Source organism: Anas acuta, chromosome 4 (genome assembly GCF_963932015.1).
Source record: "Anas acuta chromosome 4, bAnaAcu1.1, whole genome shotgun sequence".
NCBI lineage: Eukaryota > Metazoa > Chordata > Aves > Anseriformes > Anatidae > Anas > Anas acuta.
In genome coordinates this window covers 31209396-31334049 of record NC_088982.1, presented here as the reverse complement: position 1 = coordinate 31334049, position 124654 = coordinate 31209396, and the positions used below count along the sequence as shown (strand labels likewise).

Here is a 124654-nt window from a genome sequence, read left to right as displayed (position 1 = left end):
CCGCGTTTCTTTCAGGTCCTTTCTGCAACACACGTTGCACCTCCAATGTTTGCTACTAATGGATGTGGTTTTTTTTTAATACATCATCTAAAGTGTAGAGAATGCTGAAATCTGGTTTAATGCTCGCTAGATATGATGCAGTTACAGATGGCGCTTATGGAAATGCACACATATTTTTAGGTCAGTGCAGTTTTTCACTGCACACTTAAAATCCCAAGGGCAAAACTGATCGTGAAGTAGAAGGAAAAAACAACTAGACAGGAGGAGCTGGCGGCAAGGTGGCACTGGACTCGGTTTGCCAAAACCAGAAGAAGTTTCAAGCAGCACGGAGCCAGCTTGGCCCCCATGAGGTTTGCCACAGGGCTGGGTGGCCACGGGGCGAGCTGTTGGTGGCCAGCAGAGCCAAAACTGGGGCTTGCAGCAGTGTTGTGCCAGCCCAGGCGTCCCGTGGCAGTAACATGCCCAATTGGGGTTGGGTTTTTATTTCTGCATGTTTATTTATTGAGCCTGTGTTGACCAAACCTAATTTCGCAGCCGTGTATAATTTATTTTGAGATTTGTTACACGCTCTGGATTAGCTGTCTTTCTCTCCTTGGCTTTGCTTATCTGTTTCAGAGGCAAATGTTATTTTTGGCAAACCAGCTGCATTAAGTTTGATTGCAGTTGCTCAGCTCTCTGCTGGCCTCCAGACACTGAGAGATCTCTTTGGCAGCCTGTGCTTTCTTGATGTGAATTGCACTGCTCGTAACCCCACCACTACCCGAAACCAGCAGTATTCCAAGGCCACCGTCAGCATTTCTCAATCTCTTTCCGTAAACTCGGTGTTCCTGAAGCAAGGGTTTTGTATGTGCTACATCTGCAGTGTGTTATCACTGGGGTTTTGTGATGGGTTTTGTCAAGGTACGAGGCTCCTGGAAGCCTTGTTGGGATTTGTCCTCTCCAACTCAGTCTTGCTGAGGTTAAGCTTTTCTCGGGGTCCAACATTTCATGTCTTAACAGCCACCCAGCTGATGGCTTCTTTCTCTTCTGCTTCAGTGTCCGTGAGCTGCTCAGAGCCATGCACCTCCTTGCTGTTTGCATGCGGGAGCTGGTGAGGATTGTGGGGGCAAGGTTTTGGTTTTGCTTGGTTTCTCCACGTGTCCCCAGGAAGCAGGGGTTGGTGAGATGCACCCTGTGCCCGTGAAGGCTTCACACATGGCACTTCCCAAGCAGGGTGGAGGCGCGTGGCAGTGGCAGGGTCCTCGCCGTGGGCTTCATATTTCAAGGCTTACCATACGGGCTTGTGTTTTAATTCCTTTTTTTTTCACCCTACCTTGCTCAGCTTTTTAAAGCATAAATAAAACACTGCAGTTCTCAGTGAAGATGTCCTTAAATAACTGTGGTGTCCCCCCGACGTGGGTTGTAAATGTTGTCAAGTTACCCCCAGAAAAGGAGGGGCGCTGGGGCTGCGGCGCTCAGTCTGCACTCTGAGGCTTCTGTCGGTAAGAAGTCGCTGCCTTTATAGTCCTTGAAAAAGGTGAAAATCTGATACGACTTGGGAAACACAAACAGAAATGTCTCCAAAGAAATTGTGCCACAGATTTTTTGTCTGTCTTCTGTACAGGGGATGAATTGTGTGCACGTGTGTGTATAGTTACATAGAGAGCTATATCTATATATATAATTAAAAGAAATGAATTTTGACTTGCTTGTCTTTAAATTCTTCAGATGAAGGAGATGTTGGTTCAGTCTGTACAGGCGAAATGGCAAAGAAGCCACCTGGGGGCAGGGAGGGGAGAAGGGAATTTCTTGTTTTGGCGATCCCGAGCCAAGCGGTCTCGCCCTCCCTCAGCCGTGCTCTGCCCACGCATGAGCGCAGCGTGTTCCTTGGCACGTGCTGGAATTTCCCAAAAAACTCAGTGGCATGGACACACCTTCACCACACTTCTGCCTTTGGAGGGAAGCCATCACCGCAGGATGTTTCATGTTTGTTTGTTTTTTAACCTTTAAGTTTGAAATCCAGGTGACCATCCTGAGGAGACAGCGATGCTGGCACTTACCTGTAAGTACTGCTTTGGCAAAAAATTGGTGTGTGCTCAAACTTCATCCATCGTGGTGAGGGGCGGGCATGTTTCCCCAGGTCAGCTGTCCTCAGGACCACCAGGAGCCTGGTAGGTTCGCATTTAAATTTTGCCTCCTTCCTGATACCTTCACGCAGGGTAACCTGGTGCTGCCCTGTGGCTGCTGATAGCACTGAAGAGAAGGCAGAGCCAGCCGTAATTAATTAATAATAATTAATTAATTTTAGTTCACCTTCTCTTAACAACCAGCCATCTGCAGCGGGCGGATCCCAGTCACAGCACGCGGGGGCTGCAGGTGAGACAGGGGCACAGCTCTCCTTGAGTTGAGAGAGGCCTCAGGGCGCAGCTGGGTGCCCAGCGTGGGTTTGCGATTACTTTCTCCCAGACGTGCGGGGTTAGGTGTGCTGACTTGCACTGCTCTGTTTTCTCCTTTTTTGTTTTTCTTGGAAAATGTGTGTGTGGGAAGACAATTTGCTTATGATTCTTGGCCTGAGCTAAGCCTTACCATCAAGCAAAGACTTAAAAAGCTTCTCGCTGGCTGTGTAACCAGAGCCAAGCCTTGCTGCCACTCCCAGGAACGGCTGTAACAGCATACTTGGCTTCTTAGAGCATTCGTTTTCGGGGTCTTTAGTTAAAAAAGCAGCAGAGAGGTGCTCCCGCGGGTCGCTGTCAGGCAGAGGGGCACTTCATCGGGGCGGCCGGGCCCCTTGTGCTCGCAGCCCAGTCATATTTCCACCGGGACACCGGCTGCAGGCAGGGACCCAAGTATCGAGTCACCTGGATGGAGATGTGTTAGAAACAATGCAGGTATTCACCCGTGTGGGATTTTTGCTCCAAGTGGTGGAGCACAGCAACCTTTGCAGACCTTTCTGACCACACAAGTCAGATTGCAGATGTCATGCAGCTGCCTGTTGGCTTGCTTTTGGGGCTGGAACAGCTCTAAAACCAAACCGTAAGCCAAGGAGTTGCGTTAAAAAATGTCATGAAATGGCACCAGCAGCACCAACCTTGCTGACAGAGCCAGGAAAGAATTACAATTATAAGTTTAATCTCCTGGCTGGGAGTGCTGTGTTTTCTGCCAGTTCCAGTCGAGAGAACACACAAAGGTTCAGAAAACAAATACAGATGTGGCAGAAGCGGTCAGCAAAATGTTTAAGTGGAGCATCTGGTATAAAGCACTTAGGTTTGCAAAATAGTGCACAACAGTGATGCTGAAAATAGTTTTAAGAGTAGGTTCTGCCTAAATAAAGATAAAAGACCCCATTTTAAGGTGGGAATAACCTGGAGTTTCCAGACATTTGTTGTAATTAAGCCTGGACAGGTGAATTGGCTGAATTTTTATGTTGATGTGAATTCTCTGGTGCAGCTCGTTACCAACTCCTGTTGATCACCCCGGAATCAAAACGTTGTTGAAAGGGAGAGGGGGAATGAACAAAGCCAAGGCCAGGCAGTAGGGACACAGAGTTAGGTAAGTGCACACAGAAGTTGTGAACCTCCTACAAGTTCCAGGGACTTGGAGCCTGGTGGCCACTGGGCTTTGTGTGTCCCTATTGCCCAGGCTTGGACACGGTGGGATCAAGTGGAGGGAATGGTTTCCCTCAGCTGGCTTTCAGGTAGGGGAAAAGCAGCACCAAGGCTTTCTGATGGAACTAAGAGTGCACGCGTGGTTTTTGAACATGGAGATATGTAAGCATCGAGTGCAGCTCCTGCTCAGAGCTGCACTCCACGGGAACCAAGAAACACTCCCTCTTCTCATGTTTCCCCCAAGAAATGCTCCTTTTCATGTTTCCCCAAGATAGCATGATCCACTCACACTATGAACAAGGCGAAGTACAAACATTTTATTTATTGCAGTGTTTAATTATTTACAGTACCGTTTGTTATGTCCCTGGGTGCTACCCACGTGCAAGCTGTTTGAAACTGCAAAGCTAACCGATGGTAACACAACAGCGAAAGGTGGCTGTGCTTTTATGCTGGTGCAGTCACACCTCATCCCTGGTACTGAAGGCACAGAAGTTTGCTGCGCTCCCTGGCCACGAACACGGTGGCCCCTGTGGGGCCCTGCTCACCATGGGGCATCAGTCTTGGCTTGGTGGTGGTGATGCAGAGCAGGACACCGCAGTCTTTCCAGCCAGACTTGACCTCGCGCTCAGGTTTGTGACTGCGTGACAAGATGTCTTTGCGCGGAGCAGGGTCAAGTTCCTGTTTTAGTCTCTAAGGTAAGTACTGCTCGTTGCACTTGTTCTTGCTGCTGGTTCTCTTTGGTTTATTTGAGCTTTAAGCCATGAAACTGCTTTGAGGAGAGATCTTTGTAGCTGAATGATCTTAAAAGAGCCAGCACCCCTACTGTTACCCCAGACTTGTCACTGGGTACTGAAATTGGATGTGTCATCTCCTAGAGCTGCATTTAAAGGTCTTAACCCAACACTGCAACTTCATTATGTTTCCCTTTAGTCTGAAAAGGGTAATTCTGAGACCACTGAAGCCTGCATTTTGGCACGCATCTCAAGAAGGCCAGATTACACTGGTTACTTTGGGAACGATCTCTCCATAGAAATTTGTCTTTTGGAGGGTGTCACTACCACAGATTTTATTGAGGATAAAATAATTTGAGTAGTCCAGTGGCTAAATTCAGGCCGAGGCTAAATTTCAGCTTTCTAACAAGTGTGTGGGCCTGAGAAAGACCTGCAGTTCCCACCACAGCCAGCAGTCCCCTGGGAGGTGTGCAGTTAACTTCTGTACTCCAGTTAGCTTCGTGAGAAACACGGATGTCGTTACCTTCTAAAACTTGGAAGGCTTTGTGTTTCAGAGCTCTTCTACACATCGGAAATGCTTAAGACTTGAATCCTGAAAATAAGTTACATTAATAAACAGCACTCTGGTCCTTCAGAAACATGCAGCAGGGCTGTCGGGTAGGGCTTGGCAGCACTGCCTGCTGCTCTCTCTTCCTCACCCTCCCATGCCTGGTTTACAGTTCAATAGCGAGTCGCTGCAGCAGCTGCCTCCACTGACTCTGAAATTGCAGCTTCTCCAAGATGGGATGATTACAGCTCTTGGCAGGTTTTCTCCTGTAAGTCACACTGTTATTCCGTGTTTTCACAGGCTTTTCTGTATAGCTGTTTTCAGAAAGCCACCCAAAGCCTGAAAGTCACAGAAGGTAACATTTTCACAGAGAAAATGTATAGTGTTTATTTCTTAACCTACCACACAAAACACCGAATTTAAAAGCTCTGCAGTGCCTCTGTACAATGACTCCTCTGGAGTTTGGAGGCAGCAGAGCTCACATGCAATCGACAACGTTGCTGGATCCTTGGCCCACGTCACGGATCTGGCTGCTGAGGCAGGAGCACACAGCCACGCCTGCCCCAGCCCTGCAGTGTGACACAGAGCCGACGAGCTCCCACCTAGAGGAGAGGACAAAGGAGAAAAATAAAAGTCAGCTGTTGGCCTTTCTGAGCAACCTGAAGTATTTATTTCCTGTGTCTGAAATTCTATCGTAGAATCTAGCTGTTAAGTCTGCACAAAAATACAACCTGCTAGTTTATTCTCATTATTTCTCTGGTAAGTTTAATGCAAAATCATTGAGAGCACCACAAACTGAATGAAGGTGAGAGGACAAGGGATGGGCAGGAAGAGGAAGCAGGAGGAGAATGTACTTAAGTATTTCAAGAACCCAGCAGCATGAGCAGCATTCCTGCATCACTCCTCATGAATATTACTCAATTACTGCCAGGAAACAACAGATGCTCCTGGTGCCCACAGTTTCTATTAAGCTGTGTTTTCATAGAGGCAGATGTGAGCGCTTTCGTAAGCCAAATGAAAAACATTAAATTACCTGTTCACTATGGGATCAAATGCTTCCACTGTGTTCAGGTATGCGTTGCCGTTGTGACCACCCACTGCAAAAATTCTCCCCATCAGTGTTGCGATGCCGACTCCACCCCGTGGGGTCGTAAGCTCTGCAACATATTCCCACTTGTTGCTGCGTGGGTCAAAGCGTTCCACAGAGCTCAGCGGAGAGTTGTCATCGAAGCCACCTGCAGGGGGAGTCATCACGCACTCGTATTTAGCCACTTGGTGGTGGTAGTGATACTCTGGGTTTGCATGATCGGGGCTTTCTTAGTATGGAGTGGGCTAGTGTCCAGGTCTGTGTTTTTATCTGATTCTTAAAATGTCCTAAAAATCAATCTAGCAGCTCTCTATGCTGTCACCTTACACATATCACTTTAACACTGTTTCTTAAACTCACTTTGGAAGAGCTATTTCTGTCCTTTGCTCCTTGAATTTGTATTGCACGTAATTACAATCAAATGGCTTCTAACTTGGAACAGAAAAAAAACGGTAAGCCTGGTGTAAGCATAGGTTTTGATTTCATTCAGGTTTAAATAAAACAAGCTCTTGCAGTATGTTCAAAAGAAACAATTGCTGAAAACTTGAGTAGGAAAAAATCCTCAACAAAGACTGACTTCAGTGATGGACTCCCATTGGTGGGTCAGCTGTCCAAGGTGCATTTTATTCAAAAAAGATTTAATTACTACTTTTTAATGCATAAGGCATTAAAGCATAAGGGACTTGGTGTAATCTCTGAACCAAACAGCTGTTGTGGTCTGTGCTGAAATCAGAACCGAGTGCTTTGCAAGTATGTGTAGTAACAACTTCTAGTAATAACTTATATAAAAAGGAAACTTGTGATGAGTGAATTGCACAGTGATTTCATAGGTAGACATCTTGTTCTGAACAGTATAGCCCTCCTGAAATGAGTTAGGAACTGGTCTTTATTTCCTTTTAACATATGTGATTAGTTAAATGTGCCATGGTTATGCTTGCTTGCTTCTCCTGCCCAAGAACATGCAGTATAGGCCAGGTCTGTCTCTTCCCCAGTTCCTTCAGCAAGGAGAGCCCCTTCCAAACAGTAGTGTTTGGCAGAAACTGCACGATGAAATGCCCCACACCTACTCACCAACAACGTACAGGCATCCGTGGAGCTCACTGACGCCGTTGCCAGCTCTCCGCTGGCCCATCTCTTTCACTTCTATCCACTTATCCAAGTGGGGATCGTATTTCTCCACACTGGAAAGAGATGCTACACCGTCGTTGCCACCCACTGCGTAAACGTGGTTCTGAAACATTTGTATAGAGAAAGATTATTTGTAATACGTTTGTATTTAGGTAGCTTTTCATAGGCAATGTTAGAATTACAGGAAAATACAGTATAGCCATACCCTCCTAATTATTTACCTTGACACAGGAATTCCAACAACTTTATCTAACTTGCAAATGCTGTTTTCCAGCTAAAGAAGTGAAAAGGTTGTGTGTTGTTGCAGATATTTTGCAGAGTACACGGGGAGGATTACAGTGGAGACAAAATGTAACGCATTCAAAGATGGCAGCGATAACAAAGCAGAGGCTCCTGAATGAGACCTGCAGCATTAGCCTCACTCTCCCCTGTTGTTTTTAGAAGTGTTCTCGTGCTTGCTCACAGTACCTCAAGTACTTCTCACACAGGGAGTACAGTTTGACAAGAGTATTATCCTAACTACCCACACCTTTTGCAAGCTTCTGTAGGATTCTGACAGCCAGAGGAGCTCGGCCCTACCAGTTGCATTTGGTTTAAGTCCTGTGTTCTGCCTTGTAAAACAAGATTTGAAAAGCAGTCCCTGAGGTCAGCTGGGAGGAAGCAGTAACTCACCATGAGGGCTACGGAGCCAACTCCTCCCCTGGGAGTGTTCATGGGAGCTATCGCACTCCATCGATCAGACTCAATGTCGTATCTTTCCACGTCGCTGAAGCACGTGTTGTCATCTAAGCCTCCTATTGCGTAAATGGGGCCGCCGAGGGAGGCAAGAGCGATTCCTCTCCTAAGAAAACCATAGGATCAATACCACAGTGCAAACCCTTAAAGGGAATGGGAAATGTGCATCAGGTGCAACATTACCTGACTGGCAAGTATGTCAAAATATGGGAGAAAAGTAATGAAAGCCTATCAGGTGAAGTTTTAAATAAATAATGATCAGGAACTGTGGCTGATTCCCTGCACAGCTGTGTCAGTCTCACAGCATTACCTAGAAAGTCTTTTGTATGTATTAGAGGGGATCTAGAGTTTTATCTTAACTTCACCTCAGCTTCACCTGTATGTTATTGTGCCATCCATGAACAGGACTGTTGAAGCTACAATATTTTAAGACTGCAAAAAGAGAAAGTCCTATTAAAAAAAAAAAAAAAAGGAAAGAAGGTAAGAAAAAAGGCCAGGCAGCATGGAATACTGTTTTGATTGCATGTTGTCAAAGACCTAAGTATTCTAAGCAACTGTGTGAATATATGAGGTTTTCTTAGTTATTAGATTACTCTACCTGAATACTGAATCTTGCATCTCCTGTCTTACTTTGTTGTGTCTGGTGGAGAACTAAAATCTGCTGGTTTTAACTTTGTTAGTATGGTGCTGCTATGGCTTGCAAATCAGTTTTTGATGGGTGATAATACATACTAACAGGCAAACTTGTGCTGCAAAACCTAGCAATATGAGAGTACAATTAGAGTGTGAAATGAAATGTGTCATTGTTGGAGAGCTTCGTGTAAAGCATGGTCTAGAATGAAACTGGTGAGATACTACTGAAATTACCAAGATGTCTGATTTACTGTTTCTCTGAGAATATTCTTGTGTTATTGCACAGAGGGCAAGTTTGCAGACACTTATGTGTGCAGAATTCCTCAACAGAATAAAGGGTGTGGCAATATCCTGGGCTTATCTGATATTGCCTCAGCAGGTAACTTGTAGTCACAGCCAATGGGGGCAGTTTTCTCTCAGCAAAATGTTCTGGCACTGCCTTCTTGAACTGGAGGGGTGGGGTGTGGCCAAGGCACAGCAGCCATTTCATTTACCAACCTCCTGAGAAAGAAATGTCACAGAAATCCAGAACTGAAGGTCATAAAGAATATGCCCAGCATGGTGGCAGGAGGGAGGAAGAGGAGCAAGAAGACATTTCTACAACTCTGGGCCTTCTCCTTTGATTAGGTCACAGCCACAAATTGTGTTAGGGTGCAGCCATGGCCAGTATTTCACTCCTAGTTCTACATGTCACTTTTAGAAGCAACAAGTTATGAAATTAAATGTAGAATTAATGAGGTTGATTTAAGTAACGGGGAAAAAAAAGAGATCTGAGAGTCCTATAACTCCATAGAAGAGTCTTACAGTAGCAAAAGCCAAGAAAAATCCACGATGTATCTTTCAGTGTTTTAGTGCTTCCAGGGGCAAAAATCAGGCAACTACTGGACTTAACTATTTTACTGTGCATGTCATGCTGATGTATCTTGCTCATTGCTTCAAAGAGATAACATACAAAAACACTTAACCAGTTTCAGAATCTTTATCTGTCTTAGCAAAAAGGCCCTAGTTATCAGAATATAAGTAGGGCTGCAGTGGAAGAGTTCTCTCTGCTTCAAAAGCCAGCCCACCAAAACGAAAAACAAAACAAGGATACTGAGGGGGGGGGCAAAAGATACTGCTCTACAGATATTGTTTGTTAGGATTCAGGCCACAAAATAGGAAAAAAACAAAACAAAAGTTTGGAAACCCAAATAAAGGCAGGACAGAGACACAGTTTTTTAGCGTTAACAAGAAATGATGTATCGTGGAGTAGGACTTAAATTTTGTCCCATATGGATCCTGGGACACATACCTCTTTGTGTTCATCGATGCCTTCATCATCCACTTGTTTGTGAGAGGATCAAACACTTCCATGCTTCCTAAGTGTTCGTTTCCATCATGTCCGCCTACTGCATAGACTTTACCTGAAAGGCATGCAGAGATATCTGTTTGGATACAGAGATTGCCTGGCAGTGTTTCAGTTTTCCCTTGTAGAGTCTCCCTGCCTACGTGGAGAAATAAGCTCAAACAAAGGTTAATGTTTTTAAAGGTTTTCCGTATCAGGGTTTTATTAAGTTATGGACCTGATATTTTTATATGCTGTACTCAACTAGAGAGCTGTTTTATCATAGACTTTACACAAACCTTGAGATAAGTAAACAGGGAATGTTCCTGTAGCTCAAGTAGCGCGGATCAGATCCGTTTCAGATCTTTACCTCAGCCTCTCCAGATTTTCTACAGGGAAAGCAGATCTCTGTTCTGCTGCAGCAGCGCAGGGGATACCATGTACAAAGGAGAGCTGCATCGTGAGTGCTAAGCTGCTCTGGACTGCCCAAGCCTGGCTGCAGAAGACGATGACCCAAAACTGAAGGTAGGTCTGTCCTTACAGTCCTAGCAATTTGCTTGTATGGATTTTATTGTGAAGGAAGCTAGCATGAGTTCTAGCGAAGTCTTGGTGACTGCTGAGTAACTCCACTTTAGGGATTTGTGCTCTGAGATTGTATCAGAAGCAACAGCCCTTCATGGGGAAGAAGCTTTGCTAACATGAATTTGAGAAGCCATGCAAGGCATTTATTTAGCAATAGCACCAAGTCCAGCAAAATGTGCAAACAAGTCCCTTTTGAACAGGGTTTCTTGAGTAGGTTACTGACCTCCCACAGAGATGACACCCACGTGTCTTCTCCTGCTGTTCATTTCAGGGCCGAAGAACCAGTTGTTCTTATTTATAGAGTAACATTCAATGCTGCGAAATGGGTCGCCTGATCCTCCTCGACCACCGACACAGAAGAGCACACCTGAAGGAGACATAACAGGTTTCCAGAGAGCTAGCAGGGAAAACGGGGATAAAAACGCACAGCAGAGTAGAGGGAACACTACGTAGTTCAGGAGAAGCTGTATTATTTCCCTTCAAGGGGCACAGTCATTGCCCTGCATATTGGATGCTGGACTTTGGGCTTTGTTTGGCATGCTGCTAGGGCAATTAACTGTCTACTCTCTTGCAAAAGCAATGCGTATTTTAAGTATGTTTTCTGATTTGCTTAGGGAGAGAAACTGATTGTTAGTTAAATCTTAACTGAATGTAGAAATTAGAATTTGCAGCGTAATACTCATCACTTGCTTTTGGTGTAGGTTAGGCAGAGAATCTAAAAGCTAGCTCAGCCTTCTCACACCAAAAGGTAAGTGCCCATTGCTTTCTGCAGAGCTTTGAGCATACTGCCTGCACATAATACACGTAACAGTTCTGGCTGATCAGAATAAATACTGCTCTAAACAACAACAAAAAAACACTCAAGTTCTGTTAAGAAAAGGTAGCACAGAACCTAATCACCACAGAGGTACACAATGGTTTTCCCAGCTATGCATTAACAACCATTTATACCAAGCTGTCTAGCCCTACGCAGATGCGCTGTCTTTTCTCCACACCACTTCATACTGGATAATCAGACACACATTTAATTACCAGCAGTCTGCTTCCTTGGTGTTGTGCGAATGGAGTATTCAAAGTCTGGCACTGCCCTGCTGCTCAGGTGAAGGTGGTAGTTCCTTGCTTCATCCAGCAAATCCCTACATTTTAGATTCTGCTTGACAATCTCTTCCTTTGCCACCACACCCATAAGGAAACAAATGGGCAAGAGAGGCAGTCGTACCTGACAGAAATGAACACAGTTGGAGTAACTGGCTAAACTGAATCTAACCATTTACAGCGACGTACACGTAACAGACTGCAACTTCCGAGCCTACTGTCAGCCCCGTGCTCTTTGGGAAAAAGAGCAACTTCCGTTTTCTTTTCCAGAGCAACACTGAGACAAACAGTTCGTTTTAGTGACAAATGTTTGCTACAACTATTTGCATTTGTAGGCAACGCATTCACAGTGGGGGAAGAAGGGCAGCTTGGCTGTACCAGGAGGGCCGTGGCTGCAGGTGCACTGAGCGTGGCCAGGGGTTCCTTCCCAAGCAGGGTCTCCTGTTTCAATGGGATCGCCCCTTTCAGGTTAGTCTGGTGAGGGCACCAATTTTCAGCTCACTGCTGTGCCTGTGCAAAAGGACTTTATTTCTAGAGTTTTATCTTGGGTGACAAGTCTGTCAGTGTGAACTAAGTGAATATTGGGGAGGTGTTACTGACTGCGCAGTTATATCCTTCTCTAGGATGACTTGATAGGCTGCAGGATAAAAAGAAACAGGCCATGGACAGCTAATTGCCAAAGCCCACAGGGAGCAGAGGGAGCTACAGTGCTGGACACACCACTCAAATTAAGATCAAAATCTTGATGTCAGATAAATATTGGAATGTATCAGGAGCAGGTTAAAGACTATAAAAAGATTAATACCAAAAAAACATAAGGCAGAGACATGAAGGTTAGAGAGCTGTAAGGCTGTAACTGTGCTGGCAGCTGCCTGTTGATACCGTGACATTTACACTGCTCAGATTTGAGTTTTCCTGATGGGTGGTGGTACCCACCACCACCAGGCACTGCCTGAGTGGGACAGTGCTGCTTGGCCACCAGCAGTCTCTGCCTTGAGCAACCCCCAGTGACAGAGCAGCTCTGAAACAGGGTCAGCCTCTCAAAGACTGCCTTGAAATGTCCCTCCCACTAGGAATTAATTTCTGCAGACCTCACGTTGGTGCTTCTGAGAGAAACAATGAGGAATATGAAGGACAATCAGAGTGGGGCGCCAGCAGGAAGGCCAACAGGCGGGACAGGTCTGGACAGGGGTGAACTGAAGTAAAGCACTGCCTGGCTTGCTAAGGGCTGCAGTCAGCGCCGTCACACAGCTCTCAGGCAGCTCAGCAAGAATGGTGAGGGACAAATCCAGCTCCTCCGGGGCTTCTCAGAGCAGCAGAGCAGCACTGTTCATGGCTGGCAAGTATCCCTGTCTTTCAAGTAAGCAGGTCTCTCTAGCAATTATTCCTTAACCACTTGCTTTCAATCCTATTTCTTCCTTCCCTGTGGCCCCATGTTATTTTAGGCTGCCCCAAAGCACTACCATAGACCTGCTAATAGGCTCACAGGGTTAATAATGGAGTAACAACACAAGGCTGATGAAAATTCAGACCCTCATTGTAACACTGAAGCCCATAAAACTTACTGTGGTGTTGATAATAACTGTCAGGAAGGCCCGTCCTGTTTCCTGCTAGCAATAATGTCAAATGCAACTGCCGGCTGAATGCATTTTGGCAAGCAACCTGTATTTGCAGGAAGGGTTTTACTTTCTCATTGTTTTGCTCTGGACTCTCGTTTCCATGAATAGAATAAAGCCATTAATCTTATCTGCTAGCATAACTGGGTTGTAAACACCAACCTAATTCTTCTTTTTAAAATTTTCAACTTATATAGCCTGTAAATTTAATTAATAGTGCGCTAAAGAAGGGTTTTTGTATCAAAAAAAAAATTATGCTAGTCTAGATACAGCTGAAAATTTTTGGAAGTCACTTAATAAACAGTTGAGATCTTTTATAGGGAAAAATGAAAAAATAATGCGTTGAGGCAACGAGAGCAGCATGTTACTCGCGTGATGCAAATATCAGAAATTCTGATGAATGCAGCGCGTTCAAACTGGTGTTCAGTGACAGCCGTCAGACCACAGCTGATGATACATGCGGCACTCTGTAGCACATGGCACATTCCCTCCTCCCCAGGGCAGGTTCTGCCTACCTGCCTCAGGTGCTGTATTTTAAACTTCCATAACCAGCACATACAGAGCTTGTTCTTACCGTTTTGACAGGATGATGTTCAGTTGAGTGGCCCTGCTGTATGGGATGCCTGCCTAAGGGTTTCCTCTCAGAAGCACTGAATTCTTAACACATTTGAAGGATCAAAATGCAAACTCCTTTTGGATCCTACCGGTAATCAGTGCTGATATTCTACCTTGAAAAGGTCTAGAATGTGTTTCCTGGCTTGTTTGCAGGGCTGCAAAACCTTGGTCTTTTGCTGTTTGTATAACAAAACATTCTAGAAGTAGCATAACTTGATGACTTATCTCCATTCCTAGTCATATAACAAACAGCTTTGCTCTCCTTTCACAAGCGCAAATACTTACCAGCAAGGGAAGTTAGTTTCAGGCTGCATAGTATCAAAGCATATCAAGCGATGGCTCTAGGTTCTCCACTTCACTACATGTAAATCTAAGAATTCTCTGCTCTCCTGCTCTGGCACAGAAAGAGCTTTGTGCTGGCTCTCCCCGCTCCCTCTTCGGATGAGCTTACAGTGAATACTCTTTTCTTGACAGAAACTGGAGAACGTAATTTGTTCCTGATGCTCCTGAGGCCTAACCTGCTCTTGCTGTCAACACACCATTATGAATACAAGATGAAGCACCAAATCTGGTAAAAGCATTTTTCTTCTCACAATCTACCGAAATACAAACAGTTGATATAGAACCACGTCAGGGACGAGACAGGCACCCAGTGCCTCACTCTGCCCTACCTGTGCGAGTATTTCATCCAGCCACGTAGCGTGATGCTGGGGATTGGCTAGCAGCCACTTGATAGCAGCACTGTAAACTTGCTTTTCATTTTCAATGTTCAGGTCATTGGAGGACAAGAGTTTATGCAGGTGCTGAGGTGAGATTCTCACAAAGTCTTCACATTCCACCACCTCAGTGAAGTGTTCGCAGGCGTACTGATCGGCCATGTCCATCAAGTCGATGCGGTTGTGACTCTCTGCGAACGCCCTGACCGCCAGGCAGTTGGAGGGATGGAAGTGCAGCTTCATGTACTCGCAGCATGCCTTTGCCACCAGTTCCACCTGAAGAATGCAGGCAGCATACAGGAGCGGCTGGACGTTGTCCACAGTCAGTGTAAGCCGGGAAGAGTACACAAACTTCACGAGGTCTTCTACTGCATCACCATCAAAGTCCCTGATTTCAATCAAAGTCTGCTTGGCTTCAGCCATTTCTGAAAGAAACATGGCTCTGAAGTAAGGTATAACGCACGCTAGCACCAGTTTGTGGCAGGAGATGAGCTTTGTACCAACCTGTGAGAAAAAGAAAAGAAAGAACTATTTTTTCAGTTACTTTCCTTCAGCTCTACAAGAAAGGCCAGTTAAGCTGAAAATGTAGAAAATCTAGATTCAATATGTATTGAATTCCCGTATTTTGCTGAAACAAACAGTGTTTGCTCTGTACTGCTGACATTAGATCAATGCATCCCAAGCAGATTTGAGCTGTAACTTGGCCACCAGAGCATGGCAAGGCCATAACACAAGGAAGCAGCATCATTCATCTGCTGAACTTTTTTGTCTTTCAAGAGCCATGCCCCATTTTTTAAAGCAAACTTCCTTAGGAACCTTCTCAAAGCATCTTGGGGACAAGAGGTGACTGCCAAAAAAAATCTTGGTTGTTTTATAAGTATGTAGAGATTTTTCAGGAAAACCTCTGAAGTGACATTTTAAAACTATTTAATTTAAACCTCTGTACTTTTACTACTGTTTGAGGAGTCTGTAACGCTCTTCATAGAAGCAAAATCACGTAAAACTGCAATAATAAGAGCAAGTAGAAATAGATATAGGGATTATTAAAGGTTACCAATCATTTCAAGGCTTTAGAAGTTAGTTAGATGTGCTCAAAAGATGTACTATTTCCCATAAAGATATTTTTAAAAATTCTGATCAGAAATTGCGAAACAAACTTTTCACTGTGAAATCTGCAGACTTCAATTACATTAAAAGATAGTCAACCTAATACTTGTGTTATAGTAGTGCTTTCTTACAAACTTGGTCATTTCTCACTCTGTACTAACATAAAGGGATGGGAGTTAAGCAGCAAATTTCATTGACAGATTTCACGTACGTCTTCATTTTCGGATTAAGGTGTGAGTGATTTAAAAGGAAAAAATGGATTTTAAATTCTATAGGATATTTTGGAGTTTTTCTAGATGTGATTCAATACAGAATCGCTCTTTCCTTTTTAATAGTGTTATCAACACAAGTGTAAGCTGTTTAGTAAGCACATTCAGTTCCAAGAGCAAATACACATGGAGGAGCATAAGGACAGATTCAAAGACAGGAATGAGCTGCTCACATGACAGGAGCAGTACTTCAGGAGAAATTCCTGACTTAAGTTTGCAGAGCACAAGTCTCCCCATGTGCTCCTGTGGCTTATGACGGTTACAGTGTTAGTACTCAGGTACTGGTGTAAGAAGCCATTGTTCTAGCCTCTGCAGATTCTTGTCTCCACTTCAGGACTGGCAGCCTTCAATCCAGTATTTTTAAATTACCAAAATAGCTTCACACAAATAAAAATGAACAGTAAGAAAAGTCTAACTTATGGAAAGTTAAATTGCAACCACAGGAAAGTATATTTTCCATGCCCAATTTCCCTAGCCAGAACACACATTAATGATGCTTGTAACAACTGTAAACAATAAGACTATTATAAAATAAATAGAAAAGCAGGCTTTTTTGCAAGGGTGGATGGGAGAAAGGAGAAGATGAGGTCAAAAGAAGTGAAGGGAAGGGATGCGTTGTTAACAGTTCTGAAATGTTCTTCCCCAAAAGAAGGTTTGTCGGTGCTGGCAACCACAGCTACAAATAGTAAATATAATTTTCTTGTGATCAGAGTATAAATAAGATAGAGCTGAGCTGCAAAGAATGTGTTTAAACACAATGCAGTGCAAGAATTGTAAAACTGGTTCCCTCCATCTCATTTACTCTTTGATTGGTTGTAGAATGACATGACTGAGGTTCTTTTTCTTCTTTGCGAATGCTGGGAGTTAGATTTGTTCCAGAAATCCTGTTCGCCAGGAAAGATATGTAAGAGCAACACAGAATGCAAAAATAGAAAAATTGGGATCAATTGTGGGAACTTGCTTAGAAGGCAAGCTGGGGGAGGTGATAGTCACGTTCTTGATCTCTGGGACTGTCAGTATCTTTAACATCCACATTTTAGTTGTGAAATTTCTAAATGACAAAAAAAAAAAAAAGCTTATTTGGACATACCTCAGATCCAATAAGTATTGTATTGCTTTCACACACCTCCCTCCCACTCAAATTCACTGCCATCTCCAACACACTTATTTAAAGCCTAATCCTCAGCCTGTTAAATGCAACGGATGAGGGTGGGACTGTCACCTTCAGCGTCACGTCGCAGAGCTCTCCGGCTTCAAAGAAGTGAAGAAGAGAGCTGTGAAAATCCTTCCAAGCCTCATTTGCCTCAAAGACGAAGACGTCATCTTCAGCATCACCAGTGGAAGATCTCGTTTGCTGCTGCTGTGGCCTCCTTCTTCCCTTCATCAGATGTTGCTTTCCCTGCTCGGAGACCAAGGATTCTGAAGCCATTGGCTGGTTTGTCTTTCTCAGCGTGAATCTTCAAGTGCTCCTGCCAAGACAAAATCCAGCCCACCTGGGTCAGTCCTAAAATGTAGCTAAGTCCTTTTCATCTCCCTGTCAAAAAAACAAAAAACACAAACCAAAGAATAAATGAAGTATATTAGCTATTGTTAGTACCTACCATTAGATACCATGTAAAAAATGCTACCTCCAGTCTTATTTGGGGTGGGGTGAGAGAGAAAGAAGGCAAAACAGCCCAGAGACAAAATGGTACACAGGTACCTTTAGGAAAACCCCTTGTTTATGGGCTTGTTCCCCTCACTTCTTGGAGAAAAACAAAGCAAACAAAAACAAAAAGGCAAGGATGTGTTCTCTGCCGTTCCTGACCTAACAGCTGTGGATGGCAGAGGAGCAGAGGGACACGGACAGAATGTTGATCCTAACCCAACAGGTATGTTTGTATGTAAACATTACTGTGTACATGTTTTCCTTGAACTCCTCAAAGCTAAAGCAGTTCTAAAGTGTTTTGTGTATTTACGCAAATATACAAAGCAAAACACAAAATGAAACCATTCTAGTACTGTTTCAACAAGAACTAAAAAGAAATTTACATTTACAGAGAAACCTTGGAATGAAAATGATTTGCTTTTATCTAATATTAACCCAAAGACTGATGTTTAAAGCATGAAAATGAGCATCCTGCAAAAGTTTGTTACTGCTTGCTAGTTTTTATTTTTTAGGGTCTGTCTACTTATTTTAGCTGACAAAGTTTATGGTGTCTAAGATGTATAATGTTCTGACAAAAAGAATCTTAGTTGTACTGATAGCACAGCTTTTCCAGGACTGAAAAATGCATCTGGGATACCACAGGCAAGGGAGAGAGGAAATGGCTTTTTCTGCTTCTGTCACAGAAATATTTACTCTTTCTGCTGCTGTGGACTTCAGTTTGGTTTTGGTGGACATAAAATCCACCTTTTTATTTTCAAATAAAAGTTCAGTAGTAGGGGAACAGCAAATTGGTTTTTGGTTCAGTAGCGCAATTCAAGCTTCATCTGTGTCACAAATCCATTAAAACTTGAATCCTGTTAAGTCAGTGAGGTGTATACTGTGCTTTATTGAAAATGATGAAGCCCACAAGAAAAATGAAATACTGATTGAAAGCATGGTTACTGATTCAGGTTACAAGCTGTTTTGGCAAGGGAAACAAATGGATCTGTAAGATTTTAAGACAAAAGTCTCTGGAAAGCAGAGGGAATATTTAGTAGTGTGTTCCTCTCTTACACTGGCTAGCTTTGGGTTTAATGTTTGTTGGTTAACTTTCTGTATGATCATTCTTTGTTCTACCCTAAGAATTGATCATTGCTCTTACCCTGCGATTTCTGCTCCTGGACACTGGTGTTGGAGGAAGCCGACTGACACAAGTAAGAAACTTTTAAAATAAAAACCTAAGTCACGTCTGGGTGCAGGACTTCTGTTCTTCTGGAATATTTTTAAGGTACCCGTGCCCCTTAGTAAACATGTAACTCTTCAAGCATCAGAAAGAGCAGGAAGTGACTTGAGGCGATCACACACATTTCTGCTCTAGGTCTCAGCGTGGCTGACAGCTCCGTGTTCCGTGCAGTTACAACTCAGGTGGCAGCAGCTGGCCAGGCAGGTTACGGTGCGGTGTGCTTAGAATATTCTCTACTGCTGCTGCAAGCGACATACCTTTCCTGTAAGACAGCCAAGAAAAAGACCCAAGTTGGAATGCTGCACAAGGGTTTTGAAGAGCATCATGTGTTACTCACAAGTAAGATGTAGCATGTGACAGTACTTTTACAGTGGCATAGAAACACTGCTTTCAGACAGAACTGGCACTGACTCACAAGCAATAGTTTGCAGCTGCTAAGGAATACGGTTATGCCACCTGGTGTACATGCTAAGTGTGTCTGCATATTTTAATTGCAGCTGCATACCCAGGTTTACAAGCCTACAAGTGACCCTTTGTAAAATTGGCTGATGGTGGAAGTTTCACCCTTTCTGGACATGGCTTTGTAAACACCAAGCCCAAACTCACACTTCCTAACCTCAATCAACACTGCTGGGGTGGCTTTTTATTTTTGTAATAAATTGAGCAGTAACTCAAAAGCCAACTGTAACTAATTTTAAGCAATGTTTTCTATCCTCACAGGATGCTCATATCAAATGAAGCTGTTGGAGATGGTCTGAGCACTTAAGTGGATTGGTATATTTGGTACATACCAAGAGCAGACACGGTACGACAGGGGCAGAACCTAGAAATCACACCAGGGAGACCAAGGCTTTGTACATACACAAAGTTGTCGACAGGAATCACAAGTACCAGGAGAAGCTTCTGATACAGGTGACGGCAATATCAAATATGTGTATGGGCACATGACACTAAGGTAATCCTCAGGTAAAAATAAGTTACTTTAACACATGGTAAAATTAACAGGTTTAATAAAACATGAATATGGAATTCAGATACTAAGTAGTATGACACACCACAACTTCACTGTGATGAGACTCTTGGACAGATAGTGATATCTTAGGTTAATATTTTAGTTCTTCCCCAAAGTCACCAATTCAGGAACATCTTGCTTCTGTGATGTGTCTTGTTCCCCAGGTTGCGTAGCTACTTTGTCCCCAAACCTGACGCTTGTCTTAATTTCAGTATCTGAGATTTAGAGTCTTTAACCAAATCATTGGCTTCTATGGAAAAGAGCAGCCGAAGCCATGAGGCAGCTGAAATGCTAACTTGGAAGGAGATAGAGGTCCCTGTATAACTGCAGCTGGCCAGGGATAACTAAGGGCTACCAAGCTGTATCTTGCTTAAGAAATATCACTGTGAGCATTACTGTTGTCTGTTGTGAAATCATGTTTTTTTTGTTTTTTTGTTTTTTTGTTTTTCCAACCAGAGGTTTTAGAGGAAGTCAGCAGCCTGTACCTCACCTTCTGGGAAGAGGCAGATGGCATGTTCACATGGCATGCTTGTGGAGTTACACACGGGAGTAATATTAGAAGAGGTAACATGCAATATTAAGAACACGTATGTGAAGTGCATGATATAATCTGTCGGGACAAGGAGAGAAGAGAGGTGTAATTTGCAGCAAATACCGGTCTGGTCTGGTTTGAATGCCTGGCTACAAGCCTTGGCTGTTCTCAGCTTTTAAACAGACCAGCAATGAGTTTTAGCAGTAGTTTTTTTCAGTCAAGATAGTGCACTGCAGAAACATGAAGGTCTCGCAGAAGTCTTGAAGGTCAGCATGCTTCAGCTCCAGTCTATTCCTCTTCCTAGCCAGAACTGGAATGACAAATAGTTTTGCCATTGTACAGCCTTAAAGGGACAGCATAACAAAGCTGTATTTTCCATCTTCTGAATTGCATACAAGTACTCTAGTTTAAAAATCACTTGCTAGGAGGCTTAATAAGCATTTAGATTAGCGTGCATGTTGTTCTGTCAGTGTCATACCATGACTCCACAGACCAACGGAGAAAAGTTGTTTGCAGACGTGCCTCAAATCAACAAGAATGCAATGTAACAGCAGCTACGTAAGGGGAGGTTAGTGCTCGGAGAATGCTGCGCACAAATCATGCGTCGCCTTTCCTTCTCTAAAAGCAAGTATTGCCATGGCCAGCCACTGCCCTCATTTTATCTTGGCAGTGAAGCATCCACGCTTGGGTGCAGACTGGCATTTTCCCTGCCTGAGCAGTGTAAGTTACCGGCTGTAAGGAAGCTGAAGGAAGTGCCTCATTCACAGCATCATCCGGTGTTAGTCTGTAGGCAGCAGCCTAACACTTTCCATGGAAGAGTAATGCCCTGACGAAAAAAAAGTACATATTGTTTGTATCACACTATTGTTTGCTGGCAGCAGCACAGCAATTTTACTGGTCGAGTTATAAACATTTAGAAATATTTGTTGGCAGAGTGCAGCCGTCCAGAGATGATGTTCCAGTCCTCGGAAAAGGGCTCAAGGATCCCAGCCCAGCTATTTCTCAAGAAAGAAGCAGGGGTGGTCAGTCAGAGCACAGGCACAAGATAGCTGCTTCACTTCAGTGAACCATAACGTGCTAAAGTGATTCATTCACTTTTGATTTGTTTGTTCTAGCCAAACACTGAAATTGAAGCAACCATAAAACGCCTCGAAGCTGACAGAGCAATTACATCCAGTACAAGTAACGCGCCTCAAGGAATTCTGCAGCAAAATGGAAGAGCTGTCAGGCACAAACTGGGCACGACCATCACTGATTTCCTCTGTGGTGAGCTGACAACAGGCCAGCCCACGCATGGAGCACACGGCCTCCTCCCCAGCACATCAGCTTGGAGATGATGCCCCAGAACAAGAGGACTGTCTGCACAGCTCCACTGGCACAACAGAGGAGGGCACCTCAGCTACAGGACATGGAAACAGAACCATGAGTTAGGTGCCACTCAACCTGAAATGCTCAAACAAGGGGTTTTGTGCTATTGGTAGGTTTATAAACAGGCATTGGATCTGAGTACACAAATCTACTTGTGCAAGTGCAGATGTGTAACACTGACTAAGTCTAATGAGGAGCCTGATGAGTGTCTACAGGTCTATGATGGTGCTGCTGCCCACAAGATGTGAGAGGCGTCGTCAGGGATGAGATCCTCCCTGGCTGAGGCTGGCTAGCAGAGGGCAGGATCACAAACTGCAGCCCAGCAGTAGCTGCTCGCTATGGCTGGCTTCAGCTGCCTTGCCAGGAAGGAACGCAGTGAGGGGAAATATGCCCATGCTGAAATACGGCAAAAACCAGCTCACCCATTCCATCCAGGGAGCGGTAGAAACTTCCTGCAAAACTGCCCCACTGCCCATGCTGATGAGGCGAGATCAGGCCAAGCAGGAACGCCAACAGAGCGGATGTGGTTGGAAAATACAGGGAAGTTCACATTACATGCTGTATTGCAAGCCCAAGCCCTGTGTGCTTACTGAAAATGAAGTACACCACAAGACTGAAGTAACAGAAAAATCAGATAATGCATGCGCAACTGGTTTAGTTTGTTTAAAACCACCAGGCTTTCTTGCATAGAAAACCATGAAAAAGCTAGTTTAGCCAACACTAATAAAAGATTTCCAGGTCCTTTCATGATTTCCAATGGTCTCTGTAGCAGAAACTGACAGGTATAATAACTGTTGTGTGTTACTTGTCACATGGGTAGGTAAAAAGCTGCCTTACATTGAACAGCAACCACAGTCTTCTATAACCAAACACACGTCAGTGCTGTAGATGCTACTATTTCTAGGAAGAAAATTCAACAAAAAAAGAACATAAATGGTGGGCTGCAAAGCATGACAAGCACAGTTAAATAAAATCTCATTTTGGAAATATTCTGCCTGATCATCCTTTAATACTGTTTTGCAACAGCTTCTTCACTGCTTCCTTTGATCCCAAAAATGAATGAGCTCAAGGAGACGCTCCTGAGATTTAATCCAAGGTTCCATCAAACACCAGAAAGCAACCATCTTCTGGGCTTTCTGAGATGACAACTTGACAGTTTTGTTCAGTTTTGAAAAAACAAAAAACAAACAAAAAAAAACAAAACACCAACAAAACAAACACACAAACAAAAAACACAACCACCTAATATTCCATGACTTGCTTAGACCTGCTTTACTTTTACGCACTTCAGAACAACCAAAACCCACCAAAATCCCCAGAACACCGGGGAAGGCAGGACCCTGCCTTTTGGACACACAAATACTTAAGGGGTGCTTTATCTACACAAGGTAACCTCAGAAATACCTGACAAGCAGAACACAAAAGAAAAAACACTGCCAATCTGGGCAATGCTCAGAAGCAGTGTGAAGTGTTGATAGATGCACTGCAGGCAGCAACAGTGGTCACTGGTACTTCACATCTAAGACCAAACAGGCCCTTGCCAAGGATTTCCATCAAAATACCGGCAGTCTGAGGACCTCTACAGCAGCCTTCAGCCCAGCTCTTCCTGGGAAGCATTAACTTGAGAGCAAAATAGTTTCCAGCAAGTCGTTTGCCAGCTGCCCTCGATCCTGGACCTGTAAATCTAGGAACAGCACCCAGCAGAGCATCCCAGAGCCTTCAGGCTCATTCAAAATCAGGAGGACAGGAAGGAGATAACAGATAAAAGGCTTCACAACCCATGAAGCTGTGCCTGTTGATGCAGGTAAGTATTACTACAACATTTGTTTGTCGAATCCTGCTGAGGAAGAAGGAGGAAACGGGCTAGTTTGGGACTACAGTATGCTGCATCAAAGTAGGTACACAGTAATCACGCCCTCTGTTGTGAACAAAAGTTAGTAGACTTGCTTTTACAAACACCTGGCTAGCTGTAAAATAGGATGCCAGGCTATGACATGTAATTGACAATTTGAGTTTCATTTATGCCAGGTCCTGAGAATGCTGCTGCACAGAAACTACAGGCGTAATCTGGGCGCGTTAACACAGGGGACTCGCTTCTTATGCGGTGTAGGAGCTGGTACGTAGCTTGCAGGGTTATCAATCCCCCCTAACTCATTTTGTCTCCCACCCAGTTGCCCAGACGTGAACCTTGCCCAGCCCAACCTCTGTTACAAATAATCAGCGCAGCACTGTGCCTGCTGTGGTTTTAGCCTGCCAACACTCACTGAGTTACTTCACCTGGGCCTTGTTGGTCGCCACAGGTGCAGAGATGAGGCTTTGCTTCCAGAAGCCTTTGCAAGAGGTACAGGAGGCCCACCTCCTTAGCATTGCTACACACACGATGCATCACACAGATATGAGTATGGACTCATTAGGACGGGAGATTGATCAACGAGCCTTACACGGCCTGCGTGTCCCCTCTTAATTGCTTAATTGCTACTTCCCACCCACCGCCCAGCTCCCCTGGGGAGGTCCCCGCCGTGCCGGGGACCGTTGGGGACCGTTGGGGACCGTTGGGATCCGCAGGCCCCGCTCGCCGCGCTGAGGGGCCGGGCGTTACGTAAGGCACCGGGCGGCCCCGCCTGCTCCACCGGGGCTTCACCGAGCCTCCGGAGCCCCCCGGAGCTTCCCCCCGCGTCCAACCCGGCCCGGCCCGGCCCGTGAAGGGGCAGCCCCGCGAGGAGCCGCCGAGCCCCGCCGCCCGCTCACCTGCGCCTCAGCCGCCGCCAACGGCCGCTGGAGGGGGCGCGGGGCGCATGCGCGGCGGCGGCAGGGAGGGAGGCGGGAAGGGGGAAGCGCGCGCGGGTGGCGGGAAGCCCTGAGGGAGCCCCTGAGGGAGCCCCTGAGGGAGCCCCTGAGGGAGCCCCTGAGGGAGCCCCTGAGGGAGCCCCTGAGGGAGCCCCTGAGGGAGCCCCTGAGGGAGCCCCTGAGGGGACTGAAGGCAGCGCCCGCAGGGCTGCCTGTACCTGTGCCTGTACATGTACCTGTGCCTGCACCGGCACAGAAATCACTATCGTTGTCACAGAAATCACTAGATGAGAGTAAACGGTGTTGCTTGTGATGGTTTGGAATGTGATCTGTCGGTCGGTGTGAAGTCATCCACGCGCTGATTGATCGGGGTTTGGCAGTGAGGGCGAGGTGCTCGCGGTGGTACAGCTCTGTACCGTCAAAAGCAAGAGGCGTGCTTGGAAAAAAGAGCAAAGCACATGGCTAGGTGCAGGTTTAAAGAAACCTTGAGGGTTAGGGTAACAGGAACTTGTTTCAGATTGGAATCTGGCAGGCAGCTTAATTTCAGTGGGACAATAGGAAAAATCCCTTTCATTAAGCTTCTGGATTGAGGAAGTTCTGTGCATTTAGAGTTCCATTTCCTGAACTGCTGCCTAAATTCGCGTATTATTGCATGTGTATATTGGTGTTACCAGCAAGCGTTAAATTATGAGCGTTGCCCCAGGTATGAGCTTGGGGCCTCAGTGTTGCCTTGGTGCTCGGAGACGGTGGCAATATGAGGTACAGACACAAGTTTGTAAGTGGCCTATGTTTGTGACAAGAAACGTGATATGGATGATAGTTGTAACACAGAGAGGAGGATTCAAGAACTTTACAAAATGCAGCAGAGCTGGTAATCCCAGGCTTTGCTGAAGAGACAGATCATACTGCGGTGTTGTGGGGAGCTTTAACCCGTGCTAGTAGGAGTGGGTCTGCCCAAGGGGAGCCGAAGCCTCTTTAGAGGCATCTGAAAACATGGGGACGTGCAGACCTACGCACTAGTCATCTCCTGGAACTTGTTTCTCTTCCTAATTAACACATTTGGTGGTTCAGCCAGGCCCCAATTTCACAGCTCAGCAGTCCTGCTGCTCTCCTGGCATGGGGCTGTGGCTGAGGCAGGGGAGTGCCAGCTCCAAGAGGCAGCCAAGAGGAGGCAAAGCACGAGAGCAGAGTCCCCACTGGGCTCATAAGTGCCCTAAGCTGGCAAGTGGGATGCCCCCGTTCGAATCTGGGGCTTTGCTGGAAGTGGCTATATGAGGTTTGATGGCATAGGCTTCTGCTAGGTTTAAATCCTCACTTTTATGTTCCTTTATGCCAAGCAAAAGTGAGAATACGCAGCTCAAATAATAGCAGGAACTGCACAAAAGCACAGAACTTAATTCAGAGTAGATGCAAGACAAAAATGCTCTTTTCAAATTTCAGGGTTGCTTCTAAGAAAGGGAGAAGAACAACTAATTAATTGGACATACGTGCATATTAGCCTCCTTTTCCATTGTGGCTCCAACAACACTTCTCAAAAGTTTTGCCATTAGGAGGGTTTTAGTTTGAAATGCAAAACTAGTAATTCCTTTACCTGGATAACTTGTTCATTATTAATTTTAACTTATTTCCATGAGTAGAATTTTGAGAAGCCCTTTCTCAGCCACAGGATCAACTAGGAATCAAATTGTCCCAACCTGGTAACTTGTGCTTAGAAAGTCCTGTTCCGTGGAGTTTGTATGAGTACCAAAGGAACCCTTTCTTTTTTTTTCCTGCCGGTTCTTGCCAGCAGCACAAAATTAGACCTGTTGCTACATAAGAGCAGGTAAAGCTGGATTACAAGAGTTCTCAATTGTCTGAAGAATCTCAGTTGGCAGGACAAATGCTCAGGAAGGACATCAGGACGGATTACACTGGAAATCACCCATGTGTAGCTGTGCTTAATGCAGCAGTGTGTTCAGACCTCCCTCAAACAGCCATGCAGCCAGATATTGCACAAGTAGGCAGAAAACCTCTCTGATCTGAAGAGGTCTTTGACCAGTGTTTCATTGCCTAGTGTTCTACTGTTCCACAGGCCAAGGGGAGTTTACACAGACCTTTGGAGGCTTAACCTCTTCCTGGTCACAGTGGTGCCCAGGGAAGCAGGCGGGTGGCTTGTGAGGGACAGCGGGGCTCCTCTGGGGCCGTGGCCCCAACACCCGCAGCACCAGGCTTGCTTCCTGCTGTGGAGCATCCCTAATACCCTGTTCCTGCAAGGGGCAGAGCAGGGTGTGGAAGAGAAAGCCTGGAATCATCCTGAGTTGTTGGAGCTGTGGCATCTTGTGCAATGAACAGTGCAGGGTTTAAAAGGAGTGGAATTTGCCCTCAATCATCTCTGTGTGTGTTTGAAGAGATAAGAAACAGTTATGTGGAAACATGCATGTTAGCTGGTATCAGTTCTGGTTTAACATTGGGCTGTGAAGAACGCATGAGTTAGCTGAAATGAAGGCTTATCCAGGAGTCGCTGTCTTCCCTGTGAAGGCTTTCTCTCCTGGTCTATAATGGTGTACAAGTCCCATCGACTTCCACTTCAGCTCACCCCAGTACATGAATGAGGAGCTTCCAGGTTTTTAGCATCTCCTTGATTTTTATTTAAAGACACGAGTGCCTACTAGTGTGAGGGCAACAAGTCCACGTCTTTTTTTTTTTTTTTTTTTTTTTCAGTGTAACTTCTACCTTTGGTTGAAATAAGTTGCGTTCTCAAGTGAGCATGAAATGCAGAAGGGCACCCGGTAACTGGCCAAGAAATACTGCACCCGTTTTAGAGGAAGCTGTTTGGAAAGTCTGGGGATTACCAAGCCATGTGGGAAATGACACCGGCAGAGGGCGCGTTACTTGATGCTGCTGTGCCTTAAATGCACCTCTAGGACCTGGCTATGGCTGAACTGCTGCGAGGCACCTTTTGGGTAAAGAACTGCATTTATTCTGTACAAGTTGTGCTGATGTTGCTCATACATAACGCGACAATCAACATATTCAGGTAACACTTGATTAAAAGGCTGTGGCTTTTCAGGTACTCACTACAAAAGCACATAAAACTGTGTGCATTATACGGCTTTTAAAATTTAAACAATTCATTGAGGTGAAGCAGACCACCCATATGAATTTCTTCCCACAAGATCACTGCTCAGTGATGAGTCCAGATTAACACATATACTCAGGCAATCCCTCTGTTGTCCCAAAATGGGCTTTGCTGCATTTCCTGTCTGCTTCAGTGCAGAGAAGAGCTAGGGTTATGCATGTTATGCAGGTGTGTTTCTGCTGCAGGTGTGGAACAAGTCTCTAGGTGTGAAGGGTGTTGGTGGCCTGGAGGAAGTACCTGTCTTGCTTCTGCTCTGAATCAAAACCACTGCCCTACACATGGTCCATGTTCTGTTTTCACTCGTGCCATGGGGAAACAACAAACAACTTGCTGTTCACTGGTTGCTTCGCTGTCCGATGATTGCATCAAACTTCACATCTGTTATCTTTTTCAGATAATTCAAGGCACGTTCTGGAAGCAACCTGAAAGATAAAACCATGCAATGAAATCTAGGATAAGAACTTGGGTCATGGGAAAAGTGGCAGCACAGGTGGGACAAGAGCTGGTCTGGATGCAGAATGCATGCTCACCTCAGACAGAGACCAAAACTGAAACTGGGAGTAGTTCCCAAGGATATGTAGCCCTTGAAATTCTTTTGCTAGCTTTAATTCCGATCCCTTCACCACCTTCCTCTTTTGATGATAACTCCAAGGCCAGGTATCTTTGCTTTCAAAACTTCATCTGGTTGATTGAGGAATTTGGGGAAAACAGAAGAATCTTTACAGGCTCTCATAAATAGGAGGTTTTGGTTAGAGCCAAGTTGTCTCCTCACCAACAAGTTGTTACCAAGGGTTTCTTCAGGTACTGTAGAAGCTAACCGGTGTGGTAATCCAGTTGTTCTGACGTGCCTTCTAGGTTTGGAAACTAAGCTCTGGTGAAAGTGTCCCAGAGGAGCAGCTACAATGGGGTAATGAAGAAGCCCGAGAGGACAAATTGCTCTTCTCATGGCCAGCAGAAGCAACAGAGTCCTTCTCAAGCAGCCTTCCCAGCCCCTGTGGCCTAGACCTTCTGGTGCTGGCACGAGGAAGCAAAGCCTAAAAAGCAGCAGTTCCTCAGCTGCTTCTGGAGCTTGTGGCTGCTGGTTCAGAGAACCTGTGAACCTGTTCTTGGCAAGCCCATGAGAAATTCTGTCTGCGAAGGAAGAGGGATCCCTTGGTCCCCCTTTGCCTCCCTGTCAGCCTGTGGAGTGGTCGAGTTCCCCACTCAGCAGCTCTCTGCAAACAGTGGGTTGTAATGACCTACAACAGGACTCAGCAGAAACTTTTTGTTCTCTGCTGTTTTCAGTAGAAAGAAATATGATTTCTTCTATTTCATTGTCTTCTCACGTATTCTAAATTATTGGTTAAACTTGAATCCGATGTTACAAGCTTAATGGTTGTACACGCATGGAGTTATTCCCGATACTTATGTTGTTCTTACCTTTCAAGAAGTAAAGCAAAGCTTTGATTTGATGGAACAAAAACCATTTTCTTGTTAGTGAGAATTCCTTCCATCAGTTCCTTTACAACTTCGTCAACCTCCAAAATCCTTCCAAGCCTTAAACAAAAGGAAAGCATTCATATAAGAGCAACAGTGGTAATATAAAGGTAGCAGTTGAATATAAAGTAGGATGTTTCATGATTTCATCAAGTCAGGTAATTAGAAGATGATCATTATGTAGGATAAACAATGTTGCAAATTTTTGTTAGCCAATCGTATATGCCAATTAACCTCAGTTTTATATACTCAGTTTGAATAAGAGTTGTAAAGCAGATTGAAACATGTAATGCTGAATTTTGACCATTACCTGGTACTGGGATTTTTGACAAATCCAGTATTTATAAAAACTGGGCAGAGACATGTTGTTTTTATTCCATCCTTTCCTAGGGTAGACAGCTCCTCGGTTAGAGCTTTATGAAATCCAACAGCAGCAAACTTGCTTGAACTGGTGGGGAAAAAAGCACAAAAAAGAAGGTATGAATGCTATTTCCAACCTCAAAAAAAAAATGGAAATGTGCTGAAACAACATGCAGTACTGACTTGAGGGGGGAAAAAAGGCGATCCACCTGAGAGGGCAGGGAATAATTCTGCTTTTCCCTGTGCTGCTTTTCAGTGCAGCATAGTGCTGAAATGTATATTGTAAATGTATATGGGGAAGACACTGTGGAATTTATAGGGGAAAAATCTAGGCTACCCTAGCAGTGAATAGTCAGATGAATGTTAAGAATTCTTAGGAAATAGTAATTCACATGCATAAATCTAGTGTTTCCTTCTTTAAAGTTCACTTGAGGCAAGCCTGTGCTGTCCAGCATTTCTCACTGCAGGGGAAAAAAATACTGCCTAAGTTTTTAAAATGAAGAATAGTAAAAAGCAGTAAAACTACCTATTGTTTATTTGAGGACTACAACAGCTCACAAGCGCACTATGATATTGTAAGAAGAAAAGAGGATACCTTTCTTACCAACCAAACTCTGGATAAGGTATGGAGAGAAAAAGAAATGGAAGACAATATTAGTTGATTTATCACATCACCATTCCTTCCCTGAAATGTTCTTCCTGATTCAGTCAACACTAATAAGCAAATCACTGGGTACACCCATGAGTTCTTATTTGATGGGTGTTTTTGTTTTCCCCTCCTTAGCCATCCTGCTTTGCAAGTAACTTATCCAGTGGCAAACTATCTTACTCTCCTTGCTAGTGCAGGAGACAATTAGAAACGAGAAACAAAGAGAGCTGATTTGGAAGTCACTTACCAGTAAGCCACCATGAAAGAGGTTACAAAATGACCTGCTGCAGAAGCCACCGTAACAATGTGACCCCGGTTGTTGTCCATCATTGTTGGCAGAAAAGCTCTGGTTGTCTGGAAAGGGTTTTAGAACAAGAGGAAGAGGTGGGGCGTGGGAAGGAGGAAGCGAACAGTAACTTCTTAGAAGTCTTCAACATTGGCCTCAATTATATGCAATTAAGAGATCCAGTTATGTGCAATTAAGTGACTAAGCCTATCCCTGGCGCTGGGGGGTGTATGGCACCAAGCTCCTGAGAACCACAGAAACACCCAGTCTCCTTTCAGTTTTTAGGTTTCACTCATCAGCAGCCAGGCTGCCAGTGTCTCTCCTCAGCACACCCAATCTGTAGCACGCCCTTCAGTCCGCTGCAAGCACAAGTTGTTTACTAATCGCTCTGTTTTCCCTGATGAACGCTGCCCCTGTACCTGAGCTTTGTCCGAGCTGGGCCAAGAGCCAGGGCTGGCCCTACCCTGTCTGGCCCCTGGGGCCAAGTATCAGCCGCTGCCTGCTCTCAGGGCTTGCTGACAAAAAAACATTTTGCATTTTTGAGCCATGCATCTCCTGCCTGCAGGGTCTCGTGCCTGGCTGAGGGTGTCCCCGCCTCCTCAATAACACTCACACCACCACGGAGGGACAAACACGCCAGTGGCCCTTACCCAGATGTGGGCGAGAATGTTGACCTCAAACATTTTCTCAATCTGGTGGTCCTGGGTCGAGAGCAGGTCGGCAGCCGTGATCACACCAGCATTGTTCACCAGGATGGAGACATCGCCAATGTCCTTCTTCACCTTTTTGGCAAAAAGAATGTGCAGCCACATGTTGTTTGTTATCACAACAGTGCAAGGTTGTGAGTGGCAATTTCTTACAATTCTTTTATTTGAGGTAGGAGTTGTGCAGTATCCTTGAAGCCAATTTAGATGTGACATTTTTCCCTTGATTTCTGCTGGTATTTGTACTCTTCTATACATCACACAGATGAGTATGCCCTGCACAGTCACAGCTGCCTCTGTGGACATACTGAATATTTTGGACTACCTGAACCTTACTCCTTACTCTCTACAACAAAGTCTTTCAAATTTCCACAGAGGTGTCTGTGTGGTTTTTGGCAAGATTAAAGGAAGATGTTCCTTCACGGGTCTAAAGCCTACAGTGAGAGCTCGCAGGGACAGAGGCTCGTGAAGGAGGACAAGCTGGGTTGCGATACCCGAAGGGCCACTGCGATCTCTGTACGTGCAGCAACAAAAGGGCAGCGATTTCAAGACCTGCACACCGTGAGTGGAATACCACTGGCTTTGTGCTCGTGCACCTGCTCCCCTACCTTCTCCGCCGCGCTGTAGATTTCCTCCCTCTTGCTGCAGTCCACCACGAAGGTGTGCACGGTGGCTCCCAGCTTCTCGCACTCCGCAGCCGTCTCCTTGAGGCCATGCTGGGGCAGGAAGGAGAGGAGCAGAGGTTATGTGCCACGCACCCCGCAGGCGCTCAGCAGGACGGGGAGCGGGGGCTCGGCAGCCCGTTACCGTGTCCACGTCCCACAGCACCAGGCGGCTCTGGCGCCGGGCGAACTCCCGGGCCGTGGCCCTGCCCAGCCCGCGGCCGGCCCCCGTCAGCAGCACCAGCTCCCCGCCGACGGCCTTCCTGCGGGCGGGCAGCAGCAGCCGCACCGCCGCCTCGGCGTAGGCATAGAGCAGCGTGCCCAGGAACAGCGCCAGCTCCCGCACCGCTCCCACCGCCCCCATCCCGCCGCTCTCAGTGCCCGCAGTGCCCGCAGTGCCGGACCCTGACAGCGGCGAGGGGCAGGGCAGGGGGCAGCCAACCGGGGAGCGCAGCGCGGAGCAGTGGGCGGGAGGAGGGGAAATGGCGGGCGGCCGTTGGGCGCCTCAGGGAGGCGGTGAGGTGCCCTGTGGCTGTGTGGGGCCGCCTGCTGGCTGTAGGGCGGTGGCTGCTTCATTCTGGCCGTGCCTTGTGTTTAGGGCACGTGTCCTTTAGCCCATGCTAATTTTGCGAGTTTAAATTCCCCCTAGGCGGGGGGTTTGCTGCCTTTTGTCAAGTAAATGTAGGGTTCCTCCCATAACCACAGCCGGGTGCGAGGGGGTGCGGTGTCCTCAGCGCTGCTGAAAAGGGGGGCAGCTGGGGAGCGCTTAGGGATGCGCGCTTCTGTCTCTTTCTTTTTTTTCCTTCCCCCTTTAGGGGGATGGTGGGCCTGGGGTAGAAGATCAGCGCCACTCTTAGGCAGCAATTTGGGGAAGGGGCCTTGAGCTCCTTGCAGAAATGGCCCGAGGAAATGGGAAGCTTGGGGAAGTGACTCCAGAGCTCGCTCAGCCCGGGGCGCTTTGTGGTGAGCTGTGTGTCTTTTGAGAGAGCCTCGGGATGACTTGCAGCTAGTTAGGAGCTGAAAAAATACATCTGTCATGGAAATAAGCTGTGATGCCCTGGTTACATACCTGTGTAGGATTAACAGTTACTCATATCCTAATGTCTTGGAATGTCTCTGTCTAAAACATGCTAATAGCCTTGAGGTTCCCTTCAAATCCCTGTACACATCTTTCGCCATACTTTATATCTTGTACAGTATTACTAACACTACATAAATGCTTTCTGTTGCTGTTTAAGCTTACGTGGATCTTGTTTACAAAAACACTGTCTTAAATTGTAATTAAGATCTGGTGTTGGCTTCAATGGCCATGTTTGTGATAAATAGTCTCTTAAAAGCACAGAGAGGAGGCTGGGTAGTATTTGGTAGGGCCAGATAAAGACCTGAGAGAGCCTGTGAATCTCAGCATGGACAAAAGGCAAAGCCAGCCTCAGGAGTTCCCTTCCTTTCCTACTCATGGTCATTGCAAGCAGGGTCGCTGAAGTGACATTTGTGTGTTTCTTTTCCCCAAGAAATAATTAAGAGACAAAGAGACCTTAGTCATTTGATGCTCAGCATTTATTCAGATTTAGAAATGAAGCAGAGAAGGGTTGAGAGACACACACCAGCTTCAGTAGTGGGCGTGTGAAACAGGGACCCTGTTGTTGGTGGTCCTCCGTTTTCAGCGCATTGCTGACAGAAGGTGTGAAGGAGAGGTGGGAAGTAGAAGATCATCTAGAAGCAGCAGCGTCCTGCAGGAGACAGCCATGGTTATCCAGGTAGGCACCTGCAGAGCAGTAGGAGAATTGCAGGTTAGAACCAAGAGCATTTAATTGTTTTAACATCTTAATGAACATTTTATATGAGCCCTTAGCAGTGTAATTGTCTTTTGAAGCCATAGCCCCGAGAGGAGGCTGTTTCTGTGTTCATGGGAGGTAGCTGGGCAGCTCCTGACAGCTGGGTGTACAACTGGCTATGGTGTGGCAAGTCCAAGTAGCATGTTTCTTTCTTCTCTGTGAAGTGATTAAGATAATGTGCAATGCTGAAGGAAATGAAAATCACTTAAGTTCTGCAAAGTACTCTGCAGAATGATTACAGTGCAGAATGGAAAAAGTAGGCAAATGTCATGGCCGTGCTTGCTGAAGACTTATTTTTGTACAAGATACGTTGCTTACCTCAGGCTTGCAATCAGGAAGATCGAGCAGCCCTGAGCCTTTCCAGGAAGGGGCGAATAATGGGACGAAAAGGCCAGAAAATGGGTCGTCTTGTTGGGGGTCGTGTTGTTGGCTGTGAAAAGAAAGGCATTGTTCATCAGTGTTTTACAGGTCAGGGCCTAGTTAAATCTGAATGTTACAACTGGTGAGACCCAGTAATTTAGAAACAGAAGCCTTACCGCCTCAGTGCTCTCCCCACCAGAGCTATCGCTGTCGTCTTGCTGTAGAAGAAGAAACAATTTTTTGTTAGAGCAAAACACACTAGAAAGAACAAAAACACTTCTATTTGTTTTTTTTTTTGATTGTTTGTTTGTTTTAAACAAAGCATTCAGTTGTTTATTTTTAAGTGTATCCTGTTAGAAAGCCAAGATCTGCAGAGGAAACTTGTTCTTCAGTGTCTGGAAAATAGTCAGCTATGCGAAGAAGGAATTGGGGGGGCCCACTGATGGGCTGGGAGTGACCTTGCAATTTCTCTTTTGCTTTAAAGTTTGAGCAGGACTCGATCTTAAGCCAGGAGTCTGGAATGGGAGTACAGTACATGTGTTCAGCCTTGCACCAGCCATTGGTATTTCTGAGGCTCTCCCATCGGTTACAAAACCTTGCGATTTCCAAGTGACAATGTGAAGGTTGCCCGCATCGGCTGCCCGCTTGTTTCTTTGTTCAGTACTTACAGCATTGGCGACAGCAAGGACCATGCTCATGACGCAGGACAGCAGGAGGAGCTTCATTTTGAGCGAGACGCCTGTGGAGCAGATGGCACAGAGTTGCAGACCCCGGTTCCAGCAGAAGGGAAGGCGCGAGGAGCGCACATGCAGGCTGGGTCGGCTGCAGCAGCTGGTGCTGCTGCTCCAGCTGGGCTTTGAGCATCTCCCACCCTCATTGTGGACTTTCCCTTCTGTTCCCTTCCCTCCCCTGCAGTTTGCAGCCATACCCAAGCAGATTTCTGTCCTGCAAGCAGTGCGGTAAGAGCTCTCCCCGGTACTACCTTTGGGTTGCATGTTGAGCGGCTGGTCAGTGGGTCAGGAGAAGTCGGCTGGCTGCGGTGATAGTGCTGCCTGGACGGCCGGCGTCTATATATACGCTGCTGGGTAGCGTGGCACACATCAGGAAGCTGGAAGGTGTCATGTGTCATATCCTCATAAACCCCGCTGGCTGTTTAGTTTAATTACTTCTCACCTGATAAAGCAGCCAGATTTTGCAAATGACCTTTATGTGATGTTTTTCATATAATCCTCGGGGAATCGAAGGATTTGGCAGTGGAAGTATATGTTACAAAAGAATGGCTGTTGCCTGTTTCACTAAAGATCTTTACCTGATTATAGGGTTCTGCATTTCAGTTTTGCTGCAGGAATGCTTGTGTGATAGCAGTGCCCAGAGTACTGAAGCTGCTAACTGAGATGGAGAGTTACGATGTCCAAAGTGGATGGAGAAGCTGATCTGGGAGGCCCTTTCCAGGCATGTGAAGGACAAGAAAATGATCAGTAGCCTGCCTGGGTAAGATACCACACTCAATACGACAACTGTCAACACTGTCAACGTGCCCTGGCAGTGAAAAAGACTGCTGGTGTCCTGGCCTGCACTAGGCAAAGCATTGCCAGCAGGTTGAAGGAGGCAGTTCTTCCCCTCTGCTCTGCACTGGTGAGGCCACACCTGGAGTGCTGGGTATTGGTGGGTGCTCCACAGTACAAGGGAGACTTGGGGCTGCGGGGGGGGGAGTCTAGTGAAGGGCCTCAAAGAAGGTTAAGGGCCTGGAGCACCTATGAGGAAAGGCTGAGAGAGCGGGGACTGTTCAGCTTAGAGGAGAAGGTCTGGGGGGATCTGATCCATGTCTGTAAATCCCACAAGGGAGGATGTCAAGGAGCTGGAGCTGGGCTCTTCTCAGTGGTGCCCAGTGACAGGTCAGGAGGCAATGGGCACAATGTGAAATGGGAGTTTCGAAGTGAGCATCAGGGAACACTTTTTAAAAAAAAAAAAAAATTCTTTCTTACTGTGGGCATGACTGAGCACTGGAAAAGGTTGCCCGGAGGATTTGTGGTGTTTCTCTCCTTGAAGGTATTCAAAAGCCACATGAGTGTGGTCCTGGGCAACCTGCTCTAGGTGGTTGTGCTTGAGCAGGTGATGTCCAGAGGTCCCTTCCGATTTAAGCCATTCTGTGATGTTGTGAGGAAAAGAACCTTGGATTTCCTGAGGAAGCAGGACTTTGTGAATTCAAGTTACTGCTGACCTGTGAGGCTGGTGTTTCCTTCTTTCTGGAGTCCTACATGTGGCCCTGCAGGTGGGCTGAAATGAGACTGAAGGCAAGAACCTCTGGTATCAGTACAGCACAGGGAGTTGGAAACAGAGATCCAGATTGTCAGGTAAGTGAGGAGAGAAGGCTGCTTGTCTTCAGCAGCTGTGTCTTGGTGGCTTGTTAATGTTGGAGCAGAGGCGGTCAGCTCTACATGTGGAGGGAACCCACTTAACTGAGCAATTTCCCCAAGTTGTAGAGAACAGTTTTATGATTGAGTGCCAGTCAGTGGAAACCAGCTGGAGGTTGTTTTGCTGATTTGTGCTGTTTGTGGAGTATTTCTGATCTTTAGCCTAACAAAGCTATTATTCAATGTGGACTGGAGGTTATATATACATCCTGAACTCGTATCTACCTAAATGGACCTGTGTAAGAACATTTAGCCCTATCTGCTTTTTCCATCTCGCTTAACATCGACCTGATGTTTTCACTGGAATAGAAGGAAAGTCAATAAATGTGATATTTTTACTCTGGTTCATCTTTAAGCAACTGCAGAGTTAAGATTGTTCCCACTAAAACCCTACACAATGAGTGTGTTCATAAGGGAGGGATGTATCTCCAAGGAGGGTGCCAGATGCTGGGTAGACATGAGACTTCACTGATGTCTTTTCCTTGTAGAAAGGATAAATACATGTACTTGTGACTAATTTTAACTTAGACTCATTAAAACCAAGTGGAAGCAATTGAGTCCACAGAAGGTCATGACCTTTCTTTTGCCAACTTCATAAGTTAACTGTAGTGTTATTGTTACTGGTTAATGCACTGGCAGGTGAAACAAGTGGTCATTTATGGTCCTTATTCCTACTGGTGTTTATGATTTGTAGGTTAACGAGCAACTGCAACTCCCCCCACAGCAGAGGACAGGAGCTGAGCTGAGTATCTCACTGAGGTAGCACTCTGGGAGGGCAGCATCCCTCCATGTGTACGCCAGCAGGTTCTCCTCTGTGCCCCGCAGTGGAAACATGGAAGCAGTGGCATCACGGAGACCTCTGGAGCAGGTCGGATGCCGGTTCCTTCACGTGCCGGGCGCTTCAGATCTCCAAGGCTGTACTGGTCTTGGGGGGTAGTCACCTTCCCCGCGTAGCTTGGGTGGTTTAAAGGCCTTTCTTTCCCATTTGTCCTGATGAATTCTGGTTCACTGCACCTTTTCCTATCATTTGACCGGAGCACAGCACTGTTGGGTTAGCCTGCGGAGATCAGGACAGTCCCTTGTGCGTTGTCCTGCCCTAAAACAGGCAACGAACTCACCTGCATCGCTCGAAGCAGGCTGACTCATGGCTGTAGAAAGAGCAAGTAAGCAATAGGCTGCGGCCAGGCAGAAGAAAAGGCTGTCAAAAGTTCCTCTTCCTTGGAGATGTCAAGTCCAAAAGAGAGGTTGTTTATCAAAAGGAATTAGCAGACTGTGTGTGCTGTTTGTACATCTAATCTGGGTTTATGCGTACAGGCTGCTGGGTAATGGTGCATGTGGTGACAGGCCAGGCTTACGGGGGAACTGTCAATGAGATGGGTTTTGTTGGGCAGCCGCCCTTAGCTTATGAAAGATGTTCCTGTGTCGAGCACCCCGTTAGCTTTATGGTTCAGGTGGAGGGGGGAATGGGGTCTGCCTTTGTAGGATGTACTATTACTTCCTACTATTACTATAACATAATTGTAGAAAATGGAAGGAATTCAACTGTGAATCACTTGAATTCCTTCACCCTCCTCAAACAATGTAACTGCTTAGTCTTGTTTGAAAGATTGTTTTTCCTCTTTTACTTTTCAGTTTGAAATTTGGATGGATTTGAATCATGTTTATAATTGTACACAAGGATTTTTTCCCTGGTCTGGGGAGAGTGAAGGCTCCCTACATATCTGCCCTCTAACTAGGGTTGGCTTACAGCTAAAATGAGTTGTTAGAGGTCTTGTTGCTGTACTTTGGCTCCACAGTTGCTCATACTTACAGTGGGAGAAGATATTTGAAGCCAGTGGGGATGCTCAGAGCTAGGTGCTGGTTTTCTCCTGGAACTTTTTCCTCTTCCTAATTAACACATTTGGTGGTTCAGCCAGGCCCTGATTTCACAGCTCAGCAGTGCTGCCTCTCTCCTGGCATTGGCCTCCAGTTGGGGCTGGGGCTGAGGCAGGGGAATGCCAGCTCCTAGAGGCGGCCAAGGGGGAGGCAGAGCACGAGAGCAGAGTCCCCACCAGGCTCCTGAGTGCCCTAAGCTGGCATGCAAGATACCTCTGTTTGAGTTTGGGGCTTTGCTGCAAGTAGCTATATGAAGTTTGATAGCATAGGTTTCCACCAGGTACCAAACAACCAGATTTTGGGGTAAGCTTGAGCTGTATTGACTCTGGTGGCCAGGGAGAGAACTGAGGAGGCCAAGAAAACATTGGTATGGAGATAAAGGATTACACAGAAAGTCACCCATGTGTAGCTGTGCTTAATGCAGCAGTGTGTTCAGACCTCCCTCAAACAGCCATGCAGCCAGCAGTTGCACAAGTAGGCAGAAAACCTCTCTGTGCTCTGAAGAGGTCTTTGACCGGCGTTTCATCGCCTGGTGTTCTGCTGTTCCACAGGCCAAGGGGAGTTTACACAGACCTTTGGAGGCTTAACCTCTTCCTGGTCACAGTGGTGCCCAGGGAAGGAGGCAGTGGCTTGTGAGGGACAGCGGGGCTCCTCTGGGGCCGTGCCCCACACAGGCCTGCCCGTTGGCAGGTTGTCAGCCCCAGCGCTGGGATTGTCCCCTCCTGCTGGGAAACCATGCAAGGGGCAGAGCAGGGTGGGGAGGGGGAAGCCAGGAATCGTTCCAGGTTGCTGGAGCTGTGGCAGCTCATGCAATGAACAGTGCCAGTGTTTAAAAGGAGTGGAATATGAAAACCCTCATTGCTGTGCATGTGTGTCAGTGAGCTGAAATGAAGGCTTATCCAGCAGTCGCTGGCTTCCCTGTTAAGGATTTCTCTTCTGGTCTGTACTGGTGTACAAGTCCCATGGAATTCCACTTCAGTTCACCCCAGTACATGAATGAGGAGCTTCCAGGTTTTTAGCATCTCCTTGATTTTTATTTAAAGACACGAGTGCCTGCTAGTGTGAGGGCAACAAGTCCACGTCTTTTTTTTTTTTTTTTTTTTTTTTTTTTTTCAGTGCAACTTCTCCTGCCTTTGGTTGAAATAAGTCGCGTCCTCATGAAATGCAGGAGGGCACCCGGTAACTGGCCAAGAAATACTGCACCCGTTTTAGAGGAAGCTGTTTGGAAAGTCTGGGGATTACCAAACCATGTGGGAAATGACACCGGCAGAGGGCGCGTTACTCGATGCTGCTGTGCCTTAAATGCACCTCTAGGACCTGGCTATGGCTGAACTGCTGCGAGGCACCTTTTGGGTAAAGAACTGCATTTATTCTGTACAAGTCGTGCTGATGTTGCTCATGCATAACGCGACAATCAACATATTCAGGTAACACTTGATTAAAAGGTTGTGTTGTTTCAGGTACTCACTACAAAAGCACATAAAATGGAGCATGTGTTACAGGCTTTTAAAATTTAAACAATTCATTGAGGTGAAGCAGACCCATATGAATTTCTTCCCACAAAATCACTTTGCTCAGTGATGAATCCAGATTAACACATATACTCAGGCAATCCCTCTGTTGTCCCAAAATGGGCTTTGCTGCATTTCCTGTCTGCTTCGGTGCATGCGAGAAGCAGGGAAGGAGCTAGCGATGACACAATGCACAGCAAAAACAGCCCTTCTGACTTGCAGAGCTGCATCTCTGCTCTGGCAACACTCCATGTCATGCAGGTGTGTTCCTGCTGCATGTGTGAAGGGCGGTGGTGGCCTGTCTTGCTTCTTGCTTCTGCTCTGAATCAAAACCGCTGCGCTACACATTGTCCATGTTCTGTTTTCACTCATGCCATGGGGAAATGACAAACAACTTGCTGTTCACTGTTTGCTCCAGTGTCCAACAATTGCGTCAAACTTAACATCTGTCAGCTTTTTCAGAAATCTTGAGACACGTTCTGGAATCAACCTGAAAGATAAAACCATGCAATGAAATTTAAGATGAGAACTTGGGTCATTGGAAAAGTGGCAGCACAGGTGGGACAAGAGCTGGTCTGGGTGCAGAATGCGTGCTCACCTCAGACAGAGACCAAAACTGAAACTGGGAGTAGTTCTCAAGGATACATAGCCCTTGAAATTCTTTGGCTAGCTTTATTTCTGATCCCTTCACCAGCTTCCTCCTTTGATGACAACTCCAAGGCCAGGTATCCCCTGGGCAGGACATTGGTTGCTGCATTGCTGCTGCATCCAGGAAGATTTACACTGAATGTATGCATGTGCATTAAAATTAAGGTGAGAATTGCCTTTGCCTTCTCTTTGTTTTCAAAACCTCATCTGGTTGGTTGAGAAATTTGGGGAAAACAGAAGAATCTTTACAGGCTCTCATAAATAGGAGGTTTTGGTTAGAGCCAAGTTGTCTTCTCCCCAAGTTGTTACAAGGGTTTTTTGAGGTACTGTAGAAGCTAACTGATGTGGTAATTTAGTTGTTCTGATGTGCCTTCTAGGGCTGGAACCTCCTTGTCAGCCTGTGGAGCAGTCAAGTTCCCCACTCAGCAGCTGTCTGCAAACAGTGGGTTGTAACAACCTACAACAGGACTCAACAAATGCCTTTATTTCTCCTATTGTCATTAGGAAGAATCACTATGTAATTCCTTAGCCTTGACATGTGGTGTAGGATACGTGAGATAATTAAATCAGAAAAAAACTCTGCAGACAGATGCACATTTTCAAGTGGCTATAGACATACTGAAGTCAAATAAGGAACAATTTTAATGACCTAGCATATTGGTTAAAGATATTAAAGATGGTAGAAAATAAATGGAACTGAATTGAATGTAGACTTTGGGTGTCTAGCCATCACTCGAGGGTATTTACATGTATTTCAATGATACCAACGGCTAGCTTTCCTACTGTGAAAGCAAAAGACACTTATTCCAATGGTAAAACTTGAATCAGATGGTTCAAGTGTGATGCTTCTACACTCATGTGGTTGCGTTGAATATTTCCTCCCCCCCCTTTTTTTTAATGTCACTTACATGTCAGTAAATAAAGCAATGCTCAGCTGTGGTGGAACAAAAACCATTTTCTTGTTAGTCAGTATTCCTTCCATCATTTCTTTCACAACTTCATCAACTTCCAAAATCCTTCCAAGCCTAAAATGAAAGGAAAGCATAAATTTAAGAATGATATAGGTAAGACATGGGAGAGTTGAATGCGAAGTAGGATACTTCAGCTGCAGGCAAAGTCAGGTAATTCAAATGCAGGTCTTGTGGTTGAAACGATAATGCAGAAAGAGATTTATATTCAGCCAATTTTATTTACCCTTTGATATACAGGTTGAAAGCAAGCCCTAAAGCAGGGGTAAATCCATCTAAATACAAAGAAAGGCAGGCTGAGATGTGGCTTTTATCAAAACATTACCTTGTACGGGGGTTTTTGACAAATCCAGTGTTCATAAAAATTGGGCAGACACATGTTGTTTTTATTCCATTCTTTCCCAGGGTTGATAGTTCCTCAGTTAGAGCTTTATGAAATCCAACTGCAGCAAACTTGCTTGAACTGGTGAGGAAAAAACGTCACAAATGAGAAGGTGGGAATGCTATTTCCAACATGATGTAAATAGAAAGGAGCTGAAAGAACACCCAGTACTGACTAGCAGGAGAAGACGTGTAATCCATCTTTAAGAGATGGGGAAGGAACTGATGCCGGCTTTTACCGTCTCACAGCGTATCACAGAAATACATAATGCTGCCAGGGGAGGGCATAGTGGGATGTGAAGTGGGTGACTCTAAAAAGTAGGTTAGTACTGAGCAGGCAGATGAATGCTAGGAAATGAGTGTGTGTGGATCCATACAGCTGACTTTGAATGTTTTAAGCTGAATTATTTTGAAGAATTTTCTGAAGTGTGCAAATTTAAGAACAAATGGGATTATAGGTATGGGTAACAATCCTAGTGCTTCTTGTATCATGTGGAGCATGTTGTGAAGTTGAAGCATGAGATTTGAAATGAAGGACTTAAGCAATTTAGTGCGACTGAAGTTTGTGGAGGCCAGGAGTAGAAAACAGAACCAAGCAGAAACAAATCAAAGGAGCAATATCAAATAAGTTTAACAGTGTAATACAACTAAAAGTCCTGGCTCAGGTGTTCTTACATGGCCAACAGTGACTCCCCATGAAGGAACATACCCAGGGAAAGATGGTTCTGCTGGGAAACGCTATTGTAGAGGGCTAGGTCAGATGCAGTATGACATTATGCCAGACAATAGTATTGCTGCAATTTTGTGCATCCATTTTTGTTAAACTTGGGCAGTACTTTGGCCTCTCAGCAGGTTTTGTTTTTTTTTTAACAATGCAAAATCTGGATTAGGTATGGAGAGAAAAAAAGTAAGAAGATTTCATTAGTTGATTGGTCACATCACTAATCCTTTACTGAATCACCTCAGTCAGAGCTAATAATGAAATTAGTGGGTACCTCTGTGGGTCCTTATTTGACGGGTGTTGTGTTTTTTTTTTTTTCTCCTTAGCATTGCTCTTTGAAGTAGCTTATTCAGTGGGATGCTTATTTCGGTTACTCCGTGTGTGCTGGTGGAGAAGACACAATTAAAAACAGGAAATGAAGAGAGCTGATTTGGAAGTCACTTACCAGTAAGCCACCATGAAAGAGGTTACAAAATGACCTGCTGCAGAAGCCACCGTAACAATGTGACCCCGGTTGTTGTCCATCATTGTTGGCAGAAAAGCTCTGGTTGTCTGGAAAGGGTTTTTAGAACAAGAAGAAGAGGTGGGGCATGCAGAGGAGGAAAGAAACAGTGACTTCTTAGGAGTCTTAACACTGGCCTCAATTACATGCAATTAGGTAACCCAGTTATGTGCAGTTCAGTGACTAAGGCTACCCCTGGTGCTGGGGGGTGCATGGCACCAAGCTCCTGAGAACCACAGAGACACCCGGTCTCCTTTTAGCTGGGACAATTTGCATCCCAGTTTCCAAAAGGAGCCTTTCAGCAAAGCCAGGGATTGACAGAAGCTGATGTTCACATTGCCTAGCTTTAGGTTTCACTTGTCAGCAGCCACGCTGCCAGTGTCTTTCCGCAGCACACCCAATCTGTAGCACTTTAGTCCCCTGTAACCTTTTAGTCCCCTGCAAGCAGAAATTGTTTACTGACCACTCTGTTCTTCCTGCTGAAAGCTGCCCCTGCCCCCAGGGAAGGGGAAGGCAAGGCCTAGCTCTGATAGGGCCCAGCTGTGTCACATCCATGCAGGGAGAAGTTCTGGAGGGGTATAAGGGAGGTGGTACACACAGGAAAAAGCAGAACAGTTCCAGGATGGACCTCAGACAGTGCCAGGAACCCAGAAGGGAGTCAGCAATGCAGGCAGGTACAAAATGCCCGGGGTAGAGACCTGGAGCCCTGCTGGGCTGACAGGAGCAGCTGGGGAGAGGCTGGCCCTGCTGCCTGCTCTTAGGACTTGGTGACAAAAAAACATTTTGCATTTTTGAGCCATGCATCTCCTGCCTGCAGGGTCTCAGTGCCTGGCTGAGGGTGCCCCCGCCTCCTCAATAACACTCACACCACCACGGAGGGACGAATGCGCTAGTGGCCCTTACCCAGATGTGGGCGAGAATGTTGACCTCAAACATTTTCTCAATCTGGTGGTCCTGGGTCGAGAGCAGGTCGGCAGCCGTGATCACACCAGCATTGTTCACCAGGATGGAGACATCGCCAATGTCCTTCTTCACCTTTTTGGCAAAAAGAATGTGTAGCCATATGTTGTTTGTTATCACAACAGTGCAAGGTTGTGAGCAGCAATTAATTTAATTTTTAGAATTCTTTCTTTCAGGGAGAGGAAAATCATGCTGTGTTTCCTGATCCTGCAGGAAGTGTGCAGTATCCTGGAAGCTGATATAGATGTGATGTTTGTACATGTGCCAGTTTTTATAGACTCTTCACCCACAGACAAAAATGGTCTGCACAGTCACAGCTGGCTCTGCGGACATACTGAATGTTCTGGACCACCTGAACCTTACTTTCTACAACAAAGTCTTTCAAATTTCCACAGTGGTGTCTGTCTATTTCTCAGCAAGCTAAAAGGAAGGTGTTCCTTCATGGGTCTAAAGCCTAAAGTGGGGGCTCGCAGGGACAGAGGCTTGCAAAGGAGGATGAGCTGGGCTGCGATACCCAAAGGGCCCCTTTTCTCTCAGTACAGAAACAAAAGGGCAGCGATTTCAAGACTTGCATGCTGTGAGTGGAATAACTCGGGTGCACTTTTCCAACCCTTCCTAACACCAAGCCCACCTGGCTGAGGTTTGTGCTCGTGCACCTGCTCCCCTACCTTCTCCGCCGCGCTGTAGATTTCCTCCCTCTTGCTGCAGTCCACCACGAAGGTGTGCACGGTGGCTCCCAGCCTCTCGCACTCCTCAGCCGTCTCCTTGAGGCCATGCTGAGTGAGGAAGGAGAGGAGCAGAGGTTACGTGCTGCTGTAGCACACCCACATGTTGCCCAGGGGGAGGACCTCGAGAAGAGAGCATCTTTGGAGATTTTTTTTTAATATTTTGGGAGCGGAGCAGCATCTGATGAAGACGGCTGTCTTTCATGTTGGAGGAATCTGTGCTTTGTGCTGAAAGCAGACCCTCAGGGGCACGCTTTCCGATCTTCCACCACCCCCTAAGCTGCCAAAATCTTCCTTGCTGCAGCATCTCCCTTGGCAACGCGGCTCAGCGCCTGCCCTCCCCGCATCTCCCCGCGTGTCCCGGCGCTGCCTGCGGGCCCTGCCGCTGCAGCCCCCCCCTTCCCCGCCGCCCCCCGAGCCCCCCTCCCCGTTACCGTGTCCACGTCCCACAGCACCAGGCGGCTCTGGCGCCGGGCGAACTCCCGGGCCGTGGCCCTGCCCAGCCCGCGGCCGGCCCCCGTCAGCAGCACCAGCTCCCCGCCGACGGCCTTCCTGCGGGCGGGCAGCAGCAGCCGCACCGCCGCCTCGGCGTAGGCATAGAGCAGCGTGCCCAGGAACAGCGCCAGCTCCCGCACCGCTCCCACCGCCCCCATCCCGTCCCGCAGCCAGGGGGCGCCGGCCCCGAACCCGCGGGAGGAGGGGTCCGGGGGGTCCCCGCCCCTCTCTGGGCATGGCCGTGCTGGCTGCGGATGCTGCCGGGTTGGGGCCTGCAGCGGGCTCTCGCCCTGCTGGGGCTCGCTGCTGCGCTGCCCCCGCCCAGGTACCGGGTTTGCGAGGGGCCGGGGGCTGCAGGGGGCTGCAGGGGGCTGCAGGGGGGCGCTGGGTGCACGCAGGGGTGGCTGAGCTGCAGGGGCCCTTCTGGAAGGGCTGTGCTCTCCGCCGCCTCCTGCACCCCTCTGGGCTCCTGGGTTGATCCCTATCTGGCTTGCCCTGCGCTGCTGCAGGAATAAAATCTCCCTTTTTCTCTTTCAGTAACTTGTCTGCAGCCCTTTGGTCCCATCTCCACCCCGCTAACATGCTCAGCAGTTGCCAGGTTGACAGGTGGTACCACAGCAAAGCCCTCACCTCCCCGTATCCCGGGTCGCGCGTTGAGCGTAGCCGAGTTCCCGAAGACAAAGTGGGCTGGCTGACCCCGTGGGAAGATTATAATCCCGTGGAGTACACCGCAGCGGCTGTTTTGGCAGGACCCAAGTGGGCAGATCCTCAGCTCAGGTGAGTGGAAAGTGTGGCCCTTGGCTTTCTTGAACGGGGCAGGAGGAAATACTGAGTTAATTGCAGTAACGGGTGACTGTTCCTACGGCTGTTCTGTGTTGTGAGAGAAGTAAAATTCTCAGAACCCTCACTGATAAGTATTTTCCAATATTTTTGACAAAAAAATGTATTTAGCGAGGGGATGAGGTGCATGGAGTTACCTGCTGCCAGATGCTCTCAGAGGAGGTGTTGGTAACGCTAGAAAATGCAGAATTGTTTTTTAGTGTAGCTTCCCAAATGGATTGTGAGGAAAAAGCTGGTCAGTAGATTGACTCCTGTGGTGGTTTGAGGGGAATTGCTTTGGGGAGCAGCAAGGAGGCTTCTGTAGGCCACCCTACCAGCGTGTGCTTCTATTTTCAGAGGTGCACACAGGGCACAGGCAGTAAACTTTTGCAAAGTTGGTGATTGCTTTTAGCATGTAGCTGCTCGCTGCTCTTCAGTTAGGAAAGTGTTTGTTAGCTTTGTCGCTGGATAAAATCTAATGCTCCCTAACGTGAACACGAACAGCTTTGAAACGTCCTCTAAATGAAATTGTAGGAGGAGAAATTGCTAAATGCTTCAGAGTGCCACGCTTAGCTGAATATTTAAATACAGAGACAGTCATCAGTAATTGCTCAGACTGTGTAGCTTCCCACAGGAGACAGAGGGCCTATGTATTAAGATCCATCTAAACCTGCTCATTAGCCAAGTGGGTGTTGTAAATTGGGTGGCTGGCCTCCAACCTTTTCTGCTGCATGTTGGGTTTTTAACTTGCTTCTAATTACTTTTTTTTTTCTGCAGTGATAAGAATTTTTCTCCCAAATTTAATGAGAGAGATGGAGAAGTGGAGAGGACGAGTCGGAATGGCTTGTATGTGGTTGAAAATGGGAGGCCCCGGTGAGTGATTTTTGTTGCATATTCATTTCAGTGATGCAGTTTTAGAGCTCCTACAGGTCTGTGTCAGTTTAGGTAGATGGTACCTACTAGAATAAAATCAAGAGCCCCCCCCCCCCCTTAAGACAGCAGAAACAATACTTCAGTGCAAGAAGGTTGTTTTGAGAAGGCAGCAAGGCATTGAAACGCTAGCCAGTTCTGCCCCAACAGTGGGCTGTGGGATCCTGCAGGGAGGAGGTCATTAGCACCTTTGATAGTAGGGTGTGGTGGAGTTGCTCCCTCAATCGGACCATGTGTTGTGCTCTGAAGTTTTTAATACCATTTAGGTGCACTATGGCAGAGTAGATGAGTGTTTCCATCCACTAACAAATCCTCGTGTGGCACAGATGTGTAATCAGACCTGAATTTTATTTCTTCTTTTTCCTCTGGAAATTTTATGTAATTAAATGCTCTGTGCATGTGTAGTCTGGTAAACTGAAAACTGGATTAGGTTCCCAGACCACGTTATATTTGTGTGATGGGAGTAAAGCTTGATCAGGAATATGTCATCTGGAAAATAAAGCTATTTTGTTCTTTGCCTGTACTGTCAGACACAAAAAGGTAATGAAGGAGAAAATCTCTTTATTCTTTAAAGCTTGTGCTGACACTGGATGTACGGTGCTATCCTTAGCTTTGTTATTTCAGCTTCCTTAGAGCTGCTTTTGCAGAACACTTGAAGCTCCACACGGGGACATACACTTATTTAATGTGCTGTGGTGCGTCTTTCAGGAATCCTGCGGGAAGGACTGGTCTCACAGGCAGAGGACTATTAGGGCGCTGGGGGCCAAACCACGCCGCCGATCCCGTTGTGACTAGGTAAGGGACAAGTGACTGAAAGGTGGCATGCAGTAAAGCAAAAGCATTCACATCTTTTTCTGTGCATTTGGGAACCGGCAACTGCATGTCAGGCGGCTTTTTGTGTGTTGCTCTGCATAAGCCTGTATGTATATGTGCATGGAGAGATGTGTGGATACATGGAACACAACGGTTTTTTACCCCTTTGGTTCTGGAAAATAGCTAGGACTTGCTGTTCATTACAAGCCTTTGCTTCCGAAATGCTGAGAAGGCAAATTAAAGATCAAGAAAGTGCAACTCAGTAGAAATACAGTGTACAAATGCTCTTCAGTAACAAACGTGAAAATTAAAACATAACATGGCACACTGTTATTGTCTGAAAAATGCACCAAAAGACCATAGCTGAGGCATAATAAATTGCAGGAACAGGATTTTGTCTTGGTGCCTCAGCTGTGAATGAAGTGGTGTGCCTGGTTTTGCACAGGAGGACACACTGGGGTGGCCTGGTGTACAGGAGAAGGAGATGGGGCTTGTTTAGTCTGTTTTGTCAGTGTGTGCTCTGCTTTAATGGTGGTTTTGCCTCCAGAGCCTGTGTGAATTCACATCAAGTGTATTACACCCTGAGCTTTCAGAGGAGCTGGTGTAGGTACCAAACTGCAGGCTAAGGAATACTGCACTGAAGACAGAACCACTGTTAAAGTCGTGCTGCTGCCTTTTAGTTCTTGCCCTTTTCAGAAGGCTACTGATGCTGCTGTTTTTTTTACTTTAAAGTAAAACAAACACAGATTTGATTTTTGTCTTTATTTAGATAGTTTTTTTTTGCTGTAATTACTGCAGTTATTGTAAATCCTGAGTGCGGTGGTGGGTGTTTGAGGCCTTCTGTTGGTGCTGAGTGGGTGGTTTGAAATGTTGCAGCCAGAATTTATACTTTGTCATAGCAGAAAGCATAATTATTGTTATCTTACGGGTAGGTAGAAGTATAGTTAGGCATAAAGGCTTCACAGTGAGAGTTACAGTAGATACCAATGTTCTGGACCTAGCTGCAAAAATGGAGGGACGAGATCTTCCCAGACAGCTTTTGTCTGTCTTTGATCCAGAACTGTGCTTGATCCGCTGCCTTGGCCCTCCAACAGGCCATTGTGTGGGAGCTCTGCTGTTTGGTTTCCTTCTAAGAAGCAGCAGCAACAAATGTCCTTATTTGTCGCTTTCTGCAGGTGGAAGAGGGATGGAAGTGGCAATAAGATCGCTCACCCAGTTACTGGCAAAAACATCTTGCAGTTCGTAGCTATCAAGAGGAGAGACTGTGGGGAGTGGGCCATCCCGGGGGTAAGAGCAAAGCTTTGGAAAAGGTGGACATCTCTCTGGCAAGGCCACAAGCAGATAACAGGCATATGTGTGAAATAATTGCTTTTTGGGGATGACCTCATGATGTATAGGGGAAGAGAAAGGTCCTATAGACAATTTATCTTTATCCTCCCAAGCATCAATTGATAGGCTTTCTGCTGTTCCTGCATTACAAGGCAGTACTTGTACTTAATTTTGATGGTGTCCTTTGCTTAATGCAGGTATAACCTCACCTGTTGTAGTTTTTGAAGGATGTGTCTGCTTGCTTTTTACGAATAAGCATAGAATTTCTTACATAACCGGAGCATGATTTGTATGGGTGTAATGTCCTAAGCACCAGTAAAAGATGGATAGCATGGGAGGTCTTAGGCTCTTCAGTTTGTTTTTTCTCCACTGTCAGGGGATGGTGGACCCAGGGGAGAAGATCAGCGCTACTCTGAAGCGAGAATTTGGGGAAGAGGCCTTGAACTCCTTGCAGAAATCTCCTGAGGAAAAAGCAAGCTTGGAAAAGCAACTGCAGAGGCTGTTCAGCCAAGAGCACTTTGTGGTAAGCTGCGTCTTTTGAGATAGCCTCGGGGTAACTTGCAGCTAGTTAGGAGATGAAAAAATGCATGCACTGTCATTAAGATAAGCTGTGATGCTCAGGGTTTTGTGATATAAGACAGGGAAGGGACAATTGCATACTCTGTAAGAGTGACTGCAGGTGATTTTTAATGGTGCCACCTTTTTTTTGAACTTCTTGTGATTGTCCACTGAGGTAGGTGTACAGAGGATATGTGGATGACCCTCGTAACACCGACAATGCATGGATGGAGACGGAGGCTGTGAATTATCACGATGAAACAGGTAGGCATTGCTGCTTGTGCTTTTTGCTGCTTTTCTAGTGTAGATGTTTTTGCATACATGGGGCTGAGGTGAGCCATGAAAGTGGAAGAGAATGCAAGTTGAGTTTAATTCTTAGATTGAAAGCAATGGGTGTGAGGGTCCCCCATCTTTTGTCATGTTCACTTGCAGCCAGTATTGGTTGTCATTCCCCTTGGACTTCTTTCAGTCCTGAATTAAGGAACATAAGGGATTTGCCTGAAAATAATTTATTTTTGTGTTACGCAGTTCCAAATTGCAGACTGTGCATTTGTTCTATAGATAGAACACTAGGCCAGTCACTGTACAAACACTGTATTTAGCTTGAGTGGGTTTAATTTCCTATTTCAATGACTGAGTTGGAAGGCTCTTGGGTTTCATTTCTTCACAGTTAGTACTTCACAGTAGTGCCTGCTTCAGGTGCATTGCCTCTGGCTGCTGGATGATCTTTACTGTGTTCTTGTCTTTGTTGTCTTATTTGCTGTCTCTTGACGCTTTTTGTCTGTGTTACTCTGCCAGAGCAATTGTTGTACTTTTAATTCCTTCTATAATTTAATTGGAATGAGCATACATTGCTAGTTCTTGGATCGATCTGTTATCCTGAATGCTCATCTTTCCCCTCTTGAGGTGAATCGGTCTGCTTTCTCTGGAGGTCAGACAGACAGAAGTCATACAGTGATATTTTCACTCTTGGGTAGTTAAGAGATAATAGTGGTGAAGCTTAATATGCTGCTGGTTTTTGATTTATTAGCCCCCAGAAAAAAATGAACATGGTGTTCCTTTGGTGTTTGCTTCCAATATACTTTTTTTAATAAGCATTTTCTGGTTTGTTTTTTAACAAATACTGGGACTTGCTCTGGAAATCTGACTTAGAAACTTAAGAGCAACTAGAAAGCCTTTCTGCATCCTTTCTGCTGGTTATGTTTTTTACTTCGGTGACTTTGATAAAATAGTAATTTGGGGAGCGGAGAGGGCAAGATTGCAGGCATAAGTTTCAGAATTCAGTTCATATTTTGTTGGGTAGTACCTGAGAAAGTAAGCAATCAGATGTTAAACGATTAATTGACTCAGAGGGATTGGCTAGGCTTGTGCCTATGTAATGATTTCTGGTAACTTGTCATGCCCCTGGTGTTAACCTAGGAGTGGCAATAAAGAGTTGTAGCTGTGCCACTCAAATTTCCGAAAAAAATGTTTAATTCAAGTCTGGAAAAGTTTTCTCGCACAGACTCAGAGAGCTACTTGATTGATGTCTCTCTGAGAAATAGTTGCAGGTTGCTGCCTTTGGGGGAGCCTTGTGGAAAGGAAGAACTGGTCAGGTGTGAGAAGAGAAAGTAGGAGAAAACAGCATGTCCTAACGCTTGTTTTGTGAACAGGTGAGACAATGGATAACTTGCCTCTGGAAGCAGGTGATGACGCTGGGATGGTGAAGTGGGTTGACATCAGTGAGAAGCTCAAGCTGTATGCCAACCATAGCTACTTCATTAAGCTGGTGACTGAGAAACGGGGAGCCCACTGGGGAGAGGATCCTGGTCCTGAGTGCCGTGATTGATGTGAATGAGGAACAGACTCCCACACGAGGGGAATACCAGCTGCCCAGCCTTGAAACTGAGATGATGTCCTTTTGAGTGCTGACGTTCAGCTGGCAGAAACTCTTACCCGGATTAGCAAGGTTGCATTGCAAGTTACGTACATGTAATTGGGAATTTGACTTTGACACTTGAGCTCTGTATTTTTGCACTGATTTCTTGTCAGGAGTATGGATCTTTCAGGCATGTGAGAGTTGTAGGATGATGACCTGAATTAACGACTAAGATGAATTAAAAAGCTATGAAAAAAAACGAAGTTTCTGAGTGGTTTCTCCTTAGAAAAGTCACTGAATAGAAGTCTTATTTGAGATGAGTTTTCACCTTTACTTACTTTCTAGTTGACACTATGGTATTCACATGAGAATGTCCTAGTGTGTCTATCTAAAAATATCACTGTTGGAGGGTATACCTTGACTGTTTTTTTGGGCAAATCACATTGTAACGTTCTTCATGCTGCACGTGGCAGTACAGCTGTTGGGGTGACAGTGCTATACACAGGATCATTGGGATGTGTGGCCTTGAGAGTAATCTTCCAAATGTTTTGGCTGTATTTAATGCTTTAGGTCATGCGTGTAACTTCTGGTCAAGGGGCACATGTGGTCCCTCTGAGGCATTTGTTGACAACAGGAAATGTACAGCATTGGTTGCCATTTTTTCCTGTGCTTAATCAAGCTTAACTGTGTAATAGTGTGAGAGTATATACTTTCGGAGGGAAAAGTGAAGGTAAGAGCTTTTAGTTTTCCTGACAATCCTTGCCCTACTTACTCCTATACATTTCAGTTCATCCGCAGTGTTATAAGACAGCATCAGTGCTTTCTGTTACTGTATAGACTTCCACAGACATCTTTTACAAAAAACACTATTACAAATTGTAGTTAAGATCTGGTGTTTGGTGTTTTCTTCAGCAGCAATGTCTGTAATAAACAAGTCCTTAAAAGCACAGAGTGCTGGGTAGTGTTTGGTAGGGCCAGATCAGGTAGTATTTGGTGTGTGTGTGTATACACATACACCAAATACAGGTAGTATTTGGTAGGGCCTCTCTCACGTAGAACCTGAGAGAGCCTGTGAATCTCAGCATGGACAAAAGGCAAAGCCAGCCTCAGGAGTTCCCTTCCTTTCCTACTCATGCTCATTGCAAGCAGGGTCGCTGAAGTGACATTCGTGTGTTTCTTTTTCCCAAGAAATAATTAAGAGACAAAGAGACCTTAGTCATTTGATGCTCAGCATTTATTCAGACTTAGGAAGTAAGTAGACAAAGTTTGAGAGCCATGCACTGCAGCACACACCAGCTTCAGTAGTGGGCGTGTGAAACAGGGACCCTGTTGGTGGTGGTCCTCTGTTTTCAGCACGTTGCTGACAGAAGGTGTGAAGGAGAGGTGGGAAGTAGAAGATCATCTAGAAGCAGCAGCGTCCTGCAGGAGACAGCCATGGTTATCCAGGTAGGCACCTGCAGAGCAGTAGGAGAATTGCAGGTTAGAACCAAGAGCATTTAATTGTTTTAACATCTTAATGAACATTTTATATGAGCCCTTAGCCCCAAGAGGAGGCTGTTTCTGTGTTCATGGGAGGTAGCTGGGCAGCTCCTGACAGCTGGATATACGTCTGGCTAGAGTGTGGCAAGTCCAAGTAGCATGTTTCTTTCTTCTCTGTGAAGTGATTGAGATAACGTGCAGTGCTGAAGGAAATGAAAATCACTGAAAGTATCCTGCTGAATGAGATTTAAAAACTGCACAAGGGTGGTGTGTTATTTGTGGAAGGAAAAATTCTGTAATGATTTCCCTGTCCTTAGCAGTTTTCTATTCAAGCCAGTCTGGCAGGGGCACGGGGGCTTGGATATGTTTTTTGGTAGTCATTTGTTCCCAAGAAAGATTTCCGGCTAGACCATTTTCAGCTGGAGTACCTGATGTTACACAGTACATTGTGCAGAGCACCACTGCTTTACGCCTGTTCCAGTATCTTCATATCTAGATCTCAGTTCTTGCTTGGGCCACAAAATTTCTTGCACAATTAAAATATTAACAGTGAGAACTGGGAAAATGTCATGATAGAGCAGATGTATTTTTGTACAGCAAGATAGGTTGCTTACCTCAGACTTGTCATGCGTAATAGCTCACAGCCCTGCTCCTTCTCAGGAAGGGGCGAAATATGGGGCGGAAGGGTCGTCTTGGCTTCTGTGAAAAGAAAGGCATTGTGTAAGTGTTTCCCAGTTCAGTGCCAAGCTTCTGGTTAAATCTGAATGTTAGAAGTGGCAAGAGTCAGTAAATCAGACACAGAAGACTTACCTCCTCCGAACTGTCCCCACTAGAGCTATCACTGTCATGGTGATCCTGGAGAAGGACAAATTTTTGGTTAGAGCAAAGCATACTTCATCCTACATGTTACTTAAAAATAAATAAATAAATAAATGATTAACAAAACTGTCAGATTTTTTAATGAGTCCTGTTGGAAAGCAAAGATCTGCAGAGGAAACTGTTGTGTGATGAAGGAGTTAGGGGGCCCACTGATGGGCTGGGAGTGACCTTGCAATTTCTCTTTTGCTTTAAAGTTTGAGGAGGAGTCGATCTTAAGCCAGGAGTCTGGAATGGGAGTACAGTACATGTGTTCAGCCTTGCACCAGCCATTGGTATTTCTGAGGCTCTCCCATCGGTTACAAAACCTCGCAATTTCCAAGTGACAACGTGAAGATTGCCCGCATTGGCTGCCCGCTTGTTTCTTTGTTCAGTACTTACAGCATTGGCAACAGCAAGGACCATGCTCACGATGCAAGACAGCAGGAGGAGCTTCATTTTGAGCGAGACACCTGTGGAGCAGATGGCACAGAGTTGCAGCAACACGGTTCCAGCAGAAGGGAAGGCGCGAGGAGCGCACATGCAGGCTGGGTCGGCTGCAGCAGCTGGTGCAGGGCTGCTCCAGTTGGGCTTTGAGCATCTCCCACCCTCATCGTGGCCTTTCCCTTCTGTTCCCTTCCCTCCCCTGCAGTTTGCAGCCATACCCAAGCAGATTTCTGTCCTGCAAGCAGTGCGGTAAGAGCTCTCCGCGGTACTACCTTTGGGTTGCATGTTGAGCGGCTGGTCAGTGGGTCAGGAGAAGTCGGCTGGCTGCGGTGATAGCGCTGCCTGGACGGCCGGCGTCTATATATACGCTGCTGGGTAGCGTGGCACACATCAGGAAGCTGGAAGGTGTCATGTGTCATATCCTCATAAACCCCGCTGGCTGTTTAGTTTAATTACTTCTCACCTGATAAAGCAGCCAGATTTTTCAAATGACCTTTATATTATGATTTTTATATAATCCTCTGGGGATCGATGGATTTGGCAATGGATGCGTGTATTACAAAAGACATGACTGTTGTCTGCTTCACTCAGGATTTGTTACCAGACATGCTCTTTGCCTGCAATAGAGGTGGAGCAGTTTGTTCCAGAGTATGGGGATGAAGGAGCAGAAAGTAAGTGTTGTGCTTTTTAGTGGGTTTTCTTTATTGGTGTAATGTGTTCTTTTTCTTAAGTAATTTGTTGACTTCTTTGAAAGTCCCCATGTAGGGAAATCCCTGGCAGTGACTAAAAAACCCAGATAGGTACAAGTAGAAATGCACTTGAGATGCATGCAGCAAATGTACAGAAATTCTAATATGTTTTCCTGTAGGACACATACAAGTCCACAGAGGCAAAGGTGTAATCTGGGGTTCCTAGCACGCACGTTTTTTGGGAATGCAATCGGGTAAAGCTGGACAGTGCTCAACAAAATGAGAACTGTGACCCTGCATCTTTTGGCATGAACCTTGGAGCCAGAATCAGCAGCAGAGGTGGTAGTTTCCTGTGTTCCTTTCTTTATAGTGTTTGCCATCAGGCCAAACAGGCAGCCTGAAAGTTAAACCTCATGTAAACATCTCTGGTATCAGGCAGTACAGCACAGGGAGCTGGAAAAGAAGATTCAGATTGCCAAGTCAGTAAAAAGTAAGCAGCCAACCTGTGTTGGGTAGCAACATCCTGGTGTAACCAACCATGATGGATAAATCTGTGCCATGGTAAGTGTGAACACAGAGTGTGGCTGGGAGGGTGCTCTGTGTGTGTGTGCCTGTATCTCAAACTGGGTTGCCTTAAGCTGGAGGGGAATGACATTTCATTGCTGATACTCGCTTGTAGAGGGAGAAAATGCTTCTAATTTTAATTGACACTCATTCAAACTAAATGGAAGCAATTGTGTCCACAGAGGATCACAATCTTTCTTTTACCTACTTCACCATACTGTAAAGACATGAAGTGATAAATGTTAAGATAGTTTGAAGTTAACTGCAGTGTTACTGTTATTGGTTGGTGCTACCTCTGGCATGTGAAATAGGTGGTCATTTATGGTCCTTATTCTTAACGGAGTTTTTTATGATTTATAGGGTAATGATGGACTGGTCGAGCTCCCCCCTCTGCAGCAGATGTGAGCTGAGCTGAATATCTCATTGGTGTAGCACTCTGGGATAGCAGCATCCCTCCATGTGAATGCCAGCACGTGCTCCTCCTGCAGTGGAAACATGGAAGCAGCGGCATCACGGAGACCTCTGGAGCAGGTGGGATGCCAGCTCCTTCACGTACCGGGCGCTTCAGATCTCCAAGGCTGTACTTGTTTTGGGGGGTAGTCGCCTTCCCTGCGTAGCCTGGGGGGTTTAAGGGCCTTTCTTTCCTGTTTGTCCTGATGAATTCTGGTTCACTGCATCTTTTCCTACCGTTTGGCTGGTGGGTTAGCCTGTGGAGATCAGGACAGTCCCTTGTGCATTGTCCTGCCCTAAAACAGGCAACGAACTCACCTGCATTGCTCGAAGCGGGCTGACTCATGGCTGTAGAAAGAGCAAGTAAGCAATAGGCTGCGGCCAGGCAGAAGAAAAGGCTGTCAAAAGTTCCTCTTCCTCAGAGATGCCAAGGCCCAGAGAAAGGCTTTTTATCAAAAGGAATTAGCACAGTGCTTGTGCCGTTGTACATCTAATCTGGGTTTATGTGTACAGGCTGCTGGCTGACGTCGCAGAAGGTGCAGTGGGTGACAGGTTGGGCTTACAGGAGAAAATGTAAGGGCAGGGTTTTGTTGGGCAGCTGCCCTTATCTTATGAAAGGCGTTCCTGTGTTGAGCATCCCAATGGCTTTATTTGTTGTCTCCTGGGACATTGGCTGGAGTTGTACTGGGACCATTGTCCCTGGCTGGCGAAGGAGCAGGAAGCAGGTGGAGTTGTGGTCCTGAGCCGCCCCAAAAGCGTTCTGGACTGCCATTCCCTTTTGTTGGGAGGGTGCCGTGGTTCAGGTGGAGGGGGGTTTGGGGTCTGCCTTTATAGGAAGAGTATTTGGGGTCTCCTGTGTAGAGCAGAGGACACTTGGGGTGTCTGTTCTTTTTGAAGTGTTTGGCTTGACATCACAAGTCTACTGGGATTCAAAACTAATATTTCTGTCCTTGCTTTTCCATGCCTAAATTGTGCTTGTTTTCAGGCAAACAAGAGTTGGCAGGTGGTGAAAGGAGTAGGTGGCAGTTCTTTCTGTGGGAAAATGGTGGCAGTAGGTAATGCCTCTGTGGAAGAGAGGAAGCCACTGGAGGAGAAGTTGCAGCTGAGGTATCTCCTGCATGTTGCGGACCTATCACTAATTTGTCTTTGTATACACACCCCTGCTTGCTGTGGTCCTTTAAGTTGTTTGTTACACAGTTGCTCAGCTGGAATTCGGTGTGTGACACACTTACTGCACTGTTACTGTTTTTTCCAAGGGACAGGTGAATAAATTGCTGAAAAGCCTATAATGTTCATGCGTTAGGAATTAGAATTTAAGGACTGCCACATTCTGATAATTCTGATCTATCCTGGAGTTTCTTTTCCAGCCTTAAATTTAATATGGATTTTCCACTGAACCTTTACCTTGAGCTTTTCTTTGACAAAAGTCTTAAAAACGAACAAACCACAGAACAACCAAAAAAAATATCTAGATAGACATTATCTTTATTTGACACTTCTATGCAGAATGTTAAACTGACAGTAACAGGAGAAGAAATAAATGCTATGTCAAGGTAGGTTTCAGTGTGTAAGATCCGCATCCTATAGTTCTACTGAAGAAGAGCTTTGTCAACAACTCTGCTCTTGGGTTAGTTCTACTTCTTGCTTCAGAAAGGCCGTGGGTACATGCGGAGGAAAACACTTCTGTTCAGCAGTGAGCCACTTGGAGTTCTTCAATTTTTTTGTTAGTGAATTTATATCAGTTATGCACTTGTGTTATATGAGAATACCTCAGCCTACAAGAACCTTATGACAAGTGTGTTCTGAAAACGATGCAGCTATTAATTACAGTAATAAATGGGCTTCATATATTTGACCAGTTGTAGTGCAGCACTGGGATACTGGCTCAGAACAGGCTCATCCAGGCTCAGAACAAGAGATTTTCATTTATGTCTTCTGCAACATAGAAGAAAATGTTAATAACAGTTGAATAATTGATGCCAAAGTATTGTTTTTATGTAGTGTTGTTATTAAGAAATTGACACAGGAAAATTTAATCGAGCTTAGGTATGGGAACATTATTGGCACTAAAAAATATGGTTGTTGTTATATTCAGGAGCCATTCATTTCAAGCCTTTTTGGTAGGTGCTTCATTGTTCGTCATGTTAGGTTTTAAGCTGCTTGTGAGTTGGGAATCCCTTATGCCCTTACCGTCACTCTTTACTAAAGGATGAACCCTAAAACCTTCTCTGGACAAGCGATCATTAGCAGCAGTACATGAATATTTTAACTCATAGCTTATTTCCACATGTGGTTTGTTACTCATAAAGTGTCGTCAGAAGAGCTGGAAAAGTTGTGTACAGAGTATAAACTCAGTGAATATCTGACCTCTGTGAATCAGCCTCTGGTTGAGTTTAGGGAGTAGCTGGTAGGATTTTGAAAAAAAGTTTTCAGTCTGTGTTCCTATCTCAGCTTCTATCATGCATCTGTTCTAGGATTAACCTGTACTGCTGCCACCCTTGTTTAAAAACTGGCTGCATTGCTTAGCTGCCACTCAAGGCTAGAATGTGGATTTCTAAAGAGTGCCCTAGATGGAATGTCATCATGTTAATGTAACATCAGTCACAGCAGCTTCTGTTCAGCTGGTGCCTAATTTTGGAGACATTACAAGCACAGTAGTGCCTAGGCTTTTAGATGTCTCTGGATTGACCTGAGACAAACATATACCTAGCACATATAGGATTGAAAAAATCCCTCTGCTGAAGCCTCAGGACGCACCAAATCTGGTGGGCAGCCTCAGCATGTGTCACATTAGGCAATGGTTAGGTGAAATGCTCTGCCTGGCCTACTGCTGCAGTGTGACGATGGTGACTGTGTGGCATGTCATCAGGTACAGGTGAGTATAGTTAACTGCAGGTGTCTCAGTTACTTTCACTACTTAGCCTGGGATTCTTCAAGTGCACCTTCAGTTGGTATGCTCTGACCAATGATTTACATCACAAGTTTGCTTAGCCTTGCTTTTGGCACTAAAGGATGAAAAATCAATACTTCAGGAGTGGTGGAGACAGGGCATACAGGGTCAGACACCACAGAGAGGAGCTATTTCCTATTTATTACAAGCTACCTCCCTAATTATTCCTGGTGAAAAACATGACTTTTTCCTGGTTGTGTAAAGCATTTCAGAACCTTGCATCTTTCACTGTCTTGTCATTACTATTCCTGTTGCTGTTGTGCACACTAGTCATAGCTTCTGTCTAGAATTTTTCTTGTACTTTATGGCCTGAGGCTTAGCGAAGCATTAATGAGAACACTTTGTCCTGCACATCTTCCTGGTCTTTGAGACTTACCTTCCTTAATCCCAAAACAGTGGCACCACTCCTTCAAACCAATGAGTTTGTCTTGGTCTCGGTCACACTCCTGGAAGAAACGGGTGATGCAGTGTTCCATGGGAACGAGGGAGGCTCGCAAGGGAGCGAGCTCTGAGTGCGTCAGTGATCTGAAAGAGCAGATATGTAGAGGTATATTTCAGTATATGTTTGCGAAGAAGTTTGCAAAGGTGCTTAGTTATTTTCTCAGATGCAAGGAGTGATCAACACGAGGTGTTAAGGGCCTGCACCCTCGAGTCGTTGGACACGGATCCAACACTGAGTGTCCTGATGGAGGGCCTGAAAGCTGAGTCTCGTTTTCAGAGGTAAACTGGGGCTTTCTCTGAATTGTGACACAAGTGCTGTCTTAATGTACCTGCTCCTTAAACTGAGAGCTTGTCAGTATCAGTCTAATAAATGGTACCTCACTAGTGAATTGTTGCTGACAGGCATCTGCCCATCGTATTTAGCCTGTTTGTCCTAGCTTCTGTGGCAGCTGGATCTCATGAACTGCATTCTCCTCCACGACCAGGCCATGAGCAGCAAGTAAGAAGCTGTAGAGTTAGCTGTAACATGATAATGAAAAGCAAGAAGATAGCAGGTTCTGGCTCAAGACATTGCTCCAGCATAGCAGTGAAACATCCTGTGTTTCAGTTGAGTTCTGAGGGGGGGATACTGGCTTGTATCAGCAGAGGGACTGGTCCTGTATGTCAGAGGATGCTTGACGTGCTATAGCAAGGTAAAACAGCCTTAGCTTGACCTGCAAATCAGAACTTAACACACAAAGAATTTTTACCTGTCAGCTGGATGCTGATCAAGCTGATAAAACTGCCAGTGCACAGGATACACGTACATGTGATAGTTTTTCTCAAAGTCATGCAGGAGGAGCTCAGCTGAGTGGTCACCAGCCATGAGACGCTTTTCATTCTGGTAGATCTTTTTGACCTGAAGACAACAGAGACATTTATTTTTGTTTAGGGGAGGAAGATTGGCCTGAAGAGCACTTTCCAGTGAGGAGATGATTTAAGAAGTGAATCTTGATAAAACACTACAGAGGAAAGGGGGTTTAGTGTTTGTGGCTGTATGCTGTACAGAAAGTTTACCTCACGTTTGCCGAGTGATTGGTGGTGACTGTGTGAGCTTCAGCAGTAACTGAAGAGGAAATCAAACCCCTACAATGTAGTTATCTGGCCCGGCTAAATAGGGAAGTGTCCTCAGGATATGAGACACGAGCCACTGTTCTGGGGTAAGCAACTCAGCTTTGGCATGGAATAAGCCATATCAGATACCAGGTAATTCATACCATTTAGTATGAGATGTTCCTGGTCAGCCACGGGGCCTCTTGGTGTTTATAGGAGTAGTCTTTGGTACTCCTCAAGAATATTTTGTATAAGCCTGCTGTCACCTGCTGTTTGCATCTTTGATTCCAGAGTTAGAGCAGCCCAGGGTTTTGTTCAACTTTAACTATTGGTCTGCAGATCAGCTCTTAGGCAGTTATGACATCGGTATCGTCAGAAACTGCTTACTGTCACCAATTCATCTGATGTAAATCCTTTGTATTCCCCCGTTTAAGAACAAAAATTCTCAGTGGCAGTAAGTGCTAACTATGTTTTAAGCCAATGTAGTGTGATTCTGCTTTAGGTCTACTGAGTAGTAGAAAGTTGGTTTTCACTTGGCAACTGAGTATCACTCACTTGGACCAGATGACCTCAAGATGTCCCTTCAAACCTCAGCCATTCTGTGATTCTGCGCATGGCTTTTGGGGGCTGCTTCGTCATCCTCTAACAGTGTAACTGCATGGTCCTATCTGAAAATGGGTTGCTTACCTTATGCCTTTGCTTTTCGGTTAGGAGTCCAGTTGTATCCTGATCACGTTCATAATATTGCATGAGGATGTTTTTGAGCCAGTCTCTCATACGGAGGGGGAACTGATCTACTTCGTAATCGGTACAGTTAGGTATGTCTGTGCCAGACAACAAAGTTTTTGTTAATGGATCACTTGTTAACTCCTCGTTCAAGCATTTCTGAGCCAAGTTAGACCTGATTCTCACTAGCAAACTTCCAGTTCATCTTAAAATTGTTGTAGTTAATACATAAAACTGGGAATGCAACTAATGGGTTCAATAATAAATGTATAATTCATTGATTGGTGTGCATCTTTTACCAGTTGCACAAGCCACAAGCTTTACATACCTGTGCACCTTAAAGGCAGAATTGTGCAGTGAAGCTATGATCAATCTATTTGCTTGTATGAAAGCGGAGTTTCTAGGAGCAAAGGAATTTCTTTTTCTGGGGTAAATGGCAACTGAAGAAGAGCTTAGAAATCAATTAGAACCTCTTGATCGTGACTCCTGTATTTAGGTGACTTTGTTTTTTACCTTGATATTTTCATCTATTAAGTTGATTTATGTACTGTGGTGTTTTTTTTGTTTGTTTGTTTGTTTGTTTGTTTGTTTTTTGAGAGTAAAGACATGAAAAATCTTCAGATGGTAAAGAAATACCACTGGGGTTATGCTGGTTGTAAGCACAGGAGGGATGTATTTGGGATTTGGCCACTTAATAACCTTAACTGTAGGAAAAGTGAGTTGTTTGACATGGTTAGAATTGGAAAGGCAGTTTTACTTATGAGTTAATTGATGGAGAAGGGGGAGAGCACAGGAAGAAAGCAAATCACTTATGGTTAGCTGGTGATGCTAAGGCTTGTTTATATCTAAGTTAATTCTATATGGCAAAGCAAGTCTTACATTTGCAGGAGCCCATATAGTCTAGGTGCAGCTGGCGTCCCATTTTTGTTCCTTCAAGTTGACATTTGGTACCAAAGAGTTGGCATGTGCCGTCATAAGTCTTATTATCTGTGCCACAAACCTAAAGGAGTGAAAAACAAACACACCCCTGCCATGTTCTGAAAAATGACCTGGTCAGTAAAGGAGGCATTACAATAATGAACTGATTGTTGCAATATGCTGTGGCAGTTGTGAATGCCCCACAGAGACTGGATGTGATCAGAAGTACTGAAAATTTTGGTTATAATATGCCTACATAGAGATTAGGTGACTGTACTCAAGCACCCTGTTTCAAGACACTTGAATTTATTTTCATATGGTAGTAATACAGTGGTTGAGATGCTGCTGGACTATGGCACTAGCATTTGCTATATGCTCGGAAACCTTAAATGGATGATGACTACTTTTAATGGCAGGAAAAAGCCATGATCCCTGAGAGAAGACTAATGGCAGGAAATCACAGTAATTACTTTCTAGCTATATATGTTAATACTGTTCTCAAGTAAATGCCGGTACTCTGTACTTACACTGACAGTTACTGAAATGACACAAACCTACTAGCATGATTTTTAGGGTAGAATTATTTGAAATAATAGCAGGGGAATGTGGTATCCTGTAAGTGTTGTAGCTGGATTTCCCACATGCTGTGCACTGAATGTAATACTTACACGCTCATAATCTTTGGTGGAAGGGCAAGCAGCAGGATCTTGGCAAATACAGCCGGGTTTCCCTTGTCTGTCTGCCTGGCAGACTTTTCCTCTTTTGCAGTGGAAGTTCCTGCATGGGTCTAGTGGTAAAATCAAGAGGGACGGAATGTTAGAACAGGATGAAACCAAGTGTTTCTGTCAAGTACTGCTTACAGTTGAAGCAAAATAGAGCCAAACACTCACCAAGGAGTCAAGTGCTTTTTGTAAGTTTCTGAAAACACAGCTGGATCTTTCACTGAATAATACAGCCAAATTTTACATGTGTTATTTTGAGGGATTCATGGTGCTACCAGGCTTGAGTTGGATGGGGAAATGTTTCTTAGAAAAAGCTTTCTCCTGTAAGGTCTGACGTTCACTTCCAGCTTTCTTTGGAACTTATCCCATGTGTCCTCGCTGCATCTGAGGCGCTTGACCCATTCCTAGTTTAATTCAGGCTAGAAGTTTTAAACTGAGGAGTTTCAGTGGAAAATGTTTCCCATTCTGCAATGCTGACACAAAAATATGTACGCTATCTAAATGTTTTTGAGAAACAAATGAGTGAATCCAAGGGTGTGCGAAAGGGATTGTTCTCGGAACATATCTGTGGTGCAGGATGATGCACCAGCGCAGGTCAGTCATGTGAAATGGCTTGCTGCTGAAGGCAGAAAAGAACTGCAGACCAGCAAATTCCCCAGCCTAAGAGAGTTATGGTGATGTGTGGGCTTTGCATGTGGTTTACTCACCCGGAAAAGCCTCCCCAGTGCTGTTGCTTGCACTTCTCCTCGCACCGTATGAACTGCCTGTGGTCTTAACCTGTACAGTCACAGAGAGAAGCAGAAGCTATGGTAAATCTTGGAAGGAAAAAATACTTTGGGAAGTCTTTTTTTTTTCAGATACAAATATAGACCTGACTCAGTTTGCTCTATTTGCTACAGAAAGGGGTTGCTGTGCAAGATGTGTGGCAGTTATATGAGGCCTAGTATTAGTGTGCTCTCTTTTCTCTCTTTTCTGGGGAAAAAGTAGGGGGTGGAGAGAAACTAGGAGTCCAGGAAGACATGGACTCCTTGTAGTTTCACCCTGACTGACACAGAGCAGTGGTTTGCCTTGAGGCTTGGCAGAACTGGTGTTTTAGTCCTTACTTGGGTCGGTGGTCCCAATGGGTCAGTGAGCATAGACATTTTTAACTGTAGATGTTGAACTAACAGATGTAGCAAACTTTATTTTTGATGGACATCTCCTGCTTATCTAGTGGCTGACCCTGATGTGGGAGGTCAGGGTACAATATTCGCTTTTGTCTGAAGGGACAAAGTGCATATCCTTCATGCTGTGCAAAAGTCTGCTAGCCACTGGGGTGGTCATGCAGGGGATCCCGTCCCTTCCCTTGAAAAATGTTCAGTTTTGTAGGAAAGGTATGCATGAAAGTGGGAGAGGGGAGTGAACAGGCTTTGGTACTTGGGTTGAGACTTGGTTCCAAGTGTTGTTATAGAAGTGTCGGTGTTTATAAGTATATCTCATTACATGGTCCATTGGGACTGGAGCTATTACGTGAGCTCTGTTTGCTTCCTTTCTGGACAATTTATTTCAATGTTGTACATGAAGTGACGCATAACAAACTAGGTGAACAATGTGTAAAAGGAGATCAGACTTCTCCAAAACATTAAGTTTGGTAGACCCATTTTTTCTCCAAAATGTCAAATGTTAATTGCAAGGGGCATATGGGAGCACATAAAGGACCTCTTAATCACAAGGAGCTTAAATATGGGACTGATTTTTTTCCCTCTCTACTCTTCCAGTTATATTTTAAAGAAAACTTACCTCATCTACTGGTTCCATTGAATTCACACTCTGAACAGAGCCACTTGTTTGCAGTTGTTTGCTGTCAGAATGAGGCACCTCATAGTGGTAGTTAGCATCTTCAGACTGAGTGAGGTCTTTAATTTTGACACCTTGGTGATCCCATCTCTCTCTATGAGCTGCACTGTCATCTCCAGTGGTTCCTTCTCCTTCAGGCTCATTACTGGTGCTGTCTTGGTCATTTCTCTGGATTCTCTCCTCTTCTTCATAGGCTGCTTCTTTCCAGGCATTGCTGAGATCTTCCTCACCATCATCACCACTATCGATATCGTCCTTATCAACATTACCACCCTCCTTACCCTGTCTTTTCATCTCCATGCCATGATCGCTCTGATGGTTTACTTGAAAACTATCTTTGTTTTCTTGGCTTTGCCATTTTTCATCCTCATCCTCATTATGACTTCTTTTTGAGAGGGGGATTTTTGCTTCCTTATAGGGCTTTTCCTGACTTTCCCCTTCTTCCTCTATGCTGAATTTCTCACCGTGTCTCTTGGTTATCTGGATTGGCTGACTGGAGTCTCTCAGTATTTCATCAGACTGCCTGCTGTTTTCTTTCTGCTGTCTCCTGTATTGGTTTCCATGACTTGTCCGGTGGGCTTTGTGCTTCATATCCATGTAATCAGTCACTTCCCCCCATTCCTCATCCTCTTCTTCCACATTTTCCTCTTCATTGCTTTCACTGGTGTTTTCAGATAGGCCAACTGTATTTTTATTATATTTCCATGCATTATGCTCATGATCGGGATTGAGAGCATCCACTGGATTTTCTCCAGCACCCAGTGCTTGGTTGGCTATGTTGCTGTGTTTCTCATGCCTCCTGAGCTGGTAGTGGTCAGGGCTGGACTGCTCTCTGCCACTGCTGCCAGAATCACTCTCCTGGCTATCAGAAGTCAAGCCTGGTTTACCCTGCAGGGAAAGGAAGTTAATGCTCTTCAGACTGGATTTCATCTGATGCTCCTGACCACTTTGTCCATGTCTTCTAGCTGTCCAGGGCTTCTCCCTGTGCTCAGCATCTGCTACTGGTACCTTTGCTTTTATGTTTCTGTGGCTGGGCTGCAAATCACCCTCATTTGCAGGCCTTGTCTTCCCTTCCTCTTGGGCTTCAGAATGAATAGGCTTAGTCTGAGGGGAAAAAAAAAAAAAAGACATTTAACAAGTAGATTTATTAATCTTAGGGCTTCATTTTGAAGTAGGTGCAATGGCATATACATCAGAGAAACATGACACCGCTAGGTTCTTTGTAAGTGACTTGTTAAAAAGTTAGGTCAAATGATGAAATTGACACCTGATATCCTTTCTACTTCTCAGTGACTTGGCTTCAGTCCCCTCTTTCTGCATGGCTAGAGTTTAAGTCTTCCATGCAACTCCACCTAAGCTTTGAGGGGAGCTGAGAGGCTTTTATTGTGTGCAGTGACGTCAACAGCAAAACCAGTAACTTGAGGGCAAGGTACAAATCCTCAAGGAGAAAGCAAGTTCTGAAGTGACTGCTCCCTATTGCTGCAGGGATTCCCTTTCTGCTGTTAAACAGCATCACAACTACTGCAGGTTGAGAGCAGGAACTTCTGATGTATTTCTGAACACATATAGGTGTTGGGTGTTGCTTTTACTAAAGTACAGCACTGAAACTGGTTTTCCTCAAAGCTTTCGGGAGTCATTTATGAAAATAGAAGTTAATTCTAAGTGTCCAAGTTGATGGAAAAGCATTTCCTTTAGTGTAGGAAGAATCTTGAATTCTTGGAAACAAATGCTCCACTAACAAATACTTAGACAAATAATTTAAAACAAATACTGTAGGATTGGATGTATTTATTTGTCTCATGGTAGATAAGCTATATCCTGTTTCCTAATGTCAAGATGGTATCTAAAAATTGTTTCTTTTGTCTAGTGTACTTAGTGATGCAGGAGAAGTGCTAGGCAAAATATTCACCTTATGTTTTCCAACTCTTAACTGTTTCAGGAGAAGAACGCATGTTGACTGAAATCTAATAAGGTCAGTGGGAACTTAGTCCAGATGAAATGCATTTTTCTTGAAGATGTTATAAAAAGTCATTATGTATTATAAAACATCACAAGATGAAATCAAACCAAACTCAATTTCATGAGTAGTTTGTTTTTTCTATGTTTTGGGGCACTGTGGCCTAAAACATATTATGCCTTTATCTTGAACCAAAACCAATCTTCTGCAAAGGGCTTGGAATTCTATAGAGTTAACAAAAATAAGGTCAAGCCTTCATTAAAATCCTTTGCTTTGGGTGCCCCTGTTTGATGAAATAGTCTTTTTTTTGAGGAAGATATTTTGTCTCCTGTCTCAATAGAAAGCTTTTATGTGCCACAGCTTCAATTTGTTTGTGCCTGGATGTGGTTTTCAACTGTCTTTTTTTTTTTTTAATAACATTTATTTTTATTTTAAAGTAAACCTTTGTGAGCCTTTTGCTTGTAAAGATACTGGGGTTCCTTAATATGATGATCCATGTTTTGGTCAATGTAGCTATAGTCACCTCCCCTTAGGGACAACTGGCCTTGGAGAAATGCTGTGTATTGATGCGGAACCGATGGCTTATCTGTCTGGTATCACTGTGTTTTCTTTTCGTGCAGGTGTCTGCTTCTGGGATATAGCTGTAGGCTGCCAACTGTTCCAGTTCTGCTGAAAACTTGAATAGGAACAGATACTTGCTTGGTTTTCACAACACAGAGCACTGTCTGGAGTGACATTGAATGCATGTAGAAAGCTGCACAGAGCTGGATGTAATTATTTGAAAATGTTAACAGGGGAGAAGGGACTTTGTATGTTGGTTCTGAATTTAATTTTTACAAAACTTAATTGGATTGGAGCCCATGTCCATTTTGTCTGAGTCACAGATGCTCACCAGAACAGTGCACTACAGAGCAATTTTCATTTGGCTTGACCATGAATGAAAAACTGGGAGCTCTGTCCTTAGCCTGCACGCATGGCTTGACACTGCTGAAGTCATCGTTCTCACTACCATCAGAGCTGCCTATCTGGCTTCTCAGCCACAGTACAGTTTTCTGAACTGAATCTTTCTAGTGCTCTGTATAGTGAATAAGAAAAGCTATTGTGGCTAAAATTTTTACGTTTGATACTTTGCATGTGACGACTTGACGTGATAATTTGAGGATTGCATTTTATTCCTTCAACGGAGCGATGAGGATCACAGGTTGGTTTGTTGGTGGAGCTTATTGCCTCTATGAAAATGAGTGCAATGTTTATAAGGGAATACATTTATATAAGTCAAACTTCTGTTCTGAGCTTTAGATTTTGTCCTGTTGCGTTGGTAGCTATGTGATATGCAAGGCATGATATGCTCTGTAATAATCTGGGGATGGGGATGGGGGTGTTAGGGTATGTATGTGGTAATGGCTTTTTATATTTGATATCAAAAATATACATTGCCTCTTAATGCTTTAAGAACATCAGTGCCTTTTCTGCAGCTTTCTGTCCCAAGGCTCCAAGTTGGTGGTTTAAGGGATATGTCTAGAAGAGGCAATTATTAAAAATCTGTATGTAAATTATTTTGTATAACTAGGTGGATTTTAGAGAGTATTCACAGGAAGGGAAAGTTCAAGTGAGTGGCAATAATAGTGTGGTGAGCACTTACTGGAATAGCCGAAGCTGATCCTAGCAGGCAAATCAAGAGCATCAGAGCCTTCATGGTTTTCATCTCTTGAACAGGCCAGCAGTTAGTGGTATGGTGGTAGGGTTTGAAGGTTTCCTTTCTGCAAGTAACATCAAAAGAAACCAAGTTAGGTTGTGGATATCATGGTTTAGAAATGATGGATGGAAGCAATGTGGTGGCTGCCGTATGCTACAGATCAGTCCAAAGCCCTGTAACATTTGGATGCTGTGCCCACGTGTATGTAAATTCAGGCGTTAGACCACCTTATTCAGGGCGTGCTTTGATCCTGGTTCTTTTACTGAGCTTAGGTTGCATTCTGTACCCACAAACTCTGGTGGTCTCACTGAAAGGCAGAGTTTTAAGTTCTGTCCTGTAAAGCATTATCCATTCTCCCGGGATAGTACTTGGAAAAGATGTTCTTCTTCATGCAATTTTGGGACACTGCCTGAATGGCATCCCTACAGCCAGGGGCTGCAGTAGTGCAGTAGAAGCTCTGCGTAGACTGCTCAGTGCACTGCTTGAGCCCTGCTTGGGGAGCACCAAACCCAGCTCTGCTACATACCAGTGTGAGACTGGCAGCTGAAAGAATATGGGATGCAACTGGAGTTCTGCATGTGTCAACCTTCTTAAGTGAGTGAGAACTTATTTCTACTAAAGTGAGTGGCAACTTATTTTTACCTTGCAGGTATCGCTAGTATATTCTCTCACCTATGCAGTGCACATGCACTGGAAGTTCCTATCGCTGTAGCTGTATCACCAGGAAAAGCAGAAGGAAAAAAAGAATGTTTATCCTTTATTGCTCTTTGTTGCCCTCCCCACCTTTATTAATCTAAATGAAACACCTATTCCTCTGTTAACCGATGCACGTAGTCTCTGTTACTGGTCGAGCTCCTTGGCACATGAAGAAGTTGGCAGTGGTTCTTTCAGTTAGGTCAACCATATGCAAATGCACGAGGCTCAGTGTATGGTTTCCAAATGTTCATCCAGGCAGTTGTTCATGATTGGGGAGTGGGGAGAATAGACAGCAAAACCCAAAAAGGGGGGTGGAATTCCAGAGGAGCTTGTGCTTATTGGAGCCAGAGTATGAACCAACTAACAAGCATCCGGTTCCTGCCATGCCTAGATCTGTTGGGAATATACAGATTGGAAGCTTGCTGTGTTTTCCAGCGTTCCTGAATTATTTAATGTCAATATCTTTTAGTTAATGAAGAGCAAAATAATTAGTGGGGCACATCTAGTATGCAAAAAATTTTTCTCTCAGTGAACTAATTCAGTCTCCAAATGTGGCTCAACATACAACATCAATTATCTCTTTGGCATCCAGTGTTAGCTGAGATTTTCTCATAGAGACAGAATATAACAAAAGCCATCAAAGATGATATAGAGAATTCCTAATTATTGCATATAGGCAATCACTTCAGATTAAAGGCACGTTATGTTAGACTGAGGGCTATGCAGGTGACTTGCAAGAAAGTGGTGAAATCAAATGGATTATTAACATATAGCCCCCAAAACTGTATGCCATGCTCTTGAAGGCCTCGCAAGTGACTCAGGGAAGTAGTAGTTGAACTGCAGTTATACAAGTCAGGTAGTCTTCATATGTCTCCTTGTTCTTGGCTAGCAAAGCAGCTCTGGGCACATCTTTCCATCACTGAGTTTCTCAGCCTTAAAACCACATTAGATGCATTTATTCTGGTAAAGTACTTTGAGAGCTATAAATGGATTTGGGTTATGACTAGGTTTTTCAAATCCGGCTCTAACTGGGTAAGTTGGCTCCACCACCTTTGTCCAAATAACAAAAAAATGGTTGGAATAAATCTTGAGTTCATGCGGCAAAACAGATCTTTTGCATTGTTTTTCTCTTAGTCACTAGGCTGCAGTCACACATGGGAATAATCAACCTTTAAGTATCAGAGAAGTCTGACTTCCTTGAACTGAGTATAGGAACACAGTCTAGTTAATCATCTCTTCCCGTCGTGATAGTCCAAATGAGTTGCAAGCACTGACAAAATGATATGCAGTGGGATAATCTGCCACAAATCACCAAATAGCATCTGAAAAGTTAAACAGCCTCTTGAGCTGTGATGCTTACGCAAGTATTGCCCTTGTTAATTCCTGATGTTTGCCTTTTTCAATGTGGCACCAATAGCATGCAGGAAGTGTTCCCTCGCATGGGTTTCGGAGCAAGGAGTTTTGGGGTTCTTCAGAACTCTGGTGCTTCGTATCGTACCTGACTGCTGTGAGGGAAATATCTAATTCATTGTTTCATTTCTGATGCCAATTCCATTATGCTATCAGTACAGGGAGCTGTTTGAGGCGGGCAGATGGAAGTATTGAACAAGTTCAAAAGCCACAGTAAAAAAAAAATAAATAAAAAATCAGTGTTGGCAGCATTCATAAAGAAGGGGGAGCAGTGGGGGAAGCTGGGATTGCTGTCATAAAAGCTGCAAAGTCAATAACACGGCATCTGGGCTTCAACAAAGGGGAAAAAACATCTTTGTACAATGGGCTGTGGTCCCTTCTGTCCTCCAGGGGTGAACGGAGTGTTTCTGTTGGCATCGCTTCATTTTCGGTGAGGCGCCAGGGGCTTGGCTGTGAAATATGCAAGGACCTTTTGCCAGAACCCAGGAGAACAGTTGGGTTTGGTACAAATAATCCATGTGAAGGACTTGAGGCAGTTTGCTGGAGCAGGGGATTTAGTTTGAGGGGTAGTGCGGTTAGGGGTAAAAAGGCACAAAGAACTCTTCCTGCAGGCCTGCTGCCCTTCTTGCTGCCAAGGTCACGGCAATGGCATTTTTGCACTTGCTCTTTTAGCCTTCTGGTGCTAGAAAAGACAAGTCATTATTGTTACAGAAGCTCGGAAGCTCGGGCAGGTGCAGAGATGAGCGATTTTGTGGGTCATACGTAATGCACGGTAATTAAGTTGATAGTCATGGAAGAAGTTCAGCATTACCTAACTGTCATATGCTGCAAAGATCTGCATTGTGATAGTACCTTTTTTCTACACTGAGATCTAAATGTGAAGACAATTTGTTCTTTAATTTCCAAACTTATACTACAGAACAGTGCCTAAAACCAAGCTTTTGTAACTCTTGAGATCAGCAAAACTGACAATGGGAAGTATTACAGTGGGAGCTATTTTAAAAGCAGCAGTCATCTACATAGAGCAATGCAGTCACCACACTTCGCAGTGAAATTTGTAGGAAGGCATGGTCAAAAGATAATATGTAGTGTCTTAAATTGGAATTTTTGGACAAAGAAATGAGTAATTGGAAAACGCTTTTGTTTGGGGTCTTGAGAAAGCAATGCTAACCTGGCCCTCACTCTGCCCTTTTTCAGTCTTGGAAAGAAATTGATTTACCTGAAACTTGGAGGAGGCAAAAGCTCTGACTCACTTCATCCATGGTAGTTGGGGTCTCTGTAGGATACATGCTGCTCAGCTTAATATGGGAAAAAAAGGCCTTGCTTCACCAGTGACAGTTGTTTTGAGTAGACAACCCTAAAAGACTCGTTTTCAGATTAACAGTGCAGAGCTGCTCTGAGGGGACGGGTGGAGCTAGGGGTTTTTTTTTGTACGCTCAGTCCTGTTGGACTCAGGTACTTTGGGCCATGTTCAGCCATTCCAAGGCAGGTTCCTGCAGCTCTTGCACATGGGAGTAGTCCCAGGTCACGAGAGCCTCTGTCAGGATATGAGCAGAATTACTTTATGAGGAGCAGTTGGCTACGAGTATGGTCTGCATGTGACATGGTCATCTCCAAAAGCACCCGATTCTCCACTGAGCATGGTGAACACCAGTCACAGCCTGTGGTCAGACCTGTGACCAGCAAGAGCTGCAAAAATGTATGATACAGTAAATGAAATTATCTGACATATCAATAGCTTTTAAAACAATGTCTGTTAATCTACTTGGTTTGCTGAACTTGCAAAACAGTAGCCATGTCTATATATAGAGAAAAATAGATCACAAGTTAAATTGCAGTGTATCCTTAAGATAAGTATATTAAAAATGACAGACATCAGTGTCTATAGTTAGGTCTTCGGTCTGGAAACCTGATGGTTGTAGTTCAAGTTTTACCTAAGACTTCTGCTCATGTCTTCCAAACTTAGGTTGTAGAGATGATTGCTCAGGGCTTTTTTTCACTCCTGGTCCTGCAATTGCTGGCATCTTAGCAGACACTCGAGCAATGCACTCTTGGCCATCTAAGAAACTACTTGTGAGCTTATCCTTGACAGGAGGACTGTGCAAGGGCTGCTGCTAATCAATTGTGTCAGCAGTCACTTGAAATACTGATCAATGCCATGATTTTTGCCTAGAGGTCTAGAAGTAATGACATTTGGCCTGCCTGCCAGTCTTGCCTGTCCTCAGCAGTGCTGTACCACATGTATTTTGAATCAGAGTTCTGCTCAGTCACCCAGGGATCTGACAACAGTTCACTGTTTCTTATTGCTTACAGCAGGAAGCCTGCATCTGAAGTGGGAAATCAGATAAAATCATCTGCAAGAATAGATGAGATGGCAAGTGCAGTCTTTACTGCTACTTCTTTGTTTTGTTTCTGGTTGAGCATTTTTGTTCAGTCACTGAAACAGCAAGCCTCATGCAGCTGAGACCTAGCAGGTTCTCTAGCCTTTTGAAATGCCACCCAGAAATGATTAATTGGTGGAGTTCATGGCTGAAGGTGACAAATGCCTTGTGATGGACAAAAGAAAGCATGTGAACTGACCTAGTTTCAGCTCTGGCAGTGGGAGATAATTCTGCATGGTTCTTGGTCATTAGACCTAACTCTAGAAAATGAAGTTACCTATTCTGCCACCATCACTAATGAGCGTGGCTGTTGTCCAGCATTCAGAAAAGAGAATTAGAAGGCAAGTCAGCTTTGGAACTCAGCTTCTCATTGTGTACAGGGGACATGAGGTCTCATCCCATAAGGATGAGACTTAGATTATGAGCTCTTTAAAACTTCAGGAGTTGGGTGAAATGTGGTAAGACGTTGATGTTTTTCATAATTCATTTAATGACAGAAGCTTTAGTTTATGCTCACATACCCTAAAGTATCATCAAGAAGATATGCAACAAATTGTGAAATCAGCCCGTTGAATCAGTTTGAGATTGCAATAAAATAGTCTTGCTTGAATTCTTGTGAAAGCACTGTCCTTGGTGGTGTGTCAGCTTTGTTTGCAGGAAATGCAGATGCTGATGCCTATCCTCACTGATAAATACTTGGAAGATGTGGACCTCTTAGGTGATAATCACAGCACAAATAGTTGTGAGTGGATCAAGTTTTGTGTACAAGTATTTGGTGGAGTACAGAAACTACGAATTCACTGTACAAAGTCTTTCTATAACCAAGATGTGCATGTGATTTTCTTCAAGTGCAATCGGCACAGAGCTCTTAAGTGTAGGTCTGTTTCAGAAGGTCTTGTAGGAGTGTGTGTGTGTACACACATGTACCTAAACTGAATCACGAGTGTACGTGCATACAGAACAAAGGCACGATTACATCTGATCAGAGTAAATGAAGAGACCGTAATAAAAGCATATCCCAGAAGGTGAAATGATTCTACTCTTTTACTCTGCACCAGGAAGTGGCTGCGAATGAGATTCAATCCTTTTGACGTTACCAGTTTTACAGCTGCAAAAGCCTTTGGTCTTGATGGCTGTTTAATTCAAACATATTTTTGAAGGTACTTGAGGACACCTTGAAACAATTATTAAATAAAATATTTCACCTGTGCTTAATGTAATTGTTAGATCTATTATCTTTCCTAAGTAGATTAAGTCAAATTCAGGCTATTTTGATTCAATTTGAGATGGGATGAAATAAGACCTCTTAAATAGTGGGAATGTTTTTTCTCTGTTTCTTATGAATTAGTGATTATTGCCGTGTCCCTGGACCTGCCTTTCCTTTGCAAATCCTGTAGGTTTTACAGGCTTCTACCAGTTCCACACATAACATTGTGAAAGGTTCCTCCAAGACCAGCCACAGCTCCCGTGTCTTCACTTCCTTATGGGAAAGAACAAGGGCGTACCTTGCTTTTTGTGGCCTTTTCTGTCGGATGAGGTTCTTGAGCTGATAATGCAGGAAACTGTCAGATGTTGGGAAACCAGGTCACCCAGCAGTTTCAAGTGGACATTTGTACACTTCTGCAAGAGGTACATATTTTGCTTCACTCCTGTTGGCTCTCACATAAGGCTTTATTGTTTTGCAGGATCACAGGGAAAATAATGGTCTCAACAGTAAGATAAAGGTCACCTTTTCCAACACAATAACTATACAGTGCTTTCTCTTCTACAGAACACGTTTCTTTCTGCTCCAGGCATAAATGTCTGATATGATTTATCCTTAAAATAAGCAACAGTACTCTAAGAAAACATTAGCTATTTCAGTCCACAGTGGGGGAAACAGAGGATTAGAGAAGATATTCTATGGTTTTAATTTAAAAGTAAAGAAACAGTACCATAGCAGTAGAAGAGGTGCTCCTGCTTGGTTATCCACTGACGCACTGGAAATCCGTGAGCCTTGCAAAATCTTGCTTCTTTCCCTGTGGTATATTTTAGCATATAGCATGGACTCTGAAAATGTTTTGCTGGGAGCTTCAGAGAAGGAAGATCTGATTCTGTGGATCTCAGTAAAAATAAATGAACCACCCTCTTAGGCTTCCACAGGATGAGGTAGAGGGGTGGGGGGATAAATTAGTGAAATTCTGCTGAATTAATTGAATGAGAAAGGCCATTCAGTGTTCATAGGCTCCGGGCCAGTGGAGCTCAGCCACAGTGTGGGAAGGACATATTTAGTCTTTCAGGGGGAGGGGAGCCAAAGGGAACGGGTGCAATAGCTCTGAGGCCAGCCAGTGTAGCAGAAAGAGCTGAGCTAAGAGATTGGCTGGGGCAGTCATGTTGCAAGCCTGGAAGCATGAGCAAGCAGGGGGAATGCTGGTCCATGCTGAGCTTTTTGGTGTTGTTTCAATATACTGCATATGGTGTGTGCAAGCCTGTGGAAAAGAAGGGAAAGGAGTGAAAAGTCAAGCTCTAAATTAAAAGAAGTGTAGATGATGATAACAAAGGGATTGGTTGGAGTCTTACATAATTCTTGAGCATTGGCTCTTTTAATGCTGTTGCCATTGTTGTGCCGTCTCTTGGAGAGTGATGGTGCTAGCAGAGTGAGCTCGTGTATGTGTGAAAAGCTCTGTAGGTGGCACCTGTCTGGAACAGGTGCTTGGTGGCTTTTGGTTTTATACTGGCTCACCAGCAATGAGTTTAATCTTTATTTTTTCCTTTTTGTTATTCTAGAAAATACATCTCCTGAGCAGACATACTTCAGAGGAGGTTCTCAGATCACAACTAGTGGAGCAGATGCGCTGAGAAGAGGTACTTTCAGTGGTGTGTGCGGCAGATTCAGCAGATCCAGCCTCCTATTTCCTGTTCTTCCAGTATCATCTGTTACTCATGACGGCATTTTGTATATTGTCCTTACACAACTGGCAGAGAGGTCAAAGTAAAGTGAAATGAATTGCATGAATGGTGCAAACTGTAATGCAAATTCTGAAAAATAATTCTTTTTGGATGATGTTTTGACATGTTTTTTGAAGGTTACAGTTGTACTAGCTTCTACTCTGTTCATACCACAAGGTAACAGATATTGTGAATCTGAGGAGATGAGATACAGTGAGAATTGTACAAAAACTTATTTTGTATGGCCAACTATGAAAATTATTGTTAATAAATTAAAAAAAAAAAAAGGCTGATATCACAGCTGAGCCATCTCTCTGTAAACCAAACAGAAAATCAAACTTTGACAAAAAGCCTGTGAGAAATTCTTTAAATCCCTTCCCCTTTTATCTCTGCTTCTTTGCCTGGAAACTGATTCATGCCTATTGGAGTTGAAATTCTGCTGTTCTGTCAGCTAGTCAGCATCTGAAGGGAGAGGTGAGATTTCAGAACATTTTTTTTTGTTTTGTTATGTGTTAATAAAAAAGACCATCATTTTTATTTATTTAGAATTTTGCAGTGTGCCATGCACATCCTTCTTTGCAATATGTCTAAGTTTCTTGGGGGATTGGAGGTGAGTGTTTTTCTGTGATGATTAAATATCCCAAGTATGGGCAGATCCTCAGCTAACAAATCAATGTGCAGGTAGTTCCCAAGAGATCAGAACAAATGGTCCAATGCTAATCTTACACTAGCTAAAACATGCAAGTCTTAGTTCTGGTAACGTTTGGAAACAGTAGCTATTAAAATTGACCTGCAATCCCCACTTGACAAAAATGGTGCCAGATTCTCTCCAAGACCCTGTCTATTTAAGGATTTCCACCCAAAGAATTAGGATCAGATCACATTTTTGATAGCTGTGTGAAGAGCTGTGCAGGAACTTGAGGCTGGAATTTGTAGGAGCCAGAAGGTTATCAAAAAAGGTGTGTGTGATTTCAAAGCTTTGCCTGCCTTAGTTTTCAACAGATGTATTGGGACTACAGGGAGGAAGAGGAGGGTTTGATTTTTTTTTTTTTTTTTAAGATTTTGAAAGATTATGCGTTTGTTATTTGTTGACTGGTGTAGCTTATCAAAGCTCTTAGGTATTTGCAGGATGTTCCACAAATCAAAGTCTGTTTTTGCTTTTGATTTTTTATTTTTTTTTAAAGGTTAAGAAAAGACCCCTGGTTGCTCCCTGAATGTCATCAGGTGGCTTGAGCTTGTCTCAGTCATAGGTGCTGGTGGGGATGTCTGCAGCGGGTCCTGCAGTGCCAGCGAGGGTCATTTTAGGAAACTATATGGTTTATGGGATGACGTTTCCATCACCAGGAAGAGATGCTGTACTGTCATGGTAAAGTATGTGGGGGGAGGGAAGCCGAGTAGTTGTTGTGCTGGAAAACTGCAACCTAGAAATTACTGTTGTGACTCATTAGATGATATAATTTGGAAACTGAGTAATTACATCCTATCCCCCCCTTGTATTTGACTTGGGGTGATGTACTGGAGCACTGGTGTGTCTGACAGCTAGCTGACCTTTCAGTGAAGTGTCTGGCTGCATCAGGGATGGCTCCATGGTGTAGAAGAGCATGAATTCGTTGTGTACCAGAGTTATGCTGGAAGTCCCGATACCTTTGTTTTGGTTCCCCTCTGTGTTGCTAAATGAGCTCTTGAAACAAAGCCAGAAGAGGAAAAGCGGAGAGAAGTGTATTTTTTGTTGATTAATACACGTGTCCTGCGTTGTGTTGTGTAACAGGAAGGACTGAGGACAGGTTTGTTTTTATTGCAGCTATCTGCACATCTCTGTGCTTGATACAGCCACAGACCTTCAGACCTGTGCCCACAAGAGAGTGGTGTTGAGCCATCCATTTGCATACCAGGTACAAGGATTGAATTTACAGGTTTTTTTATACGTAAAGTACAATTTGACCTCGGTGCCAGTTCGGATTCCCAAATAAAATGTGACTTTTCAATCAAACATGCTTTATGCTGATTTGCAGTAATATACATATTTTGAAATTCAGCTGTTTTAGAATATAAAGGAACTGTAAATACACCAGCTGTTGTTTCTGTCATATTATTTCTACTGTATGTGTCCACGTGGTTTTTTACTTATTACTGGAAGAAAATAAACCATTTTGAATCTGCTTACAGCCAGGGCTGGTCATTCAGTGCGGATGTGCCCCTCCAAGGTTTCCTAGGTTGTTTGGGGTTGTAGTCTGCCTGGTGGTGCTGACAGAGCTCTGTGTAAGTCCTCCTGGCTGTGACTTGGGGTTACAGCTAGTCAGGCAGGAAGGGAGGGCTCTAATTTCTGTGCTGGATGATGCACGTTAAGGCTCTGAGCTGGTGAAGTGGCTCTCATTTAGAATATTTTTATGTAAGCACTTGAGACTTTGGAAAGATCACAACCTGTAGCAGCTCATGCTGAAAAGGCTGGCCTTCCCTATTGGAAGTAAGTGCTGACAGTGGTTATAGCTGATGTGTTTGAATATGTACGTTATTAGCACGTGTTCATTTTTGTTCTCTGTGCTGGCTCACGTTACTACTTGACTTGCTCTTTCCAGTTCACCTCAAACTAATGAAAACTGAAATGTCTCCTGAAAGCTCATTGTTTACTGAAATTTGTATACTCCAAAGAAAAAACAACAACAAAAAAAAACCCCTAACTTTTAGCACTACTTTCTTGAATTTAAAAGCTACATTTATCTGTCTGAAATGGGTAGTGTCCTGTGCCTGTCTAAGTTTGCAAGGAGCTCTTAAGTTGAAGCATAATAATAAATGCATATGAGCTGACAATATTTAATATTTCTTACTTGAGCTATCTCTGGAGAACTGTCAGGAAAAATATCAACAAAAGATCACTATGATAGGGGCATATCACTAAAAAAGAAAATCAGAGGAAAAAAAAAATCCTCCTGTGCTCTTTTTAGCTGGTTATTTCATCTTCCTTTTGGGGAAAAAAAAAAAAAAAGTCAAGCCGGAGGCATAGAGACTAGGTGCTTTCAAAGTTGATCTTATGTGCTAGTCAAGGAGTCTGACATCATTGCTTTGTTTTTCCTTACTGGAAAAGAAAAAAAAAAATAAAAGGAAAGCTGGGAGCAGGTGGGATTCCTTGGGCTCGTCCCTGCAGATGTTGCAGCCCCGATGGCTGGTGAGCTTGGTGTGGGTGAGCTGACCTGTGCCCTGTGTGCATAAAGCAAAAAACTAGCCTGATGGTTTTCAGGGATCTCATTTGTGTTGATTGGTTCTCTCTCTCTCTTTTTTTTTTTTTTTTTTTTCTTGTGTTGCACTTCTCTATTTCATTATCAGTTTTGAATAAAAGCTGTAGTGACTGGATTTGTGTGTGTGGATTTTCTGATAGAGGGGAGAACGGAGTCGGGGCTCTGCCACCTAGATGTGCTGGTGGTGTGCGGGAAGAGGCTTGGAAATACTCAGCTGAGGCTGCCCGTATGTGGCTGCTAAATTGGGTTTGGTCCTTTGAGGCGTGATGCACTCGGTGTATTAGAGACTCAAACCCTGTCGCCTCGGAGCTGCTGTGCTGGGCTGTGTCATGTTTGACCACATAGCCTACGCAAGCTGAAATTAAAAGTTTAAAAAAGAGGGAGAGAAATAAACACTGCTCCCAGCCTGGGAACATTTGACTCCCGTTGGGGAGGAGCTATTTTAAAGCGCAGACGGAGAGATGGCTATTTTTGCCCCTCAGCCAGACTGACTCAACTAATGCCCTATACTGTCCAAAGTGTCACGTTGACCAAATTCTTAAAAAGTAGACTAAAACAGGGCAGGAAGGGTCCTTCAACCAGCATGAGGCAGACACAGAGCTAAGCTGGAAGTACCTGATCTGCACGGGATCCCCTCGGGGTGAGGTGTGCTGCCATGTGCTTTGCCTTGCTGCCTTATTCAGGGTGCACTTACATTAACAAGGAGGAGCGGAGGTGGGGGCCAGTGTGGGTAGCGTGAGTGCCCTTCCACCGCAAGCACTCAAGATGGGCAATGTCCGTGTGTAGCTCAAGTTCCTGGTAGTTCCTGGTTTCAAACACGTTTTGTGTTAGGAGCAAATGCTGCTTTCCTCTGATGGAGGTGAAGAAGCATCCCAAAATGTTGAGGAGCTGTACTACACCGAACTCCTGCAGCCCCATGAAGAGGTGGCGGCTTTGGGCATGGGCAAGACATGAGCCTGGGCTGGGTGGCCACACGCACAAGGCCATGGATCGGGGGTGAGGGTGGGTTGAGGTTCCCCAGGCCTGGTGGGGGGGTTGAGGCCACTTCCGTCCAGCAGACCATGCAACGCACGTTGTCGCTACCTGGGCACCACCAGAAACCCTCAGGGCAGCACTTGCCAAGCACATCAGTCCCAAAGTTAGTCAAAAAAAAAAAAAAAAAAGAGCTGAAGGGAATCTTTGTGTACCTGCATGGATCTCTCTGCACAGAGGTGTGTGCTGGGTGCCTGAGGGAAATGCTTAGTACTCAGTTCTCACATGGCCTTTTTTTTTTTTTTTTTTCCTAAAGTAAATGTAAAAGTGCTTCTGGTTGCATTTTGAGTCACTGCGGGCTTTCTCGTGTCCTCCTGACACTCAAAACTCAGTATTCACACCATTTTTTAGGAGCTTGAGGGTGAACAAGAACCACTTCCTGGCTCTGGGCACCGGCACCTTCTGCTGCTCGCCCCCCGGGCCGCATCCTGCTCCTCCAGGCTCTCGCTGGGCTGCAGCGATGCTTCCTGTCCGGCTGCGCTGGGCAGAGGTAAATATAGCCAGAGGGAGGCATAATTACAGCAGAGGAAGGCGAGGAAGCGTGGCTGCCCTCCAGGTACCCGCGTCACGGGGAGCAGCAATGGTACGTGACTGGGATTTGGGGCACCTCACCCCAAATCATGACCCGATGCGGCCCTGGCTCCTTCCCCCGGGGGATTTGCTGCTTGATACCTGTTTTGGGGTCCAGTCCCCTTCCCAAGCAGGGATGTGAGGTGGCGCCAGGTCTTCAGGGGCTGAGTTAAATACGGGCTGGACACGAGGAGCAAAACAACACGTCGTAATTGTTCGAGGTGCCTAAAATAAGGCCGGTGATGCGCGCTCGCATCTGGCGGGGGCCAGGGATATAATTTGGTCACAGGTCAAGAGGAAAACACGTCCCACGGTATCTGCGAGGGGAATCGGCTGAGGAGGAGGGGAACGTTGACAGGAGGGGCGCAAATTTAGCAAGGAAAACAGAGCGCAGGCCTGTCAGCTCATTAACAGCCAGCCCCGCCGCTCGCTTCCCCCCCCCCCCAACACCACCACCAGGAGCTGTTTTTGGGGCCGGCGTCCCGGTGGAGGAAGCGTGGGAGGCCGCTTCCCGCCGACACCTCCGCACCCGGCCCTGGTGCCATTGGCTGCTGGCGGCCCAGGACAGCGGTTAAATGCCGGGGCAGCGGCGTGGGGCCGGCAGCACACGCGCTGCACGCTACCGCACGCGTCCCTGCCTTGGCTGCGTCGCACCGGCAGCGGGATGAAGGCTGAGCTGCTGGCACTGCTGATGCTGTGGGCTGCGGCCTGCGCCCACCCTGTGAGTACCCCCCTGCGCAGCCCCCGAGCCCCCAAACCCTGCTGTTTCTGCCCCCAGACTGACGTGGGGTGTTTTCTTGGTGTTTAGGTGCACAACCGCATCTCCGCGCCCCTGGAGCCTGAGGTAAGGTGCCCGCGTCCCGTGGCACTGGGATGTTCCCCGTGGGGAGGGATGCTGTGGGTCTGGGAGCTTTGCCCCATTGGTTTAGGTTTTTTAAGCTGGAGGGGTTTCAGCTCAGGTGACTTTCTCTCTCTGTGCATGCTTTCTATTAACCTTTTTTCTAAAAAAAAAAAAGAGAGTTTCTGTGCTCTAAACTATTGCGGTTACCCTTAGCTCAAAGCCTTCTTATTCATATACCCGTGCATGACAACCTGTCCCATCTCTGCGGGATGATAAGACACCTAACACATAAGGTGACAGTCTCTTGTAATGCCTGGCCCCAGCTAAGAAGGGCTGGGTGTTTTTCTCCCACCCGTGGTAGCAGAGGGGATGAGGTGGGAAGCGCTGTGGGTCCACAGAGGTTTGCATGGCTCAGGAGGCAGCGATGCTCAGGTAACTGACATGCTGTTATTACCTGCAGGACACGGTGCCGGGGGACGAGGTGAAGGCACTGGGACCCCTCCTGGGCGGTGGAAACCTCGGTCACCTTCGTGCCAGCGTGGGGCCAGGGGATGGCAGTGACAGGGACCTCGCTGTCGGGAACCACATAGAGCAGGACTTTGCCGAGCATGACAGGCTGCCCGCCTGGCCTGGGGACGAGGAGGACGACAGCGGGGACGACACTTTGGATGGTGAGGAGGGCGAAGGGCCCAGCTATGGCACTGGGGATGCTGGAGGACATGGTGACAGCAGCAGCAGCAGCAGCAGCGAGAGTGCAATGGCCCAGCACCGCTACAGCAGGTACCGTGGCAGCTTCAGGCGGGGAGGGGGCAGCAGCAGCAGCCAGGAGGATGAGGAGGAGAGCTTGGGCGGTGAAGGCATGCAGGGCGACGACGCCTCAGTTTTTGACAATCTGGGCGGAGGGCGACGCGTCCGGGGGGCCTCTGTTGGTCCCCAGGAGGACAGGGACAGCCGGTCCCCGGAGGCCGAGGACACTGACTCCACGGAGGACAGCCCCTCAGCCGAGGAGAAGAGCAACTCACAGGAGGACAGCCAGGCCAGCAGGTCTGGGGAGGACGAGGACAGCCATGATGAGGACAAGGACAGCCCCTCCAGGGAGGCCTCAGATGAGGAGGCCTCAGATGAGGAAGCCAAGGAGTCCACAGAGTCCGCAGAGGATGGCTCAGAGGAGGCAGTGAGCGCTCCAGAGGGGCGCAGTGGCAGCAGGGAGGAGCGGGCGTCCCCTGAGGACAGGAGTGCACCGTCTGACCTCGACAGTGAGGAAGAGCAGAGCAAGTCCAGGGAGGAGGAGGAGGAGGAGAGTAAGTCCACAGAGGACAGCGTGGAGTCAGAGGAGGATGGGAACAACTCCAAACCTGACGAGGATGCTCCAAGCGCATCGACTGAGAGCCGCAGCGCATCCCCGGAGGGCAGCGATGAGGACGATGAGGATGAAGACAACACAACAGGCGAGGACAGCACCTCCACAGAGAGCACCAACAGTGCGTCCCCAGAGGATGAGGATGATGAGCAGAGCCGCTCCCAGGAGGACGCCAGCTTGCCGCGCAGCCTGGGCAGTGAGAGCCGCAAGCGGCGGCTGGATGCCTACCGCAGGAAGCCAGCCACCGACTACGACGACAACGACTGCCAGGATGGGTACTGACAGCGGCACATAACTCACTGGTTGTGTGGACGGGTCGGCTTCCTCCGGGGAAGATGCTATGGACAAAATGGGTGAGGGCTGGCCATGTGGGGCAGCCACTTGTGGGGGGATGCTGGACACGGGTAAAACCCAAGTTCTGCATCGCAAGCGGATGCGTCCCGGCACTCTCCCTAAAACTGCCCACCTGTGCTGCACGGGGAGCTGTGTGTGGAGTGTGTCACACCACGTCGGGATGGGGTGTATGTAATATTTTGTAAGAAATGTACAGAAAGCATTCTATTGTATCCTTTTCATGTCAGTGGCACTTACCTTTTTGAAACTGAAATGTATCCTGTGTACATCTTCATCAACATTAAAAACCACCAGACCCCACTGCTGTCGGCTTTGCTGCTTTTCTTTCCCAGAAGGCTGGGGGGGGAGGGGGGGAAGGAGTTGCTGGGTAAGAAGGGGTTAACTCAAACCAGGCTCTGCCCCCAGTTGGGTGCGATTTGGGGTAGAAAAGCAGGAAATGGACTGGGCGGTAGGAAGGTTGGGGCTGTGCTGTGAGGTGGGCAGGTTGGTTTGGGGTGCCTTTTTGCCATTTTGGGCACAAATCTGAGCTGCAGAGGGGTGCCGGGCGGGTGCCTCATGGGCCAGGCTGAGAAGTTCTCACATGCAGCAGGAAGAGGCGCTGCTTTGTTTTATCACAGCTGCAGGGAGCGGGTTTCTGGAGGAAGAGCTGAGCCTGGAGAGGAGAGGAGGCACCACCTGCTGCTGCCAGCCGAAACCCAGTGCTGTGCCATCAAGCACAAGGCAGCGCACGAGGTCCGTCACGGCGCACAGCACCCCTCGCAGCGCACACACCCCCAGAGCCGTCCTTTGCAAAAATAAAACAAGCACCTGAGCTGGAAAGGGCATGCTGTACGCAGTCAGGTGCTTGGCTGCGAGCGTCGAAGCCCATCTGTACGAGGTGCACGGTGACTGATCGGTGTGGGTTTTGGCACTGTCCTCCTGACGTAGCAGCTCGGCCACGCACCGTGCACGTTGCAGCCCTGCGCTGCTGCTGCTGGTGTGGGCAGCATCCAACAGGTTTGGGTTTGCGACAGCTCCATGATTGCCTTTCAGGGACCTGCCCTGCCCTGTTTCCGTGTCCCTGCGTTTCGGGAGCATGCGTTGCAGCCCCAGTCGCTGCCTGCTTTTAGCTGGGTGCATAAATAGCATTAATTCCTTTGATGTGGTTTCATGCCTCAGAGAAAATGGGAAATTATATGAAACGTGTGTTTGCAGTGGGCTGATGCAAGCATTTGGGTGCTAATGCCTTAGCCAGATACCCGAAGAGTTTTAGGTGCTCTCCCCTCCTGCTTTTACTCTAAAATTGACAGCTTGCTGAAAAAAACAGCCAGTCCTGTGCCCGGCCGATGGGCTTTGGATCTGGGGGCATATGCTGCCCTTCTCCCCGCCACCTCCCGTGTAGAGCGAGCTTCTGCCTGTGTTTGCTTTACTTATTTTTGGTGCTGAGGTTTCCTGCCAGAATAGCTGCAGGGCGAGGAGATGGGACGGCACCGCCTTGCCGCGCTGCAAAAATACCAATTACAGGCGGGAACGTGCCGCTTGGCACCAGGACGGGGCGTCCCGGTGCGAGCCCCAGGGCGCGTGTCCTGTGGGGCAGAGCTCAGGGGTGCCTTCCCCATCCTCCTCCTCGTCCTTCTCCTCCTCCTTGGGGCTCCGGGGGGGTCCGGTCTCCCAGCCCCATGTTCGTCATCGCCTGCAGTAATGAGCCCATTGTGGAGCCCCGGGTGTTGGCTTGCAGCACAGCGAGCCCCACGTGCGCCGTCGCGGGTGGCATCGGGGGACGTGGGGACACCGGGGCTGGCTGGTGCCGGCTCTGCCCTGCCAGCTAAAGATAGGTGTGTGGGCACACGGTCATTATCCCCCGGCTTTTTTCGGGATTTTGGGTGAAATCAGCACTTTTAGAGTCAAAGTTCTTTTTTTAAAAGGCAGCGTCCCTCTAATTACATTACGGGTCGCCTCCTGCAGCCCAGCTCTGATTAAATTTAAACTCCAACCTGGGCAAGCTCTGCCTGTCCCCATCCCCACCTAGCCCTGTTTTTTTTCCCTCTTTAACAGAGAGCACTGCAATGGCTTTGGAAAAAAATGTATTGTTTATATATTGTTGTTATATATATACTTTTTTTTTGCGGGTTTTCCTGGCCCAAGGCGCCGGCCGAAAGCTGTGGCCAGCCCTGCTGCTCCCTTGTAATTATGGCTGCAGCAACACCGTGGGCTTTGAAGCCCGCTGGGCACATGCAGCTCTGCCCCACAGGCACATGCTTGCCACCGGGGCCACCGGTCCCCTGGGTGGCCATGAGGGACCTCTCCGTCCCCTCAGATGTGGGAACGGTGGGAGCCCTTCCCCTACATCTCCGTGCTGATGTGGGGACGAAGGCAAGGACAGAAAAACAATGCCTGGGGACAAGCTGACGGGAAGCGTTTCGCCTCCAGCCCCATCCCACCTCACACGGGAGCAGGCGCTACATTTTTTATTGCACCTCTGTCCCAGGCAGTGAGTTCACCAGGGGCTTCTCCAGGCAGCCCCATCCGTCAGGACTCAGCATTTTTTTGGTCCATGGTTTCACCCAAGGGACTGTGGAAGCTGGGCCTCGGAGATCGCCATTTATTTATTTTTTCTGGTTGTTTTACAGAAAAAACAGCAACAGAGTTTCCCAAAGAGGGAGGCAGCAGTAGAAAAAAAGAAAAAAAAAAAAACAACCCCGAAACCAGATTTCCCAATATTTATTTTAACCGAGGCCCAGGACATTATTATACCCTCCAGCCATGGCCAGACCCTCAATTAAGTGCCGCGGCACATCCCTCCTGGCATCAGCACGGGGCTGGCCATTGGCTTGAAGAGATTTGGGGGTTTTCTGGGCGGGCAGGGACAGGGCAGGGCGGCGACTGTCTGGGGGGGGGAAGGGAGGGCCCGCGGCCGCCTTATATCCCACAGGGCAGCGGCTGTGGGAAATCAGTGCCGGCCGACTCGCTGGGAGCCCCGGGTGCTGCAGAGAGTGAGTTTTTTTCTATTTGGGGTCGCAGGGATTTAATGTGCTTTGTGGGGCTGAGAGAGGGGGCATGGGGTGTTTTCAGCCCTTGTATGGCTGTATGGGATGGGTTATGGGGATAAGGGCCGGCTGCCTTCCACCCAGGATGGCAGCAGCATCCTGCTGGCACTGGTGGGGATGCAGGGTAGGGACCGGCACCGCTATTGCCATTCACAAGGACACGGCTCCTCCGAGCAGTACCCCGTGTTTTTAGGAAGGGTTTTGCTGGGCACGGGAAGTGCAGATGCCAATGTCCCCTCTGCCTTTTGGGGCATAGCTGTGGTGTTCCCCAGGCACGCCACCAGCCTCTGCCTCTTCCCGCTGCTCCCGCCACCATGAGGACAGCGCTGCTGCTCGCCTGCCTCCTGGCCATGGCCTCCGCCTTCTCGGTGAGTTTGGGGACCGTGGGGGGACCCCGATCTGCCCCACCCCTGTGCTGGCACCAATGCAGCCTTTCCCCTAGGTGAAGAGCTGGCTGCGGCGAGTGGGGGCGGACGACTCGGAGGAAAACGCGGTAGGGTGGCGCCCCGGTGGTGCCAGCGTCAGCGGGGTCGCTGCATCCCTCCCCGAGTGATGGGGGTCCACAGCGGGGGCTGTCCCCAGGCTGCAGGGCCGATCCCCTCCGTCCTTTCCCCTGCAGGTGTTCAAGAACCGGCGCCGGTACTACTTGTACCGCTACGCCTACCTGCCGCAGCAACGCTACCAGGTGGGTCCAATGGGGGCTTCACGGGCGTCTCAGCCCCACACCTGGGGGTTTTGCCCCCAAAATGCCCCTGCACATCTGCACCAGCACCTGCAGGGTGGGGCTCATCATACCGCTGGGACCCAGCAGCACGTTCTTCCTCTCCATAGGGCAGCGACTCCTCGGAGGAAGAGGGGGACGGCTCGGAGGAAGAAGAGGAGGGGGAAGGTGGGGTGAGTACTGGCCATAGGGGGAGAAGAAAAAAAATGCAGATATTTGAGGGGCTCACACCCACACATTGTTGGATTTGGGGGGTGAGAGGAAGAAAAATGCAACTGACGCCGTGTCCCTTCCTGTCCCCACAGGTACCATCCCACCCAGGAACCCAGGTGGCAGGTGAGGGGGTGGCCCCTGGGGATGGTGGGCTGGGAGGGGACACGGCATCCCCCCAAAAGGTGAGTTCAGGGGTCGGGGAGATCGGTGTCTGGCCTGCAAAGTTGGGCCCCCCGAAATGCACAGCTGATGCTGGGTTACTCCTGTGTGCTGCAGGGCTGTAAGGGGGCCCCGAAGGGCAAGGGTGGGGATGAAGACAGCGATGAGGAGGAAGAGGAGGAGGAGGAGGAAGAGGAAGAGGTAGAGGAGCAGGAGAGCAGCGTCAACGGGACGAGCACCAACACCACGGCGGGGACGGAGGGGCCCCATGGCAACGGCACCGCGGCAGCCGAGGAGGAGGAGGAGGAAGATGAGGAGGAGGAAGAGGAAGAGGAGGAAGAGGAGGAACCTGAAGCAACCACTGTGGCTGCCACCACCGGGCTGGACGAGGCGACCACGGCGGGCGACGGAGAGCACACCGAGGCCACCACGGCCGGGGAGCAGTGGGAGTACGTGGTGACGGCCGGGAGCCGTGGGGACGAGGGCCCCACCGAGGGCAGCTATGGGGACCACGAGGGTTACGCACGTGGGGACAGCTACCGGGCATACGAGGATGAGTACGGCTACTACAAGGGGCACGGCTACGACGTCTACGGCCAGGATTACTACTACAGCCAGTGAGCGCAGGAGCGCTCGGGATGGCGCCGCAGCCGCCTCCCATTCTCTGTGTATCTCACCAACCCCAATGCAATAAAGCAACTGAACGGAGCTGGCTCGCGAGGCGTGGTTTGCTTCTGGATGAGCGTTTGGGGTCAGCAGGAGCGGCTGCAGCCCTGGGGGGTGGACGCCAGCATCGGGTCCAAGGGTCCCCGCGTGGCTCTGGTGTTCCCACGGCAGGGCTGGCCGGGCGCCAGGCTGCGAGCCGCGCTAATTATCGGGCAATTGCGGCCCCCGGGGACAGATATTTATACACCGTGCTTTCTGTTTGCGCGGCCAGGTGGAACATTTGATAGCTGCCTGCCACCACAGGCTCATTTTTAGATGGAAATTACTCCCCCCCTCCCCAGCCCAGCATCTGCGGGCGCTCCCAGCCCTGACAAATGGCCCTGGGCAGGAGCTGATTGGCTCCGGGCCCCCCCTGGGCAACTTTAAATTTCAGCCAAGGGCACAGAGCCCCCAGCATCGCCTGCGGGGACCAGCCTCTGAGGAGCACAGGTAACCCCCCTGCCCTGCTGCCCCTGGGGCCACCCGCCCACGCCACAGGTGCGGGGCCCTCCACGGGGTGATGCTGTGCCCCCAGGAGCCGCCCAGGATGCGCGCAGCCCTCCTCTGCCTCTGCCTGCTGGGCGCCGTGCTGCCCACGCCCGTGAGTATGGTGCTGCCCACTGGGAGCAGCCCACCGAATAGCCCCGTCCCCTGCCCCATCCCACATCCCATCTAATATCCCTCTGAGCATCCCATCCAGTATCCCATCTAATACCCTATTAACTACCCTCTTGAATACCCCATTGAATACCCCATTAACCATCCCTTCGAATACCCCATTAACCATCCCTTCAAATACCCCATTAACTATCCAATCAAATACCCCATTAGCTATCCCATTGAATACCCCATTAGCTATCCCTTCAAATACCCCATTAACTATCCCTTCTAATATCCCATTAGCTATTCTATCAAATATGTCATTTATACATCAAATATCCCATTGAATACTCCATTAACTGTCCCATTGAATACCCCATCCAATACCAGAATACCCCATCCAATACCCCATTACCTATCCCATCGTCTACCCCTGTAGCTACCCCATTAAGTCCCCCATCGAATACCTCATCTATTACCCCATTAACCACCCCAGTGACTACCCCATTAGTGATCCCATTAACCCCCCCAGCACCACTCAGATCCGCTTATCCCACGCATTCCCGGGTACCACGCTGTGGCTCCCACTGGTGTTTTCCTGCCCACAGGTACCGCTGCCACCAGTCAGGGCGAGTGGGACCTGCATTGGACAGCACCGGGTAGGTCGGGACATGCCAAAAATCACATGGAAAATTGGGAAATGAAGCCAGGGGACATGGGACACATGAGCCGGGGGGGGCAGGTGTGAGAAAGGTGGTGGGAGCTGAACCCCACTGCAGGGAAGCTTCTGCCACCATTTTTAGGAGGAAATCATTTTTCCCCCTCCCCCCAGATACTGCTGAAAGGCTGCAACACCAAGCACGGCTTCTACATCTTCAAATACGTGTACTCGTTTTCCACACGGAGGAACCAGACGCAGATAAAGGTGAGAGGTGCCGGGGGTGGTGTGGGACCCCGGGGTGCGCCCACTGCCCCATGCCCACCCTCCCTGTGCCCCCCACAGAAGGAAGAGGCTGATGAGCAGAGCGCTGTCCCCGTGCACCAGCCAGGAAAGGAGGAAGGGGAGGCTCCGGTGCGAGGCAGTGGGGGCCGCTATGCGCTGGAGGATGGGTACAGCCCCAAGCCTGAAAACCTCAGCACCCCGGGTAGCCGTGAGGAGAGCCATGCTCCACGCCCGGGTGCCACCACGCATGTGGGTCCCACCTTGGCTAGCTCGGAGGGCAGTGGTGACATGGATTTGGTGTCACTGGAGGAGGTCAATGGTGGCGAGGACATCCTCCTGCAGAGCATCCACCCTGGTGGCCCCCGCGGGGACGGCGACGGAGGGGATGGGAGTGATGGTGGCATGTGGGGGGTCCTGGTGGGCAGGGCTGTGACAGCTGGGCGGGAGAGGGTCTCGGCTGCCAGAGGGGCTGGGGACGAGGGCAGCGGCGATGTCACCACGCCTGGCCGAGGGCGGGCGAGCATCACGGGTGGCATGGGGACAGGACGCACCGCTGTCAGCTCTGTCACTGAGAAGGAGGAGGATGTCCGCATGGACGCCGAAGGCGTGGATGAGTTTGCTTACATTCCCGATGTGGGTGCCATCACCAACACCAGGGGGCCGGGCAGTGCCGGTGTCACTCAGGTCACCCCGGAGGATGAGGAGGTGAAGATCTTTATCGGGAGGGCCAACATCCACATGGGTGAGCACGGCGGTGCCCCGGGCAGCACCAGCGCTAGCAGCGAGGATGGCGCCGTCCCCACCGTGGGGACCACTGGGTCCTGGGGGCAGCCTGAGGGACTGGCCACCACAGACACCCCACAGCATGGGGACAGTGTCACCAGCAGCCCTGGGGGTGGCCACTCCACAGGGAGCGATGGGAGCGGTGCCACCACTGTCCCCAGTGGACAAGGGTTGATGGGCCCCATCCCTGAGGGGAGCACCACGGGTGACGTTACTGTCACCGCGGTGGTCAGCAGCCACGGGGACCATGGGGACAAGGCGAGAGGTGAGGGGCCAAGGTCCAGGGGGAGGCCTGCTGACACAACCGGGGCTGCCAGCAGTGTGGCATCCTCAGGGCTGACCACAGGGGACTGCAGCACGACTGCCAGCACACCGGCTGAGCACACAAGCAGGAGCACCACTGCAGGGCAAGGAGGCAGCGGGGAGGTGGGGACGGCGTCCCCAGTGAAGGACGGGCCCAAGGCCCGGCTGGAGGAAGCTGAACTCGGAAAGATGGCGAGGACGGAGGCAGCGCCATCGCCCAGGAGGGCAGCGGGGAGGCTGGCCGCTGGCAGAGCCCACGCAGGGGACGCCGTGGGGACCGCCGCCAGAGTGCCGGCAGCCCCCAGGCCATGGGGCAGCCCCCGAGCCCGGGCCCAGCACCCCGAGGGCAGCAAGGTGGCCTCAGCCTCAGCAGGGGGCTTTGGCCGCCTGCATGGTGGCCGCAGGCTGGTGGGGCTGGCGGCGCTGGAGCGCTCCAGGCAGCTGGACCAGGTGAGGCACGCCGACGAGCTCCACCTGCACGAGCGGGCCCTGTACAACCTCGGTGGGGTAGGGGGCAGCCCCCCGGTGCCCCCCGGCACCCACGCCGGCCGCTGGAGCGCCGACAGCAGCCAGTCCTCAGAGGGGGAGCGAGGCAGCCGCAGTGGGAGCGGTGAGGAGGACGGGTGGGGTGCCCGGAGGGGGGCCGCGCGGTTCCACCATGGCCCCTCTGTGCCTCTCTGAGGTGCCAGCAGTGTGTCCCCCCCCCCCCTCACGCCACCCCAAAATCCGGCAGTGTAACAAAGTGCGTGCTCGGCGGCAGCGTAGCAAGATGGTGAGGAAAGCCCCGTGTCCTCCAGCCTCCAGCACGATGGAGAAATAAAGGCATTTCTGTCACTGAGGCTCTGCTGGCTTTTGTGCTCACAGTGGGGACTCGCATGCCATGCGGGGCCCCACAAACAGCCCCCCCGGACACGATTCCTCCCTGTCTGTCACCCATCGTGTCCCTGTGCTGTCCACTGGCGAGAGCTGGGCACCATCTAGTGGGAAAAGGCTTTTGGAGGGAGAGCAGCCAGGCACACATGCACAGTTGTTTATCTTGGTAAATGCTTATGGGAGGAATGTCAGCCACTGTGGGTTTCCAGAGATGGTCAGCGTTTCCCCCCCCCGGCACACGGGGTGCAGAGGCTTTTGGCAGTGGCCTCAGCAGCAGAAAACCCCAGGTTTTGCAGCTTCGACCTCTCCCCAGGCCCTGCTACAGCTGTTTCTGCCTGCAGCATGCACAGCTGTGCCGGGAGGAGCCCAGCCCTTCATCAGGGACACCCTGCCCCACAGCTATTTAGCCCCTGAGGAAGCACCATCCCTCTTTTGGGGAATGGCAGCTTCTTATCCTGGCATGGCCACCAGCCTTTTTGCAAGCCCCACCTGGAGAGATGTGGTACCATGCTGGTGGGGCCACCACCAACATCACCCAGGTACTGGCAGTGCCTTTGTTTTAAAGTCAGGGGCACCCCAAAAGTGTGAGATGTTTGCTCTGTGCTCTCCGCGCAGCTCTCCTTGCTGTTGTTGTTCTTGGTCACCTGCTTGCCCCCCCCCCCCCCCCCCCCGGGTCTAGAGGGGTTGGAGAAATGCTGTAAGCAGATGGCAGTGGGGTTTTGGATAACTGTAATTAATACCCGGGCTGTTTCAGCTCCAGAGGTGTCTCTGAAGGGCTCCCACCTGCCTTGTGCTGGGCCTTGTAGGGAGGGTCAAGCCTTCTTCCACTCCTCATGTGGTTGGTGTGGCAGGCAGAGAGTTTCAGGGTTTCCTGGCGCCACAAGGAGGTAGCACAGCCTTTGCCATGCAGCTCCAGGCACCAAGAGCAAGGTTCCTGGCCTTTAGGGGAAATCACCCCTGTTTTGGGGGTGTTTTTGCCATTTCACACACACCGGAGGAAGGCAGGATTGGCAGCAATACTGGAGTGGCTCAGAAGTTTTGTGTTTCCCTGCCCTTTGGTACCTTGAGGGGCAAGTTTGGAGCTCAGCTCCTCTGGGGTCGGGATGCTTCTCTGAAACATGCAGGTGAGGCTGGTGCTTACCCTAGGTGGCTTTTTTTGCATGCCTTGATGGTGACAGTGACCAGGAGGGAGAGCAGGATGTGCATCTCAGTGTCCCTGCCTGCTTCTGAAGCACGGCTAGACCAGTCACAGCCTCCACAAACACAGCTGAAAGGGGATTTTGCTGCTAAATGCTTACTGGAAGCACCAGGTCCCTGGGAAAACCCTTGCTGAGCCATGGTTGTCAGTGTTTTGTAAAACAATAACCTCCTGGACCTAATGGGCCGGAACAGGGTAAAACAGACGCAAGAGGGACACCTTTTGGGTGACTGACTTTCAGCAGGAGCTCGTGCTGCCAGAAGCTCTCAGGCTTTGTCCTGTGGTCTTTGTGCGGATCCCTGGAAATCAAAATATTTGCCTGCTCGGTTCCCCCCTCTTACCTTTCTCCCCCACTGCTGTTCTTGCTTCAGAAAGCACGGCCTCGGTCTCAGTGCTCCTTGCACGAAGGCTAGGGAGAGGTAGTGACTGTGGGGAGGGCCGATTCTGGGTGCTGCCCAGAATTGGGCTGATTTTGGGAATTCTGCAGGAGTATCCCATGCCCCGGTGCGCGCCGCGTGCGGATTGTCAGGGCTGGTGTTTGTACACAAGTTTTACAACTGCTTGGGATCAGAAAGGGGTTTGTCATGTTGAGCAGCGGCTCACGAGCACACGCGTGTTGTGGCGCATGTTTACTCTGTGGAAAAATGCATTTATAGACTGGGGGGAACAAGCTGCTCCCAGCGAGCCAGCTGTCATTATAGGTTATGGCAGCCCTTCCCAGACCACTGCCTTAAACAGGAAGGCAGAGAGACGTCTGCCCTCTCTTCAGTTTTACAAACCAAACCCATCACAGTGTTTTGAAATGCTCAGACCAGAGCTCAGAATAACCCCGTTCTTGTGCTTTGGTTTGTATGCGCAATTATACCTTGCGACAGGAAGAAAACCATGTTAATTACATTTCACAGAAAACACGTTTCTCTTCTGCTTTCCTAGACCGTTCTGCAGGGAGATTACTCTGTTGAAATAAAAACACAAACAAGCCAACCGACCGCTGTTTTCATTGGAAAGCCCAGTTTCCCCCTGCCACTCGTCAGGGTAGGCTCTGCTCAGATGAAGAGATTTCCTGGAGAGTAACAGCCGAACAACCTGCAGGAAAAGTGCTCCTTCTGGGCACTGCTCTCTTCCAGACCCTGTTTTAGGCTTTTATTTAACACCAGAGTGTCCCTAACACCTTTCCCACTGGAGGCTTGGCTACCTGGGCAGCCTGCTGGGGTGGGCAGCTGGGAGGAGGTGACCAAGACATGAGTGTGGTGTGGGTGGTGGAAATGGTGCTCATCAGTGTGGTTTTCAAAGAATAGTGGCTTTAATGTGCAACAACACCAATACAGGAGGAGTGGAGAAGAGCAAATGAGAGAGTTAGTGAGACTTAGTGGAGCATTGTGTACTGTTTGAGTGGGGGCAATCTTGAAAATTCTTGAAAATCTTGAAAATGCTCCTGAGCACCAGAGGGTATGATCCTTTGAAATGCAGCACAGGTGTGCGCCTCTTAGCCAAGGGCTAAAAAAATATGTGCTGGGATGCCTCATCTATGGCTGAAAAAAAAAATTAAAAATTAACCCCAACCTGTGACAAAGGTGCAAGGTCTCAGAAGTGATCCATTGCCACTGCAATTGCGAATAGGAGAAATACTCACAGCACATCTGCTGGGTGGATGGCAGGATTTGTCCCAACACAAGCTGTTGGGCTCGGGTTCCTCGTGCCCCCACTAATTGCTGCATGTGGATGGCGTGGGGCAGCGGGTGCAGACGGGCTAATTGTCCGCAGGCCGTGTGGTGGTGAAACAGGAGCAGCCCTGCTGTCTGAGGCCTCAATTTGCAGTGTCTGCACAGCCCACGTAACAGAAAGCCGCCCAACACCCAGTCCCTGCGTGTATGAACGCAGCTCTTCCCCACTGAAGTCTATAGAGAGGACTTCCCGCTAGAGTTTAGGAGTGGTGGCCAGGTTTCTGTTTGTTCTGTATCTGTGGTGGTTGCTGCCAGTACCCGTGGTGATGGGAAATCAGCTATGCTGGCAGAGCTGTGGGTTGAGAGTGAGATCTGAGCACCTCTGGGGCTTCTGTGCCCCGTCTGATGTGTGGGCAGCACGGAACTGGGGCTGACAAAAAAAAAAGCGAACTACCAGTTCTCTTATAGCTGGCTCCTTTCTTTCAACCCTTAGCTAGGACGTGATAGCTGCATGACCTGTGCTTTGCAAGATTAGGCCTGCATGGAGCCACGATGAATCTGCCCTGTGCTGAAAGTGATGCGAGTCCCACGCTGCGACATCAGGGTGGGAAGGGTTGGCAGGCATCAAGCTGAATGAAAGGCTAGTTCAAAGAGTGGTTTCCCTTAGGATTTTGATGCTACTGTGTTTTGGTTATAGTCACCTTTGGTGGAAAATCTGCGTAATTGCAATCATTTTAAGAGCCCTGACCATCCAGCAGGCATGACTTTGGAAAAGGGTGACTCAAGTGGAAAAGCAGCCGTGCTGCCTCCCAGTGAATCTCACAGTGTTTGCCAAAAAGCCACAGGGCGTGTTCTCTGCACAGCCCACCTTGTCCTGCTCTTGCTCCTGAGACCTGGTCCCCCTTGTCCTTCTACGTGAATCTGTGAAATAGTACCAAAGCCGTGTTACCCCGCAGCCTCCCGTGCTGGCAGTGGCCTAGCAGAGAGGCAGGGTGGCTGGGTCTGGGAGGTTGGAAGATATACCTGAAAACAGCCACTGTGTCTGCTTGGGGTGCGAGCAGAGGAGATGCCCACACCCATGACTACTTGTGGGAATCTGTCCCTCCTCTTCCCATCTTCTTTCAAGCAGGGGACACGGGCTATTTGCATTAGGGCTTCTGATGTACTGTACAGGAGCATGCTCCAGGTCTCTCTCTTGTTGCTGTGATTTTCCATTTATTTTGTAGCTTCCGTGTGACTCACAACTCCAGAAGTTCATTTGGGATGGAAAGGGGAACGTAACTTATTAACCGTGCGTGGACGTGTTTCTATGTGCACACACAGCCGTGGCCGAGCCCAAGCACAGCAGCCTTGCGGGAAGCTCGCTCCCAGCGTGCTGTCAGCCCTGCATGCAATCGTGCCTCCAGTTTCAAACCAGCAAAAACACCTTGTGCGTGACCCTGCATACTGGAGCTTGCCCAAGGGAGCTCGGCACCTTTTGGCAAATGCTGAGCACAGAACACTCTTGCCAGGGTTTGTTAATCTGGGCAGCACAGCTGACCTGCACCCTGCTCTGCATTTTGCTGTAGCTACCACCTGATTTTTTTATTTATTTTAAATAAATTTATTTCTTTAAATAAATTTTATTTATTTATTTTCCTCCTGCTTTTCAGACCCATATGCTGCTGCTAGGGTGGTGCAGGAGGGTTAAGAACCCAGGAGCTGTGTGGGTCAGGTGCTGCTGCATCGGTGCTACCAAAGGTGTAGGTGCTGGTGTTTCTGCTGCTCCTCAGGGGCACGGTCAGTGCTGCCCAGCAGCTCTGCCACTGTCCCCTGTCCCCAGATGAGACCAACCGAGCTCTCAAAACCCAACTTGTTTCCTCCTGTTGTCTGATCAATGGCTGAGATGTGAGTTAGGCTGTTTCGACATCAGTTATTTTGGGTACAACAGATCAAATTTCTCCATACAGAACGGATGTTGCTTCCCAAAATTGCTTGTCATCTTCTGTGCTCACATTTTCCATGGGTGAGGAGAAGTCACTTGACCTCTTGGTGATAAACAAGGCTCCGTGAGCAAACTGCACTTCTGGCTCGTTATTTATTGGCCTCTAATGTAATTCCTAATGCGAAGATCCCTGATGCTGCCTATGCCTCTCCAGGGCTGGTTGCCCTGGTGGCTGTCCCTTCTTGCTGTTGCTTTTGAGCCTGCTCATTAACAGAGTTTCGTAACTTTCCTTTCCTCTAGTTAATGTATAGCTCCAGCGCGCTTCCTGCTGTGCATCCCTATGCCAACCACAGTTTGCCATTTATTCTGCCAAATTTATAGCTGTAAGCTCAACCGATAATCTTTCTAGGTAGCCACTATGAATTATGTGCAAAATGTTATTTCCTAAATCTGGATGTGATTATCTTTCCTTTTTTTTTTCCCAAAAAAAACTCCCTTCCTAAGGGTGCTGGAAAGCAAGGAAGGAGAGCAGGAGCTTGTCCTTCCCACGTGGCAGGCTGCTGGGGGACCAAATATATGATTAGGAAACTGAACCTGTCCCTTGACTTGCTGGATGGCAATATCTCTCTCAGGTGTGAGTGACTACTTCCCATTCCATTTAAAAAAAAAAAAAAGAGAGAGAAAAAGATTACATTCATATTTTTTTTTAATGCAATTTTAGGTAGAACAGGAGGAGAAAGTGCTGGATGTGAGGGATGTTCTGTACCAGCTCTGCTTGCACATGGTGTTGGAGGTATTTTTCCTGATGCTAATTAAAACAGGTCACCCTGATGAGCAGGAGTTGTCTTGCCTTTCCAGCCTGGAGCTGAGCCTTCGGCGGGGAGCCTCTCCCGACTCGGGCAGGATGCCTTGACCCTGGCCTGACGGTTTTTGGTTCTCCCACAAAATCAGATCAGCCTCTCCACCAAGCTACTTCCTCTCCAAACCCAGTCCCCAGGTCTCTAATTTCCTTTCACCGGGGTCCACGAGAGGGTTTTTCCTCCCACTCCGCATGCAGTGAGAGATGTTTGCTTTCACACTGACTCAGTGCTGCACCCGTCTCCTTCCCACCACAGCGGCCCCAGACTGAAAACCAAGAAAACTGCTCACAAAAAAAACCTGACACCATGCGAAAGCAGGGCGGTTTCTGGTGCTCAGCCCAGGCTGCGTCCAAGTTCAGGTTCAGTGGCGGGGTCACAGCCCATCCTGGCAGTCCTGCACTCCCTCGCAGCTCATGCTTCACCTTCCCCAGCCCTTCTGGAGACGGAGAAGCACAAGCAGGATGCGGACAACAGGTCTTGTGTGTGGGTAACTGCAGACCTGCGTGCTGCAGAGCATGGTGCAGTGCCTGGCACTGCCCCAAATTACCCGGTCGGCACTGGTCCCTGCCAGGAGGTGCTGGGAAAGGGTGTTCAGCGTTTGCCTCTGGCGCAGGTAGCAGCTTTTCTGGGGGGGGCTCTCTGCTCCCCGTTCCCTCTGCTAGGTGGAACGGCTGTCTTGTGACTTTCCAGCAGTTTCGCAACACAAAGCGAGGCGATGCTGTTCTTTCCATGCCCGTTCTGCACACGCGGACCTTTCCATTAGTGTCCTCTCTCCCTGGGAGGAGAAAATTGTGCTGCGGGGATAGGAAACAGGGGTGCTGAGAGGGCAGGGGAGGGGGAGAGGGAAGTGACTCGTCACCATGCTTTGCAATCCTTGCTCAAAAAGCAGTCTTCTGCAAAGCTGTCTCTATGCTTAGGGTGCCCTCAGTTCTTGGATCGCGAGGCAGGAGCGGGCAGGGTGCTGGTGACATTTTAGGAGGACACGGAAGATTTAAGCACAGGTCTCATGGGCTTTCTGCAGCAGCGTTCAGGCTTCAGAACCAGCACCTCAAGAGAGCTGCTTCAGCCCAGCCCCTGCTGGGGTGCTACAAGCCTCACCCTCCAGCTCTCAAACAACTGCTTTTTAGGGGCTGCGTACACCACAGAACGGCACCGCTGTGGAAGGATCATGCACAGCCTATGTGTTTTTGCCTGCTGTGTTTATTTCTAATAATAGTCCGGACAGTTTCCTCAATTTTCCAGTTGAAACAAATGCAATTCTTGTCCTGTCTGCTCGGCGCTGAAGCACTGCAGTGCCTGCAGCTCTGCTCCTCGTGCCGGGGACTACCGGCTGGGAACATAACACAACTGCTCTGTGCTGCTTTGGCTCCTGCAGCCGCGTCTCTGGCTTTGGTATTAAATCACGTGAATTTCAGCAGGGAAAAGAAAATCCAGAAAAGTTGATTATTACTGCTATTATTTTATGTCTGGCTTTGAAAGCTAAGGGAGGAGACTCGCGTAGGGCTCCATTTTAGGCAGCTACAGACAGCTGGGCTGTATTTACGCTGTCGTAGGAGCAGGCTCTTGGCTGTCCTAGCACTGTAATCTGGCTGAGGCCATCCAGCCTCGTGGATTTCTGGCCTACAGCTGTATGGCAATTTCTCACAGTTCTTTTCTCTCTTACTTATGTATTTATTTATTTAGTCCTCTGTTTTTGAGAAGGCTCTCAAAACTGCAAGCAGGTAGCAGCTACTCTCAGAGGCTCAGAAGGAGCAAGGTTAAAGCAGGTTAAAGCTGGTGCTATCTGTCAAACTTTGGCACTTTCTCGTCCACTGGCTGCTTACATCTGGGTTGTTTTCCCAGAAAGTCTGCTTTCTGTCCCTATCCATCACTCTTGTGCCAGCGTTGTTCCTGGAATGGCAAGAGCTGGCACTGGGTATGTAGGATGTTGAAATCCCCTTTGGTGCCTGAGCAAGGGTTAAATGGCCCTTGCCTTGGCAGCTTGGCATCTGCACTGCACAGCAGAACAGAAATGTTACTGCCTCGTGTATTCCAGTACTGGGTGCTGCAGTACGCAGACAAGTCATAGGTCCCCGCATCGTTCTGCAATGGCTGTGTCACTCCACACGACATGGTAGCGGTGCAAGAATGTTTTGGTTTTCATCTGTTTTTCATAGAAACCGGTGTTTTCCAAGCCTGCTTTTCTTTGGGATGCTGTAGCTGCAGAGCAGTTGTTTATGAGAGCACTGCCAAGTTGGGGTTTCTTGGGTTTTCTCCTTGAGAGCGTTTGTAACGCTGCTGAAAAAAATAACCTCTCTGTCCTGGCCTTAGTCACAGCCACGCAGAGGATGCTGCTCTGGTCCCAGAGTGCAGCTGGGGCTGTTGCTCATCCCAATGTGCTGAATGGGGTCCAGGGCAAGTAGGAAACCCAGGCTGGATTGTACCCAGGGGACTGATGGCTGTGGGACAACAAGGCGAGCAGGGCCAACACGGGATAGGTCAGGAGGTCTGGCTCTCCTGAAGGACTGGGTGTTTCAGGTGGTGGCAGGCAGGGGTCCCCCATGCCCAAGATGGAGCAGGAATTTGGGAGCTTAATGTGGGAAGTGAAAATGGTGGAAGCCTACCCCCTTTCTGCTCTGCTTGTTGCTTATCTCTGACAGGACGAGAAGCACTGCCTCCTGCCAAGGCACTGGAATTTCTCGGCTGGGCAAAACGATTTACAGGATGAATAACCACATAATGATGGGCATGAGGCAAGTGCTAAATTTACTACAGCTCCACACTAGCTGATCTTGCATAAAATGAAGCTCTTTAGTAATAACTGTCGCTGCATGTCCTGCTCCTGAATTAGTGCAAAACATGACTATTGTTCTCCGGCTCTTACAAAATCAGCCCCGTGGCCTTGGCAGCGGTGCTCAGAAACACAGCCATCTCCCAGCAGGCTGGAAACACCAGTTGTTTGCCAGAAGCAACTCCCTGGGGTTCATGTCGTGTCTCTCGTGAGAGACAGCAGCCATATCGATGTATGATTAACCTGGTGTATCAGCTACTACCTAATGCTGAAGCTAAAATATCTGAAGAACACCCACCTACAGCTGTAGGCCTGCATTTGCATCCAAGGTCTTTGGTAAACAGCCTGCTTTCCAAAAGCACCGAGCTGCAGATGTGATGGGATGACAGAAGCCATCTAAATCCTCAAGAAACCTTTGTTCCTGAAGGCTTTTATGCTTTAAAATTCTTTCACAAGTTAGTAAATAGTGATTTTGCTGCTCCAAAAATGAAAGCTATGACAGCCCTCATCCAAGTGAATGCATGCATGGGTTCATGAATGTTCAGAGCTGTTAGTGACATACTAGGTTTTTACCCAATTCTACATTATTAACTTAAATTATTAAGGTGATGTGATCAAGCAGGCTAAGTTAAACTTATAATTGCTGTTGATCTGAGCTCAAAAATATAATGAGGTAGGTCTGTGTGATGATGTGGGGGACAGTCACTGAGCTACCTGGGGTGTGTTCCTGGTGGTGTTTCCAAATAAACTACACAAGTGTTAGCAAGCATAGGGTAACTGGTGACAGGAGCCATGACAAGGTGTCTCTTTCACTGCTGCTAGACCAAGGACAGACAGCCATTCTCTCTCAAAATGAACATCTTCAGTGATGTTGAGCTGCGAAATCAAACATTAGCCAGGTATCGGAAATGAGGAGAAAGATGAGGGCTTTGAGACAGCTGTGAATATTTTGTCCTCTAAAATGACTGCTGGGAAGGTTTCTCTGTGCTTTAATGGCATGCCTGTGTTATTTTAAAGGCACACCAGCTGGAAGGGGGCCTGTGAGTCTGGCAGCAAGTCACAGACCAGGCAGGGGGACCCACAGCAGTGGCTCTCCAGGCGAGGTGCTACCAGAACAGACCTGTCGCCCATCGGCAGAGCTGACATGCTGCTCGGGGGGTGGCAGGTGTGGAATTTCATCCCACAACATCTTTTTGTTCCCAATACTAGTCATGGCACTTCTTGAGATGGAATATATACCTCGAATTTGGTTCTTGGAAAGGGTCCTGCAGCGGGCTCAGTGCAGCAGACAGCTGCAGCAGGTGACTCAGCTGGTCCAGCTGAAAGAGTGAATGAAACTGGAAAGGACCCAGAGGGGATACTACTGAATGGAAATGGAGAGAGAATTCCAGATAATGGTGCACAACCCTTTTTAATTAGCATATCAGTGGATCTGGTGTGCCTTTCGAAACAAGTTTCTGGAAGCAGAAAGCTTGTTGAGACAGACTAATGTTTTCTTGTTCAGGCTGAAAAGGCAGAAAGCCATATTCTGCATCCTGCCTTTGCAATTCCCGTTACAAGATGTATACCTGCTGAGCAAATCTCCCTAATACCTTTTTGGGGAGCTTTATGTTCAAGTCTTCCTGCAGGCATTATGCATCCCTACCCCTTACAGAACAGGGTGTGAAAGGTTTCTGGGAAGCAGGGCTCTGCCCCCTTACAGAAGGAGGACGGATGTGCCCTGAAGTCCTCCTACACGATACCAACTGCTGTGCATTCAACAAACCTGCTGGTTAATGATCTTGCCCATAAGTAATGTTTTAACCATAGAGTGGCTTTTGTTTGCTTCAAAAGCCACAAAGCCAAAGAGGAAGTGTAGGAGAACGTGGGCAGGACGGTGGCCAGGAGCCTCATGACCTCAGCTTTTTCCGCCACGCAGGGATTGGTGGCCCGTCTCGGGGACAGGGTTTAAATTCCCCGTGGTTGCAGATGCCAGGCAGTCAGGGACGAAGGGAGAAAGCCAGAGCTGCTTGCAGCCAACAAGCAGGAGCTGCTACTGGGATCACCGGGAGCCCTCCTGCTACAGCAGACTCCTCCAGCACCAGACCAGGTAATTTTTTGCTTTTTCACCCAATGCATGCCATTCTGTCTGTAGCTTCAGCCAAGGCGAGCTTCCAGAGCTGTGTTGCTGGGCAGGAGCATTTGATGCTTCTCTGTGGGAAAAGGTCTGCTTCTGGAGGGAGCAGGTGGTTGCTGAAGCAATGCAAAGTACCACAAAAAAAAAAAAAATCAAAAAAAATCACAGTTTTAAATCTGTGTGCTGATAGATATCAGGAGGTTACTGAAAACCCTGAAAGCTTCCTTCTGCATGTAACCACAGCCTTGTAATATCCCAGTTTCTCCTGGCAGGCTTGCAGTTGGTGCTGCATGCTACTGAAGGGGTGGGACGTGTGCCCTTCTCTGTGCATCTCTTGGGACTGCAGTACCTCTAATAGAGAGTCCTGCCTTACTGCCAGGCTTATTAATGTGTTTTAAATGCCTGTAGTAGCCTTTTGTTGTTGCTAGGACTTCCTAAGGTTTTAAATGCTCCTTGTTCATTGCAGAACTGGCTTAATTTATCAGGGATGTTGTTTATCCTGGGAAATGGTCTGTCAGCACCAACATTTACTGCAGCTCAGCACTGTCCCACAGGCACCACTCTTTTATCAAATTGATAAAACTGCAGTGTGAGCAGTTATTTCACTTCATCTCCTGCTTGGAAATGCAGGTTGTTCTGGTCTAAATTCTGCAGGGGAGACGAAAGTCTGTCCATAAAAGCAGTTTCTGTTCATGTAGAGTGATTTTACTCACAGCCATTCAAGTTAATAATTCTGAAAACTAGTTTTAAAGTAACTGAAAAACAAATCCAAGCTGGGTTTGTGTCGTCTGGTCTCTTGATGAAATGATGTTAACTTGATGATAACAAACCCTTACTGACCTGCATAGCACCTTATTTTTCAGAAGAGGCTTGCTTGTCCTCTCAGTGGGATTGCTCTCCCTGCTGCTCAGCAATTTTCAAGATCTGTTTTTAAATTTCTTGTACCTTTTGAGTTGCTAAGTCATTGCAAAACCAGCTAGTTGGGGGACAGAGGAATAAGATGGCAATGGGCAGGCTGAATCCACGTTAGAGAGTTGCTCTAGGCACAGGAAAGAACACCAGGAGAAAGAAAAAGCCTATGGCATTTTCTGTGGTAGTTTACCTCATTGACTTATCATTACAACTTATTTTCCAGGTAAAACATCACAATGAAGGTGGCAGTTCTTTGCTTATGCCTTATCAGCGTTGCTGCTGCATGGCCGGTGAGTACATCATAGATGTGTATTAGTGATCACTTGCAATATTTTCTGTGCACTTTAGCAAGAAACTGATACCCATAAACCCTTTTTCTCTTTCCTCCCTTCAAGATTAAATCCAAGCAGCATGCCATTTCTGCCAGCTCTGAAGAAAAATACGTAAGTTTCTTTGTCCTTCTGTTCTATCTGTTGTCTTTTAATAAAGCAGTTGTGATTTATGCTACTACACACTAGTGTGGCTTGGATAACAATGTCTGGTGTTAGAAGAGCACTGCAACCCAGTTTCTGTGAATTTTGGAGTGGTGTGAGCAAATGATATTCATCTTGTATAGAGCTATTTGATTTATACCCAATCACTAGCTTCTAAACTTGTAAAATCAATTATTTTCTCTGAGAACCAGCTACTGCATTTAGTTTGGGGTCTTGATGGTGAGGGAGGCAGATCACTGTAGGGAAAAGAGCCTGAGAATGAGGAGAAACCACAGCGTTTAAATAGAACTCCAAATGTCACTAAAATGAGCACAGGCACATCTGCTGTAGTATCCTATTTGGGTCTAGCGTTCATCTGTGATTGTGGCTTGTTCCCAGTCCTCTCCCTGTGGCAGGGGATGGTTGAGGACACATCCTGTGTGAACAGAGTACGTGCTGCAGCTGCCACACCTGCATGAACACACATTGCACGGTGCCAGCAGTTTCACCAGCTCCGCTCTGCTCCTCTGTGGATTAAAACCTCCCTTTTTCTCCTGAAGGACCCCAGGGGCCATCACTCACACAGACAACAGCACAACCTTGTGAATTCTCACTCTCAAGAGCTCCTGCAGCACCCGCAGAATGACCTGGCATCACTTCAACAGGTACGCCCAGCTGACTGGGGGAGAAAGCGTGGCATCTCTCAATGCCAAACCTTGCGATTTAGGATTAAGTGCCTAAAGAATAGTGAGCTTGTTTATCAGCTCCACTGAATGTGCCTCTTTGTGCTAATATAGTGAGTTTTCTGTTGTTTTCAGACTCTTTACTCTTCTGAAGAAAATGCTGAAAATGTCCCGGTAAAACCGGTAAGTGTTTTGGATGGCTAAATGCCAGCTGAGCTCTGCAGGGCAGCCAGTGCATGGCAGTGCTTGCTCTCCTCGGCCAAATGCAGTTCTTGCGGTAACATTTCCCTCTAAATAAAGCAAGGCTTCAGGCAGGATGGGGCAAATTAGGAACAATTTGGGCACTTAGGTCTGCAACAGTGCCTAAGCACTGGGTTAGTAGGGGGGATGTTGCTTGGCATGCCTCGGTGTATGTCGATTTGACTGATGCATGGTTAATGCTTTCCAGCACTTTCCTGATGTGCCAAGCAAGAGCCACGAGGCTGTGGATGACGACAACGATGATGACGATAATGATTCCAATGACACTGATGAGTCTGATGAGGTTGTCACAGACTTTCCCACAGACGCACCAGTAACGGTGCCCTTCCCTCCCTTCCCTTTCACCCGTGGGGACAACGCGGGCAGGGGCGACAGCGTGGCATACAGGATGAAGGCCAAAGTCAGCATGGTGAAATCGAGCAAGCTCCACAAAACTGCCAGAAAGGTGAATGGGGCTGTGCAGTGGGTATTGGAAAAGGGTGGTGAAGATGAGAATGGATATATTATCTTATGGGGGTCAACTCTGAAAAGGATTGGTGGGAGGGAAATGCAGGTGTAACCAGAGGGGTGCCTTTCCTCTCTCTGGACACCCCCAGTCAGTGAGGGCCGTGGACATGCAGAGGCAGGAGCACAGCCCACTGCCGCAAGCAAGGCGGTAATGCCAGTTGCACTGCCCTGATGTGCTTGCATGCAAGAAATCTGCATCCAGGATCAGACCTGAGTTTCTTATAACATGACTGGTTTGTGTGAGTCCATGCTGTCTCAGAGCAGAGGTGTAGCACTGCAGCACAGGTGGCAGGCGGCTGATGGCTCTTCATTTTCCCTTTGTGCAATGCAGCTCATCGCAGATGATGCCACAGAGGAAGATGAGAGTGCCCTGCCTGGGGACAGCCAGCAAGTGGGGCTCTGGCAGCAGGAACTGGCCGCCCACCGTGCCCCAGGGAAGCGTGCAGTCGGTGGAGAGTGGCTGGACAAGAGCCATGAGCGGGACAGCAGCGAGCTCACCAGCCACCAGAGCATGGAAAATGACAGCCGTCAGAAATTTGACAGCCCCGAGGTTGAGGGAGGTGACAGCAGAGATGGTGTCAGAGATGACCACCACAGCATGGAGAGCAGGGAGAGACGGGTCAGTGCAGCTGCCGGCATCCCTGCCATTGATGACACCAGCAACCAGACATTGGAGAGTGCTGAGAACACCCAAGAGCATCACAGCATTGAGAACAACGAAGTCACAATTTAAGGGGGGATCTGGTGTGTTCCTTCTTTCTGTAAATCTGCCAAAGTGTGGGGCTGGGGGAGAGCAGATCTGCTGTGGTATCTGTAAACGCAGGGCGCGTGGCGATGCTCCAGTTGGGGCGCGCCGCTTCCTGGGCACCCAGCCAGGCTGTGGCGGGGTGCTGGGGAGCGGTGCCTCGGAGGGATGCTGCGCATCCTGCTGCCTGTGTATATTTTGTAACCGGATTTAAATAAAATCACGAAAAACCCATTCCTCGGGGCTGTGTTGCTGTGTGGTGGGTGGGAGGAAGGGGGGAGCTGAGTAGCTCACGGTGCGAGGAGCTTCCACGCACTTATGTGAGGTGAAATACTTGTGTGTGTGCGTGTCCTGTGTGTTTTGGTGAAAACAGGAATTAACACAAAAACACAAAACTTTATTTCGGCAGGGCCCGACTGCGCGGCGGGAGGGGGGCGCTGAGGAGAAAAGGGCGGGAAGGGCGCTGCCTCAGGGAGGAGGGAGGCGGGCGGCCATGAGGGGGGCTGCGGCCGCCCCGACTACATCTCCCTCCGTGCCCCGGGCTTTCGGGGCTGGCCCCGGAGGGCGGGGAAGGGGCGGTGGCGGCGGCTGCGCCCCGCCCCGGGCAGCAGCGGCGGCGGGGCTGATGGCGGGCCGCGGCCGGGAGCAGCTGGAGCTGGAGCGGCTGGGCGAGGCGGCTCGGGCCGGCTCCTGCCCGCCGCCGTCGCCGCCGCCATCCGCTTGCTCGCGGCAGGCGTGGAGCCGGGACAACCCCGGCTTCGAGCCCGAGGAGGAGGAAGCCGCTGCGGCGGCCGCGGCGGCGGGGCCGGTGCTGGAGATGGACGTGGAGTGGGGCAGCCCCGCGGCGTCGCTGGGCAGCGGCACGGCGGGGCAGGGCGGCGGCGGGGCAGGGCGGCGGCAGCGGCGGCGGCTGCCCGCGGGGCGCGGCGGGGCGGCGGAGCCCCCGAGCCGCCTGCAGGGGCCGCCCGACGGCGCCGCCCCGCACCGGGCCGCCTGGGCCAAGCGGCTGGCGGGGCGCCTGCGAGGTGAGAGAGGGGCTTCCCTGCCCGGCCGCCTGCAAGCAGCACGGCCTCAGCTGCGATAAGCAGTATAGGGGCTGGTGCGCATCTGTAACTGGGACGTTGGGTTTCTGTGCTCGGGGGGAAAGCTGAGGGCCGGTTTTGGCGTGGTAGCCAAATTAATTTTATAGGTGCAGGAAATTACTTTGGTGCCGTAGGGGTACCGCTGGGGACTGCGTTTGCCTGCTGCGTGGGCAGTGAACCTTCTCTGCAGAGTGTGCTGGCTTCAGGCTACCTGGTGAAAGGGCTGATTGCGAGCCTGAAATTGACACGGGACACTTGAAGGATAACTGTCAAAGGGAAAATGGAGGTTTCAGTATTGGAAATGGCACTCGGCAGTGACATTTCATGGATAACCATGAGGATTTCTGAGCACTAGGATATGGCAAACTTAGGAGGCTGCTCATCTCAGCTACCGAGAAAGCTGTCAGAAGGTTTGATGGGCAAGGGTGAGGGCCGTTTCCAGAGCCAGGCTGGAAAAATTACCTTCCTGTCAGTGCTGTACGTGGTCACCCAGCCTCACCGTGTCCCCGTGTGCGTCAGTATGAGGTTGTGTGTGTGGAGGCATTCTGGAGAGGTTTTCCTGGTTATTGTTAAATGGCAGCACCTAACGCCGTTTTCAGCCATCCATTAATGGTGATAACAATCACCCAATCTGTACCGAGCTGGGTTAGTACCGGCGCTGAAAGCTTCAGCTGGAGCAGGAGGCGGTGGTGTTGCTCTGGTTGTTTCGGGAGGAGGAACCGTTCCCTGGGGCCACACTGCTCTCCCTCTGCATTTCTGGGCAGGTGTACGGCCATGGGCACCTGGGGGTGGCAGTGCCGTCCCTGCAGAGCTGCTGGGTGCCCTTGGAAGTTTTCCATAAAGCCTGGCTAGTTTATGTGCCTTCCATAGGTTGTAACCTTGGATTTATGTATATAAAGGGGTTTATGTGTGTGTATATGTACATTGCATGTTTATATTACATGTGCATATGTACATACACATGTAAACAGAAGGATTTTAATTTCCTGTGTTACCTGTGTAGCAAACATATATAAGGAATGAAACGAAATAATTAACCAAGGCTAGAAACAATGTTTTTGGTGCTCATGGTAGATGTCACCTTAAATCCAGCACTGCTTAGCACCACTATGCATTTAGATGCATCTGAAATAATATTCCAATGCAGCAAAAAATGTAAGTACTGTGTGTGTTTGCTAAAAATGTGGCAGCTGATGGATGCTTCAAGCTAGCTATTGGGTAAATCCAAAGTTCACGTAACAGAAAGATCGTTATGTGATCTCTGGTGCTGGTTTTTGTTTTATTTTGTTTTGTTTTTGTCCTATGAGACTTCCTGTTCTTTGCCGACTTGTAACAGTTTTGTAAAAGGACAGAAATGAAGCTTGCAAGCTTTCTCCACATTTCTTGCTGGTGAGTAATGTGCTGACAGCCCGGACACAGCTCTCGCCAGCTCAGCTTGCTGCCTGCTCCAGCCTTTTCTTCCTCTCTCCGGCAGTGTTTTCCTGGTTTTATTATGAGGGTTGCTAGTGCAACGTACTGCTGGATTAAGGGCTGGATTTGTTGCCTTCTGTGCTACTAGTGACTCCAAACCTTCTTGGTTTTGTGTTTCTGCCTTCCAGAATGACCTAATGGCGAGGATTTGGCGTTTCGTGTAGTAAAGCAGCGGTCCTTACCCGTGTATTTTCAGACTTACCCTTAAAGAACAGCTTTGGAAATGTTCTTTTCTTCTGGGGACTGATGCCAGTGAAGGGTGTAATTAAGGGTGTAATTAGCCAGTCAAGGAGCGTGAGCAGAGATCAACGCGGAGGCTGTGGGTGCTTGCTGGGCATCTGCAGGAGAGGTTTCCCAGTTGACTTTGTGGTTAGGTCACAGCTCAGTCTGTGGTAGCTGCAAGGCTTCTGCAAACATCGGGCGCCTTAATGCTTTTGGAATAAAACTCCTCGTCAGGCCGAGCGAAGAGCTTCCTCATTCCTGGCTTTCTGCTAGCAGATGGAGCTCTTTGCGGGAGCAGCTTAGCCCTTTGGCTGTCCTGCTCTGGGCAGCAGGAGTTGTAAAGCAACCAGACCCTCTCCTCCTTGTCAGCTTTATAACTTGTTTTGGCTACCTCTTGTTGCTGTTCCATTCCCTTCAGATTACTGTGGCACGATTGAAGGATCCAAGATTTTTTCCTAGGAATTTTGGGGTCACTTCATTTCCATCTACCGGGAATGTGAAGAATGTTTGGAAAGGTTGGCAGCTTAAGATGCCTGAAAAGGCAAAGAGTAAAAGTTCGGCAGCCTCTTGTAGGAGTTAAATATTATTTCTATATGCCTTGCCTTCCACCATAAATTAAGGTCAAATTTATTTAGGCTTAAATAAAGGTAAATTCCCTGAAGGTAGCAATCCTGGACTGAACATCCCCAGCTGTTCCCATTTTTGTTCTGTTCCGGTATTAGGCAGAGGAAATCAGCACGGTTGTTACTAACTGCTTTCCACTCTCATGCATTTTACTGTTAACAACTCCATTTAATAGATCCTTTTGCTTTTCTGTCACCGTTTTGGAAGTGTTGAGCACCATCCAGTGAGTTCCTACACATGGTTGTCTTGAGACTGCTGGGTGTGATGCCACGAAGCACACACAACTGTTGTAATGCAGTTGTCCAGTTTGACAGCTCCACATCAGCTGGTCCCTTAGGCTGCTGCTAAATTTTTGCTGTGCAAGGAAAGAAACATGAGGTTACAACATATTTTCTTTACAGGTGTTTGACAGAGCTACCAGGTAGAGAGTATTTATTTTCAGGTAGAGAGTTATTTAAAATTGCTAATAAAGGTTCAGTGCTGAATGTGCATTTTCATTCATCCAATAATGCTTTTCATACTAAAATGAAAAAAAAAAAAAACAACAAAAAAACACAAATTGTAGCATATCTTGGAGGAAGGCTACCTGTGCATGCCTTTCTGTACCTGGGTGTGTTTTCATACCACCTAATTGAAGTGGCAGCACTTCTGACAGATACTCAGCAGCTTCCACAGGAGTTCTGCTGCACTGTTAATAAATGATGATGGTCCCTCACGAGTTGCTAGCACTGCTGCGGGCCCAGTTTGACTTGCACAATGGTAACGAGAGAAGCAGTTTTTGCTTGAGCTTAGATCAGTTTAAAATCCAGCACAGAGCCTGTGGCAGACATGACGTGGGTGAAGCTTTCAAAGCCACTCAACTAATTGTGTATCTGGTCTCAGACCCCTGTGTGTATCACTGTGTGTGTTTTTCTTCAAAGGTCTGTGGGGCACAAGACTGATGGAAGAAAGCAACACCAGCAGAGAGCGATACCTGAAAAGTGTTTTACGGGAGTTGGTCACATACATGATTTTCCTCGTGGTCTTGTGTGTCCGTAAGTACCCTTCAGCATTAATGCATGTGGTTTCTTATGCTCAAGTGCATGTGGATCACTGGAGACTTGCATGATTTTGTCATTTGTCTTGTTATCTGTCATATGAAACACAGTAAGGCTGTGCTTATGAGTGTTATGTCCAAGTACGTGAGACATGGCTGTCTGGTTCAAGGTTTGCAATCTTACTGACCACCTAGAGAGGAAGCAGAATGCAAACCTCAACTCACTTCTTAAAAAAATATTATCTTATATGTCTTTTAAGCACATGACTGTTTTTAGGTATGTACCCTAGAGTCCACACAAGATACTATTAGTCAATTTTACTAAAGACATACTCGTGAAAGAGACAGAAGTGAGGAGCTTGATGGATCTCCAGCCTAATGCACGTAATGGTCAGGGACCCAAAATGGGCTTTCAAGTGTAACATAACAGATCTGAGGAAGGTGTTTGTTGGTTGTTTTTTTTTTTTTTTTTTTTTCTGGGCATACAAACTTAGATTTGAATCTTTAATTTTTTATTCTCCCACGTGCCTGGTGACAGGACGAGGGAGAATGGGCTTAAGTTGCGCCAGGGGAGTTTTAGGTTAGATGTTAGGAAGAACTTCTTTACTGAAAGGGTTGTTAGGCACTGGAATGGGCTGCCCAGGGAGGTGGTGGAGTCACCATCCCTGGAAGTCTTTAAAAGACGTTTAGATGTAGAGCTTAGGGATACGGTTTAGCGGGGACTGTTAGTGTTAGGTTAGAGGTTGGACTCGATGATCTTGAGGTCTCTTCCAACCTAGAAATTCTGTGATTCTGTGATATATTAATTGCCAAAACAAGGTGTTCATATATTTGCATAACAATCAGCAAGCCAGTGCAAAATAAAGCCTGATGTGGTGTTGAGGAAATAGATGTTTTACTCGGTTACTAGTGAGAATAACAAAAAAATCTGTGTGCATTAAGTTAGTGTAACCTGGTGGGTTACCCCCAGTTCTTAGCATGGGCAATTTTGTTCTAAATGTCCACGGTGTAAATGGCTTTCAAGTTATCATTTCTGATCAGCTGTAACAGGGCAAGGTGCTGTTGTTATTTCTGGGGAATTAAAACCTTTTTTTTTGATTTTCCCCCTGAAGACAGAGAGACAAACAAACAAACAAACAAAAAAACAGCTCTGGGAGTGAGTGCCTTGCTTGTCCACAGCACAATTACTAAAACAAAACAAAACAAAACAAAAAAAACCACAAACCTTATTCTGGTGACACAACCCACAGCTGTTTATGTGATGTACAGCACGAATGATTATGTACTAACTCTAGTGTTTATTTCCTTCCTGAGACATTTAGGAGTGCTTGGTGCAGGTTTATGGACAAGGGAATGTAAGGCTGCTTGTGGCTCAGCCACTGGGAGAGGTGTAGCATGAGGGACTTGAATGAAAACACATTTGTCTTTGGTGGGAAAACCTTGCTTACAGGCTGTTCATAATTCATTCTGCTGTAGAAAATATTCCTGGTAACAGAATGTGGGGAGAAATGTAGCATGCCAAATGTGCACGGACACTGCTAACTCATTATTTTTTTTTTAAATATGATCTCTTTTAATTTTATACTTAAGCAATAACTATGGGACAGACTGGTCTTTGGTGTGACACACCTTAGGAGGGTGCTTTCTGCTTCTGGCTAAATGCTATTAGCAATCCCTGTGTTACTTATTTTTGAGAGAATCCAGGTATTCCACAAGTGAGGCTCACATGCAACGTGCCACGCAGCAGGAGACGTTTATTAAAAATAGTTCTTGTTCTCCATTTGCTAAAGAAAACATGCTTTCTTCCCTATAATAAAGTATTTCTGTAAGTCTGTGAAAACAGATGGAAGTTGTTCACCGTAGATGTGATCTTTCAGGCTTCTCTGGGTTTTAGCCTTGAAATGGTTTTAAGTATTTATAGGCAGTAGCAGTACCAGTGCCAAAGACTGCCTTCTCAAGCCATCAGGGCTTTGTATGTCATTTTATAATTTATGCTCCGTGGTCCTCAGCCTCACGCTTGGCCCAGCACAAGGGAAAGAAGTAGCCATTATTCTCTGTGGAGAGACTCTCTTAGAAGCACTGCACACCTTGGGTGGAGTTCTGCTGTCTAACAACAGATGTTCGGTGTTGTTTGCCATGCCCCACGCTGCCCACATTGAGCATCATTTTCTGCTCTGGCAGGACGTGGTTCTTCCAATGCCTTGCATCGTCTGTTCAAGTTCTCTGCTGAGGCCTTGGATAGCTCAGGACACATCAAATGGCACTAGCTGCCTCTCTTCAGGCTGCTGAGTGCCTTTGTGGTTCCTGATGTTGGGTTTTGTAGGAGAATTAATAGCAAGTGAGGTGTGGGAAGGAGAACTGTGTTCTGAACTGGTTGATCGATCTGTTTTTCGCTGCTTTTTATATTGTAATCACAGCTGACAGACAGTTGCTGCTTGGTGTGGGTTTTGTTCTGAAACTTAGACTTTTTAGTGCAGAATCTATGCAAGTGCAACCTGATCTGTCCAAAACAAGCAAATAGGTACTCTTTGTCTTTTTCTTACCCCTACCCCTTTTACCTCTCCCCCCTACCCAAATCTCTTGCAGTGACTTACGGGACAGTGAGTTCCAGTATGTACTACTACACGAGGGTTATGTCACAGCTCTTCCTGGAAACACCTGTCTCGAAAATGGAGAAAACTGACTTCAAAACGTTGTCCACAATGGATGACTTCTGGAAGGTAATATGATAAACAAACTGTTATCTCGCTGTTGCTGTGACTTGTTTCTCCTGTCATGGCCTGTAAATTCAATCTGCAAGCTCTTTTTTTCTAGCATGACGGGGTTGGTTCACGAAGAGCTCTTTGTCAAAGCGATGGAGCAAAGTTGGCCTTCAATATGTGAAGGTAATGCTAGGCTAGGTAATGCTAGTAGGGCAGGGCAGGGCTGGGGAACATCTCTGGAGCACAGCTAACAGTAAGACCTTTGCCTTAACATTAAAAAAAAAAATCTTACATTTCCACAGAATTAAGACGTATAAAAACAGTGCTGGCAGCATGCAAACTAAAATTCTGTCTTCCTCCGCAGTTCACGGAAGGCCCTCTGCTGGATGGTCTTTACTGGGATATGTGGTACAACAACAAAACCATGGCAGAAAACAAAAGCTTCATTTATTACGAGAACCTGCTCCTAGGGGTGCCTCGCATTCGGCAGCTGAAAGTGAGAAATGGTTCGTGCTCGATACCCGAGGATCTGAAGGATGAAATCAAAGACTGCTACGATGTCTATTCTGTAGCTAATGAAGATACTGCACCTTTTGGGCTTCGAAATGGGACAGCGTACGTAGTCCTGTTCGTCACGTAGATGTATGTTTTTTCTGATTGGGTTATGCTGAATGGTGTGGTTAGTCACTTCTCAGGGGCAACTCTGGAATTGCTTTATGTTCTGTCTGTAAAGCCAGCTAAAATCCAGTTTGTAAAGCTACCTAAATCCAGCACACTGTGAAGTCTGCTCCTGAAGAAACCTTACCAAATTTGGTAGTGTTTTTTTTTTTTTGGTCAGATTGTATTTGTTTTGTTAATTGTAAGTTGAAAGCGGAAGGATTAACATGCTCTGTCTCACTACTTCTGAACTAGCTGGACATACACCAACGAGAAGGATTTGAATGGGAGCAGCCACTGGGGCTTGCTTGCCACGTACAGCGGGGCTGGTTATTACCAAGACCTCTCAAGGAGCAGGGAAGTGACAGCTGTGCAGATTGCCAGCCTGAAGAACAACCTGTGGCTGGACAGAGGGACGAGAGCAGCTTTCATTGATTTCTCTGTATACAATGCGAACATCAACCTATTCTGCGTTGTAAGGTATGCACAGAAGCACCAGTGGCCTTCACGTGGCATGATGTAGGAACAGTAGTGGGGTTTATTCAACTGCATGAAGACTTATTTGAAGCATGTGTGGGCTTTTGCCTATTTCCACTTGATTTAAATAATAATATAAATAAAACCAAGTTTCTTTTGTAGTGCTTTTTTCTGGACACTGTTTAAATGAAACTTTTTTGTTTTCTTTTTTTCCAAATGCAGGTTGTTAGTGGAGTTTCCAGCAACCGGAGGCCTTCTTACGTCTTGGCAGTTTCAGCCGGTGAAGCTGATTCACTACATCTCCACTTTTGATTTTTTCCTGGCAGCCTGTGAAATGGCGTTTTGCCTCTTTGTTCTCTACTATATGGTGGAAGAGATATTAGAAATTCACATTCATAGATTGCACTACTTCAGAAGTCTTTGGAATTGTCTTGATATTGTTATCATTGTGGTAGGTAATCTTTATATTAAGCCTGAAATTGCTTTCTGAAATGTACTTTGTGGGAGATGTTAATGGCACTGCATTCATAGTGGGTTTAAAGGATAGCGCCATCATCCTATCTGTGAATATTTTAGGCTAAAAAAACTGTGTTTTAAAACTCTCATCATCTTTCACACATTCGTTTCTCTTGTTCTCAGCTCTCTGTGGCAGCTATAGGAATTAGCATCTACAGGACTTCAACTGTTGATATGCTCCTGAAGAAGCTGCTGGAAGATCAGAACTCATTCCCCAACTTTGAACCCTTGGCCTATTGGCAAATGCAATTCAACAACATTGCTGCAGTCACTGTGTTTTTTGTCTGGATTAAGGTAACTCCAAGTTTCCTGTCCTTATTCTAAAAGCAGGATGTGAGCTTTCAGAGTGTTCTGAATGCCATGTCATGTATTTCTTTCAGTTTCATCATGTTCTCCTAAAATTGGTCATGGGACAGATAGAGAGCACAAGGGTACCTTCTTGCAGATTAAAAACAAGGTTATAATTCTCTCTCGGCTTTATTCAGCTCTTGTTTAAGTCCTGAAGATGCAGTCTGTAGTGCTTTGTCACAGCAGGAATGTCAGGAAATGTTTTCATTATTCCTGAGTGGACAAATCAGGACTTAGTACTGGATACTGCTTTTTCCTAGATTGGCTTAACTGTACCCATTTTATCTTTTCAAAACTGCTGTATTGGTAGAAGTTGTTGGTAGTGTCTGATTCAAGTCATAAATGTGGGAGAGCTAGTCCAATTCATACCAAAATTAGATGTGTTGCTTTAGTTTAACTTATTTTTATAACTTTTTTTTTTTTAATTTTAATTTCTCCTTTCTAGTGCTACTTGTCTTCCTGACTTTCCTGTCCTCTGCATGTAAAAATTGCAGAGGAACATGAAGTTTATGAATTGTCTGGCAGTGGAAAACTTAAGAGCAATGATAAATGCATTTCAGCTATGATATTCCAAATTGTGACTTATCAATTGATAAGTATTGATAAATATTATCAATTGATAATTGATAATTATCAAGCACGTTATCCCGTCTCCTGCTGTTTTGTAGGTCAAAGTTGCATGCAATTTTTGCATCACCCTGTAAAAACAAAGCAGCTTATTATTAGAAATAACTGCAGAGCTGCAGAGAAACAGAATTATGCAGGTTTAAGGGGACTTCAGGAGGTTTCTAGTCCAACCACCTGCTCAAAGCAAGGTCAGCTGTGTGATCGTGTTTTCTCACGTTTTTCTATTTCATTCTGAAAGAATGTAAAGATAAATAAATAGACTTTTGGAAGCATATCAGTAACACTGCTCTTAAGCTAGGGTTTCAGATAGGAGTGGAAGTGGAAGTTTGTTTTCTCACAGTTTTTTTTCTTCACATTTCAAGCCTTAGTGTTTTTTTGGAAGCAATGTATATTTCTGAATATAAATTACCTGACTTTGTGAAATTCAGTAAGGTGTCTTGTGTAAAAAGCCAGACAACAGTTGTTGTGAGAAACTGTCTTACTTGTCTTCACAGTTTTTTTTCTTTTTTCTATCAACAGCTTTTCAAATTTGTGAACTTCAACAGAACGATGAGTCAGTTATCCACTACCATGTCTCGCTGTGTCAAAGATGTTGTTGGCTTCGCTATTATGTTTTTTATTATTTTCTTAGCATATGCTCAGCTGGCCTATCTTGTCTTTGGTACTCAGATTGATGATTTCAGCACTTTCCAGGACTGTATGTAAGTAAAATGACAAAGAATGCAAAGAATTTCTCAGTACACCTGAACAGAGACCAAAGAAATCCTATAACATCTATCTAAAGAGATAAGCTGTAGGCATCTCACTGCTGGTGTAGCTCAGTAGCTGCTTTTTAGAAATGTTTAGTCATTTGTAGGCTTTTTAGAAATGCTTATCATTTGTAGGTATCTGCGAGAATCCATGAGTGAGGCTGGACTCAGTATAGGACAGTAAATCAATTTCCCCTGTATTGGTTTGGTACAACATAACCTGATTCTAAGTGTGGTAATTACCAAACTAACAGATTTTTTCCCCCCCTCTTACAGTGGGGCATAGAGAGCAAAATGTTTCCTGTGGAGAGGCAGAGGCAGCTTCAGAAGGAAATGGTTGGGATTTTACATACGTGAAGAGCAGAAGGCATAGGAGAGGGACAGGCTTGGGTCATTGGTTTTCTTTGCTGCCATTGTCAGTTGTGACCAAAAGCCAGAAATAACCACCTTAGTTATGCTTCATGTGTTGTATCTGATCACAGGTTTGGTTTTGCGTAAAGGTGGGTTTGAGAAACTGAATTGGCAATGTCTGATGAAGTATTATAGTAGTGCAGACCTCTCTGCTGCCCATCTGACTGTTACAGTGGAATAGATTGAGAAGTGCACAGATCCAAAAGTGTTTTTCTCAACCCCTGGATGTGTTTTGTTTTTAAAGATTTACTCAGTTCCGCATCATTTTGGGAGACTTCAACTTCACAGAGGTTGAAGAAGCTAATCGAATTTTGGGACCAATTTATTTCACTACATTTGTGTTCTTTATGTTCTTCATTCTTTTGGTATGTACACCTTTGTTTACATGGGGTGGGTAGGTGGCAAGTTTCTTTTTATGGCCATTTTTGCACCTCTTGTTCTTGGATTCCTACTGCTAATTGGGGCACATTTGTGTTCCATGGAAAGGGCCTCACTTTTACATCATCTTTCACTACACTTTTTGCTTTTTATTTCCTTTAAAGTAGATATGCGTTGTATATTTGTTCTCACTCCCTTATAGTGCTCCATTTTTTTTTGTTTGTTTGTTTGCTTGTTTGTTTTAATTTATTATGAAGAATTTTTCATTTCTAATTCTAAGCAGTGCCTAGCTTGTATACACAGCAAGCCCATATCCTGTCTTCCTCATCTGGGGCAGAGCTGGACCAATTCTTGATTTCCATAAAACAATTTGGGGTTCTCCTTCCCCTGCAGATTACCCCTGTACTTCTAGACAAACAGTATTTTAGGAGGCTCAGCTTATCTGAGAAGCAGTATGTAGACATGAGTGTCTCAATTAAATTCACACAGTACAGATATTAGTAGTGAGTAGCCATCGTTTGTATACTCTCTGTTCACACTAGTGTTGAATTCATATTACAGTCTTATTAGTAGAAGTTAAATACCAAAAAGTGGAGGGAGAAAGACCTCCAGAACCCAGGACATCAAGTAAAACCGCTTTTTTTTTTGTCAATATAAGTTAAGAGTCCCAGTATCTTCCACCTGTATGTAGCTTACCAGCAGTTTGGTACTAGCATTGCTATACAGTAATCTGGTTTCTAATGGTATCTCCAGGCTGAAACTTCTGCGAGCAAGATGTCCTCAGATTATTCCCAGAATGGTGTGTCTTCTGGTGATTTAATAAGGTGGCAACAATTAGAGCAGGATTTTACTAACCTAAAATTGTACAGCAGTCGTGTATCATCCTAACTCACAGACTGATTTACTGACCCTTGTCATTAGTGAGTTCTTGTTTGGTCTTTGGGATGAGAAGTGGTAGTCAACAGGAGACAGCTGGAAAATAATACATGGGTTACTCTGACCAAAGAAGTGCATGAGGCAGGTGCTTTGAATCACCTCACAAAATCCAGAGGTGCAGAGGCCAGCAAGGGAAAGAAACATTATTATTTTTTTTCTAAGGGGTAGCAGAAAAGCTCTGGAATGTGAGGGCACAGCAGAGTTGGTGACAAGCATGCCAAGTGTCTGATTTGACATCTTTTTGTTCTTATCTTTGTTCTGAACCACACGCAGGGCTGTAACAGGGTAAAATCTGTGTGTTTGTGCTGATTATTAGGGGATGAGTAATTAACTTGCATCTCCATGGCATTTTTGTTGCCAGCTGTAATGCCTAGATGAATTCACAGATGTTTTGTGTACGAGTTGGACCCTCTGCAGGTAGAACACATTTTATCAGCACCACTGTGTGTAGGTATGAACCCTCTTTAGAAACAAATTCTCCAGTTAGGTTAATTACAAGTAACTCTCATTAAAAGCTGAAGATCATTGTATTTCAATACCTTAAGCACTTGGTGCTTTTTAAATATGGCACCATTTTCTCCTGGCCCCTTTAAAAAAATAAACACAACACAAATGTGTAGGTCTGCACATGAAGGCCACGGGCAGAGTAGGATTTGGACTTGTGGAGATTTTTTAAGCATCTTTTTCATTTCTTCCATGAACAGAACATGTTTTTGGCCATTATCAATGATACATATTCTGAAGTCAAATCGGATATGGCACAACAGAAGGCAGAAATGGAACTGTCTGACCTTATCAGAAAGGTAAAAGTAATGGTTTGTTTTGTTTCATGTCTCGTTCCTCACATCTGAACATCCAGAAAACACTATAGAAACTAAAGAGTAAAGCTGGCAACAGCTAGTGGAAAATATGCATCTTTCAGTTAAAATAAACGTGTGAGTTGAATGGAAATTAAACAATGAAAGCTTGAATCACAACATATTTTAGCAATCTGAGACTTTATGTCAAAGGATCAGCCTCTAGTGAGTATGACACAGGGTATGTCTGTCTAGGTAGATAGAGAGGTACTCACTTGGTGAAGCTGAAGTGCCATTTTGTTTGGGCACAGCATTCCAAGTTATTTCACATCAGGCTATAACATGAGTGGAGTCTTGTTTTACGTATTGGGAGCTCCCAGGGCAGCTGCTGGTAAGGTTTTCAAATACAGAATTAAAAGCTCGACCTGAATCTCGGTTTAGGAAAAACGACATGCACCTGCGTGTGCTCTGGCATGGGTGGTGTGGTGCTGTACCATGGTCAGAAATGTCTAAACACATACTTAGCATGACCGGTGATCCAGTGTTTTATACTTGGGAACTGGTTGTTAAAACAGAGAAGGGAAAAATTAGAAATCTTACTTTGTTGGGATGAAGATTGTTTTTATAAATCATTCGTACAACTGCAGAATGAGGGAAGCAAAATGACCAATATAAGTTGTACCCAGTTTGTCAGCACTGTTTAAAACTGTCACTTAACTGTCAGTAGCTGCCAAAGGTGTCTTGAAATAATCTATTCCTACTGGCCTGCAGTGCCAATTGAATGATAAAAGCCTTAATTTTAGCTGCAGGGGCATTTTCATGTTGTTAATTTAAGCACTGAAATAAAAAATGGGTAAGCTGGAGGAAAAGACAGAGCTTTTGGAACATAATCAATGCTTGTGTACGCTAGTAGATATTGGTAATCCACAAAAGAAGTCTGTTAGAAATCAAGTGCTAATGCTTCATGCCGAGTAAAACAAGAAATCTTTTTTTTTCTTTTAGGGCTATAACAAAGCCATGGTCAAACTTAAACTGAAGAAAACTACTGTTGATGACATTTCAGAAAGCCTAAGACAAGGCGGGGGGAAACTAAATTTTGATGAACTCCGGCAAGATCTAAAAGGGTAAGGAAGCTGTTACTGTTAATCTTGAGTAGTGTGCCCAGACATACGATGTGAAGTGTTTCGTGCAAGTTGATCTTGTCTCTGTGATGTCTTTCAGAAGTCCAAGGATGGTTGGGAAGGATCAGGGTGCAGGTCAGGGGAGGTGTGTGCCATTAGGTAATGAAAAGTAAGGGCTGAGCTTTGTTGTGGTCAGTGTTTTGTATACCTGATGGGGCAGAATTTATGGGCAGCTCTGGGTTCATTGTGTCTTTTGTTTGGGGATGAAAGTTCATTGGGAGTGAATTGCTTTTCCAGCACATGAAGTTGATTTAGCATCTGAAAATAAAAAGTAAGGGATCTGTTTTTATTGCTTTTTTTTTAGGAAGGGCCACACTGATGCAGAGATTGAAGCAATATTTACCAAATATGATCAGGATGGGGACCAGGAGTTGACAGAGCATGAACACCAGCAGATGAGAGATGACCTGGAGAAAGAGAGGGTGAGCTCAGCATTAGGAATAACTTGCCATCAGCACCGTCAGCCAATCTGCTCCCTGTGCTGGTTTGCTGCCCCAGGAGAAAACTTGTGTTTCCTTTTGCTTTTGCTCTCTACCCTGGCTGTCTTAGCAGAACTGTAAAATGTCAAGGTGGAAGGCTTTGGCCTCCCCAGTGCACAGGTGACAAGTCTTTTTATCTTCCCTGTCCGTGGGTTGTGTTGCCCTAAAGGAGGATCTGGACCTGGACAGGAGCTCTCTGCCACGTCCTCTAAGCAGCCGCAGCTTCCCCCGGAGCTTGGATGACTCTGAGGAGGACGAGGATGAAGACAGTGGGCACAGCTCCAGGAGGAGGGGCAGCAGCTCTAGTGGGGTTTCCTACGAAGAGTTCCAAGTGTAAGTTGAGCTTCCTAGGGGAGCAAAACCATGTGGTGGGGTTTCCCTTGGGGGATTTTTATGTAAGGCACGTTGTCACGTAAGTCTCTCCTATAACTGAATATTAGTCAAATAATTCAGTAAAAGTCAGGATTTTCAGGTGCTGAAGTCATCTGTAGCTTTCAAGTATTATTTGAATTGTAAGTATTTTAGAGAGGCTCATGGGAATCTGTCCCTTCCCTCCCACCCCTCAAAAAAAGAAAGTGAAAACCTGGTCACCGAAACAACAGAGAAAATAGCCGTGTTAGAATAATGCCAGAAAACTACTACTTCCTTTTTTTTTTTTTTTCCTAGTAGTAAGATCTTGAGGCTTGTAAGTTTACCAAGCCCTTCAACTTAGTTTAATAAGTTGAAATTGTTTATTGCCCTCAGACTCATGAGGCGGGTTGATCGCATGGAGCATTCAATCGGCAGTATAGTCTCCAAGATCGATGCGGTGATTGTGAAGCTTGAAGCGATGGAGAGAGCCAAACTGAAAAGGAGAGATGTGTTGGGAAGGCTGTTGGACGGAGTGACAGAGGTAAGTAACCCCGCTCTGCCCTGTGTTGTCACCTGCTGGCCACAGCTGGCATGGCTTATTCAGTGTCAGTACATGTTTTCTGCTGCTTGGCTTGGGAGGGTGGAGGGCCTTGTGGTAAAGATGACGTGGCTGCTTTGGCACTGGCTGAGCAATCTGGAGTTTTGTGTTACCGAAGGGAGATGATGCAAGTTTCAGATATGAGAAGGCATCTTCTAGCAGACCTGTGTCATGCTGCGGCTGCAGAGCACCATTTAAACCCCTGGACAGGACAGCAGTGGTGATGAGGAGTTGCTGAAGAAGCTTTTTCATCCCTTGTTGTCTGTTGGGATGAATACAAAGTTTTATGGACTAGCCTGGCAGAGTCAAGGTGATCCAGTCCAGCAGGCTGTGCAGCCTGCTCTTCTCCTGATTTTTTCTGGGAGTGTGTGTGGTTATCTACCTCCTGTTGCCTCCCTTCCTACCTTCCCCTTTCAAAGGGCCATGTGGAAGCAGCCAGCAGGATAAGTGCATTATTTCTGCGGACACTAAAACCTGTCAGCTCCCTGATGGGTCAAGAACAGTCAGAAAAGGGCTGCTAAGGGGTGGTTGAGATGTTCTGTCTTGGTGGGTTATGTGGGTCAGACTTAGAGCTGCCCTGTCATGAATGTAGTGTCCCTGGCTTTTACTGTTATTGCACCCAAAAAATCTGCTTGATTCTCGATCTGGATCTTCACTGGGGACATTCTTTCCTCAGTATATTCTACATTTCTGGAGGCGGACTTAAATATTAAAAGGTGTAATACAAATTCTGCTTTCATAAGTGAAAGGGACAACCTGGGAGTTGTGTTAGTGGAAAGAAAGCCATTTACTGCAGTAGCTGTGATTTGCCTCTAGCCTCTTGAAATACTTGAGTGCGGTAGGGATTTCCCGTATCACATAGGATTTTGGCGAGGCTGCGGTTTGGAAACTGCACTTCCATCTTGCATCTTGTACCTGTTTAGGATGAAAGACTGGGTCGTGACAATGAAATCCACCGGGAACAGATGGAGCGGCTTGTGCGAGAGGAGTTGGAGCGCTGGGAATCAGATGACACAGCATCCCAAATGAGCCATCGTTTGGGAACACCGCTGGGGCTGAACGGCCAGCCTCGTTCCAGGAACTCGCGGCCATCTTCCTCACAGTCGGATGGTATTGATGGGGGAGGAGGGAATGGGGGGAGTAACATCCATGTGTAGGATCGGCTTGGTAGTTTGGGGCCAGTATTAAGCCAGCAAACGCCTGACTCCACTGTTTCCATTCTGATCAGACCACTGAAGGAAAGCTCCAGTGGTGTGTAAGAAGAAACATTCTCTTCGTAAGGCATTTTCAGACCTACATAAGCCAAACGTCAGGCTAAAGTCACCAACAACCAGCCAGCTAGCCTTGGAAATGAAAATGCAAGAGGAAATCTACATGGACAGAAAACTTATACATGTGTTATGGGGAACAGCTTCACGAGAACAGCAAGCTTTAGACAAAATGTGCTCTAGCTAAACCATTCAAATGAAGAGCTGTGGGTTTTCTGCTTTCTATTGGAAAAACAGAATTTTTAAAAGTTTTGAAAAACATTTTTTAAAGAAAACAGCACTAGTTTATTGTCTCATTCATTTTAATTGACACTTTTCAAAGAGACAAATCAACATCTTTTTATTTTAACTCTGAGTTTTTGTATATTTTTCTGGAGTTATTTTTGGTGTACTAACATTTTACTTTAAAATGGCCATTTTTTTGTGTTATTGAGAAATACTACATGTCTAAACAGAAGAAAGTGCACTGAGTTTGTACACCTGTGAATCAGATCATTCTGTAATAGAAACCATGTATGTTAGGCCTTCTTCCATGTCATTAGCATTTTAAAAGTAATGTTTGACAATTGCCTTCTTACACCCAGTTAACATAATCGTCTTCAGCTCTGTTGTATAGTGCCTACTTTTAGTGCCATATTTTGAGGATCTAAGTGTTATTGGGGTAAATATTCCTCACTTCTTTAGGTAAACACAATAACTTGGCACATTATTTAAAATCACACACGATTGAAAAATGCTGACTCTTCCTTGGATGGGAGGGGAGCCCAGTGGTAGGGAAAACCCAATCAAGTGCTCTGTGAAGTTCTGCAAAGCACATCTCACCTATGTAGCCTGTATTTACATTTAACAGCTTGTAAAATTATTAGATTTGCTTTCACGTATTCTCTTCTCCAGGGATTCAACGTGATTCCTTTGGAAAGGTGTTTTTAGTGTAACCACTGATATTTAGTATTTAATTTTCTGTGCTTTCCATGTCACAGACACTTTATTTTTGAAAGGAGATATGCCACATTATGTTGTTTTCCTCTAGAAGGCACTGAAGCACAGTGTGTGTGGTTTTGCCTAGCAGCCTGTTTCAGTCTATGGCTTGTTGGTTTAGGAGAGAGGCTGTCAGTTGTGTTTTTATCCTGAAGATGGCAGTTCTCTTGTATTTAAATTCATACAGTTAGCTTAAAGGAAAACAGAAAGCTACGTAATCAAACCCATCTTAGCTATTAGTAGGCGATATAGAGGAAAAATGCGTATTTAACGAAGTAAAAACAGCATATTTATGTTATATTGGTGTATTTTTGTTTCAAATTGAAGTTGTTGCCAGAGGCTAGTACTACTTCTTGCAGTGGTGCTATGTGAGCAAAGCTACATTTTGCATATGCTCTTATCACTGCATTGCCTGGACATACCCAGAGTGCATTCCCTCTAATCAGAGAACGTGCAAAAACTAAATAAGACTTTATGCCTTTTCCTGTTCTTAAGTTTACAAGAAACCCTATGCACAGAAACTTACTTAATAAAAGGTGGAGCAGGAGGAGGTTCAGTGCAGAGACTGGAATTTCTTGGTAGCTGTGGCTCAAGAATGGAACGAAGTGGGAAAACAGATTGTGAGTCTTATGAAGGGCTTTTTGTTTCTGTGGGTTTTGTTTTTTTTGTCCTGCACTAGGAAAAAAATGATGCTCTTGTCTCTCTACTGTCAGAGACCTGGCAGTATGGTTTGAAATAGCTGGCCTGTAAAAAATGTGTATTTGAAAATGTACATTCAATCATGCAGCTCCTTTTTATTTGTAGCATATGTTTATTATGAAAATGAAAATATGTGCATTCATAGCTGTATTTGTTGCGGTATATTTCTGTAACGTGTCGTTACTTAATAACAAACTTCATCTTGAAGTGCATTAAGTTTTCATGGGGTACCCGTGTGTGTCGACAATAGGCCTTGCAGTAAGTGCATGGGCACTTGATAAATGTTTTGAACATTTTTATTATTTCATTTTTAAATTTTAGATTCTAATATCATTTGTCACTTAGTAATAAGGTAAGGTTTGCATAGGAAATAAATGTACAGTGTTTGGTCTTATTAGGAAGCTATTAATTATGCAAGCCTTCTACAATGATCAAGAATGTATTGATCTGTAAAACTGAGCACTTTACTTCCTAATAAACTTCTTATATAATCTGTAAAGCCAATATTGTGCCATACATGTGGATTATTTGTAATGGAACATTAAGAATGCTATTTTTGTATGTGAATATTACTTGTATCTTATCATACTTTACTCTCAAAAGAAATAATAATGTTAAAAGGAAGTACAGGCTGTAAATGAGCAGAGAGGACTGGGTTGATCCAACTGCTTCATTGCCCAAACAATGCTTTCCTTAATGCTTCACAT

General features: G+C 46.6%; 10 protein-coding genes and 3 long non-coding RNA genes across 23 annotated transcripts; 8 read left to right on the top strand and 5 right to left on the bottom strand.

The window, feature by feature from the left end:
• Nucleotides 1-3887: 3887 nt before the first annotated feature.
• On the bottom strand, nt 3888-24398 carry KLHL8 (kelch like family member 8). Of its 5 annotated transcripts, XM_068680515.1 has the most exons (12): nt 24300-24372; nt 20913-21582; nt 18559-18901; nt 16992-17303; nt 14349-14897; nt 11384-11570; nt 10575-10718; nt 9737-9848; nt 7750-7918; nt 7021-7180; nt 5896-6097; nt 3888-5464 (listed from the first exon to the last, which is right to left on the bottom strand). In XM_068680515.1, the coding sequence occupies exons 4-12, from the start codon at nt 17196-17198 to the stop codon at nt 5341-5343; spliced, it is 1854 nt and encodes a 617-aa protein (XP_068536616.1). In that variant the 5' UTR covers nt 17199-17303; nt 18559-18901; nt 20913-21582; nt 24300-24372; the 3' UTR covers nt 3888-5340. The 5 variants fall into 5 exon arrangements, with proteins under 5 accessions (XP_068536616.1, XP_068536615.1, XP_068536617.1 ...); XM_068680514.1 differs by lacking the exon at nt 20913-21582 and having other exon boundaries at nt 24300-24398; XM_068680516.1 differs by lacking the exon at nt 20913-21582 and having other exon boundaries at nt 16992-17238; nt 24300-24398.
• LOC137855879 (uncharacterized) lies at nt 9845-14589 on the top strand. The gene is made up of 3 exons (XR_011096023.1): nt 9845-10294; nt 14152-14248; nt 14451-14589. It is a non-coding gene; the product is annotated as an uncharacterized lncRNA (long non-coding RNA).
• LOC137855880 (uncharacterized) lies at nt 23926-27362 on the top strand. Its single transcript, XR_011096024.1, has 2 exons — nt 23926-24150; nt 27039-27362. It is a non-coding gene; the product is annotated as an uncharacterized lncRNA (long non-coding RNA).
• On the bottom strand, nt 27275-32013 carry LOC137855876 (estradiol 17-beta-dehydrogenase 11-like). The gene is made up of 7 exons (XM_068680520.1): nt 31739-32013; nt 31540-31647; nt 30878-31009; nt 30189-30295; nt 29243-29380; nt 28876-28992; nt 27275-27878 (listed from the first exon to the last, which is right to left on the bottom strand). The coding sequence occupies exons 1-7, from the start codon at nt 31955-31957 to the stop codon at nt 27791-27793; spliced, it is 909 nt and encodes a 302-aa protein (XP_068536621.1). The 5' UTR covers nt 31958-32013; the 3' UTR covers nt 27275-27790.
• Nucleotides 32014-39424: 7411 nt separating this feature from the next.
• On the bottom strand, nt 39425-45146 carry LOC137855877 (estradiol 17-beta-dehydrogenase 11-like). The gene is made up of 7 exons (XM_068680521.1): nt 44928-45146; nt 44437-44544; nt 43712-43843; nt 42752-42858; nt 41530-41667; nt 41145-41261; nt 39425-40078 (listed from the first exon to the last, which is right to left on the bottom strand). Exons 1-7 carry the CDS (start codon nt 45144-45146, stop codon nt 39991-39993), a joined length of 909 nt encoding a protein of 302 aa, XP_068536622.1. The 3' UTR covers nt 39425-39990.
• On the top strand, nt 44962-51571 carry NUDT9 (nudix hydrolase 9). The gene is made up of 8 exons (XM_068680519.1): nt 44962-45313; nt 45526-45765; nt 46585-46680; nt 47446-47532; nt 48726-48837; nt 49256-49402; nt 49617-49701; nt 51090-51571. The coding sequence occupies exons 1-8, from the start codon at nt 45243-45245 to the stop codon at nt 51263-51265; spliced, it is 1014 nt and encodes a 337-aa protein (XP_068536620.1). The 5' UTR covers nt 44962-45242; the 3' UTR covers nt 51266-51571.
• Nucleotides 51572-53082: 1511 nt separating this feature from the next.
• On the bottom strand, nt 53083-55848 carry LOC137855881 (uncharacterized). Its single transcript, XR_011096025.1, has 4 exons — nt 54349-55848; nt 54032-54102; nt 53585-53629; nt 53083-53473 (listed from the first exon to the last, which is right to left on the bottom strand). It is a non-coding gene; the product is annotated as an uncharacterized lncRNA (long non-coding RNA).
• A 1420-nt stretch (nt 55849-57268) lies between these two features.
• On the bottom strand, nt 57269-75008 carry SPARCL1 (SPARC like 1). The gene is made up of 10 exons (XM_068680507.1): nt 74539-75008; nt 68064-68181; nt 64408-65568; nt 63336-63405; nt 62575-62693; nt 61868-61988; nt 60950-61086; nt 59920-60068; nt 59106-59254; nt 57269-57714 (listed from the first exon to the last, which is right to left on the bottom strand). The coding sequence occupies exons 2-10, from the start codon at nt 68124-68126 to the stop codon at nt 57686-57688; spliced, it is 1998 nt and encodes a 665-aa protein (XP_068536608.1). The 5' UTR covers nt 68127-68181; nt 74539-75008; the 3' UTR covers nt 57269-57685.
• Nucleotides 75009-80807: 5799 nt separating this feature from the next.
• DMP1 (dentin matrix acidic phosphoprotein 1) lies at nt 80808-83222 on the top strand. The gene is made up of 3 exons (XM_068680506.1): nt 80808-81088; nt 81176-81211; nt 81669-83222. The coding sequence occupies exons 1-3, from the start codon at nt 81032-81034 to the stop codon at nt 82848-82850; spliced, it is 1275 nt and encodes a 424-aa protein (XP_068536607.1). The 5' UTR covers nt 80808-81031; the 3' UTR covers nt 82851-83222.
• A 2579-nt stretch (nt 83223-85801) lies between these two features.
• IBSP (integrin binding sialoprotein) lies at nt 85802-87749 on the top strand. Of its 4 annotated transcripts, none has more exons than XM_068680502.1 (7): nt 85808-85894; nt 86205-86316; nt 86391-86441; nt 86568-86633; nt 86780-86842; nt 86975-87064; nt 87159-87749. In XM_068680502.1, exons 2-7 carry the CDS (start codon nt 86263-86265, stop codon nt 87660-87662), a joined length of 828 nt encoding a protein of 275 aa, XP_068536603.1. In that variant the 5' UTR covers nt 85808-85894; nt 86205-86262; the 3' UTR covers nt 87663-87749. The 4 variants fall into 4 exon arrangements, with proteins under 4 accessions (XP_068536605.1, XP_068536603.1, XP_068536604.1 ...); XM_068680503.1 differs by having other exon boundaries at nt 85836-85894; nt 86221-86316; XM_068680504.1 differs by lacking the exon at nt 86391-86441 and having other exon boundaries at nt 85802-85894.
• Nucleotides 87750-87897: 148 nt separating this feature from the next.
• MEPE (matrix extracellular phosphoglycoprotein) lies at nt 87898-91135 on the top strand. 2 transcript variants are annotated; one of them, XM_068680500.1, is made up of 5 exons: nt 87898-88196; nt 88282-88347; nt 88955-89005; nt 89179-89271; nt 89350-91135. In XM_068680500.1, the coding sequence occupies exons 2-5, from the start codon at nt 88294-88296 to the stop codon at nt 91054-91056; spliced, it is 1905 nt and encodes a 634-aa protein (XP_068536601.1). In that variant the 5' UTR covers nt 87898-88196; nt 88282-88293; the 3' UTR covers nt 91057-91135. The 2 variants fall into 2 exon arrangements, with proteins under 2 accessions (XP_068536601.1, XP_068536600.1); XM_068680499.1 differs by having other exon boundaries at nt 87898-88347.
• Nucleotides 91136-101595: 10460 nt separating this feature from the next.
• On the top strand, nt 101596-105595 carry SPP1 (secreted phosphoprotein 1). Its single transcript, XM_068680501.1, has 7 exons — nt 101596-101753; nt 102916-102982; nt 103088-103135; nt 103726-103830; nt 103984-104031; nt 104297-104554; nt 104948-105595. The coding sequence occupies exons 2-7, from the start codon at nt 102929-102931 to the stop codon at nt 105347-105349; spliced, it is 915 nt and encodes a 304-aa protein (XP_068536602.1). The 5' UTR covers nt 101596-101753; nt 102916-102928; the 3' UTR covers nt 105350-105595.
• A 357-nt stretch (nt 105596-105952) lies between these two features.
• Nucleotides 105953-124451, top strand: PKD2 (polycystin 2, transient receptor potential cation channel). 3 transcript variants are annotated; one of them, XM_068680491.1, is made up of 16 exons: nt 105954-106386; nt 109680-109793; nt 112382-112515; nt 112862-113112; nt 113410-113634; nt 113854-114082; nt 114271-114441; nt 115642-115823; nt 116527-116647; nt 118301-118399; nt 119396-119517; nt 119879-119996; nt 120223-120386; nt 120798-120945; nt 121926-122112; nt 122231-124451. In XM_068680491.1, the coding sequence occupies exons 1-16, from the start codon at nt 105987-105989 to the stop codon at nt 122236-122238; spliced, it is 2673 nt and encodes an 890-aa protein (XP_068536592.1). In that variant the 5' UTR covers nt 105954-105986; the 3' UTR covers nt 122239-124451. The 3 variants fall into 3 exon arrangements, with proteins under 3 accessions (XP_068536591.1, XP_068536592.1, XP_068536593.1); XM_068680492.1 differs by lacking the exon at nt 105954-106386 and adding an exon at nt 106434-107832; XM_068680490.1 differs by having other exon boundaries at nt 105953-106386; nt 121926-124451.
• Nucleotides 124452-124654: the final 203 nt, after the last annotated feature.

What these genes read in the sequence shown, in the direction of transcription:
- NUDT9 (XM_068680519.1), top strand. Translation starts at nt 45,243, where the DNA reads ATGCTGCCGGGTTGGGGCCTGCAGCGGGCTCTCGCCCTGCTGGGGCTC. An exon ending in TGGGCAGATCCTCAGCTCAG is followed by an intron (nt 45,766 to 46,584) that starts GTGAGTGGAAAG and finishes TTTTTTCTGCAG; the next exon opens with TGATAAGAATTTTTCTCCCA. An exon ending in GTTGAAAATGGGAGGCCCCG is followed by an intron (nt 46,681 to 47,445) that starts GTGAGTGATTTT and finishes TGCGTCTTTCAG; the next exon opens with GAATCCTGCGGGAAGGACTG.
- MEPE (XM_068680499.1), top strand. Translation starts at nt 88,267, where the DNA reads ATGCTGTGCCCCCAGGAGCCGCCCAGGATGCGCGCAGCCCTCCTCTGC. An exon ending in GCGCCGTGCTGCCCACGCCC is followed by an intron (nt 88,348 to 88,954) that starts GTGAGTATGGTG and finishes TCCTGCCCACAG; the next exon opens with GTACCGCTGCCACCAGTCAG. An exon ending in GGAACCAGACGCAGATAAAG is followed by an intron (nt 89,272 to 89,349) that starts GTGAGAGGTGCC and finishes TGCCCCCCACAG; the next exon opens with AAGGAAGAGGCTGATGAGCA.
- SPP1 (XM_068680501.1), top strand. Translation starts at nt 102,929, where the DNA reads ATGAAGGTGGCAGTTCTTTGCTTATGCCTTATCAGCGTTGCTGCTGCA. An exon ending in ACCTGGCATCACTTCAACAG is followed by an intron (nt 103,831 to 103,983) that starts GTACGCCCAGCT and finishes TGTTGTTTTCAG; the next exon opens with ACTCTTTACTCTTCTGAAGA. An exon ending in TCCACAAAACTGCCAGAAAG is followed by an intron (nt 104,555 to 104,947) that starts GTGAATGGGGCT and finishes TGTGCAATGCAG; the next exon opens with CTCATCGCAGATGATGCCAC.
- SPARCL1 (XM_068680507.1), bottom strand. Translation starts at nt 68,126, where the DNA reads ATGAAAACCATGAAGGCTCTGATGCTCTTGATTTGCCTGCTAGGATCA. An exon ending in CTATATGGGCTCCTGCAAAT is followed by an intron (nt 61,087 to 61,867) that starts GTAAGACTTGCT and finishes TGTCTGGCACAG; the next exon opens with ACATACCTAACTGTACCGAT. An exon ending in GATCAGCATCCAGCTGACAG is followed by an intron (nt 59,255 to 59,919) that starts GTAAAAATTCTT and finishes CTGCTCTTTCAG; the next exon opens with ATCACTGACGCACTCAGAGC.
- LOC137855877 (XM_068680521.1), bottom strand. Translation starts at nt 45,146, where the DNA reads ATGGGGGCGGTGGGAGCGGTGCGGGAGCTGGCGCTGTTCCTGGGCACG. An exon ending in TGCTGTGGGACGTGGACACG is followed by an intron (nt 44,545 to 44,927) that starts GTAACGGGGAGG and finishes TTCCTCACTCAG; the next exon opens with CATGGCCTCAAGGAGACGGC. An exon ending in ACATTCTCGCCCACATCTGG is followed by an intron (nt 42,859 to 43,711) that starts GTAAGGGCCACT and finishes AACCCTTTCCAG; the next exon opens with ACAACCAGAGCTTTTCTGCC.
- KLHL8 (XM_068680514.1), bottom strand. Translation starts at nt 17,198, where the DNA reads ATGGCTTCAGAATCCTTGGTCTCCGAGCAGGGAAAGCAACATCTGATG. An exon ending in ACCAAGGAAGCAGACTGCTG is followed by an intron (nt 10,719 to 11,383) that starts GTAATTAAATGT and finishes TGTCTCCTTCAG; the next exon opens with GTGTGCTCTTCTGTGTCGGT. An exon ending in GCATCGATGAACACAAAGAG is followed by an intron (nt 7,919 to 9,736) that starts GTATGTGTCCCA and finishes TGGTTTTCTTAG; the next exon opens with GAGAGGAATCGCTCTTGCCT.
- DMP1 (XM_068680506.1), top strand. Translation starts at nt 81,032, where the DNA reads ATGAAGGCTGAGCTGCTGGCACTGCTGATGCTGTGGGCTGCGGCCTGC. An exon ending in CTGCGGCCTGCGCCCACCCT is followed by an intron (nt 81,089 to 81,175) that starts GTGAGTACCCCC and finishes CTTGGTGTTTAG; the next exon opens with GTGCACAACCGCATCTCCGC. An exon ending in CCGCGCCCCTGGAGCCTGAG is followed by an intron (nt 81,212 to 81,668) that starts GTAAGGTGCCCG and finishes TATTACCTGCAG; the next exon opens with GACACGGTGCCGGGGGACGA.
- IBSP (XM_068680502.1), top strand. Translation starts at nt 86,263, where the DNA reads ATGAGGACAGCGCTGCTGCTCGCCTGCCTCCTGGCCATGGCCTCCGCC. An exon ending in CCATGGCCTCCGCCTTCTCG is followed by an intron (nt 86,317 to 86,390) that starts GTGAGTTTGGGG and finishes CCTTTCCCCTAG; the next exon opens with GTGAAGAGCTGGCTGCGGCG. An exon ending in AAGAGGAGGGGGAAGGTGGG is followed by an intron (nt 86,843 to 86,974) that starts GTGAGTACTGGC and finishes CTGTCCCCACAG; the next exon opens with GTACCATCCCACCCAGGAAC.
- LOC137855876 (XM_068680520.1), bottom strand. Translation starts at nt 31,957, where the DNA reads ATGGGGGCGGTGGGAGCGGTGCGGGAGCTGGCGCTGTTCCTGGGCACG. An exon ending in TGCTGTGGGACGTGGACACG is followed by an intron (nt 31,648 to 31,738) that starts GTAACGGGCTGC and finishes TTCCTGCCCCAG; the next exon opens with CATGGCCTCAAGGAGACGGC. An exon ending in GTCAAAAATCCCAGTACCAG is followed by an intron (nt 28,993 to 29,242) that starts GTAATGGTCAAA and finishes CTTTTGTTTAAG; the next exon opens with GCTTGGAAGGATTTTGGAGG.
- PKD2 (XM_068680490.1), top strand. Translation starts at nt 105,987, where the DNA reads ATGGCGGGCCGCGGCCGGGAGCAGCTGGAGCTGGAGCGGCTGGGCGAG. An exon ending in GGGCTTCGAAATGGGACAGC is followed by an intron (nt 113,113 to 113,409) that starts GTACGTAGTCCT and finishes CTTCTGAACTAG; the next exon opens with CTGGACATACACCAACGAGA. An exon ending in CTCCGGCAAGATCTAAAAGG is followed by an intron (nt 119,518 to 119,878) that starts GTAAGGAAGCTG and finishes CTTTTTTTTTAG; the next exon opens with GAAGGGCCACACTGATGCAG.